General features: G+C 39.6%; 6 protein-coding genes across 6 annotated transcripts; all 6 read left to right on the top strand.

Moving 5' to 3' along the window:
* Positions 1-320: 320 nt before the first annotated feature.
* LOC132132661 (fibroblast growth factor 11-like) lies at positions 321-50,827 on the top strand. Its single transcript, XM_059545125.1, has 5 exons — positions 321-870; positions 30,774-30,884; positions 33,964-34,067; positions 45,486-45,684; positions 48,716-50,827. The coding sequence occupies exons 1-5, from the start codon at positions 678-680 to the stop codon at positions 48,847-48,849; spliced, it is 741 nt and encodes a 246-aa protein (XP_059401108.1). The 5' UTR covers positions 321-677; the 3' UTR covers positions 48,850-50,827.
* Positions 50,828-59,335: 8,508 nt separating this feature from the next.
* On the top strand, positions 59,336-63,563 carry LOC132132457 (claudin-7-B-like). Its single transcript, XM_059544835.1, has 4 exons — positions 59,336-59,722; positions 61,688-61,852; positions 62,184-62,268; positions 62,407-63,563. The coding sequence occupies exons 1-4, from the start codon at positions 59,500-59,502 to the stop codon at positions 62,561-62,563; spliced, it is 630 nt and encodes a 209-aa protein (XP_059400818.1). The 5' UTR covers positions 59,336-59,499; the 3' UTR covers positions 62,564-63,563.
* A 12,147-nt stretch (positions 63,564-75,710) lies between these two features.
* LOC132132272 (cornifelin homolog B-like) lies at positions 75,711-78,583 on the top strand. The gene is made up of 4 exons (XM_059544646.1): positions 75,711-75,839; positions 76,912-77,025; positions 77,358-77,512; positions 77,817-78,583. The coding sequence occupies exons 2-4, from the start codon at positions 76,920-76,922 to the stop codon at positions 77,937-77,939; spliced, it is 384 nt and encodes a 127-aa protein (XP_059400629.1). The 5' UTR covers positions 75,711-75,839; positions 76,912-76,919; the 3' UTR covers positions 77,940-78,583.
* A 15,013-nt stretch (positions 78,584-93,596) lies between these two features.
* LOC132132742 (placenta-specific gene 8 protein-like) lies at positions 93,597-95,241 on the top strand. The gene is made up of 4 exons (XM_059545250.1): positions 93,597-93,721; positions 94,260-94,368; positions 94,499-94,686; positions 94,764-95,241. The coding sequence occupies exons 2-4, from the start codon at positions 94,275-94,277 to the stop codon at positions 95,022-95,024; spliced, it is 543 nt and encodes a 180-aa protein (XP_059401233.1). The 5' UTR covers positions 93,597-93,721; positions 94,260-94,274; the 3' UTR covers positions 95,025-95,241.
* Positions 95,242-98,665: 3,424 nt separating this feature from the next.
* Positions 98,666-99,578, top strand: LOC132132346 (placenta-specific gene 8 protein-like). Its single transcript, XM_059544724.1, has 3 exons — positions 98,666-98,794; positions 99,072-99,259; positions 99,345-99,578. The coding sequence occupies exons 1-3, from the start codon at positions 98,713-98,715 to the stop codon at positions 99,576-99,578; spliced, it is 504 nt and encodes a 167-aa protein (XP_059400707.1). The 5' UTR covers positions 98,666-98,712.
* An 8-nt stretch (positions 99,579-99,586) lies between these two features.
* On the top strand, positions 99,587-102,603 carry LOC132132743 (UDP-glucuronosyltransferase 2C1-like). Its single transcript, XM_059545251.1, has 3 exons — positions 99,587-100,136; positions 100,317-100,452; positions 100,922-102,603. Exons 2-3 carry the CDS (start codon positions 100,330-100,332, stop codon positions 102,488-102,490), a joined length of 1,692 nt encoding a protein of 563 aa, XP_059401234.1. The 5' UTR covers positions 99,587-100,136; positions 100,317-100,329; the 3' UTR covers positions 102,491-102,603.
* Positions 102,604-117,355: the final 14,752 nt, after the last annotated feature.

Here is a 117,355-nt window from a genome sequence, read left to right as displayed (position 1 = left end):
TGCCAGCAGCTGAAGCAGAAGTGCCTCTGGACGTGGGAGCACTGGATTACCACTCCAGATTATTATTATTATTTTTTTTCCCCAGCACAACTAAAGTTAGCCATAGGGACTACAGGCTGACCATCTGCTCGTTTCTGACAGGATCTATTAATGATTTGAGTCAAATAATTCTGCTGCTGATGAGTGAAGAACTTTCCACAAGGACCAGCCATGTGTGGGTGAGAAAGCTCATCGTTTCTGTGTGCTAAACTTTAGCTTTGTTTAGTGTTTTTATCTTTAGGAACAAGGGCAGGGGAAGGTAAAGGGGGGGGGGCAAATATGTCGGCAATGTCGCAACAATGACTTTGTCAGCCTTTTTCAGTATCTTTTTGTGGAGATGTGACTGTGCGATTTTCATTTTATGGATTTGTTATGGTGTCAATATGCATTTAGTGAAACAAACATAATGAAGGACAAACCATGGACAGGTTGTGAGTGGAACAGAACTTAACCTCTTACCTTACTGGAGGGAAACACGTGGACACGTGAGGAACCTATCTGAATTCTTGGCTCACCGTGCAAGGTTAGACCCTTGACTTTTATCTTTTTGTGCTGCTGGTAAAAAGACAAGAGCATCCAGAGAGGGTCTCTTAAGCAAACAGAGACCCCCCTCCCAAAGGTGAGAGGGGGGGGGGAAGATGGCAGCTCTTGCCAGTTCTCTCATCAGACAAAAACGGGCAGTCAAGGAGGACCAAGTCAACCGGCCGATAGCCAACAAACGCAAGCCATGCCCCAAGAGCAACAAGTCCCTTTGCCAGAAACAAATTCTTGTTCTCATATCAAAAGTACGGTTATGTGGCGGCCGCAGAGGAAGAACAGAAAAAAGACCAGGTAGGTTCATTTATAACATTTATTACAATTATTTTTTAACCACTTTTAACTGGTGGAACCAAATCCACCAACTTAAGAAAACAAAAGGTAAACACTTTCTTGCAAAACAGCAGAACGAAAAAGGATTTGATCTAAAGTTTCAAACTGATGTCATTCTTCTTGGCTTTTCCATTGACACATCACCATCACACTCGAGTTCCAACTGTGGTACAAATGTGCTGAAATACAGTCTGGTTAGAAATACAGTTGTCTCTGTGAAGCAATGCTCCATACATGTAGGTCACATAAAGGAGAAAACCCCTATGCTCATAAAGTTGCAGCGTTATGTGATTTATTCAGACTTTTATAAGAAAGGAAAGGGTTTGAAGGATATTTTATGTTATGAACAGAACCGGAAAAGGCAAGCCCTTTATAAGGTGTGATTTACAGTCTTTCAAAGTGTCCCACAAGAACAGGCTATTCTGGGTTGCATTAAGACCTGCCATTAAAATGCTAATTATTACCCCGAGACACATCATCACTTCTGTGTTCACACATGGGCAAGCATGTATGCATATTCGTATTTAATTTCCACTGTGTTTCAGAAAAGCTTGTTACTCAGTGGTGCCACGAAATTGGAAGTTGGACTCCGGCCATGTTTTAGTTCCGGAAACCTTGTCACTGGCCAAACAACAACAAAAAAAAAACTCTCTGATTACAGCTCTGATACGGAGACAGAAGCTTTGCGATTGTTATGCCAACCTACAGGGCAATAATGCTAAACACCAGTGTCCACAACTCTAAAATAATCTACCAGTTATATTGAAAGAAAAACAACATTGTTTTGTGTCGCTGCCATTGTGAATTTTGTAATATCTTCGGGTAAAGATGGAGGACTTAATGCTTATGACATTGTGCAATTAACACCACAGCCTTATAGACTAAATAACAGCATAATGAATAAAATAACTGTCAATGTAAAAACAAAATGAGAGAGAGAAGGGATAAAGAGATCAGTGAGGGAGTGTGTGAGTGTTTGAGAGTGAGAGAGAGTGGGTGTTTTGTATGTAAACTAAAATGATTATTGTCAGGGATATTAATCTGCCTCTTTATCCGCCTCTGTCACCAATGAACATGAATTGCACTACACTGCAATCATCAGAAAAAATATGGGTATAAACAGAAATTAATGTGAAAGGGAGAGTACGTGTGCATGTATTTTTATGATACTTAAGTAACACTGATAGCCTGTCCTGCTCCTGGGACAATATTCTGTAATATTTACAATCCTTTAATACAGTACCATTAGCATAATGTGATTTAGAGACATACTGAAATGCAGATATATTTCACACAAGCAAACACACCAAAAACGGCTCAGGAAATGACATATAATATCATTGCTAGCATAGGTGATACATCTGAATCAGGTATTTCCTTATACACTTACATCTAACCCTGCTGCAAAGATTTGAATCCCCCATGCTTGTCTAGACAAATTTATTCTAGTTAGTGCTGATTTAGTGCTTATCTACCAGGAGTCAAGGTTTGGATGGTTAATACGGCCTGTTAGCCCTTGCTGATACTTTTTAGCGGGGAAGTTCTTCTGAATACCTCAAGTTGTGACGTTCGAGTTGTGCTTCAAATTTTAATCAATAGCACTGTGGGTGAACTGAAGTGGCCAAAACTTGACAAATCCATGGGCGTCACCTAGCCACAGCAGTGTGGGTTCATGGGATCACTGCTGCATAGGCAGGTCAGTGATCCATATACATCCATCATAACAATGTCAAGCCCCTGCTGTACCCACAACACCCTTCACACCTGTCTCCCTAAGTCTCTGGTTTAGGACGGGTTCCCTTGCAGCTCTAAGATGGCGTCGTGGTCTCACACCCTCTGAGGTCGGCGCTGTGAGTACTGGTCTCTCGATCGATGCAGCTCATTAACGTATACTGATTAATCAATGCTCACCCTCTCCTTTTACCCAGTGACCAATTTCACGCAAGGTGGAGATGGTATAGAAACGTAAACCACACACACATACCCCCGTTCTCTTAATAAAAGAGGCTGTTTTACACCTTTACAGCTTTATGGAGCACTTGGCTTCTGTAGGGAGTTTGGCTTTATTTAACAACAAATCTCCTTATAGAGGAGGAGAAAGACACAGCGAGAGAGAAGCGTTTATTACAAGCAAAGCAGCAAGAAAAAAAATGCTTTTGCTACATAGTACACTTGTTTATGTGTACATTCTGATTAGATCTTAGACCAGCACAGGCAATGTTAAGGGTGCAAGCAGCCTATAATGTAGTATGTTTTCTTTTAAAGAGTCCACTACAGAGTTCAAGATTTAGTGATTCCTGCCAAAAAACTGAAAACTGAGAAGGGTTAAAGAGATAAGTCAGTGAGTGAGTGTGTGAGAGAGAGTGGGTGTTTTGTATGTAAACTAAAATGATTATTGTCAGGGATATTAATCTGCCTCTTTATCTGCCTCTCTCACCAATGAACATGAAATGCGACACACTGCAATCATCAGAAGAAACATTGGTATAAACAGAAATTAATGTGAAAGGGAGAGTAAGTGTGCATGCACTTTTATGATACTTAAGTAACACTGATAGCCTGTCCTGGCACCATATTATGTAATATTTACAATCATTTGATATAGTATCACAGTACCATAGTAGCATAATGTGATTTAGAGACATACTGAAATGCAAATAGATTTCTGCACATGCAAACACAAAAACTGGATCAGGAAATGACATATAATATTGATTTGCTAGAATAGGTGATATTTCTGCTTTTGGTCTTTCCTTATACTATAACTTACATCTAACCCTGCTGCAAAGATTTTAAATTACCATGATTGTCTAGACAAGTTTATTCTAATTAGTGCTGATTTAGTACTTAACTACCAGGAGTCAAGGTTTGGATGGTTAATACGGCCTGATAACTCTTGTTGGTACTTTTTAGCGAGGAAGTGTGCAGCACATTTTATGGAGGACTGTTTCCTTAACCTGGGAGAGTAGCCTATGCTGCCTGTGCACAAAGGCTGTTTGTATAAAGTGGGGCAATTCCAACTTTGCAAGAATAGTCTGGTGCTTCTGACTCACACACTGTAAGTATGTTTTCATATTTAAAAAATTTGCCACTGACTATTCAAACATGAGTTTTGAGCATTGTAGTGTAGTGCTCATTGTTTGTCCTTTCTCAGATCACAAATGCAGACATGGTTTTAGGTTTACGTGGCGCGATATGCAACACAACATGTAAAAAGACAGTATAAGTCATTATAATCAGTAATTATGTCCCCACTGGATGCAACAAAAACGTCCCTAGGTTACGAATGTAACCCTAGTTCCTCGAAGGAACGAGACTCTGCGTCGAGCGCTTTTGGGGAACGCCTTTGGCAAGAACAACTCTGAATATTGTGTGCAATTAGTCCAACGGAAGAGCGTGACGTCACAGGCGGGGTGACGTAGCGACCAGGAAGCTATAAAAGCACGTGCCACGCAGCTGGCTTCAGCTTCGAGTAGGGAAGCAAGTGCCGGCAGGGGTGCCGGGAGTATGGCTCTGCGACGCAGCGTCTTGTTCCTTCGAGGAACTAGGGTTACATTCGTAACCTAGGGACATTCCTCTTCAGGAACTCGAGCTGCGTTGAGCGCTTTTGGGGAACGATGTGCCAACGCTGCCAGACTACCAAACACCTGCCTAGTGTGTATCCAAAGAGCACAGCTAAGGCAAGAGGACAGATGAGCCAGGAGCGGCTCGCATATCAAGATTGTAAAATCTGGCAAATGTAGAGGGCGTGGACCATCCCACAGCGTTGCAGATTTCCAAGAGGGACACACCTGGTAGAAAGGCCTCTAAGGCCTTAGAGGCAGCCATACCCCGCGTAGAGTGAGCCTTGGCTCCCAAAGGAAGGGGAAGACCAGAGGACTCATAGGAGACGTTGATAGCCTCGACTATCCAGGGTCTGCTTAGAGGCAGGGGAACCCTTTTTAGGAGGACCTTAGCAAACAAGCAATTGGTCAGATTTTCTCCACAGGGCAGCTCTGTGGACGTATGCGTCCAGTGCTCGCACTGGACACATCCAATTTAGCTTCTCCTGGTCTGGCTCCCGAAAGGGAGGAGGGCAGAAGGCCTGCAGTACAATAGGTTGTGGTGTAACAGAGGGAACTTTAGGAACATAACCCGCTCGAGGGTATAAGAATGCTTTGGCCATACCAGGGGCAAAGTCTAAGTAGTTAGGGGCCACCGAGAGGGCCTGAAGGTCTCCAATGCTCTTTAGAGATGTAATCGCCAGTAACAGGGCAGTCTTAAGGGTCTTGAATATCTTGAATTGGCTCGAATGGAGCTTTGCAGAGAGCCTCTAATACCACAACCAAATCCCACGGGGGAATACGGGACTGTACTGGAGGTCTCAGCATCAGTGCATCGTGGAGGAAACTTGTAACTAGGGGGTACCTACCCACTGACTGACCAGCGAAAGGGACGTGGTAAGCAGCTATGGCCACCACGTACACCTTTAGGGTGGAGTGAGTTAACCCTGCAGAGAGCCTAGCTTGTAGAAACTCCAGAACTGTACCAACCGGGCAGGTAACAGGGTCAAGCTGGCGGTCTCTGCACCATGAGGTGAAGAGTTTCCACCTCAGGGCGTACAGTTTCCTCATAGAGGGAGCTCTGGATTGGAGGAGGGTCTCAACAACCTCAGTTGAGAGACCGGAAGCTATGAATTGTGCCCCCTCAGGGGCCACACCCACAACTTCCACAGCTCCGGAGCGAGGGTGGATAATTTTGCCCTGCGCCTGAGAGAGTAGATCTGTCCTGATCGGAATCTCCCATGGAGAGCCGTTGAGGAGAGAGATCAGATCTGCGAACCATACTTGGCCCGGCCAGAACGGGGCTACTAGTAACAGACGGACCCCGTCTCGGCGTACTCTCGGCAGAACTCCCGGGAGCAGAGCGATGGGGGGAAAGGCGTACAGACGAAGCCTCGGCCAAGTCTGTGTCATGGCATCTAGTCCCAGTGGAGCTGAGTGAACTAGAGAGAACCAGAGGGGACATTGCGATGTCTCTCGAGTCGCGAAGAGGTCCACCTGAGCTTTGCCAAATATCTGCCATATCTGCTTCACCACCTCGGGGTGGAGCATCCATTCCCCGGGCCTCGGCCCCTGTCTCAAAAGCATGTCTGCTCCCACATTAAATCTCCCAGGAATATACACTGCTCTTAACGAGAGGAGTTTGCCCTGGGACCACAGGAGGATCTGGTGTACCAGCTTGTATAAGGGGCGTGAACGCAGACCTCCCTGGTGATTGATATAAGAGACCACCGATGTGTTGTCGGTGCGCACTAACACATGACAGCCTCTCAGGTCTGGGAGGAAATATCTCAATGCTCGATATACTGCTAGCATTTCTAGACAACTGATGTGCCATGTCAGATGGCGACCGCTCCACAGACCACAGGCAGGGTGGCCACTCATGATCGCACCCCAAGCGGTGAGGGACACTGGCAGGGTTGGCAGACCGGCCTCCAGAGGGCACTGGGGTGAGACGGGCACCGTATAATGAGGTGGACACGGCTCTACCCCAGTAGGGGCTACCCTCATGGTCACTGCGCCTGTGGTGTCAGGACCTCTTTGTCGAGGACTTCCTAGCTTCGATAATTGCATGAAGATCTGATTTTGCTTTGGAAGTACCTGACGCAGAGCGACGCTTAGACCCACGGTCCCGGAGTGGGGGAGCACGAGTGGCGACGCTCTGCTTTTGAGCCTCGCGGTATGAGGAGCTTGCTTGTGGCGTGGGTATCTCCCGCCCAGATAACCCACGAGAGCGATGAGGGAGGAAACTCTGGAAACGCCGCCGCCTGTTTGCGCGCCTCCTGGAACCTGTTGACGATGGTATTGACTGTGTCGCTGAACAGGCCCGAGGCTTGAAGCGGGGCATCCAGGAGGCAGACCCTGTCACGCTCTCTTATCTGAGTCAGGGTCAGCCATAAATGCCTCTCCACGGCTACCAAGGCTGCCATAGACCGCCCAATCGCGCGAGCGGTCTCTTTGGTGGCGCGGAGGGAGAGATCAGCGGTCCGTCTAAGCTCTGCAATATTGTCTAAGCTCTGCAATATCGTCGGACTTGATCCCCTCTCCCTCGTCTACATCTCTCAGCAGGTCAGCCTGATATGCTTGGAGGACGGCCATAGTGTGAAGGCACGCCCCCGCCTGACCTGCTGCCACATAGCCCTTGCCCATTAACGTAGATGTTGTCTTTAACGGTTTTGTGGGCAAGGCCGGAGCCTTCAGAGACGACGCCGAACTGGGTGACAGATAGCTTGCAAGCGTCTGCTCAACCAGGGGCATCGCTCTGTACCCCCGCGAATCGAGCCCTGTGACATTGCCGTAATACTGAGGGTCGGGGCCGAAGAGACGGGTCGAATAGGGGTGTTTCCACGTCCTCGCTATTTCTTCATGGAGGTCGGGAAAAAAGGGAAGGCTCCGGGCTGGAGGTGGCTGTCTCGGCCGCAGAAACCGCTCATCTAATTTACTTTTCTGCGATTCATATTTTTTTCTGCAGGCCACTCGATTTTTGATTTATCAACTGCACGAGTAACCACCTCCAACAGCTCCTCATACTGGGGCAATAGGGGTGGCGAATCCCTACTAACAGTCTCCACAGCCACCTCATCAGATGAAGAGAGGTGGAGTGTCGACCCCTCGCCCTGGGGGGAAGAAACCGATGAGCGTGCTTCCGAACCCAGGGTTTGGGCGCCGGATCTGGCAGATGAGGAAGGAGATTAGGACTGGCCCGTCTCCATACCCTCCGCCAGATCCACCTGCAAACCCCACGAGTGCAGCAGCCTCTCTGCCTCGGCAGAAGCGGGGCCAGCACCGCGGGGAATGCTGGCGAAGGCTCCCTCCTCGAAGAGAGCCCTCCGGGATCGAAGCGTCCGCATCAGCAATCGTTCACAATGCGGACAGCGTGCTTCGAGACCAGGCAAACCACGCATAAATCATGTGTATCCCCAGCCATTATTGAGACAGACAACACTAAATAAGACTTACAAGACAGACCTTTGAACATGCACACACAGAGCGCTTGCTCAAAGACGCGAAGCTGAAGCCAGCTGCGTGGCACATGATTTTAAAGCTCCCTGGTCGCTGGTCGTCACCCCGCCGTCACCCCGCCTGTGACGTCACGCTCTTCCGTTGGACTGATTGCACACAATATTCAGAGTTGTTATTGCCAAAGGCGTTCCCCAAAAGCGATCGACGCAGCTCGAGTTCCTGAAGAGGAACCTCATTTGTAATGGGTTTTATTGGTTTTGTCTCATCGCACCGGGACACACAGCAGCACGTCTTGATTTTGCTGAGTTAGATGTGTTCCTAGGTCAACATGTTTTGGTGACCCTGGAACAACATTTTACTCCAAAAATGTATTCTTGACCATATCCCTACACCTAAACCTAACCTTAACCATGAGTAATCCCTAAAATCAGAGGAAATGATAGATGAATGACACTGATGTACAAGCACCAAACAGTGAAACTTCTAAAATGGTTCTTCAAATCTGATTGGTTAATCACAATGTTGTTCCAGGGACAACAAAGTTGTTGTCCCAGGAACATGTCTCACTTGGTAAAATCTGGTTCTGCCACACGACATTACAGTATGTTAAGGGGCGTAACATTTCCATCACATACTTGAGGTATTCAGCAAATCACAAGGCACTGGATAGCTGGCCAATCAGCGTACACATCACTTTTCAGAGCGACAAGCTTTGTAAAAACTGATACGTAGAGAAGCAACAATAATGTACAGTACAGTATGTGGAATTATTTTTTTTTTACCTTAAGCCACATAAAAAACATTGCATTACACAAAATATACAAAGTAATATTCTTTTTAGCAATGTCACATAATCCCTTCAAAGAGTCCACTACAGCTGTAAAGATTTAGTGAGTTCTGCCAAAAAACTGAGTGCCTTGCTTGAACCTGGAGGGGGGGGGGGGGTGTAAATGAATGATAAATAAACTATTGTAGTCGAAAGAAAATGTAATTTCCCATCCTGCATACAACCTTCAAAATGTATATAAAATTAAAAAGAAGAAAAAAGATACAGGAGGTCTGCAGATGTGTAGCAAGAAGAATGCAGTAGTTCTGCTCGGTGAGTTTGGTCTAAAGGAGTTGCTCAGGGCACGAGGACGTGGCAATGGAGGAGGACAGCTTTAAGCTGACCGTTGAAGATGGGCTGTCTGTCTTGCTTACTCAACAACACCTGATCACACGGCACAGTGTTAGGTAGCCTCTCATCCGAGTATTGAGAGTGCCAGGGGTCAGAAAGAATGAGTGAGTGAAAGAGAGAGGGGAAGAGATAGTAATGCAGACAGGAATAAAGTAAAGGAGAGATGGAAGAGGTGGAGGAGAGGAAGGAGAGGAGATAAAGGAGGAGAGACAGGTGGAAAGACAAAAAGCGAGTCACTGCAAAAGACAGAAGGACGTGCAGAGGGAATTCAGAGGAAGAGAGAAAATCGCTGATGATTAAGCAAAAGTTCTGGCAGAGATTATGTTAAATTAAAATTGGCAGCCTGTACTTTTACTGCATGAAGTTTTTGTTCATTTTCTTATTTTAAAATATGGTTAAAACACTGTCTCTTATTTTAAAAGAGCATTCAGGGTTCAAGTTCTTAATGCTATGCTTAAGTTCTACAAACAAGCTATTGATTTCCGCTGTAACACCTGGATAAATCAGACTATTTAAAGGGGTCATATGACGTTGTAAAAAAGAGCATTATATTGTGTATTTCATGTAATGCCATGTTTTTATGCGGTTTAAGGTTAAGAAAAAAACATTATTTTCCATATACTGTACATTATTGTTGCTCCTCTATGCCCCGCCGTTCTGAAACGCGTCGATTTCTACAAAGCTCATTGTTCTGAAAAGAAAGGTGTACACTGATTGGCCAGCTATCTAGGGTGTTATGACTGCCCGATTACCTCAAGCGTGTAACAGAACTGTTATGCCCCTTACCATACTGTGATGCCGTGTCCTGGTGCAATGAGTCAAGGCCCTTTAACCCAACAGACAATCCAATCTTGTTATATGCTCTAATGCACTAGTACTGTAAAAAAGTATGTTCTGTGGCCACAAAAACTTTATTTATATAGTAATTTATACAAAATAGATTGTGTCAAAGCATGTTTACAGTGTTAAACAGGGAAAACTTGTGCTGATAATACAAGAGAAAAAAAGAAAAGTCGGTTTATTCGTTAAATTCAGTTCATTGTTGATTCAATTATGTCATCGTCCAGTTCACTTTTCTTCACCATCATCGTCCAGTTCAGTTCTGAGCAGCTGGCTGTCTGGTGCAGTCACAACAACCTGGAGCTCAAGACGCTCAAAACAGTGGAGATGATCGTGGACTTCAGGAGAAAGCCCCCTGCTCTCCCTCCACTCACCATCATGGACAGCACTGTGGCTGCAGTGGAGTTGTTCAGGTTCCTGGGCACCACCATCTCTCAGGACCTGAAGTGGGACATTCACATTGACTCCATTGTGAAAAAGGCCCAGCAGTGATTGTACTTCTTTCGTCAGCTGTAAAAGTTCAACCTGCCAAAGGCACAGATAACACAGTTCTACTCAGCTGTTGTTGAGTCGGTTATGTGCTCTTCTTTAACTGTCTGGTTTGGGTCAGCCAGCAAATCAGATTTAAGAAGACTGTATGGACTGTTAGGACAGCAGAGAGGATCATTGGTGTGCAACTGCCCAGGCTTCAGGACTTGTACAACTCCAGAGTGAAGAAACGGGCAGGTAACATCATCACAGACCCCTCTCACCCTGGACTCAACATGTTTGCAGTTCTCCCCTCAGGCAGACACTACAGATCTCAGTGCACTACTAGAACATCTAGGCATAAAAACAGTTTCCCCCATGCCATCTCCAGCTTAAACAGCTAACATATGAATCATTACCTGGGATCTGTAATTCATTTCTGAAATTCATTCTACATCTTTAATTACTGTATTAAATACATATGCATATCTCTTTATCTATACAGTTCTATATAGAGTAAAAAAAATTTAAATCACAAATCTGTAAATAAATCAATCTACTGTTCTACAGTCATTCACACATTATTTATTGTTAAGTCTTACTATTTAAATGTTTTTTTTTTCCTTTTTTCCTTATATTTTTATTAATTTTTCAAATTCCTTGTGTGTTTATGCGCACACCTGGCAAAAAAAGCTAATTCTGATTCTGATTCTGATTCAAATAGTGTTTGTGCAGAGACTACTGGAATATACTGTATATATATATCTATATATATATATATTAATTTATGTACAAGTATCATAAGGTGATGTAAGTAACAGTATTGATTATCAAGCTGCTGGTACATCAATGATGTACCAATGATCATCAATGATCTCTCTCTGAGCTCACAACAGCACTTGTTCAAGTAATAATTGAATTAAGTGGTTAATGTAGTTCATTAATAATTTTGTTAGTCAACAAATGAACTAAAGATGTACTGTGCACTTGCCTCTCTCAGGTCCCTCTGGACGATCCTAGAGATGTGAATAAAGATATTGGAAGAGAAAAGTAAATATGACAGAAATGTAAGAAATAAAGGCATAATGTTACTGGAGGGTTAACACTATTGATCACCATGTCAGGACCAGTGGGACGATTTGTGATTGACCATCTGAAAGAGTCTAATGATGTGGCAGGAAAGAACCAACATGTCGATTTAGACCCATACTGCGCATGTTTTATTGATGTTAACATTAGCCGAGGCATATATATATATATATATATATATATATATATATATATATATATATATATATATAAAATAATGGACTTTTCCACAATGACACTAACACTCCAAAACGTCTTCCTGTTCAGCTGTCCAGAGAGCTCCAGATCTCAGCTGCAGCAATCACTGCTTACTACCATCTGTATGAAATGAATATCCGATTAGTTTTGCGGCTGCTACAGCAGCCAAACCAGTTTCCCAGACTCTTTTGTTGATAATGAGGACACCAAACAGACAAACACCAGCTTATGCCATTACACAACCAAAGATTGAGAAGTATTTCAAAATCTATCAAGAATTTAATTCCAGATGAAAAGATAATAAAAGCTGAAGGGACTGATGATTTTTCAGTGATGCCTCTGGGTTGGAGTGCTAGAAAAGTTTCATCATTTTGGAAGAGATCAGATTAGAACTAATTTTGCTTGAAAGAGAGAGAAAACAAACAAACAAACAAACAAACAAAGGCAGCACTGAGATAAATGCCACTAGCGAATTCATGCTGGACCAAAGAGCCATGTATCAAATTCATCAAACATAACTGATAAAACATTACATTTACCAAAAAAAAAAAAATCACTATAAAAGGAAATGAGACTCAAAAATTGGCATGAAACAGAGATGGAAATGTACCTTTACAATGCTAAATTTGGTATTTGAGGCAAAAATCTTAGTGGAGGAAGCAGAGCTTTGTAAGAAAAGAATAAAGAATGTTTATCTATATGGAGCTTTTTAGTTCTAGCACAGCCTGCTGTCACCCAAAATGACCTTTATGAAATTTAAAAAAAAAAAAAAATTACCTTTTAAAGACAGGCAAAGCAAAACTAAGTAGTATTTTTTTATGAAGGAAACAATGCTGTACAAACATAACTGCATAAAAACAAAATGGAAGCTACGTTTTTTCCTCGTTTCAAAGTCTTTGCAATCTTCAGGTGTGATATCTTAGTATATTAATTACATTAATACAAATTATATAATTTAGTCCAATGGTAGAATAAGAAGTATTGATCACTTGTGTTCAGTAAAAAATACCTAATATAAAATATCTAAAATGTATTTATTTTATCTTTCCTCTTTGGCAGTTCCTTTAAACCTAAAATTAACAATGTTTATGTTTATGTGCTTGAAACCAGTAAAACAGAATATAAATGTAATTCTCTGAAAACAGTTATTAACGGACTTCAGCTTTATATATTAATCTTGTTTTAAGTATATTTCTTTTGGGAAACAACACGTTTTTGCAATGTGACATTTTGATGCACACTTGCACATATAAATGTAGAATGAGAATTTGCTATAAGAGAGTCATAATATTACTGTTCATGTCTCACAAATCATGTCTCAGAGAGTAAAGGCATTTTGGCACCTTTAGGTACTGACAAAGAACACCTGAGCTTTATTTACTCTAAAACGATGAGTAAATGCATCAGAATCGGAAACACCCCCATGCCCTGTCGTCCCACTGCCTTATGACATTGCGAATTACAAAGAATGCCTTATTAAGCTCTCTCACACAGCAGCTGAAATTGATTTTGTGGATACTTTGATTAAATCTGACAAGGACAGATTGAGTTTGACCTCTAACAAGAGGGAGACACACAAAAGGTGTGTGTGTGTGTTTTAGAAGGGGCAGAGGATAAGAAGTAGCAGACAGAAAAGGTAGACATTTACCTCAGTAATTTCTGAGCGCTTAAGTGCTGGTGTTGACGTCGTGAGTGGACAAAGCTCCATTACTGTTGGGCTGTCATCCCAGAGAGTCAGATTGCTTTATAGTTACATATAACACATCCACCACTGCAAGTACCAGATACAAACCAGCTTGTAAAATCACCTTTCATCCAAGTTTTGTACATTCAACAGCCTGCCCCACAGTATTAAAAAATTGCTAGTCAGCATTTATCCTTTCAATCTCTCATTTTGTCAATTCAAAATAGACAATAGCTGAATCGAATATGGTTGTCATCTCAGACTGGACACATCTCATCATGACCAGAAATGATGCTAGAGTAGCAATATGTAAAATATGTTCAGCTGAAACAGCTCATTGCAGAGAAGCTTTACTACAAGAACACAACTGAACAGCATACGGCATAGAATTTTAGTTTTCGCCTAAATAAAAACTTTAATTTCAGTTTTGGTATAAATACTGCATTTCAGTTTTAAAAATAAATAAATAAAAACTTTTAGTGCATCACTACTGAAATAATTAATAACAGGAAAATGTGCTTCAGCTCAGAAGACTATATATCTTCATCCCCATTCAAGAGAGAAAAAACTAATAAAGCTTTAATTTCTGTGCAGAAAATTAAATGAACCATTCAATAATTTTGTGTATTTTTGGAAAGGCAAAACATGCGAAACATTTTTTATTTTTATTTTTGCAAAAACATGAAGCAAACCAAAATTAATTTTATTCAGCCAGCTGAATTAAAGAAGCAAATAGACAACTGCAGTGCATACAAGCATTTAAATAAATAAATAATAATAATAGTAATAACATAGATATACCTATGGGGTTTAATATATATATATAGTAATATAAAAATTATAATATATATATAAGTAAATTGGGTCTGCTGTGATTTCTTTTACATCCTTTTACATAATATGATGCACTGGCATCCCTTATAGAAACTGGAGGGGGTGTTTATGGGGAGGCCCACGGTTTAAGACATTGAAAACCCCTGCAATAGAGAGACTGAAAAAATAAGAAATGGGGTAAGATAAGAAAAAGGACAGACCAAGAGTAAAGATCTGATGAAAGAGGTAGAAACAGAAAGAGGGAAAAGAAGAATGAGAAATGTGAGAGATAAGAGAGGGAAAACTGCCGTGAGCTGCAGAGAAGGAGAGACAGCAGAGAGAAAGGGGAATGGTGGGGAGTCTTAATAAAGGTTGAGGGAAGCCCTGGAAGTTTGGCCTCAGTCAGGGTGGGGAGTCACAGATGCCCTTGGCTGCTTGCTTAAGCAGCGCCTGTAATAATTCTGCACTCTCTTATCATTACTGGGTAAGCTGGCATCTCAGCAATAACGTACCAGACACTCTGCCCAGAACCTCTCCAACACATACAAACAAAAAACAACACACAAATACACATTCCTTGAACATGAATGTAAGATTACTTGACAGTGATCATCTATCGATCTTGTGAACACCAACAGGAAAATAGGGTGCTACTTTCAGTTCTGTTACAGTGTGACCAATCAAACCACGCACACATAATTGAACAAACATAGTGGCTTCATCTTGGTTATTGCATTTTCTGTCTGACTTTGAAGAGCTGCAGTGAGCACTGCTCCATTTTAAATGAACAGCCAGAGCTCTGAATACAGCTGGCTGAAGAGGACATCCCGCTTCATACAAGAGTCCCATATTACAGTGTGTGTGGTGATATGGCAAGAGGGCAAAAGATAAGCAAGGGACAATGCTGGAAAGCATCAGCAGGAACATGAATATCATTACTGCATTTGTATCACTGTCTCTAGTGTAGGGAATATCAATGCTTTACTATTAACGCAAACATTGTTTAATTCTTCTCCCCGTGGGGTTGGTTGTATAGAGAGGATTTCTGCTTTAGTGAGGATTGTTGCTTTATATGTTGTGTTTGGTGTTTATTTTTCTAATGTTTGTCACCCTCAGAAAGGCAGAAAAATGCCATGTAACTATAAGAGAATCCCTCAGCCAATCATATTAATTAAAAGTCATTGATGCATTAGATTAAATTAGACAAGAGCTGGGGTGAAAAGGGGATCACTGTACGATTGGTGCAGAGATGTAAAGAAAGAGAACATGAAGAATTGCAAATATTTTATTTTATGGGTAAAAAATGGCACAAACAGTTGTCACGCTGTCTGGTTCCGTGGGTGTCCACTAGTGGTCTCACTTCCCCATAGGCACCTCACCGTAGGCACTACAATTCCCACTAGCGTTGTCCCTTCATCACAGTAATTGCACTCCTGTTAATTGCACTCAGGTGTCTTCACTTGTTAGTCATTATCCTCCCTATATTAACCAGTCCTTTTCTGTATGTCTGCATGGAGTCCTTACTTTCCGTCACCTAGTGTCCTCGCGTTCCTAGTCTTCGAGTTCCTGTTCCTGTTCTTGTTTGTTTGTTTGTTTCTGTTTTGGACTGATGTTTGATTACAACCCCAGCTTGTTTTGACTCTGATTTTGGATAACCCTATTAAACTCACACTGCACTTGGATCTTCCGTCTCCTGTGTTCCCGTACGTGACAGAAGGACTCCATCATGCCAAGATCAAGCGGTGTGGGATTTCGTATATGTTCCCCAGCCACCATAAAGGAGCGGATGGGGAGACTTTCCAACCTAACCACTCTCCGTCAAAAGGGGAGTGAGGTGGGGTGCTTGGCGCAAATGTTCTGGACAATGGCAGTGGGGATGGGGTATAATGATGAGGCCCTGAAGGACCTATTCAACGAATGCCTGGATGACCCTTTGCCTGGGTGGGAGATGAAGGGGCTGGAGATACTGGACTTTTGGGGGTTCACCAGTTACCTACAGCATCGATCTCGGTGGGATGACTCAGCCACACCTGTCTCTCTCGGTGGGATGGCCGACTCTAGACCGTGGTCTACAGACAGTAGGACCACCAGCCCAGCACCACTGCACTATATGGCCACCAGCCCAGCACCACAGCACAAGGTGGCCGCCAGCCCAGCGCCACGGCGCAAGATAGCCGCCAGCCCAGCGCCACGGCGCAAGATGGCCACCAGCCCAGCGCCGCGGCAAAGATGGCCACCAGCCAAGCGCCACAGCACAAGGTGGCCGCCGGTCCAGCGCCACTGCCCAGGATGGCCGCCGGCCCAGCGCCACTGCCCAAGATGGCCACTTGTCCGGCGCCTCTACATGGGATGACAGCCACAGTTGACTCTGAGGCCAGCACCACGGCGCAAGATGGCCGCCAGCCCAGCGCCACAGCGCAAGATGGCCGCCAGCCCACTGCCGCAGCACAAGGTGGCCACCAGCCCAGCGCCACAGCACAAGGTGGCCGCCAGCCCAGCGCCACAGCACAAGGTAGCCGCCGGTCCAGCGCCACTGCCCAAGATGGCCACCGGCCCAGCGCCACAGCACAAGGTGGCCGCCAGCCCAGCGCCACTGCCCAAGATGGCCGCTTGTCCGGCGCCTCTACACGGGATGACAGCCACAGTTGACCCTCCAGAGTCGAATCAGATTCCCGTTGACCCTCCAGAGTCGAGTCAGATTCCCGTTGACCCTCCAGAGTCGAGTCAGGTTCCCGTTGACCCTCCAGAGTCGAGTCAGGTTCCCGTTGACCCTCCAGAGTCGATTCAGGTCAAGTCACCATTGACACTCCAGAGTCAGGTCAAGTCACCGGTGATCTTCAAGGACAGAGTCAAGTCACCGGTGTTCTTCATGGGCAAATTCAAGTCACCATTGATCTTCATGGACAAAGTCAAGTCACCAATGATCTTCATGAGCAGAGTCAGGTCACCAATGATCCTCATGAGCAGAGTCAAGTCACCATTGATCTTCCTGAATCCAGTCTAAACTCTGCGGAACTACCAGAGCTTCTCCACGTCTCTGCTGAACTACCAAAGCCTCTCCACATCTCTGCTGAACGACTAGAGCCTCTCCACTTGTTCATGTTCTCTGTTTCAGACTTGCCTATCCAGACTTGCTCTCATTTATCATCGATCCCACTGTGGTGGTCCTCGGTGCCGCCCTGGTGGGCTCCTGTCTCGACCGCATGACTGTGGTGGTCTTCTGCGCCACCCTGGTGGGCTCCTGTCTCGACCGCACGGCTGTGGTGGTCTTCTGCGCTGCCCTGGTGGGCTTCTGTCTCGACCGCACGGATGTGGTGGTCCTCTGCGCCGCTCTGGTGGGCTTCTGTCTCGACCGCACGGTTGTGGTGGTCTTCTGCGCCGCCCTGGTGGGCTTCTGTCTCGACCGCACGGTTGTGGTGGTCTTCTGCGCCGCCCTGGTGGGCTTCTGTCTCGACCGCACGGATGTGGTGGTCCTCTGCGCCGCTCTGGTGGGCTTCTGTCTCGACCGTACGATTGTGGTGGTCTTCTGCGCCGCCCTGGTGGGCTTCTGTTTCGACCGCCCGGATGTGGTGGTCTTCTGCGCCGCCCTGGTGGGTTTCTGACTCAACCGCATGGCTCCAATTCCACCTTGCTCCACCCTGGATTCCTGACCTGTCGGTTCGGCCCTGGGCCACTGAACTTTCTGTTCTCCCCCGGACTTGTGTTTTAGTTTTTTTTGGCACTTCCTGTCTCTGTTACCCTCTTTTACCTGGCCCTCCGTCCCTCCCCCTGGTCCTCCGCCAGTCCACCTCCCTCCTGGGTTCCTTGTTTTTTGTTAATTGCACTTGTCTCTGTTTCCCCATTTTACCTGGCCCTCCGTCCCTCCCCCTGGTCCTCTGCCGGTCCACCTCCCTCCTGGGTTCCTTGTTTTTTGTTAATTGCACTTGTCTCTGTTTCCCCATTTTACCTGGCCCTCCGTCCCTCCCACTGGTCCTCCGCCGCTCCAACTCCCTCCTGGTCTCTGTATTCCTTGGTCTCTTCTTGGGTTCGGGTGGAGCATCTGGTAGCTGCTCCGTGGAGGAGGGGGTAATGTCACGCTGTCTGGTCTCTGTTTCCCTGGGTGTCCACTAGTGGTCTCACTTCCCCATAGGCACTTCACCGTAGGCACTACAATTCCCACTAGCCTTGTCCCTTCATCACAGTAATTGCACTCCTGTTAATTGTACTCAGGTGTCTTCACTTGTTAGTCATTATCCTCCCTATATTAACCAGTCCTTTTCTGTTTGTCTGCATGGAGTCCTTCCTTTCCGTCACCTAGTGTCCTCGCGTTCCTAGTCTTCGAGTTCCTGTTCCTGGTCTTGTTTGTTTGTCTGTTTCTGTTTTGGACTGATGTTTGATTACGACCCCGGCTTGTTTTGACTCTGATTTTGGATAACCCTATTAAACTCACACTGCACTTGGATCTTCCGTCTCCTGTGTTCCCGTACGTGACAACAGTATTGTTAATTTGACATCTGCAACACTGCTCCTCTGGACTATCGATAAAGTGGATAACCAAAACAATCAAACAGTACTCCATTTACTTTTTAAATACACATTCCTAGTCCTGTGCATGATTAACCAAATGCAAATGTTATACCCAAGCAAAAAAGATGTATTCATGATCTTTCATCAAAATGCAGTAACTTGTCCCACCTCTCAAATTTATCTCTTTATTTGACATGGACATACAATTACATTGGACGAACCATATATATTGGTTTTAGTGTTATAGCATACATGCTAATTTTCAACACCTGTCCACGAGAGGCTTTTAGGAAGAAAATACAATAACAAGACTAATAACAAAAGTGATAAAAAAAAAACAGCAAAGCATCAGAATCAGAGAGTATCTTAGTTGTAGGTTATACATGCGAGCACTGTTGTTTAGTTTTTAGCCATTGTTTCTGACCTCTGTTAAAAGCATTGCCATCAGTCTCTAGTTTTAAATTAGTGAGTAAAGCATTCCAGAGTTTTGGCCCCTTTACAGAGAAAGCAGACTGATCAAAGAGGTCTTGCACTTTAGGACTAGGCAGTCACCTCTGACAGCGGCTCGTGTATTCACCCTGTGAGAGCTTTGACGCCTACAGACTAATTTAGAAAACAGTGGTGAAACGTGAATATTTAAGCATTTATAGACCAATTTAATATAATTAAAATCAATAAAACTGTCAAAGCCTTAAAGCTGATGCTTTCTTAAAACATCACAATGATGCCATCTCATAGGTTTCCGGTCCATAATTTTTATTGTCTGTTTGTAAATTGAGAAAATAGATTTTAGTTTGGATGGGGATGCTTGTCCCCATGATGTAATGCAATATGATAGATGTGAGAATATCATTGCGTGCATGTATAGTTTTGCAGTGTGACGAGACAAATCCCTTCTTATAAAGCGAAAACAGTTTATATTAGGTTTGACCTTTTTGCAGATGTACTTAATATGATTGTCAAATTTTAAATTGTTATCCAGAATAATCCCAAGGTACTTGACTTCATTTACTACTTCTATTACTTCATTTTTTATCTGAACCGCAAATATATCGCTTATAGGCTTATTTCGCATGGAGAAACACATGGAGACTGTTTCCTTAACATTAAGAGATAAATGGAATAACTCGAGACATTTAGAGATATTATTTAATGCTTTTGTCAGGTGTTCACCTGCCAGACTGGATGTTTTAGCGGAAACATGGACCACAGTGTCGTCCGCACACATCTGACAACTCCCATGTTGTTGGCTTGCAGAGATGACTTCACCCCATTAACCCTAACACATTGCTGTCTTCCGCCCAAATAAGACTTAAACCACTGCAAAGATTCAGAGGACATTTTAAATTGATTTAATTTTTGTAATAAAATACTGTGATTAACAGTGTCAAAGGCCTTTTTTAGGTCCAAGAACACTGCCCCGACAACATTTCCTTCATCCAGTGATTCCTTAATTTTGTCAAGTAAATAACAGTTTGCTGTTTCGGTGGAATGTTTGTCTCTAAATCCAAACTGCAGTGGATAAAGCAGCTGGTTGGACTGGTTGGAATGTTCCACTAATTGCTCGGCAACAATCTTTTCCAGAACTTTTGATACTACAGGAAGGATAGCAATAGGCCTATAAATGCTTGCTATATCCTTTTCACCCGATTTATAGATCGGTGTAATTATTGCTGTTTTCCAGCTCTCTGGGAACATTTTTGTTTGTATTGATAAATTTACTAAATGAGTAATTGGCTCTAACAGACAGCTTTCATATCTCTTAATTAGTGCAGCGTGTATGTTGTGTATGTCCTTAGACATGGAGTTACTCATGTTTGAAATCACCTTTTTAACTTTATCAAAAGATACCTCTTTAATATAGAAGAAGCCTGTGTGAGCATTGTCCAGCTCTTCAAGAGATGACTCTGTAAAATTACTTGCTAATTCTTGGACGGAATTAATAAAAAAAGTATTAAAAACATTTGCAATAGCCTCATTACTATGAATCAAGTCATGACAAACTTTAAGACCATTTATTTTTAAGTGTTTTTGTCTACTTGAACTGGTTAACCTATTAATGTGTTGCCACAATTTAGAACTATTTCCACTGGCTTCTTCTATTAGTTAAGAGAAATAATTAGTCTTGGCCTTTCGCAACTCTGATACTACCTTATTCCTCAATCCCGTATAAATAAGGTGGTCAGTATTAATTTTTGTTATTAAAGACTTTTTAAGAGCAATATCTCGCCTTTTAATAATTTGAAGGATGTCACTATTAAACCATGGAAGAGAACGTTTCTTAGATGTTTTTTTTCCAAGTTTTTGTGTATTTACTTATTAGATCCCTTAACACATAGTTGAAATTGCTTGCACTGTAGTTTAAATCTGTTTCTTTAATTACCTTTTCCCAATTAACTTCCTTTAAATCATGTTCAAAATTTGCTTCTTTAGACTTGGGTATTCCTGTTGTTATACTTGAATTTTCTATATTGTTATGGTGAAGTAGACGTTTTTTTGTTAGTTTTCTCACAGTCAGTGTCATGTTATGGTCTGAAAGGCCAGTAATGAGATTATATATTTTTGTTACTCTCTCTGGCCTGTTAGTAAATATCAGGTCTATAAGAGTTTCACTCTTTCTAGTGATTCTAGTGGGTCTGTCAATCAGCTGTTTGAATTTAAATTTTTCCATTGTTGACTTTAATTGTAGTTTGCCACTTTTAGCCATCCAGTTAATATTAAAGTCCCTAAATATCATACATTCACAGCGATTGATACGAGAGAAAGAAGATTTTTCATGACATGGAGGATTATAAAGCACAACTATGTTAAAAATGTATGTTTGGAGAGAGAATTACATTCAATCCCAAGCACTCCATATTCACATTTAATTCAAGTTCTAGGCTTTTAAAATGCTCCCTAATATAAATTAAAACACCCCCTCCCCTTCCTTTGACCCTGTCTCTCCTATAGCAAGTATATTCTGGTATATTAATTAAGTCAGTAGGAACATTATGATTCAGCCAAGTTTCAGATATACACAAAAAAATCCAAATTAGAATCAGTAAGTAAATTATGGATCTGGTCTATTTTTGCCAGTATGCTTCTTAAATTTATATTTCCTCCCAGTATTCCTTTGGGTTTTGTTTCAGAGTTCCAGATGATTCTAGCATGATTAACAGTTTGGAAGAGTCTTGACTTCCTCTGTTTCAACATTGCATGATTAGTTGCAAGTGTTTTGACCCTCGTGGGACTCTGTCTTTGTTGACTTTCGTCCACTATCACTGATGGGACATTGTAAAATTGACAGTTTGTAGCTGGTATACTACAAGGATCAATATGAGGCACACAACTCACCCCAGTGTCCGTGATAGTGGTCACAGACTGATCAAACACTACTGCCGCTGTTGCCTCTCCCGTCAGACACTCTGATGTCTGAAATGACTTCCCTATACTATCAATTCTACCTTTACATATACTTTCTTTTATCTTCACACATTCACAGTATAAAAAGCAGAATCATGAAGCAAACAGATCTTTCACCATGCTCTGCTTCTTACGGTTACTGTTTCTGGCTCAGATATTTATTAAGAGAGTAATTTTATAGATTTGCTAGTAAAGTGGTGCATCTCATCTGTACTTTGGATATAATAATTTCTGAAAAACACAAGCATTTTTCTCTGAAGTTTTTCTTAAGTAAAGCTCCACAGTAATGATTAAAAACGATAGAGACTGTAACTCTGGCAAATGCTTAGAAAAGTCAAGTCTCATTAGATAATCACACACTAGAAAACTGGGAATGTTAATTCATTTCTAAAAGATTTTATATTTTCCTAAATAGGTATTTTAACACTTCAAAAAGTGCTACTGAAATAACTCCCAAAACAACTCCACATAGAGCTAAATTTGACCTCCAATGAAGAATAGTGGTGAATTGTAACACGAGCCAAAATAAAAATTTCTTATAGTGTAAGCTTTCTATTTATTCCACTGGCTCAGTGTATATTTAAACTGTAAGAAGGAAATATATCCTATGTAGTATATTGAGTTAGAAGGAAAACCACTCATATTCCACACAGCCTGTATGGAAACCTCAAAATGTTTAATCCTAAGAAAAGAAAAAAACAAGAAAAAGAAAAAGAAAAAAAAGCACAGTACAAACACAAGCTTGTTTGAACAGAAGACATGATGAAAATGTTAAAGTTTTAAACCTGTTAACATTTAATGATCGTTCCTGACCTGTTAAATCAATAACCATCATAAACTAACCTCTCAGTTGCTTTATTCCTGATGTCTGCTGTGGTGCAACTGTAAAGTGCCTCACTGTATGATGTGCTGAATGTGAAGTGAGCTTTGAAGAGTTCATCACTGGTGAAAACATATTTGTTCCTTTGGTATCTTGCAGTCTCAAGAAAGTTCCACTTTTTCAAGAGCTCTTACTATTTATCCCTTTACTTTAACTCTTTGCCAATTTAATTACTTGAGTCAAAAGACAAATGATGTTAATGAGATTAATTGTTAGTAATATTGATTTGCACTGGAGCAAATGTACTGTAATGATGCTTCACTGGTTCATTTGGAAATAAGACTACATACTTAGTTAAGTCAGAACATGCATTTCTCCATAATTATTTAATTATTTATTTGTATTCACTATTTTATTCATAGATTCATGAACACATCATATAGCTTCAAAAGAATTGTCAAGTATTGTAGCTCCCTGTTATTATTTTTTATGGTTTTTTTTGCATCCTTGAAAGCCCTAATATGCTGTCTTTGTAATGGTAAAGAGCGACCAATTCAGTTCTTCAAAATTTCTCCTTTCTTTTTCCACGGAAGAAAGAAAATCATATGGGTTTGGAACTGCAAGATAACTGTGAGGAGATGAGAAGCTGAAAGACAAATAATGACAGATTAAATGAATCAAAGATAAACAGAATTCAAGCATTTGTTTTTTGCCGTAGCAGCTTCCAGTCACTTTGCTAAATCCTGGCAAACAGTATTTCATCCAATGCATGTGAGTCTGAATGAGAGAGAGAGAATAAAAGCTGGTGGCTGGTCCTCACAGGCAGGATTCGGCACGGCACTCCAACCGTCACTTGCTGTTTCTCCGCCGTGGAGTTGGCAGCAGCTCAGTGATCTCTGACAAAATTACCATCTGTATCAGGCTGGAACTGGACACTGCACACTTCCACTCCCCACACACACCTCACCTCCAATGGATAAACAGCACCCGGGGGACGGGGACTTCTTTCTCATACAGTTCTTTGTAATCCAGTTCCCAGAATAGCACCTTTCAAATCTCTTTCTCTTCTTTTTCTCCCTATGTCATTAGTTTCATTCCTTTCCATTTTCATTTTATTAGAAATTCAACATGGCAATTGCATATAAATATAGAGCTTAACAATACCTGGTTAGCCAATCATATATACGCATAAATGCCATGTGAAAAACTACTCTCAAGCCGCAGTAAAATTGCATGGTGACTAACTACGCAAATCTAAACACTCTCAATAGATACTGAGAGCAACCCACCAGTTACTTGTGTTCCTACGCAGGACTAAATTAGAACAAAATGTCATGCTGCATTAAATGCTGCTAAACACCATGTTGGCATGCGTATTTGTGTTTTCTGTCGCTTTGCTGTGTCATGCTGGTTTTTGGATGTGGTGTTGAAGAGGCACGATAACCGCAGTTTCCCGCTCTTTAACAGTAGCATGGGATGGTGTTTGCAACCCAGTGCTTTATATTGATACTCTAGAGTGAATCATCAGTGTCGCATTCCATTGGAGGGGTGCTGAGATTCTGATTAGCCCTGTCATGCTTCAGCTGTCTATCAAATGAGGTTGTCAGTGTATACTTTATGCCTGTCCAATATGTATAGAGCCATCTTCTAATAATGAAATTATTTCATATGCATTCCTTCCCCCACCTCGCTTGCAAATAATCACTTGCTTCCCCTTTTGGTTGGATAATGCATTATATTATTACACCATATGGGTAATTGAAGGAGAGATGGTGGAGAATGAGTAAGAGACCAAGGGAAATTAATCAGAAATATTGTCATCGTGAATTTCATGTCATGTAAATGACCGAGCAAATTAATGGGAAACTCAGAATTGGGAGGTTGATATTTCCAGATGAAAGAGAATGGAAAGCAACTCTTTGATATTTTGTAGCAAATTGTATTGCAAAGTTGTTGCAAAGTACTTCTATTGCAGTATTTTAGTATTATTTGTTATATATTACAGAGCTTATAGTCAGTAAAAGCTAATGACTCACCCTTTGCGGTTTGCTTCATACAAATTTACTATCTCCTAGGTAACATGCATGAATAATTAATATACATTGTGTAATGTGATGCAGGTCTATTCACTTATGCTTATCCATTTGTAAAACTGAAAAAAAGACCCTTTTCCTTAATTACTTGAATTTGTTTTGGCTCCTTTTATGTTTTTAACATAAATGTGTGACATATCATAATAAAGGGATAGTTTTGTTCCGGGCTTCGACATTTATTAAAACTGAAAGGCATTTAACAATTTATTTTAATTTTTTTTTTTTATAAAAGTCACATTAAAACTGGCCTGGAAACATTTATTTTTGATGCTTTTAAAATGCTGTTTTTGTATAGACAGTATAGTTTTACAATTGCCCCAGAGTTTTAAGTTAAAAAAATAAATATATATATTAGGTTCCAAAGGTTCCAAAATGCCTGTAGTTGAAGAAACACCAAACACACCGGACTGTTCAGTTCGGAAGTAGGAGCTTCCCATGTGTACTTCAATAAAGAATAATTTCTTATTCCTAGCAACACTTCTTACTGATCTCAGACCAGAGATAAAACAGCAACAACAAAACTAGCACATACACAATCAGAAACAAACACAAACCTGAGCTTTGCAGCCTCTGTGTCAATGGAATTTATATCATGATATGCATGGGTGAAATCAATACAAGCTTTTAACAGGTCTTGGGAAAAGTTCAGCAGATTCCACCACAGTTCTCTCCACTGTTAAAGGTGACGTGACAACAAAGAGAAATGACACACACTTAAGAACACACACTCGCTGTACAGACGAGAAAAGATCTTCATATCCACTTGTTATTGGATCACACAACCAACCATTAATAAAAACAAAGCAGTTCTTAGTTCATTTTGAGTTTGACATGAGGAAGTATGCACATTTGAGACTGACTGTCTTTTTAACCCACCAGACTGACATTTATACAATACAAACCTTTAACTCATATACTTCGCAGTGGAAGCTCATAATAAGCCAGCCTACTCCTCCAGATAATCGCTTTTAAATTACCCTTTTCCTTGAGAGATTTCTTTCATTTGAATTTCATTGTAGGGAACAAATCAGCTGTTCCTAAGAAACTGTTCTTAGCATGGTCACTACCGCATCTATTTTATTAGAACTAGTCTGTTCACAAGCAACTTTCTGTTTAGCATCCCTTTCACTTGTTTCTAAAATCAACACAAAGTAGACGGGAGGGACTGTGATAATAAAACATTCAGCTTTTGTTCTTCTCCTCTAGTCTCTTAAATAAACTTGCGAGTAAATCTTTTATAGAGTAGCAAACACATTTTATTAGCCAAAGTCCTGTAGAGACCAAAGCTTCTCTAAAAAGAAAGATTAGGTGAACGCCAATACAATATTATGGGATGGACGATGAAGCGTTCAAAGTAAAATGGTCACAGGGAATAAGAGAGCAAATACTGTCTTCAAGAAGTTATACATGAACAAGTTTAAATGTCAAGTGCATTATGAATGCTAAGTGTTCATGAATAATGCATTATCTAAAATATATGTGAGGCCTGAGAAAGGTGGTCTATTCTGATCTGACCCTTCAGGTCTTTGAGGCAACTTCATGTGAGGAAGAAACAGCTACGCTCTGGATAGCGATGCTAAATTAGTCCAGTTGTTCTCTAATGGTTGGTCGGGGTGCAAAAATGTGATTTTTAATGGACATACTGTATGAAATCAGTTCCCCTCAAGGTGTCCTAGCAGAGTAACCACAGATATTAATAGTTAACTTGTTGAAATACATATTCCACAACGGTTTGACTACCAGAAAGTGTTGCAGAACATTTTGTATATTATATTTTTTCTTGTTGTAAACTGTTGTCCTAAGTTTATATAAAAATAAATAGGTTTATTAAACCAAGGATTTCATGTTTTATTAGCTAAAACAGTAATATTAGGATTTTTTATTTTTATTATTATTATTCCTTTGATGGCAAAGCTGAATTTTCAGCATCGTTACTTCAGTCTTTGTTACTTGATCCTTCATAAATCAGTGTAATATGCTGATATGCTCTAATATACTCAAGAAACATTTCTTACAGTTTTTCTAAATTGCTAAACAATCACTGAACCAAATTCTCACTAGCTTAAACCAATTTGTCGAATAAAGCACTCTTTCTGCTAAACCGTTCAGGAAATTAGGCTCTATTTGCAAATCTAATGCACTCTTTTTTGCAAAACTCTAAACACATTCTCATTCACTTAAACATTTAACACACCATGATGCATTTGTGCTGCAAAATGCAAGCGGCAAAAGTTAAACACAACTAAAGCACAGTTGTCATCTTTTACATTCAGCGATTCAAAATTGTTCACAGTTCTTTCTAATGATGTTCTCAAACCATCTTTACAAAATATGAGCCAGTTCAGAGTGCACGATTGACACAGGTGACTGAATGATGATACAAACAATAGATAGAAGCAATCTGAGAGGGAGAAGAGGAAGAGTACATGTAAGAAGTGGAGGATGAGGAGGAAGAGGATGAGGAGAGAAAGAGTAAGGTTTAGAGAGTGTTATCAAGGCTGGATCTGTCTAGCAAAAAAGACAGTGATGTGGACAAAGTCCTCAGGCTGGACTAAAAGCACAACGACATGATGCTAAGACAGAATTAATCTCTCACTGACCCTGATTTTACAATTGCAAAACTTATAGTATTTGAGTGTACTGTAACATGCTATTCTTTTAGAGTTCTATTTGACCTTTTTGGCCTTTGCAGTTGGACTGCAGTATTTTTGCAGTATTGAATATATACAATTCAGTGCTATTCAATATTCAGCAAAATACTATTTTTGCAGTACAGTAGACCTATACAATATATTCACCTTACTCAGTTGCAATTACTATACTTTTTTTTATTTTTTTTTTTACAGAATTGCAAAATTGTTTACTCAATACTATATGCTTTGTTTCTGTGAAGTTCTGGATCCGGTGTTCTCCATTTTTCTCTGTAGTGTCTAATGAATGCTCTGTAGTGTTTATTTTACTGACTCGTGTGTGATCTGAGAGCACGGTTTGATTTTGAGTGCAAGTGAAATGGTTTTGCAGTGATTGTTTGACTGATGGAAGAGTCAGAGGTTTCGTTAATTTAGTTTAAGTATTGGATTTGTGTTTAAGGTTTTGAGAAAGTGAGTGATGGTTTCAACGTTTTAGCAATTTAGAAAAACTTTATTAATATTTTTTGTTTTTGTTTCTTCTGTGTAATTATTATTTTTTTTAGAAACGGTGATGCATTGTTTGACAGGATTTTTTGATGAAAAGAAAGTTCAAAATAACTGCATTTATAAATGTGTTCTGTCACTTTTGATCAATTTAATGAAAAAATCACAAAGCTTACTGCCCCCAAATGTTTGATGGAAATACATTTTCTTCCATGTTTTTCTTTTCTTTTTTACATAAGGAAGTTTGAACTGAATTACCTGGTCCTGTTCTTTGTACCTCGCTTAATACATTTGAGAGGATTTGAAAGATGCCAGACCTTCTAATCGTGATAACTGATCTCTGGTTAATTTGGTTCTTCAAACAAATTTGCGGATCTGATTAAAATATCTAGATTAAGTTATCTAAGATTACTGCATGTTCTCATGTTCCCCGTAATTTAATGCACTACTCAGATTTACTTTACAGCATGTAAGACTCTAAAACAATTATAAAGTAGTTATGTTATCACAAATAAATCTAAAGCCTAAAACTGGCTGTGTTTATAGTAATATAGATTACACAACATTATAATATTATTTTCTAATTAATTTATTATAATTTATTATTATTATTTAAAATGATTGTCCCCGGATTAGTAGGGTACTCTTTTAATAAAGTACAACTGGCTGGGACAGATTTTAAATATCAATTCCACTTAAAAAGATGCAATCTAATCCTGTTTACATTAAATAAATATGTTCCTGGGCAGGTTTAAGATTATGGACCTGGGCCCGGTTCCCCGATAACGTTCACTCTTAGCGTGCTAAGAAGACATCGAAAGATATATCTTACCAAAGTTGTTGATGTTTCTAAGTGTGTTCCCCGAAGTGTCCCTTAGGAAGCTTCTTAGCACGCTGCCTCTTACGTCCGACGTTACAAGAGCGCTGTCCAAAGTCAGGGTGCTGAATTAGTTGGCATCGATTGCTCATGAATTGATTTTCCACTTCACATGAAGGTGCATTACAGTGTTAAGAAAGACAACACGTTCTATGCATTCCTCAAATTATTACAGTAACATTTATTTTAACATAGTTTAAGTTATCAGTAGACTATAGACTATAAATTAAATTATCAAATGGTCAGTAATATGTTCACACGATATGTTGTGACGGTTAGACGAACCGGGTATCCCTTGCTAATCATCCACCCTCCTTATCCCGTTGTGCCGCTTTTTGACATGGGTTAAACGACTTATGAAAATTATATAATACACTTTTATATTAATGGTAAGGTACTTTACAATCAGAATTGATTGGCAAGCAGCTGCAGTTACTTCTGTTTAATGCGGTATTGATTGCAATTGGTTTATGTTTTTAATAAAAAAACAACCTATCTACAATGAACAGAGAGAGAGAGAATTAGATACAAAATATGGTGGGGAAGCAACGTAAACAAGGGCACCAAGCTTCTCGTCAGGGAACTTGAAGTTTTGCTGGACCTTGCCACCAAGATCACACTCCTATGGTCCACTATAACCTGCATGTTTATGGTCGCGTATCCTTTTCGCGATATTTCCTCCCGATCAATCACTGATGGATTGGCGATAGGGATGAGTGTGCCATCCACCAGGATGTAATCCCCGGCATGGCGCAGAAGGGCGTTGGTGACTGTGTGGACACACCTGCGCTGGGCTTCAGGGCTTAAATCTAAATGCAGCGCAGGTCTGGGAAGGTCCAGCTGTCAGGCAAAATGTCAAAAGGGCTTAAGTTTTGCCAAATAAAAAAACTGACATGGACTAAACGGCTCCGAGTCCGGCTCCGTCTTTGATTCAATAAGGACATGTTGGATCGCTGCCATAGTTGGTCGCTTACTGGACACCACCATGCTTACCCATTTAAAGATCTTAGCCATTTAGAGCAAAATTGTTTGCCAGATTTTAATTATCAAAAAAATTATTGCCAATTCGCTTTAATTACATTACGAAAAAGCCTAGGCTAATTACCACCTTATTAGTTCTGTAACCACATAAAGTCAACTTCATAAATAGGCCTGTATCCATTGCGAACATAATTTATTATGAGTCTTAAAAAAATAACAGAAAATCATTGTTGAGCCACAAAATTGTCAACATACCATAGTTTGACTTGTACTTCGCTGCGCTGGTTTCTAAAGACTGCTGTACAGTAGCGTCATGAGCTCAAATAACGCTAAGAGAGAGCTACGAATGGTCCAGACCAACCTTACGTAAGTGTGACTTACAGAAGATATACTTAGCATACGAACGTGTCGGGAACCGTGCCATAAGGTTAAGAGAGAGGTTAAGGAATAGGTTAAGAACTACTTAGCGATAAGAACGTTTTGGGGAACCGGGCCATGTTGCTTTGACAGCAAGTCCAGGATAAGCTTTGAAGAACCAAATAATCCAAGATCATGCCAAATCATCAACTATCAAATCCAGTTAACTGAGTTAGCGATGTATGAAGACATGTCTCTAAACATGTGCACAACATGGCAACATGACCTGTGCAGCATAACTGCTGATAATGAATAGACTCTGTGAAGCTGTGTAAGCTTTAATGATGTATAGGTCAAGCTGTGATGTTTTCTTCACCGACTAACATTGTGTGCTTGTGATTTGTATTTTTGTCTGCAGATCCTCAGCTAAAAGGCATCATCACCCGTCTGTACAGCCAGCACGGATACTACCTGCAGATGCTGCCGGATGGCACCATGGACGGCACAAGGGAAGAGGGCAGCTGCTTCTGTAAGCGCATGTTCTTTCTCACTCGTTATTCACAACTGACAGGCGCAGTGTGTGACCTCTGGTTGGTCAGATGTAGAAACTATTGAGGTGTGTCTGTTTGTGTCCTTGCCTGTGACTGCTAGACGGACATAAAACAAAATATCTGTCAGAAACACACAGTGGTGTTTCGTTACTAAATGAATCGGCATTTTTGGACAAATGGTTTGAGTGAATGATTCAGTAACACATTTAATGACCCACTCAGGGACTTTTCAGCTACTGTCAGTTTTATTTTCATCTTTAAAAATCATTTAAAATGTTTTATAATTTCAAATCTCAATATTCAATCATTTAATTTCTAAACATTGAATAAAAAAAAAAAATAATTGAAATTTTAGTGTAAATGCAGTTATGCCACCTCTGAGCTCCATTCAACTATGTAAATACAACTAAGGCCCTGTCCCAAATGGCACACTCAGGACTGGTCTGGTCTGGTCTGATTGCTTTTGCTTATGCCTCCTGGGCATTAGACAATATATACATGCTTATTTAAATAATGTATACAGTTGTAATAATACATAATGTTCCATTTGAACTAAGATTACAATTTTAACACATAATAAACATGTGCGTGAGTTTCAGATTAATTTACAGGTTTAAATATAAATACCAGGTTTACATATGACTCAGTAAAGCCCTGACATTTGGTCCTATTTATTTAATTAATCATAATGCGATCATATTATTCAACGCGCTATTATTATGTTTGAGATATCAACCACTGGTTGATGACCATAATGTTTGTATAAACTGTAGTTAACAACTGGTAAAATGTACACCTAGTTCATAAAAACTGTAATGATACCTACACTTAAATATTTTCTTCTCAGCCATGTCATTAACTGCTCTTGAGCGAAATCTCCTCCCATCCGTAGTCTGATTGGCATTTCGCAAGGATTCCTGGGTAGGTAAAGTGTGCGGAGCCTACATCTATGCGGGCTTCATGGAAGACCGTTTCAAGGGTACAAGGGGGGCGCTGCTGAGCACACTTCAGAGTGTTAAAATGCCGAATGATACTCAGTGAGCACACGCAATTTAAGTCCACGAGACCGAAAGTCCAAATGAAGTGTGCCATTTGGGACAGGGCCTACATGTCACTTCAGATTCGGCTTCACAAAAACACACTGACCAAACTATGGTCTAATTATCAACAAATAAATAAATAAAAATCTATCTTTTTGTCAATATCCTGCACCCTTAAGTCTTAAACATAATGATTCAAAGTAGAACTGAGCTGGATATTACAGCCTGTCTAGAGCTGTACAGTATATCAATTATCAGCTGACTGTATTATTATTATTATTATTATTTGTATTTGTATTTTTATTTGTATTTTTATCAGAATCGACTTATATAGGACATTTAATTGTTCATGAACATTTCCTCTATTTTTACATTTACATTACCGTCATCTAACACTCAAGTTATATTCTTTAAAAACACTAATAATGTAATAACACTTAAATAATATAATATTCAGCAAATTTCCAAAGGAATATCCACTTTTCATATTGTACATTACAATTTGTGATGCCTAAATTCACTTGTAGCATTTAAAAAGATACATTTTTAGTTTTTTATGTTTTATTTGTAACTGATTTAGGGGAAAAAAGTATAGAATTGTTAAATGGTTGCTCAGAATTAATTCATTTTTAATTAGAGTTGCATTTTCAGGCTTACATGCAACCACTGGTGATGTATCAAATTTGAACAGAGTTTTACTGTATGTAAATGAGCAGTTATGCAATGCAGTGGCCACCAATGGGAATGCAGACAGTGAAAGACATGGGATTTTATCACTATTAGCAACCAACAGCATCACAACTTCACAAACTCTAGCAGTTATTTCAGCATGAATGCACCTTAAGCGATCCAAAGAACCATTAAACAAATATTTACTTGTAACAGTGTAGAACATGCATGTATTCTGGAGTCAAGCTTAGATTTTGATATCATGACACATTTGTGCATTTCTGGAAGTCAATTCTTTTGTACAGGTTCAGCCTGAGGCCTCAGTGGTACGATGTTGTATTTTATGTTGAGTCACCATAACATGCTGTTCATGAAGGGGAAGAGACAGTGAAGGAGAAAGGAAAACATGCCAAGGAGAGCTGACATGTGAAGCGTCACGAGTTCTTGTGCTTTTTGTAGCTCTATGTGAGGTGTTTTTTTTTTTTTTTTTTTTTGAGTGTGTGAGTAACAGATTGAGAAGTATTTTATTGGGATGGCAGTTGTCAGGGGGCACAAGTGTAGCACATTCCTGCCTGGGTTGTCAAGGACTGGCTTACATGTCATGCTTGTCTACTGAAATGACTGTCATACATGTTAAATAACCATACGACTGCGGCGTCCCATGAACATTGTGACAGGGAGGCCTGACGTGAATTCTTAACACTTCACACCCAATGAGGTGAATTTGATGATGCTAAATTGTTACGATACTATCCAACACCAATTAGATACTGTCATATATCTTTCAAACTACAGCAGGAAATCTCACTGAAGACTGTTCCTCACCCTATGAGGGAATATCTCTCTCGCCCTCATTGCCTTTTATTTTGCCTGGTTTTATCTTCTGCTATCTCTCAGAAGCATTAACTCTGTGAAGTTCCTTGAATGATCCATATCACACACAATCCATCTTTCTATCAAGGAGAACAGACGTAGGACAGATAGTCCCTCTTGTATACCTTCCCCCACCTCATGCCATTATCTTTTCCATCCCTGTCAGTTTTACATCCACTCTTATGTGTTGCTCTGGTCTTCATCTCTGTTATCCTGTTTCATATGTCATGTTGTCCCTAGTCTCTCAAAGCCAGATTTTTCACTCCAGGCAAAAAGTCTGGTCGTCTTGGAGCTTATTCTACCCAAGAACCGCCTACTTAAAAAGGAAAATACAGTTTGATTGACAACTGAAGCAACCAAACACTGTTTCGACCTGCATTTTCCATTCTCTCTGACACCTGACACTGGTTTTGTTTTTTCATTGAGTGTTTAATCTATTACTCTGAGCATAAATTTCTCTGATTTTATCCCACAGCACAGTTCAACTTGATTCCTGTAGGTCTGCGGATAGTGGCAATTCAGGGAGCGAAGACTGGCTTCTACCTGGGCATGAACAGCGAGGGATACCTCTACACCTCCGTAAGTGACTGAATTCTCTTTTAAGGATTGATGATTGTAATAATTAGATTCATTATGCTGGAGCCCTCCATATGTCTGTGCAATAATGATTCAGAGATAATTGCTGATGTGCAACTTTTTGAGGGGTAAATAATTATTATACTCACCTTATTATACATTGTTTGGTCAAACAGACTGGTGTGAAGAGGATGGCATAACTAGAATTACCCAGACTTTGTTATGGCATTAAATTACCCATTTAGTACCTAGCTGTGATGTTCTTGGATGCTCTTCGGGGTGCTGAATTGTCAGGTCACTCTCCGTGGTGCTGAACTTCTCTGGCTATAACACAAATGTTCAATTCTGTTTCCAGAGTTTGCAGAGTTTGCCTTAATAAAGTTTAATTAACACACCTAAGCCAAGAAATCAAGGTGTTTAGGAAGACTAGAAATGCCCAGGTGTGTTGGAGCAGGTTTGAGCTAAACTTTGCAGCAAGATGGCAGAATTGGACACCCCAGCCATCAAATTATTCACGTTCTTTACACTGGCATTACATTTTTGTGATCTTGTTGTCTTTTTCTAGATTTAAGAGCTCAAATAAAATGATTCAGTTTATATATATATATATATATATATATATATATATATATATATATATATATATATATATATATATATATATATATATAAAACATTAAAAAGTGGATAAATCACTCATTTTTCTAAAGAAACATCAACAGCGACGACAGCAGGAAGAGTTACAGTGGAAGCCCATGTCTCTCTGATCCCATTGATTTTAGCTGACGCCCTAAAAGCATGCAGTGAGTTTGGTGGGGGGTAATTGAGAATGAATTGGGGAAAGTCATGTGAGAGGATGCAATGACTCCATTGCTATATGACTGGATATAACTGGTTATGTTAGGCTATGATTCATTTATGTGAAAAATAGCCTTTGCAACAACTTGAATCTCCTTGAATCACTGAGAAAGGGAACAATTTACACTTTATAAATTCAAGTTCAAATTCAAATGCCATTCTGTCAAGACCAAGGAGTGATTTTACTCCTTGTCTTTTGTTGTTTGATTCTCGTTAATGACGACACTTAACTCAAGACACAAGATGAGACAATTTTACATGTTTAAAAAAAAAACTTCTCCATTATCAAATACATGACTGGAAAAAATTATTGAACCAATCATTTTGTAATAATGTCATTTCAGTTCTACTTTCTGAGTATGAATTATCATTAAAAAAGATAATTCATTCAGCTAAAAAGATGGTCAAAAAGACTCAAGCACTGTAAAAGGTTTTGTTCAACCGACTGGCTTCTCTCCTGTTTCATTTCATCTCTTCAGACCTTAGAACTGTACATGAATTATGAGCTTCTAGACGATTTGACCTTCTAACTGAACTCCTTTTCACAAATTGAACATAGAAATAAAAACAGTATAAATTACAAAAAAAATAAGAAACAGTTCTTTCTTAGTAGTATTAAGTTTGAACAATAAGTGCTGTATCTATATTCAGTGTGAAAATAGAGAGCAATTTTTCAAGCATGATGCAGAGCCAACCTATTTTTTGAATGCGCGTGCAAGTTTTACTTTCGGTTTCGATTTAACAATCGCGCATACCCTCGGCGGTGCTAAGCATGCATTCTACAATACAAGACATTAATTTTGTCAGAGGCTCTGCAACGAATCCTCCTTTGGTGTTTCTTATGGGCCAGTGAGGGTCTTTTGAGTTTGAGCTGAAGAAATTTTTAAATAATAAAAAAATAGACCTGCCAGTCCGAGGCCCCTGCACAAATTGGGCCCCTAATCTGCAACCTAGGCAAGCCTGTGTGTTAATCCACGCCTGCTTGGAGGTAATTTTAAAACAATTATAATCATACAAGCTATTTTAACCCATAAAGTACTCACGCACTCTCTGAGAAACGGTCTTCAATGTGTTCTCAGCCAAAGCGCTCTCGAACAGCTCTTGACTCTCCAGTGTCAGATTGAGTTATTATATATTTGATTAAAATAAAATTTCCTTATTGCCCAGCTATTCCATATTATTCATCGATATCACACATATTTTTTATACTTTTTATACTTTTATACTAGCCTACATAAGCCATGTTGTCCAGTGACTTGTTTGCATTATTTAGTCATTATTTCATTTTTTCAAGGCAATAGATTTTTTAACACTTCACAAAGGAACATTTTTTTAAAGTCTCATTTGTTAATGCATTAATTAAAATGAACTAGCAGAGAGCAATTATTATTGTTAATATTATTATTAAAAGTGAAAAGTATGGTGGCCGAGAGAGCTCAATGCACTGCAACTTCAGAAAACATGCAAATAGAAAAGGCCCCAGCAAATTAAGAAAACATCTTCTTCAGTTTGTCAGTACATGTGCTGCAAATACTTAGCCTGACTATGTCAGACTTCATACTTCCGCCCAATTTCAGTTTGCTTCTGTACTTTGCTGTCTACAAAGCAAAGTGAAGTAGCAGAGTTTGGTATTACCAGGCTAGCAAATACTAGCGACAAAAAAATAAAAAAATAAATACATACTCACAACACAACCAAATAAAGAAAGCGCTGCAAAAACAGAAATGCGCCGCAAATGCTCACAACACAACCAAATACAGAAACGCAAGTACAGACCACAACGGGTTGACCCCGACAATGCCAAAATTACTATCAACCACAGTTGTACAAATGCAATGGTTAAGCTATGGTTAATGCAGTAAAAAAAATTACAAATCTCATCTTTTAGAGCAAACGTTGATAAATATGTCCCAGCCATGTTTGTCACTTTGCAGTTCCCTTAAACATTTCCAATGTTGTCTGTGCCTATTTGTAGCGTGTTTTTTTGTTTGGTTGTGTTGTGAGCATTTGCAGCGCATGTGTTGTCAAATTGATGAAGATGTTTTCAGTCATCTGTCTCTTAAACAACAAATCACATTATACAAAAAAAGAAATAAGCAAAGGACACAAGCAAACACAACAGTTCCACACAGGTCAAATTTGAATGGAGAGACGGCTTCTCACACACTAACTCACTGAGACTGAGGCTTAATTAGGAAGATGCCACAGGTGTTCTTATCAGGACTCAGTCTACGCACACACACACACACACACACACACACACACACACACACACGTTTGTTTTTGTGAAAAGTGGGGACAACCCATAGGTGTAATGGTTTTTATACTGTACAAACTGTATATTCTATGGCCCTACACCAACCTTACCCCTAAACCTAACCCACACAGGAAACTTTGTGCATTTTTACTTTCTCAAAAAAAACTCATTCTGTATGGTTTATAAGCGTTTTGAAAAATGGGGACATGGGTTATGTCCTCAAAAGTCACCCTTGTCATACCCATGTCATTATACAGAGTTGTGTCCTGATTTGTCATAAAAACAAGAGCACACACACACACACACACACACACACGCACACACACAAATGTTTATATATATATATATATATATATATATATATATATATACTCACCTAAAAGATTATTAGGAACACCTGTTCAATTTCTCATTAATGCAATTATCTAATCAACCAATCACATGGCAGTTGCTTCAATGCATTTAGGGGTGTGGTCATGGTCAAGACAATCTCCTGATCTCCAAACTGAATGTCAGAATGGGAAAGAAAGGTGATTTAAGCAATTTTGAGCGTGGCATGGTTGTTGGTGCCAGACGGGCCGGTCTGAGTATTTCACAACCTGCTCAGTTACTGGGATTTTCACGCACAAACATTTCTAGGGTTTACAAAGAATGGTGTGAAAAGGGAAAAGAGGTCATGCTAGAGGTCAGAGGAGAATGGGCCGACTGATTCAAGCTGATAGAAGAGCAACTTTGACTGAAATAACCACTCGTTACAACCGTGACAATGAGTTCACTGAACTAAAATGGCCCCAACAGTCACCAGATCTCAATCCAATAGAGCATCTTTGGGATGTGGTGGAACGGGAGCTTTGTGCCCTGGATGTGCATCCCACAAATCTCCATCAACTGCAAGATGCTATCCTATCAATATGGGCCAACATTTCTAAAGAATGCTTTCAGCACCTTGTTGAATCAATGCCACGTAGAATTAAGGCAGTTCTGAAGGCAAAAGGGGGTCAAACACCGTATTAGTATGGTATTCCTAATAATCATTTAGGTGAGTGTATATTATACATTCTTAAAGGATTTTAGAAATCTCATGTGGTTCTGGAAACATATTGAATCCTGTGTTAAATGTACTAGAGGCCCTATAGCCATACTGGATATGTGCTGTTACCATTCCCAAAGGTCATGGTCAAGCTTTCCCATAAAAATGAAAATAACAAAGGATTAGCCCATGCAGTGTGACCAATTACCCAAATTGTGCTTGATGTGGAGTAGAGTGGAAAGCAGCAGCATTAGCAGGCAAGCTGGAGCAGATATTTAGACAGTGTCATGGCTAGAGAAGGATAAAGAGAACAGAGAGAGTAATGAGACAGCTCGCAGAGAGAGATATTGAGTGTGTGTTTGTTAGGCTGCTTATATGTGCATGTGAGCGTGCATCCCAGAGCTGCAGATTAGAATGGGGGATGAGACAGCTTTTGTTTCCTGCCTCTGTGAACTGAGAAAAGAGGGGATTTTCTTCTCAGAAGTGGAGATCGGCATTTGGTTCAGAGGCAGCTGTCTTTCATTCACAGCCTGCGTTGCTTACCGACGCCATGCAAGCTTTGCGACATCCTGTCCTGTGTCTGTTATCCTAAAACTGTCCCTCATCCCCTCGTCTTTTTATGTCTTAGGTCAGTCATCTGGTCAGTCCAACCTTTCCTGTCCCTGTCATTTTCACGATTTCCTTTCATACGGACTCGTCCTTAGCTCTGTCTTTTCCTTGCATTTTAACCATCTGAATTTGTCCTTTCTGTGCCCTATTTCAGTCTTTTGCACTCAAGCAAACATTATTTTTTTGAAGAACACTACATTGAATTCTGGGTAAATTGTGTGCAAAGGGATGGTTTATTTTGATCAATGTCAGAGAGGTTACATAAGCAGATTAATTTGGGAATGATATCTATGTTTACAATGCTGCTTAACGGACATCTGGGTACAGGAACTCATGGAAATTATTTCAGGGTTTTGTTATATCACCAGTCTGTGCATAAGATGTATAAGCATAGGCTTTATATGCAAGTGCAAGTGTGTGTTTGATAACCATCGGTTTAGAAATAGTGTGTGTAACTGAACAGATAAATATGTGAGATTTGAAGGACACAGCCAATGGGGAAACACCTCACTCCCAGGGGCATTTTTTTCCTCTGCATGCTCCCGGTTCCCTCCCCTTTTTCCTCACTGCAGTTAAAGAGAAGGTCATTCATAAAATGTGACTACATTGTCAAGCTCTGTAAGTACCTCATTGTAATAAACTTAAGTAAATTAGACAAACTGCCTCAGGGATTGTGCTTTTCTGCCACATAATGGATTTCGTACATCCCCTCGGGTAGACATTCATCATGTCCTCATGCTGCGTTTGGTGCAAAGCCTGTAATGACCATTAAGGTTCATAATGCACCATCGGATCTAGAACGGGCAATTCAGCTGCTTGATTTAAAAGGTTACAATCTACAAAATTATTGACAATGACAATATGCCTTTTGAATATGGCACGTCTATAAAATAAAAACATTAAATTTAGACTTTGTACTGCTATCTTAAAGTACTCTCCTTTTTATATTTAATGCTGGATTTTGTCTGCAAGGAAAATATGTTTTATGGTAATGTCATCCTAATTTGTTATTTATTAATACTCTTAACAGCCAAAAATAACATTTGGAAGCCCTGATCATCAATATCTGATGAAAATTGTCTATAATGGTTATATACACACTAATGTCTGGAAAAGGAAAAGAAAAATTGAAAATGTCTGGGAAAGTCACTTAATGAAATCTTAAAAGCCATGGAAAAAGTGCTCCAAAATATTTCTGCAGCTAAATATTCTCTTGTGTTTAGCTAAACTTGTTTGGCAATGTAATCGTTCTTTGATTATTTTCTGTTAATTGGTTAAATGGTTCCCAAAATAGCCTGAACGATTTATCACAATGAATTTTGGGAACCCCACACTCTTAAAAATAAAGGTTCCAGAAGGTTTTTTTGGTATTTTTTTTTTACAACAGTGCCATAAAATAATCCTTTTTGGTTCCCCAAAGAACCTTTAAGGGAAAGAACCATTTTTTCTTTCTTTCTTGGGAAGAACATTTTATTGATCTAAATAATCTTTTTCCACTATGAGCCTGTGCAATCGACATTTTCATGTAACCATGAATGCATGCAAATAAAGAACCTTTATTTTTTTATTTTTTTTTAAGTTCTGGAAATTCATTGGTCAAAAACATTCAAAAACATTCTTTTTTTTAGTTTTACAGTATAAAGCACTGCCCATTTCTGTTGCATTAAAAACAGGCAGCTGAGAAATATCCAATGTTTGGAACAACATGAGGATGAGTGAACATTTCTGGCTAAACTATTCCATTGAGTTCCAACCATACAGAGACCAGCCCTGAGCTGAAAGCTTTCCTGGAGCCTTCATTGTTTTGCATGTTTATTATCCAGGCACTAGCTGTGTGTGTGTGTGTGTGTGTGTGTGTGTGTGTGTGTGTGTGTGTGTGTGTGTGTGTGTGTGTGTGTGTGTGTGTGTGTGTCTGTGTCTGTGTCTGTGTCTGTGTGTCTGTGTGCGCACGCATTGGCATGGTAGCCCTGGAGAGCGATGGAGAACGGACTGCTGAGGGAACCTCCACACTGTTGGTCTATGGTAGAGGAGGTTGTGTGGGTATCAAGATCTGTGAGATACCTTTTGTGGAGTTAAGAAAATGGTTTCCAGATAAAAATAGAGCCCAGTTCCGTCCTGACCCATTTTATAGACAGTAGGCTCTGGAAAAAAACCCTTGGGCTGAGTGAGAGAGGGAGAGAAAGAGAGCATGAGAAAGATATGGGGATTGGGAGGAGCTGACACAGTTGTAAGGTTCTTGACCGAAATAGCTGTGGGCCTGTTGCCATGATCAGCCTTTATTCAGGCGACACAGGCTTCAATTTAAAACTACTACAAAGTTTCCAACAGATAACTTGAGGTATAATGGCATTGTCTGAGCACAATTTGTGCATGTGTGGGTGTGTGTGATTGTGTGACCTCAGACAAGATGTGTAGAATATGTGTTGTGGTGCCTTTATCTCAAGTTTGATAAATGGTGTCTATAGACCCCCTTCTTCACAGATAGCATTGAGATTCAGAATGCTCCCATTGCTGAGATGCAATCACACTCATCACATTGGAGACTTAAAGAGACACCTGCAATTTCTAAAGGTAAATGAAGAGCCAGAGACTTACTGATATGAATCCAAACTAGAACATGCAATTGCTTCCAAACACACCTCATTCCCAGCGCTCCCTCACAAGCTGACAGGGAGAGAAAGTCAGAGAGAAACAGAAGTGTAAGTGATTCAGTAATCTTCTCTTTTCCTCTTGCGGGTAATGAACTGCAGATTGTAGCTGTTCATCCCCATAAACCCTCTGCGGCATTTTAAGCTGCCTCCATTTCCCATAAGCCCCCTTATGAACCCTAGTATCCTTCAACTGAGTCTTGTTATTCCGTGGTCTCTCTGTTTTTGTCCAAGGTGATCTTATTAGTATTCCTAGGGATTTTTAAGCATTTTGATAGATACTAATATGTAAAATATCATGTATATGAAATTTAGTGAACTTCAACAAGGAGAGGAGCTTGCACACATAATGGTAGAAGATTTCTTACAAAAAATACTTTATTTAGAGGCCAAAAAGTGCAAAGTCAAATTAGGTAAATGGTTTAACAAATCAGTATGATGGTGTTAAACACATTTAATGAATTTTAAAGATTTGTAACAGTTTGTACATCTCTAAAGTTGACAGTTTACATTTTAGATGCTGTCAGCACCTTGATATTGTTAAATGTAAGTGTGCTAGACTCACACTTTTCATGCGAATAAAAATGAGATTCCATTACTTTGTCACTTGCTTATTAGTAATACTTCCTGGTTGACAGCGCTGTTCCAGGTCGTTCTTTAAAACAGGAGATGCCATCTAACATTCCATAACATGAATCTTATTGACTGGGACCCACCATTCATCACTCAAAACAAAGATAAATGCCATCAGTGATATGGAATAGCCCCGCCCAACCTCGCCAGCTGCAGAACCATCAGTAAACGTCACCATAGGCAGAGCATAAATGGATTATGACCTCGCTTGCATTCATTTCATCCATCCATTGATGTTTCCTAATGCAGCCCTGCATGCTTTATAGACTTATGTAATGTTGTAAGCCACTGAACATCTGCTGAATGCACAAACATAAGCAAATTCTTCTTCCCACACATGTACATATAAGTGGCATGACATTACATATATGTACACATATGAACTCAAGAGAAAGGATTAACTGAGGCATAAACATATTGGGCAGCACACACACACAAGCTTTTGCTGATGAAACGTAAGCCCCATTAAGAAGCTTTATGTTTATATATGATCATGGGCCACAAATGACATATACAGACAGATTATGGCACTATTGGGGCCACTTTCAGTCAGACAGCATCAGATCTGCTGTAGAAAGCAAAGAGTGAGGGTTTAACCTGGTTAGCATGGACCAGTTAGCCACTACTGGTGGATACTGTTACTAAACCATCTTTCTCTAGAGAGTGTTGCAAGGATGCATTTTTGTAAGGCAAAACATGGAAAAAAGTATTTTAGCACTTCTGGTCCCATTAACGCAAGCTCAAGATATTTACATGTTTTATTCTACAATATTATATATTTTTTAAAGCTATTATTTAAAAAGAGATTACTATATGGGACTATAGAGGTTGCTGGTGACATTAAACATCATCCTGTCTAACAGGAAAACTCATCTACTCACTAGTATGCTTTCACAGCCTGACTGTGTTTATAATCAACTATTCAAACTCAGACTTTCAAGGAAAATAAAGACTTTTTAAATTAAGAGAGAAAGAGTTGACAGACATTTAGTGATGGTGATGTTAAAATCATGGTGTAGTAGTTTGTTTATAGCCTATTACTTCTGATGAATTTATTTAACCTTTTTAAATTATTAAAAGTTGTGTTCATTTGTGAAGATTATCATTTGTGGGATAATTCCTTAGCTGCCGGGTGTTCATTCATTTTATTTTTTTTCTGTTCTCCACCAGTACCAAAGGCCTTCTTCACTCCCAGAAAGGATGGCACTCATTTATAGCTTGATTCATAACTTTGGTATCCCAGTGTTCCTCTGTGGCAGAGATGCTTGCTTTGTGTGTTTCCCATGATCTTGAGATGAAGGGCATATTTCTCGGTCTACATTCTGTCTCGGTATAACACCTATAGCTGTAGTCATGGATTTGGGACTAATACAGTTTCTCTGAATAATATATGTGTCTTTGAAATAGCATAATGGGTATCAGTTATTCAACTGTGTCTTAAGCATCGTGTTACATTTCCAGAACTTCCTGGTGAGAATGTGATGGACATAGAGATCATGGTGGTCTCAAAATTTCAAAAAGTTTCAAAACTGCTGTGTTGCAAGACTGAAGCCTCTATAACAAGATCTTGTTATGCTCTCTTACAGACATTTAAGAGAGTCTAAAAGTGTTGTATCTGATGCTTTTGTTGTCATTGGCAGTTTAACGTGACTTTTAAATGTTTCATCTGTTGAAGTTATTGTGATGGGTGACAGGCCTTGTGGAACATTGCAGACTGCTCTTTGTAGCAGTCATTGTAAACTGCCCCCACGTGAAGTGTTTTTGCATTTGCCATGTGGCAGTAACAAGGCCATTAACTCCACTTTGACGAGAGACAGAACCAGCACAGCAGTCAGATCCCACACTCTCCGTCTGTAAATTTCACGCTCTCTGAACCAAAGGCTGTAAGAAGAAGCTTGCAGAACATCTTGGATGGGGACGTCATAGCTCAGATCCTGTGGTGGCTGCTGAGTGTGTGGATATACAGTATCGTTTGTTGAGTCTGCATGTTTGCTGGTATGTGTGGTTCACACTTGCAGTGAACACTTCCTATTACCTGCAGATCCCCACTGAAGCGTGAAGTGAATGAGGAGACACATTTCAAGTTAGTAAAAAAAACACAATTGCATCTGCTCTACAAAAATTTATATTTATCCACTCGGTGAACCCTTTTTCACAGTTGTGTTCAAAATGTGTATTTATTAAAAAGATGGTACAACCACAAGCTATTATGTGACGTATGGTTTGAAAGGTCAAATTTGGGGTCATATATAGGAAGAATGAACTTGAAAATGTGAGATTGGAGGTGACGTTGTCCTTCACAGTGGCCATGGTAACTCGATTCATGCGATTAGATTGTTATTAGCATTCCATGAGGCTGATCATCTATTGATCTCCTTTGTCTGTGAGATTTTAAGGATATCAAATACGTGAGGCAAAAACTGCTTAGTTTGATGCATAGGCCAAGTGGAAGGGAGGGTGGGATAAAATGAGTGAAAGAAAAAAAAATGAAGGAGCTGATGAAGACAAATTTAAGAAAAAAAACCTGAACGTTGCATAGACTAAAAGCAGACAGGCAGGAATTTTCGTATTTGCTGGTTTTCACTCAAGCTGAGCTGGTTAATATTGGGCAAGAAAAACTCCTGTAACCCTTTCGCCCCCTTCCGGCCCCCAGCATCTTCTCCGTTTCTCCTTTCCTCACTCAATCCAAATCTCCAGTGGTTTGCAGAAACACTTCAGTCAGCTGTTTCTGCTTGGCTACCCTCAGTAAATCAATCCTGCTGATTTGGTCTGCTCTCTGACAGGACAGGGACCCTGACGCAGACTAAGAAAGATGTATACATGTTGCTCCTGGTTACAGTCACCCGGCTACAGTGGCTTGGATTGGTGGGAATGGCTTTAAGCGAAAGGGAAATGAATGGGAACGGGGAGGTTTGTTCAGAATGGCCTAAATAAAAGGTTTAGGTTGAAAGCGGAATGTGCTTTTCGTCATCTCATGCCGTGACATTTTGAGTATCTATAGATTTTAGGGTTATGCTTTCAAGTGTGTACATTTACATTTGCATGCCGGTATGTATGTTGAGTGGAGCTCTCCGAGTATCTTTAGGGACAGCATTAAGTTCATCAGTCATGCAAATGAATGCAGTTTATGAGTAGAATAATCTACCTCTTGCTCTCCAGAGAACATTGCTTTCAAAGAAACACCATGATGGGATTTCTTCTTACTCTCAACAGATGCAGAGTAATCTAATCTAACTAATCATTGTACAAAAGTACGACATTTATTTATTTACATGTCTGTGCGCAAAATGCTAACTTTGTCATCTTTCGCATTCACATACATCTATGCGCATGCATTTCAGATGTCTGTGCTTATTAGCATATTTGTATTTTTCATTATTTGGCAGGAGAATTTCAACCCAGAGTGCAAATTCAAAGAGAGTGTGTTTGAGAACTACTACGTGACGTACTCCTCCATGCTGTACCGCCAAAGCCAGTCTGGACGCTCGTGGTACATCGGCATTAATCGAGATGGCCAAGTGATGAAGGGCAACCGCGTGAAGAAGACCAAAGGGGCTGCACACTTCCTACCTAAAGTTATCGAAGGTCAGATCTGATTTTAAACTTCAGACATATTCAGATGCAGATACAGATTAGCAAAGACTCACATGGAAAATTCCCAGATGGAAAATATAATCTAATGTTTTAGTTTCTAGCTGGTTTAATCTTGTCAATAGCTGGTCCAAGCAGGTGATAAGCTAACAGACCAGTTTGGACCAGCAACAAACCAGCTAATGTGGTCAGTATGGTTTATAATAACAATCACACTATAATGACCAGCCAATAACCAGCTACTTTAGACCAGATCATAACCATTTTACATTAGCATAAACCAGCTAGTAACCATCTTGTAGTATCTTTGACCAGATAATAACCAGCTCACACTAACTCATACCAGATAAATAACAGCTTCGACCACATATACCATCTTGTGCTAGCTAATGACCATCTTAGATCAGCTAACCCTTTTGCACCAGTTTAAACCAACCAATAACCAGTTTATACCAGTTAATAACATGCTTGGATCAGCAAATTATCAAATTTCACCAGCTTGGACCAGCTATTGACCTGCTTGCACTAACTTTGACCAAATAATAAACAGATAGCACTAGCTTAGACAACCAATTTATACTATCTATTAACCAGTTTACATCAGCTAATAATCATTTAATTTTTAATTAATTTAATTAATTTATTAATTTAAATTAATTTAATTAAATAACTAGCAAATAACTAGTTTACTCTAGCATAGATCAGCTAATATCCAGCTTCAACTAGCTTTAACCAGATAATAACCAGCTTGGACCAGCTAATGACCATCTTAGATGTCAATGTCAATGTCAATGTCAATGTCAATGTCACCTTTATTTATATAGCGCTTTAAACAAAATACATTGCGTCAAAGCAACTGAACAACATTCATTAGGAAAACAGTGTCAATAATGCAAAAATGATAGTTAAAGGCAGTTCATCATTGGATTCAGTTATGTCATCTCTGTTCAGTTAAATAGTGTCTGTGCATTTATTTGCAATCAAGTCAACGATATCGCTGTAGATGAAGTGTCCCCAACTAAGCAAGCCAGAGGCGACAGCGGCAAGGAACCGAAACTCCATCGGTGACAGAATGGAGAAAAAAACCATGGGAGAAACCAGGCTCAGTTGGGGGGCCAGTTCTCCTCTGACCAGACGAAACCAGTAGTTCAATTCCAGGCTGCAGCAAAGTCAGATTGTGCAGAAGAATCATCTGTTTCCTGTGGTCTTGTCCTGGTGCTCCTCTGAGACAAGGTCTTTACAGGAGATCTGTATCTGGGGCTCTAGTTGTCCTGGTCTCCGCTGTCTTTCAGGGATGTAGAGGTCCTTTCTAGGTGCTGATCCACCATCTGGTCTGGATACGTACTGGATCCGGGTGACTGCAGTGACCCTCTGATCTGGACACAGACTGGATCTGGTGGCCACAGTGACCTCGGAACAAGAGAGAAACAGACAAATATTAGCGTAGATGCCATTCTTCTAATGATGTAGCAAGTACATAGGTTGTTATGGGAAGTGTTTCCGGTTCCGGTTTACCTAATTAATGCAGCCTAAAAATCCTTTAACGGATTTGGATAATAAAAGCATATTAGTATGTTATGTGTATGCCAGGTTAAAGAGATGGGTCTTTAATCTAGATTTAAACTGCAAGAGTGTGTCTGCCTCCCGAACAATGTTAGGTAGGTTATTCCAGAGTTTGGGCGCCAAATAGGAAAAGGATCTGCCGCCTGCAGTTGATTTTGATATTCTAGGTATTATCAAATTGCCTGAGTTTTGAGAACGTAGCGGACGTAGAGGATTATAATGTAAAAGGAACTCATTCAAATACTGAGGTGCTAAACCATTCAGGGCTTTATAAGTAATAAGCAATATTTTAAAATCTATGCGATGCTTGATAGGGAGCCAGTGCAGTGTTGACAGGACCGGGCTAATATGGTCATACTTCCTGGTTCTAGTAAGAACTCTTGCTGCTGCATTTTGGACTAGCTGTAGTTTGTTTACTAAGCGTGCAGAACAACCACCCAATAAAGCATTACAATAATCTAACCTTGAGGTCATAAATGCATGGATTAACATTTCTGCATTTGACATTGAGAGCATAGGCCGTAATTTAGATATATTTTTGAGATGGAAAAATGCAGTTTTACAAATGCTAGAAACGTGGCTTTCTAAGGAAAGATTGCGATCAAATAGCACACCTAGGTTCCTAACTGATGACGAAGAATTGACAGAGCAACCATCAAGTCTTAGACAGTTTTCTAGGTTATTACAAGCAGAGTTTTTAGGTCCTATAATTAACACCTCTGTTTTTTCAGAATTTAGCAGTAAGAAATTACTCGTCATCCAGTTTTTTATATCGACTATGCAATCCATTAGTTTTTCAAATTGGTGTGTTTCACCGGGCTGCGAAGAAATATAGAGCTGAGTATCATCAGCATAACAGTGAAAGCTAACACCATGTTTCCTGATGATATCTCCCAAGGGTAACATATAAAGCGTGAAGAGTAGCGGCCCTAGTACTGAGCCTTGAGGTACTCCATACTGCACTTGTGATCGATAGGATACATCTTCATTCACTGCTACGAACTGATGGCGGTCATATAAGTACGATTTAAACCATGCTAATGCACTTCCACTGATGCCAACAGAGTATTCAAGTCTATGCAAAAAAATGTTGTGGTCAATTGTGTCAAACGCAGCACTAAGATCCAATAAAACTAATAGAGAGATACACCCACGATCAGATGATAAGAGCAGATCATTTGTAACTCTAAGAAGATCAGCTAACAACTAGCGTGCATCAGCTAAAACAAGTCAATAACTAGCTTGCACTAGCACAGACCAGCTAATATCCAGCTTCAACTAGCTTAAACCAGATAATAACTAGATTGTACCACCTATTGACCCTTCCCATTGTTCATATTAGTGGTCAACCGACATGGGTCTTCAATGGCAGATTCTTTAAGTTTTACATTGCACCAATTTTAGTTTCTCTGTTGTTGTTTTAAATCATATCAGCGTGTCTTTGTTCTTCTTGTTCCCACAGTGGCCATGTACAAGGAACCTTCACTGCATGAGCTTGTAGCGGAGCAGAGCCCTCCACGCAAAACTGTAAAGACTTCAGACTCCCCTTCTCACAAGAACAGCAGGAAAGAAGCCCCTAGAGCTGATGCTTCATAGCACAGGGGGCGCACACAGTTAGGGTGAGAGACTACACTGACACTGAGAACTCCATTTCCTTCATACAATGGGGACAGGAAGAGCTGTGCAAGTGGCTGCCATCTGTGGATTTTTGAATGGGGCGAGATCAGACAGCAGTCCCTGGCTCACTGCAATGAGCGGAGAATCCCTGCCGCTCTCCGATGAAACAGCTCCCATATATTTCAGGTGACCAAACATGGCACCTGACCCCCACATATGATCCCTTAATCCTCTGCAAAAACATGTTTCTTTGCCCCACATTGCCCTACTTAAGTTCTCTCAGAATGTGAGACAAAAAATGCAAACAATATCCATCCTAACTGAAGAATTCAATTGACTTTTATTTCCCTATGGGTTCTTTTTGTTTGAACGAAGACTTTTGGTGTAGGAATGAGAGCGAGAGAGAGAGAGGTTATTATCCAATATCGTCATAATGATTTCAGCAGATGAGACCCTCGCTGGTTCATTTTTTCCTGCCATCAGTTTGCCAATGGCTGCTCTGTGCCAGTCAGAACTATTGGAAGGAGTGCAGTACAATTAGTTTTTATTGGACCATTCAAGGAGGATCCAGTTCTATTGTTCAGCAGGTGTAGATTGATTTCTGCTGGGCCGCTGCCAGGTAAGCTAATGGTTTTATGCAGAATTTGTGATTTTTAATCAAACATAACTCTGTAGTTCCACTTCTAATGTCTGATATTCTTCACAACCCAAACACATCTGTTTTTGGTTTAATTGTGGCTACACCTGCAGGCTGTAAGAAAAAAAAAAAAAAAATAATTTCTCTTGGGACGACGATATTCATGTTTAATAGCCAGTGGGCTTGAAGCGGCATCCATATCATTGGAAAACGAGTGGAGATATGGGGCAATTGTTTGATAGCTCTTTGATGGAATTCTTACAGGAGATTACATGGAGTCCAGCCATGATTGCTTGAATTATTTACTCCTTTTCCAGGGGACGTTCTGCTTGTTCAAGCAGTTCAGATGAGAGATTTTAATATGCAAATTTAAATTGTGGCGAGCCGATCAATGACGCAGTGTTTGTGTGCGTTTAGACGTAAGTATTAGAGTGTGAAAGAGACAGAATTATGTGAAATGAACATCTGCTTCCATTATTTATTTATGTGTGTGTGGCTGTTTGGGCACACGTGTAATTGCATTGGCTTTCACACCACAGTTCATAATTTTAATAGTTTGGTCAAATCTGGGCATTTTAATCTGCCTGGAAATGTTGACTGATTACCCTCTCCAGGTTTCATAACTGACACATAGCCAAGAGGAAGTGCTGTGACATCCAGGATCTCTTCGTAATTCTAAAGGCACCTTATCAGTCTACACACACCACATTATGCAAGTTGTTTGCAATGTGTGTGTTTGAGTAAAACATTGGTCAACCATCTTCCAAAAGGTGCCTGTTTGTTCTACGAAAGGGAAGTGATTTCCTCATTGATTATGCCATCATGCATTTGTTGGCCAATAGCAGCCGCTGGGGCTGTAGAAGGCACAACCTGAGTGGCTGTGGGTATGATAGGTACACAACTTTGGTTTTGCTGTTATTCTGTCTAAGAAAGATCATTTGTTGATCCTTATTATGGTTAACATGGATTTAATGTCCTTGAGCTGTGCCCCAAACACCAGAACAGCAAAATAAATAAATACATAAATACATAAAATTAATCAAACTTTGACTAACAATAATAAATCAATGCAACAGAAAGTCAGCCGAATGTATTGTGGATGTTGGTGAAGGTTTGTGCATGTTTTTAGTATGTTGAAGCATGGTACGTGTATGTGTCTTAATGAAAGTTGATAGCAAGTCGAACATTAAAGGAATATAACAGGTTCAACTGAGTCAACAGCAGATGAGGCATAATGTTTATTACATCGAAAAAGCATTTAAACTTGTTCCTCATTTTCTTTAGAAAAAAAAAAAGTCTAGGTTACAGTGATGCACTTGAAATGAATAAGAATAGGACAAGTTTTTTGATTTTCAAGCAAATATTTGAAGGTTTTAATTTTAGAAAACACTTACATTTATTGTTCTGTTTATTAAAGCTGTAATGCTGTTTAAATTACCTTTTTGTTTTATAATCGTTATGGTTTTAACTGTTTCGTTGTCATGGCAAGTAAAATGTAATATGTCTTTATACTGAAAAAGTTAGTAAGCTTTTTTTTTTTACACTAAAATCATATCAACATGCTATTTTTTATATTGTATGGCTTTTTTATTAAAGCATTGAGTATTTTAAAGTTTATAGATTTGCCCTCTTCACTTTCATTATAAGTGATTCACTGTAATACAGGAGAAAATATAAATTTTTGTGTTAATCAACATAATGCCACAAGTGCTGTCGATTGAACTTAGCTTGTATCAAGCCTGGAACATTCCTTGAAAAGAAAATGTAATGTGTAGCATGAGAAAGTCTAGAAAAAGTTTGGTTATGCAAGACGAGAGTTGGGATGAAGACGACTCTGTGAAAATCCTGAGGGCACCTCTGTGATTGAAGTTAGCATGGTGGAGTGGAAGACGGCTTTAGAGGCATTAGATTATAAGGAGCAAAACCAGAAGATCATTAAGTTGGATTCTTGGAGGAGAGCATGTGCTTCAGCACTAATGATGAAACTGATATCCTGTTCTTTGAATTAGATATGACTTCTTGCTGATTGAGTGGAAGGTAAGGAACAGGGGCCCTCTGAGAATGGGGGGAGGGGGACACTTATGTGCGTATGTGCAGTATATCTACCTGGTCCGACGGAGATGTTATGAACACAAGGACGAACGTGGCACACACACACACCCTCACGAGCTCCAAAGTCATGCTCCATTTCCTGAGCAATCTCCCCAAACCTTTTCCTGTGTGTCCAGTGGCTATTAACCTTCCCTCCAGCCCTGTGTGTGTATGTGTATGTGTGTGAGGGAGAGAGAGAGAGAGAGAGAGAGAGAGAGAAAGATAGAGCGAAGTAACGATCGATTGACTCAATAAAAGCAAAACTGGAATGCAATAGCCCAGTGCTGTGAGCAATAATTTCCCTGTGCAACCAAGAGACCCAAAGATATTAGCAGACAATGAACTGAGAGGTTTTTTTGGGGAGGTGGGGGGGGCTTTATCCAATCGGTGAGAACGCAGTGGAGGAGGAGACGACATTGAGATAAAGTGACGTTCAGATCGTAAACCCAATTTTCGTATTTTCAAATGGGCATTGCTCGCTCGCTCGCTCTCACTTCTTTCCAGACCAGGTTTTGCTGTGAAGTTGTTAGTATTATGGTATCAGATCTTTCCCGTCTCTCGCTCTCTCTTTTAAATCAGGGCAAGTTCTCAAGGACTCATTGAGTCCACCCTCTGTTTCATTTGCCCTCAATTCAAGCATGCAAAAAGAGTGAGATGATCAAGGGAACATTTATGAACTTTTCATGTTGTATTTTTCTGACAGAAAATGGATCTCAGAGGAATAAAACAGAACAAAATGTGTACATAAATCAAATAATTATTAAAAAGTTATATTAAATGCAATTAAAAATAAAATAACTGTACTGTAAATGGGTGCTTTTGAGGAGATGGACTGCCTGGTTTTGCAAAAAACTGTTGTGAGCCATAAGGACTGTGGACATGTACAGATTTGAGTTTCTTTTGTTTTTATTAAATTGTAATATTAATTGCAAATGAAGGCCATTTTACCCATAGTAAAAGTGTCATTTTGAAGAACTGATGGGTACTTCCTTGAAATTTGATTTTATATTTAGTGGAAAATATGTACGTATGAACCTGAAACCTTATGAAAATTTGTTTGATTGATTTCTTTTACTGCTATATTTTCTCTTGTGCAAACTTGTTTTTATGTGTTGTCGTTGTTGTTGTTTTTTCATGAAGCTGTGCCATTAATGGACTAATTAGACTTTTTGGGAATTCCTCACCCACACTTAAACGCATGATTTGAGATTCAAGCAAAAAACAAAAAAACACTCAAATTGAAACCTAAAAGCCAACGCACCTTTTTCTAAACAGGTCTTCCAAACGAAACGCATAAGTAAACAAGCCAGTCCTTTTCTTCCCTGTCCTCTTGTCTTCCAACAAAGCAAAGTCTTCCAATAGCCAGGGCTTGCTTGAGTGTGGCTGTAACTGCCAAACAGAACATAGCTTCCTGCATAAGCCCCGCGCTGGATCTTACAGTGAATGCAGGAACAGGCTCATTGGCTGACAGTCACTGGAGGCGGAGCTACACACACCTGTCCTAAGAAACAGTACTGAGGCCTGTGTGGAGACTGACCATAGACTAAAAGCCTGGGTCATCTGGCCAGGTGCGCCCCTAACCAGCATGGCGGACTTGCTGCTCTGAAATCCAACACACTGGGGAGAGTAATAGGACTCTATTGCATGCATCCCACTTTGGAAATTCTAGGAAAGGACTTCCTGTTACAGAGCACAGGACTTCCTTAGCCTCATCTCCTGGCCTCCACCTTGCCATCCTGTGTAAGTTTCCAGAGCAATTATACATGTCTGGGTTTGGAGGAGGACGGCGTGTGTTATATTATTACATATTATTGAATAAACAGTTATATTTGTATTATTGTAAGATGTGTGATGGACTATGTTGTGTAAAATGTGTTTTTGGGTGATTGCTGCTCCTGGTTTTAGAAAATAACCAATGCGGAACAACAGAGACGTGTAGGAAACAGTTGGCACAGACAGGTGAGCAGACAACCTCTGCTCCTTACACTTAGCATTGGCACACTGCACACAGATAACACATACATACACATGAAATGTTCGCTGTGTGCCGTATTTATTTAACTTGTTCATTTTATGTCACCACACCTTGACTAATCCTCTAACTGGCCACCTACAATCATCTGCATTATGTCAATTATGTCAATAGGAAGTCTCGTTTATCAGATGAGGAACAAAATTAATACCGCAGGGTGGAATAAGAACCACAGCCGACTCTCACTCTCGCATGCAGACTCATTTTAAAATCGTAGATCATCTTCCAGACTATTCAAGCAAGCCGAGATAACAGACCCAACGAACTCTTAAAACAAGCTTCTATATATCTGAGAATTAGCTGGCAGTTGATGGATTAATATAAGAAAATAAAACACAGAACAGGGTCTGAATTTCAGCGTGGGAGGGCAAAACGTAATTCAGATGCCTGTAATTCTTAGTCCTAATTCTAGATCAGGACTCCTGCTGCAAGAATATTCAGAAATATTTTGAAGGCAGATTGCCTATTGGAGATAATGACAGAATGTGGGTTAAACAAGGAAAGTATGGGATAAATCAAAAAAGATGGTTGTGCTGTCATCATTTCTCTGCAGGATTAAGGGATAGTCTAAAATACTGTTTTAGTAAGTTTTAGAAAACACTTTGGAAGTTTTTACTGTCTTGTTTTCTCGTGGTTACAGGGTGGTTTTAACAATCTCAACATAACAGTTGTTTTTGTCATGATGTCACCTTTTACAAACTATTTAACTAACATTTTTTAAACAGCATTCTATAATCAATCATCAGTCAGTTAGAACATTTTTAACATTTACAATAACATTTAAAACCAACTGAAACCACATGTTTTATGGCAGGCTAATGCAAAACCGGTTTTGAGAATGATTTTGCGCATGCTCTTAGGTGAGAGTGTGCGCACGACTTGGAAGTTGTCTACCATTGACATACATAAAGCTGTTACAGTTGGAATGAGTGCCTGAACGACGAAAAACTAACCAATTCGCTCATTCATAATGCAGCAGTAGCCTGCTACCTCAAAACTAAAAGAAAAGGGCAAGAGAATTTCACCCAACCTTTTTATAAATCATATCTGGGCTTCCGTAAGATACTGGCAGCAGTAAAAAATACCCTATTACATCACAAATACATTTGATTTGACAGCATTTTACACACCCACTAACAAAACCGCAACAGAACTTGGTTTTGAGCCCCCAGGCTTAATTTGAAAGCATCAGAGAAACTATGAGTCATGTTTGTATCAGAACCTCACCTGCGGCAAGCCTCTGCAACTCTCGATAAAGGTAAACCACAACAGTAATGCACAAATCTGTCAAGGGTAACAAATGCTCAGTAGATTTTTTTTTTTTCATGGTTAAATTGTAATGGTAAGTCCTCCAAGTGGCCACATAAAAGTAGATTGCTGGTCTACTTGGGAGGAAGGGAAGAGGAAGGTGAGGGTGGTAGGGTCAGAGAATGCTCTTCTGCATGCTGCTCCTCATTACATTTGCCATCTGGGCTTAGCATTTAGACTGGGGCTTCCCTTCCTGATCTCACCTTACACACACACACACACAGACAGAGAGAGAGAGAGGCTGCAAGTATAATGCATACAGAAACAAGTCTCTACATGCACACATACACACTGGCAAGCAAATATACTCTCACAGACACAACTGTGTACCTTTACAAGCCTCTATGGTCTCTCCGATGATGGAATCTTCTTAAAGCTTCTCGTTCTGTATGCTGTGTGCATTCAAACTTGACATCGTACACACTATTTAAACTCTTCCCTGAGGCCCCCAGCTCTGACCCGAGGCCTCCTGAAAACATCTCCAGACTCTCCCCAGATTGCACCACTTCAACTGATCGTCAAGGTCTTTGAAGTATGAGATTGCAACAGTTCAATACCTGTTTTATACTGCTTTCTAGTGGATGAAGGAGAACACTGCATCCACAACGCAAGTGAAACCCGAGTCAGCAGCCTTTATGATATGTGCACTGATTACCTAAAATACCTGTGTGAATAAAGTTTCTTTATTTGTGTTGATGGTTTCATAAAGAACCTTTAACATCCATGGAACTTTTCCACAACGAGTTCTTTAATGTAAAAAAAAAAAAAAAAGTTATTCACATGGCAATGTGGTTCTTTTAAGAATTACTCACCGAACGTTTTTTGGGGGAACCCGATATTGTTCTTATTGCACTGCTAGGAACCCCCAAACTCAGGTCAATGTTCTGAAAACAGTTCACAATTTGCACAGTGCCCTCAAATGTTTTCATAATAGTTAATATAACCAACCAATACTTTAAAATATCTGAAAAAATTAATCAGAGCTCCTTTTATTGGTTTACACAAATCATAAACATGTATGTTCCATGTGTTCAAACGCAACAAACAAAACTCTTTCATTTGTCATATCAGATGTACATGGTATATTTTCAGGCGTAAGTCTAAAAGGTTGTGGAGTGGGTACACAAATAATATGGTGCTAAATCGCACAAAAACTAGTTCATTGGCTCATAATTATAGGTGAACCACTTTAAGTGCCTATTCTTCACCTATTCTTTAAAGGTGCTATACAGCATATTCGTCAACAGAGAAAACACCTATAGAGTTTATGTTAATATGGTCTTTTAATAAATACATTATTAGAAAAAGAATTGCAGTGCATGCTTCATTTTGCAATAAAGTTGAACTGCTCTGTTAAGATAAGTTTGTGTTTAGATGTTAATTGCTTTGAGAACAATTATTTGGAGAAAAGTGTCAAATCGACAGAGAAAAACGGTAATACTTAGTCTGATACTTAATTCTGTTATGTTAGGTCACATGCTCACAGAAATTACAACTTCAGAAATAAAAAACTGCATAAATTGCCTACACAAAATAAAATGAATAATTATGCTAAGATTTTCTGAATTGTGTAAAATGATTATTATCCTAGGTAAAGAAACAACAACAACAACTACTGGGTTATGATTAATTAATTTAAAAATATGGATAGGGGAAAATAGGGCACAATGTACTGTATTAATTTAAAGGATTTTTTTTTACATTGGTTTTTTATTTTTATTTTTTTTATAATTCTTCTACCTTCTTGAAAAGGTAACTTCATTGCGTTGTGTTTTAATGGACAATGTCTTTGCAGAAAATGACCTTTTATTATTATTGTTGTTGTTATTATTTTTTTTTTTAAGGATCATTCTGAAAAAAGCACTCAGCATGAGTGCTGCTGTCTAATAAAGCAAAAGAGAGACAAACCAAATGAAATTTAAACTCCTATGCTCACAATATAATTTATAATGAAAGAAAATATATTACATTATGCAAATAGTAGCATCTTCACTATAGTGGTCTCAGACTTATCAACTGTATGTAGCCTCTTAAACACACACCCACACACACAAACACACACGCACACACACACACACACACACACACACAGTATTTATCCTAATGTCATCAATTATCCTTCCAAGTGAGGCCCTAACATCACCACTGATTTCACTTTTATCTCATACACACTCTCTCCTGTTCTTTATTCTCTCATTCTCTCTGTCTCGTCTTCTTTTTCTCATTAGGATGTAAATAGACGTTATTGTTAAGTAATAATAACAAAGACAAAAACAGACAAAGTCTGCTGAGACATTTTGGTGATGTCCAGCATCCATTACGCCGATAAGGAGCACAACAAATGTCCGAGCTCTCAGCCCCTGGAGTGTGCGCTACAGTAAAAGGCCATGACTCCCCCTAGTGGCTGAACTGAACACTAGCGGTATTTTTTTCTCCAATAGAGGGCGGTAGTAAGTAGAAACTGCTTGTATGACCAAACACAGAGAGTGCGAGAGTGAGACGAGTTTCCATGAAACTCATCTCCATAGGAACGGTGGTTAAGATCAAAGTGATACTAGTGCTACATACTACATACTACAAGAAAGATATATATATATAAAAGCACAGCGAGAAACAAGTTGATAATTGTACTGCCATGATGAAGATATTTATAGGATGTTTGCATTCGCAGACAACATTAGGAATAAAGATGGATGTGTAGGCCTATATTGGATTGTGTGTTTGGAGGGAAATATGAAACAGAGATCTTGTATGTTGTATGCAAGAATATGTTTGGATTGGATTCCAGGAAATGCTCAGAGTTGGTGTTTAGTGGTTTATAGCTGAACCTGTCTAACCAGTACCGGTGCTTTACAACCTCAGGGGGGGAGGGGGGGGGGTGAGATCAGCGGCAAATAATGTTTTAGTGAACTGTTTCAAATACTGAAACAAGGAAGTGTAGATCCATTTGTACACACTTGTACATGATTTTTTGTAAATGAATCATATTAGATTTTTTTTTCCTGACTGAAACCTAAAGACACTCCATGTTCTCTTTTTTGTGTATGTTTGTAATAATGTGGCTAGACAAACAGCAATTTAAATTTGTTCTTAATTACATTAAAGAGGAGAGTAGGACTATGGACCTTCAGAGCAGTTACTAAAAAAACACTACCAGTTTTCTAAAACAGTGAAGACATGTCAGAACAACACAAAGGAACTAAATATGAAAACTGTTTAAAAACTTGAAGTGTGTTGGGGTGACTGGTATACAGGAACCCTCAGGGTGTGGAACAAAAAAATAAAAAAAAGAGTTATATATAGCCTACACATTTCATAAGAAAAAAACACCACTGTGTTGACATATTTTTGTATTTGGGTTTCAGTGTTTGAGCAAATGGTTGTGGTATTGTGTCACAAAAGCAACTGAGTCATACTTCTGAAACCCCATCTTAAAAGAATCTCAGACACAGTTATAAAGTCATGACAATCTTCACCGCCTATTAGATTGAGGAATTATTTTTAGACTTCAGTTGAGACCAGCAGCTGATGAATAATAACCACAGAGAGCAATACAGGAAACTCAAAGGCCACATGTGAGACCTGTGTTAGTATAAATGCACATGATTCACACAGGCACAGTATTGTTTGGGAGCTGTTAGATTAGTTTTAAAATATGGTAAATTAAATAATTGAGTTTTATACTGTCATTATACTAAGCCAAATCAAATTAAAATCTAGAAATTAACAACATATACTAACTAAAAGAGTAGTATTGATGCATAAACCTGAAGAGAAGCATATTCGATTAAATAAAAGCAGAATAAAAGCATTAATAATCAACTATTATATTTAATATATATAGTTTATATATATATAGTTTATATATATATATATATATATATTTTTTTTTTTTTTTTTTATCAATGGCACCCCACCCCCATATGGTTCAAATATAAATAAATGGTTGGTTTTGTATAAAATATAACTAGTAACACCTACAGTGCTGTCAGATTTTCATTAGGTCATTATTTACACGTTCATGAGGAATACAAAAGGCAAGCTTTTTATGATGTAGCCCACATATTTAGGCATGTTCAGGCAGAGTCACATTATTTTCTAAAGAACCAGACACCTTGACATTCAGTTCAGAAACATGTAAGATGCGATACAGATTGTGCTAGCCTACATGAAAGAATGACGACCAAGCTGTGATTTGTGATAACCAGTGACGTCACGTCGTCACGAAACCCCCCGACCTCTGCACAACAAACAGAGCTGAACCGAAGACGAAACTCAGGAAGTCTCCGCCCACAAAGAGGACGACACTCTAAAAGCTCAAATCAGCAGCTCATTTCATATTCAAGGTGCGGCTTCACTCAACAGGTGTCTCGAGTCCGTGCATCCGTAACCTCTCTTAACGGATTTTTACCTAGCGTTCTTTTTTAAATACAAATATTTTAATTTTTCTAACACATTTAACGTCGGAGGATTACGAAAACCGAGCTCATTCGAAGAACCATTATAGCTTTTTGCTGAACTGCTGCTTTCAGATATAGTTTTTTAAGTTACTTGTGAGAAGATGGCAAATAAAGGACTGCAGCTCCTGGGATTTATGCTATCGCTACTGGGTTTGATTGGGCTCATTGTTGGCACAATCTTACCCCAATGGAAGATGTCTGCGTACGTAGGAGACAATATAATCACAGCGATAGCGATGTATCAAGGCCTTTGGATGTCTTGCGCTTTCCAGAGCACCGGACAAATGCAGTGCAAGGTGTACGACTCTATCCTACAACTCGATGGTAAGTAGGTACAAACCGCCTATATTTTACAAAGGGTGTTAATATTGACAATACCGCTGGCTGTACTTAAAAGGTACTTTAATTTACACTTGACTATTTGTTTACATCAGCTTTCGTTTTAAACTGCCGAAAGCTGTTGCTTAGTAAAAGCTACACCTATAAACGCGCATGCGCGCTCAATTGAGCGTAGGCTGCTGGCATATGATCACTTCTCCACAAGGCGATGATAATTATACGAGTGGCGTTGAATTGTGCCAAGCCACTGGTCTAATTTATTTGTTAAATCTCCGCTTTATTAAGAGAGCAAATTATTAAACTAAAAGATTCAAACTATTTGTTAACACACAAAAACTTATAAGTTTGACTACAAAAACAATTAATTTATTTTAATTATTACTTGTAAAATGTAAGGTGCATAATCATAATTCAAACTCTAGGACAATTAGTTTTTTGTTAGCACGCCCTGCAGCCATTGCGCGGCAACCCTCATCTAGTGTTACAATAATGACAAACACCTGTTGTTCCACGAGTTCCTTCACAAAAAACATGATTTTTTTTTTCTCGGTGTAAAGTACAAAACAAATACATTCTGGCTGGGGCCTGATTACAAAATTTGTGTGACCCGTATTTAATTTGTTTTGAGTCAAAGGAAGCTCAAAGGTTGTAAAAAGGGCAGCTCCACAGGAATGTGTATTCGGTGAAGGTCGTCAAGCCAGAGTTGCCAAAATAGGAGATTATTCATGATAATAAGCACACAATCTAAACCGTTTTAACATAAGTGTGAACTTTGTAACTGACAATGCTAGTTTGTTGTTGGGTGATACAGTTGGGTTACGCTTTTACTCAAAGTAATGATTACACGGGCGGGACTCCCACCCTTCCTCCACTCGCGGGAACACGGTGCTCCTCTATCGAGTGGGGGAGTCCGGCATTGTCTTTGAATGACTTCTGTATTTTGCCAACAGCTTATTAAAACACAACTAGAAGAAGACTCCTTTGTGAAAGCACCTAAACATGGACAATGAAGCTTTTTAAACTCAAACAGTCAATTTTTATAATAATAGTTGATACGTTTGCTCCTTATGTGATGTTTATTTACCTTATTTCATCCCCTCTTCACTTTCAACACCTGTGACTGGTGGAAAGCAGTTGTATGGCTATATACCATATCAGTCATTTGATTTAGCTTGTGTAAAACAAACTCCTATCATCGAGTTTTTGTTATGCACAAAAGTTTGATATAGCCAGTTTAATATCTTGCTGTTAGTGATAAACCATGAGATTTAACAGGGAACAAGCAAAGTGTGGGGGGGAGCAGGCAAGGTGATGTAACTCCACCAGGAAGCCATTTTGTATGGCTATCCTGTAAGATTATTTATTTTTTTCAGGTGATGAGTTCCTAATAAAGTGATTTCTTCTTAAATTTTCTTAATTGATTTTGATACTAAAAGTGAATTGTTGTTCTTTTGAAAGCCAAACCAAATGCACAAAGAAAAAAAGTAGGTAGATCGGCAATACCCAAGTTCCTGTGACTGGTTAAACCTGTTCTTTCTCCAAAGCTAAAGAGCAAATCGCTGCTAACACGTGTACAATCTCACTGTGCTCTCAAAGGAGGCTTCCAGTTGGAACCAGTCTCTGTCGCACCTGACTGCAGGTGTAGCAGGGGGAAGTGCTTTTTTGTGAGTTGGAGGGGAAAAAAGCTAAACCGAAAGTCTGTAGATAATTAGGTAATTTCAAAACCCTTTAGTCTGTCTATAATCTTTCTGATTCACTATTAAGTTCTTGCCTGTATTGTGTGCTGAACTGAGTTTAACCGTGATAAACAGTCAATAAGCTTCCCTGTAGCCTAGTTTTTATTTCTGTGGGCAGTCTGGAAGTCCCTGTCACAAATGTACTCCACTGAGACCAAATTATTTACCTTTTCTCTGTATATCTCACTCATTCGTTATGCTCCCCCTCTTTTAGGTGCTCTCCAGGCAACTCGCGCCTTGATGATTGTCGCGATCCTTCTCACAGTAGCAGGACTGGGTGTAGCCAGCATGGGCATGAAGTGCACTAACTGTGGTGGTGATGACAAGGTCAAAAAGTCCCGCATTGCCATGACAGGCGGTATAATCCTCTTGGTTGGAGGTACGTTGTAATGCAGTACTTTCTCAGCATGAAAAAGTGTGCATGTAGCCCAAAAAATGGCCCCCAAAATATGCTTTATGTAGTATGGGTGTGTAATAAAAATTAAGTATCATAATAATAAATGTTTGTAAATAATGTATATTTCAATCAATTCCAAGGTTAAAAGAAATCATGCCAGGTTAGCAAGCCATGCATGATTGCTGCAGAATCTAACTTTGTAAAGGGACTAAAAAGTTCTCTCCCACTTTGTGAACCGAAACGGTCAAAAACACGTTTGGAATTTTAGTTTTTTTATAAGTAACTAATTTATCGCTTCTCTTCCATTCCTCAGCCCTCTGCAGCATTGTCGCCTGTGGCTGGTTTACAAATCAAATCGTCCGGGACTTCTACAACCCCTTTACACCTGTCAATACGAAGTAGGTTCAAATGTGGTTGATGACCACAAGCAAATTGTTTCAGCATTTATCCATATGCTTCACTATTTTATAGGTTCTCTTCCTCTTGTTACCAAGAAGGGAAGTCAAAGCTCATATTATAATATTATATTTCTATAGGTATGAGTTCGGTGCGGCTATTTTCATTGCCTGGGCAGGTGCATTCCTGGACATAATGGGTGGGGGCATGTTGGCTGCCTCCTGTCCAAAGGGTAAACCATCTCCCAGGTACCCCAAGTCCTCCAAACCCCCCAGCAGCAGCAGGGAGTACGTCTGAAACATGCCAGTTGTTCACAAGCTGAAGAAGATCATAATGAATTGCTGTGCATCTGTAGAAGTTTCCCTATTCAGCTGATCTTAGATCTGTTTAGATTTTAATTTCTTCTGTTGTGTTTGACTTGGAATAGAACAAAGAGCTAAGATCAGTGTCCTTGGGAACATTTTACCTGTGCATAGATCTAGCAGCCCACATCAGAAAAGAAGTAATTTGCATTTTCTTTCTTTTGATAAACACCTAGTCTGTTTTTTCCTATTATAAATCATCTTACTGGTAAGAGTTTGGAAAGAGGGGTGTTCTTCCCCAGTGTGTTCCTCATTTCATAAGACTGTCATGTTTAGTGAACATGAAAGAAAGAGGCATGCTCAGGGAAAAATCGTCTCTCATACCGCTGATTATTAACACTGCATCTCTACTGTAAAGCCATGTCCTGACCTCATCTGCCTTGCTTTCTTTGTGCACACCCATTTGATTTGTGCTTTACACTGAGGTGCAGGAGAACAACTTAAATATAAAGTTTTTTTTTTTTTTAAGACCAATGCCAACATGCTAAATAGTTTGTTTTATAGAGCCACATTATTAATTATATATATTTTTTTGATCAAAGGAAGGACTCATTTATGCAAAGTGAAACCTTTCAGTTGCTTTTATGCTTAAGCTCCTCTGTGTCCTCATTATTATGAAGCTAATGTTACACATCTTTTGACATTCCTTTTTATTGTTTTATTCACACCATTTGTTGGTCAAGAGAAAAGGCTGTAGATAATTGTTCACCTATTACAGCTGGTTACAATCCAAGGGTCATGTGAATTGTTTTTTCTGCCCGTCTACAACAATGTCTTTTTGCTTGGACCACTTGAGGTGGGTGCCCTCAAGTCTATTTAGGATAGTTGTATTATATTTGTAACCAGCTTATGCAAATATTTAACTTTTTAAAAATGTTTTTGACTGTTCGGTTTGCAATATAAGAAATTTAATGTAAATAAATTTTTTAAAACAAGACCTGGCCATTGTCATGTTCTTTATATGTGCCTAATGAAATCTGTGGCTGTTTAGCCATTAGTGATTTGCAAATTCCTTGGACTTGGTGAGTGGCATGGTCCTCTGACCTCTGTTTCAGCATAATCTGTGGTTTCTGCCTATCGCTGTGAATGTGTCAATGTAAATAATCCTGTAATGGGAGAATATGAGTAAAAAGAAAATAGGTCACCAAGTAGAATCATGGATGAGATCAGCAGCATATGCATTGGGTATCAATTACTAGGAACTGCCATTTTCACAAATATGTTGTCGTTAAAAATTATAAAAATGATTGTTTACAAAGGGAATTTGTTTCACCTAAATATCTGAGACCAAATGTAAGGTACTTTTCCACAGTATTTAACCTGTGGTAGCCTCTCTACTGCCACTCAGAGATAATTTCCTGCTAACCGTGTATCTAATCGGTCAAACGTGATGAGTGGGTCCTGTTCATTCAGACGAAGCCAGCCTGAAGAAAGTTGAAATAAAAGACTGGTAGTTTTATCCTTTTACAGGTAAATAGGCATCGCTGTACTTTATGTACACCCCACAATAGTTTCAGTCACAACAAAAGTTGCCTTCTGGTTATAGACCACTATTAACACTTGCCAACACAAATTGGAAGCACCTGAGAAAATAACCACAGTAACAATACTGTGTGATAATTTAATTAGTCATATATCATTATAATGTTTTCCAGATCTAGGCATTATAATGGAGCCAAGAACTGGATTCCTTGAGATGAACGTCATATAAATTCCTCAAAAACTTAAGCCGCTTCTAAGTTTTCAGTTTTTTCAAACGTTAAACTTTTAGATTTGAGGCAGTTTGCAAGTATGTAGACTGATGCCAATTAATGGTTGCAAATGCAATAAATTGAACAATTACCATAGCCAACAAGCTTAAAAGCAAAAATATTAATTTCTTAGATTTTATAGCCATCTAGTGGACAAAGATGTAAAAGTTTAACATTTTGCCCCAAAACAGCTCAATACAATGAAGCTAAGCTGTACATTTGTCATTTATGTCAAACTTTGCACATTTATTCTTTTTTGCAGGTCTCTCTTTTTTCAAGTGCTTAGATATGAAATGCAAGCAACACATAAAACATAAATTCTTCAGCCAACTAATCATATAAGCTTGTTACATACTTCATCAAAAATAACTTATCATGGCAATAATCAAGCAAAGTGCATAGCTTTTAACATTTATAACTAATGCAACGTGCAATGTTTCATAAGGATTAAAAGCACATTAACCAGCTAGAGATGCAAAGCCTTTAGGTAAGTAATTCTCAGCCACGAATTGTAAAATGATTTAAGATTATATACAAAAAAAGTAATCAAAGAGGTTTAGTTCTGAACCCACAGCAATCACGAAACTAATGATCCTTTTAACCTATATATACTTCTAGTTTGTTAATACATTTTCAGAAATACAAGTTTTAGTTGACATTTGAATATTGTCATGGACAATAGGTTACAATCATGGCTTTAAGAAGCAGCATACATTTCCAGAGTTCTGAGAGACAAAGTAAAACACAAGAGCATTGTGCTGTTCTTGCCAAATCCTTAAATAAATATACTGAAAGGCAACATCTTTATAACAGCACAAGCCTGGAAAGAGTGATCTACAGTGGCTGGTCTTTGCCTTTGGTCAGAAATATGTTAATCAGCCTACATATGCACATTTCTCCCTCTGGGAGGCACGAGTGTCACACACAGAGCTCTGGTCTAAAGCTACTACACAACAAATCACCTGTGTGGCCTGTTGAAGGCTGACAGCTGCTGCCATGCGACTAGTAAACTACAGCTGAAACGCATGCAGATCTTGTGTGAATCTGATACTGGGATAGGGGTTCGACTTTTCTCCTGCTGAAAGTATCCCGACTGTCCCGTGGCAGAGGGGCACATTTATGAATAGCTGGTCCAGAATATTACCAATACAGAGAGCCTCAGGACGGCTCATTACTGAGAGGGACAGGTAGTGGTCCGTCGTTGTTGTTCATGATGTCATCAAGATCTTCATCTTCTATGACCACTATAAAATAAAATTCACATCTTACTTTCAACAGAGATGAAAATTTGGGTCATGCTTTAATGAAACTGTGCAGAGTTTAAGTAAATCACTATAGAATAACATGAATGAACAACGTTTAACCTTATTTAATATTTAAATATTCTATTAAATATGTAATTAATTTTACAAGTTATTATAACAATTATTACAATCTGTCGAAAGAACTGACGATCAGCAAAATATGTAAAATTTGTTTATATGTGTTCATTTGTTTATATGTGTTCAACTGTCCCATATTGACGTGACGCCTTAGTATAATAAGTGAAAGACATATTTATATGCCCAACTGGACAAGTTAGCATGAAAAAAAAAACCCTCGGGAAAAAAAACTGAGGAAGCATCGAAACGCGAGACTGATTATGATTATATTAACGTTTCATTCAACATCAAAACAAGCTTAACGGCACACATAAATTCACGGAAAATACATGAGGTAAATGTTCAACTGTTGAGTTTATTTATAACATATGATATAAGTAGCATCACAAGTGAGCTGTATTCCGGAGTATCACGATTGCAAATACATAGTTCAATAAACAATTAGTTAACAAGTTACTTACTTTTTCAGACACAATATTAACTGTTGTTCTATTTCACCAACGAAAATAGTTCCAAAAAAAAAACCAAAGCAAAACTATTTTGCTCATCCTCAAACAAAAACTAAGCTGTGTTTTTGCTGAATGATTCAGCTTTTTGAACGGATCGGTTCAATGAATAACTCAGTTGATTCACTCATTAAGCTATTTGCTGCCACCTTTTGGCGGTTTAGTTTCACGTTTAAAAAGTAACATTGCATTTTTCCAACATTTATTAATTGTATTTTCAAAAATTAATGTAAAACATTAATGTCATTACACAGTTGTAATTTTTCACTGTAAATTATTTAATTTTATTGGTGGTAGGCTACAGTTCTACAATGTAATATTATAATTTATAATTATAATTTATATAATTTATAATAGTTTGTTTATTCTAAAATATATGGCCTTTTGGGTGTTAATTTTGGTCTCATTTATGTAAATGCCTTAAATAAATCACAATATTATGTTCTTTATGTCTTGTAGGTGCAAAGAATAGCAGCTGATGTGGAGAAATGTTTGATGCTTCAAGACTCTGAAGCTGATTTTATTAGGTAATGTCTTAATTTTTTAAATTATTTGATAAAATTGTAATTTAGATTACATTTTATATTGAAATACTGCATTGTAGGTTACATTATTGCTTATATTTCTTAATTTCAGGTCCACCCATTGGCTTTTGACTATTTGAGGGTCAGATGGTTGTGAATTCATACCTCAACTTTGTAGCTGGATTTGGAGTCTTATTACGACTTCAGTCTGGCGTTCTGGGAGCAGGCATCTTTTGCACACTTGCACAATTTTTTTAAAGGTAACAAGTTTTACTTAAGTAATTTCATTTGCGAAAAAGGTTACTTATTTAGTTTAAAGGGTTACTGCACCCCATAATGACAATTTAGTCATTAATCACTGTTAACGTGATTAACAGTGGTTAATGTCGTTTCAAATCTGTAAAAGCTTTGTTCGTCTTCAGAACACAATTTAAGATATTTTGAATGAGAACCGGGAGGCTTGCGTCTGTCCCACTGACTGCCAAACAATGAATAATGTCTAAGCACAGAAAAGTATGAAAAGCATCATCAGAATAGTCCATCTGCCATCAGTGGTTCAACTGTAATTTTACGAAGCTACGAGAATACTTTTTGTATGCAAAGAAAATAAAAAGAACAACTTTATTCAACAATGACGTTATTTTTGTTTTTGTTCAAATCAAAGCGTAAATAAACATAGAAAGCGTGTCCATGTGACCCAGCTGACACAGAACAGCATATGTAGTGTGTGTCCAAAAGATACTCTCCAAAATGGAGCTACACTGACGCAGAGGAGACGAATTGTTGAATAAATCGTTTTTGGTTTTTTTTTGCATACAAAAAGTATTGTCGTCGCTTCATAACGTTACGGTTGAACCACTGATGGACTGTTCTGATGATGTCTTTCATTCTTTTCTGGGCCTTGACAGTGGTATTTACTGGAGAGTCTATGGGACGGTCACAATCTTCCCGGTTGCATCCAAAATATCTTAAATTGTGTTCCGAAGACGAACAAAGGGTGGAGTAACCTTTTAAGTACCGTATTTTCCAGACTATAAGTCGCACTTTTTTTCATAGTTTGGCTGGTCCTGCGACTTATAGTCAGGTGCGACTTATTTATCAAAATGAATTTGACATGAACCAAGAGAAATGAACTAACAGAAAACATTACTGTCTACAGCCGCGAGAGGGCGCTCTGTGCTGCTTATTGCTCCTGTAGTCTACACTAAGCAGCATATAGCGCCCTCTCGCGGCTGTAGATGATAATGTTTTCTCTTGTGTCTATATAAATGCAACTTATAGTCCGGTGCGACTTATATATGTTTTTTTCCTCGTCATGACGTATTTTTGGACTGATGCGACTTCTAGTCCGAATACTATAAAATACGGTAAAAAAATACCGAAAAATACGGTACTGGTAAATGCTGATTGTATTGTATAAGTGGGATTTTAACATTTATTTTATTGAGCTAGTTTCATTCAATACTTAACTTTATCCTGATGTTTCTTTTTTTTTTTTTTTTGCAGGTGTTTTCTTGGAATCACAACCCTCACTGGATACAAGACGGACACATAGAGGCAAAACAAGTGGAAAAGTCTCAGAGAAGAGGGACAACCCTCATGTGTGTGCTCATCTCAGAAAGTTGATGGACTTTCAGTATGTATTTATTAAATTGTCTTTTGCAAGGATATTCTTAATTTAATAGAACATAAGCTCAAACAACAGAATTTGTGATTTAATGTTGATTACAGCATTTTAATTTAATAATTTTCTTTAAAACATTTTTTTTTTTTTTTACAAAAATTATACAAATTCTGTTGATTGACCTTCATTTTTATAGAAAGTTAATGGTCTACTCTGAGTATGGCTTATTGTTTTAACATGTATTTGTAGTTATTTGTGATGCTGTTATTTTTATGATAATATTTTAACTGTTGAAAGACTGAAATTTGTATTTTACCAGTAAAAGCCTTGCAATGTCTTTCTGACAGTTTTAATAAATACTTATTTGCAACATCATTGATTTGGTTTTTATTCATTTGTAAATAATAATAATCAGACTATGTAAAGCGCACTCAAAGCGCTTTACATAGTCTGGGGGTATCTCCTCATCCATCACCAGTGTGCAGCATCCACCTGGATGCATACACCTAAATGTATTAAGATTTTAAGATATTAAGAGCTCATGATAATGCATTTATATCAGTATTTTATAGTTTACTGTTAAAATTATTCTTTAAAGCAGTTTCATTGTTAAATTATTACAACATCATATTATATTTAAGGGTATTTACAGGATTTTATTGGCAACTTTTGTTGCCAGTTAAAAACTGTATTTTAATGAAATTACAAATAAATGCTGTAAAATATATTTACAGGACTTTATTGGCAACTTTTTTGCCAGGTAAATACTGTACTTTAGTGAAATTACAAAATATTGCTGTAAAATAAACTACAAGGTAAATTCAATGTTACTGTAAAAAATACTACAAACTACTGTTTTTCACATACAGCAATTAACTGTAATTTGCTTTGCAGTAATGTCCTGTAATCCATTTTACAGCAATTAACATCATTTTTACAGGATTTTATTGGCAACTTTTTTTTGCCAGTAAAATCCTGTAAATTCTACAGTACATTTTTTACAGTGAAAAAATAAAGAAAATTATAAATTATCCAAATATATGAAAATGAAACTGACCTCTCTTTGACCGTCCAATCTGTCCAAGGGTTTTAGTTATTTAAACCTACATATACTTGTAGTTTATGTCAAAAAAAAAAAAAAAAAAAAAAAAAAAAAAAAATTATATATATATATATATTTTTTTTTTTTTTTTTTTTTTTAAGAAGCTTTGTCAGAAATGCCAGAAGAAAATTAGTCCATGGGGTGCCTTAATTGTTGTCTCGGTCAAGGGTAAAAACCACCGCTGATATTTCTACAAACGTGGGTTAAAAATCGGGTGTTTACCTTACAAAATCTGTAAAAATATGACTGACCTCTCTTTGACCGTCCGATCAGTCCGAGTTTGGGGGCCCTCTGGCCTATCCTCCGTTGAGGGGAATCGGGGCTCAAGCAGTCACTGCTGAACTCAACCCGCAAATGCTGCATCTGACACACCGAGTCACGAGGACCCGGTTGAAGTTGCTCCGATGGCGGCAGGAGACCGGGCATATCCTCTGTGTCAAACATCCCTGCAGTTGGAGTCTCTTCCCGGTTTCCAGCGGTGACGGTGTCCGCTTCCCCGCTGCTCATCAACGCCTCCTCCGCGCCCGTGTGCTCCGTCTCCCCCTTCTCCCTTCCACCGCAACAGTACAGCATTCAGAACTGTAGAAGACGACGAAGCGGACGTAGCGAGGATATAAGAGTTATTTTCAGTGTATATGTTGGCCGGTGTGTCAGTTTGCTCAGTGTTAGCAGTTTGTCGTTGTCTCTGCAGGGAGCTCGGTCCGGGCTCGTGTTTTATTCCACTTCGTTATTCAGGCGGAAAACTGCAGAATTCAACTGCTCTTGTCCAGCATCCCCCGGTAATGACCGTCCTCGGTGTCTTCCAGTCGAAGGATGCGGTGGACAGGATGGCGTAAACCTCATCTTTCTGAGCATCACAATAGTCAGTCACTCACGCTTCTTGAATTACTTTTTTTATTATTATTTTATTTTCAACTAAACATGATCAGAGAGGATATTTACTGCCCTTCTAATTCCATTGAATCCCTAATCAAATTCCCATATACAGGATGTATACTGAATTATGCAATTAGTCTGGAATGAATAAGAATCCTTTAAGAAACAAATGCCAGATTTTAAATGAGGTATTTTTAACTCTACTGTAGATATTTATTTATAAAATGAAAAGGGCAAAGAAAGAAAGATAAGTTTGGGTAGTTATATATTATGATTATAATATGTTGGTATAGGCTATCTATCTATCTATTATATATATATATATATATATGGTTATTCCAAGATGTCATTGGCAATGTTATAACACAAATATGCAAACACTGAGTAATATTAATTAACAACAAGTAATTACTTTATGGTTATGATTTGGTTAATTGCTTGTATGTGTAATTTTCTGTAAATATTCTAATTATTAATAATGACTAATAGAAATGCTTTTTTAAAACAAAAATCCGGGTTTAGAGTATACATCAAGTCCATCTATCTATCTATCTATCTATCTATCTATCTATCTATCTATCTATCTATCTATCTATCTATCTATCTATCTATCTATCTATCTATCTATCTATCTATCTATCTATCTATCTATCTATCTATCTATCTATCATCTGTCTATCTGTCTGTCTGTCTGTCTGTCTATCTATCTATCTATTATTTGTGTATTTATTTATTTTTACATTGTAGCCAAGTACTATGGGGACATTTGATCCTATTTGGAACTAGTTTTTAAGACCTGCTTATTGTTTTGTGTTAATGTTGAAATTGTTTGAGGAAAAACACATAATGATCCTTCATGACGGGTTCCATTTTACAGTTTTTCTCGATTGGTTTGGCTCATTTCTTGAAACCGAGATGACATTCTCAAAATAACATGGACAAATCTCCAAACCACCTTGCAATTGTTCACAACAGAATGTCATTTTTCATTGGTTTTATCAAATTGCAAATGCTTTAGTACATGTCTCAAGTGACTCTGTGTTTTTTTTCAAATGATTATGTACAAGTAGCTACAGTTAGCACAATGAGCCCACATTTAGCACATTTTCCAAATAAATTGATCTTGCTGATCTAAACTGATTAGTTGATTTTTCAGTGAAATGGTTACTCTCTCCAAAACATATCAGCATGGTTTCATTGTGTAAGTCATCATATGCACAATTGTCTGTTCAACTGTCAAAATTAGTCAAAGATATAATACCATGAAAGAATTTCTTGGAACATTTGATAAATATATGACAGTACTTGACAATCAATCAGGTGAAATTAGAACTAACGAAGGAGCAGTTTCCCACATCTCAGATGACCAATCAAACAGTTTGTTTAGTTACCTGACAGGTGTTGTCTATGATTATGACTGCTGCCAAAAGTATATAGACAGAGCTTGGCCCGGGGCCAGTTTCATTTGCAGTGTGAACATGGAAGCACCTCGCCAAGTACAACAGCAACTTCCTGCTCAAGGAAGATGAGGAAGAAGAAGAAGAGGAGGAGTGAGAATGCGTGGAGGAATAGGGGGAAGAGGCCGAGGAGCACGGAGGCACCATGATGTCCCAGATGAAATCCGGGCCACCCTTATTGACCACGTTATAAACCATCGCCTCACAATGGCAGAGGCAGGTCGCCGAGTGCAGCCTAATGTGCCTTGGTCTACAGTCTTCTCCATCATCCAAACCTTTCGCAGGGAAAACAGGTACAGAACTATTCTATTGAACTATTCAGTGTTGGTGTGTGTGTAGGCCTAGAGTACTGTAATATCTTCATGTGATGTTATATGATACTATAAAAATGACACAGAAAAAAAAATGAAGAAAATACTGTGAATAGTATTCCAGTCACTGTGCAGTGCATCACACTTTTAGTACCATAAAACAGCAGTACAATTACATTGGTAACTCATTTTGTAACAAATTTACAGTGTTGACCTTTGACTTGTATGTCTAAGATTGGACGACAGCCTCAAGTGGGTGGCAGAAGAAAACTTCTAAATGAACAACAAGAACGAGAAATATGCAACATGGTCATTGCAAATAATGCCATCACACTGAGACAGATTCGTAATGCAATCCTTCTAGACAATGTAATGTTCCAAAATATAAACTCTATCAGCATCTCCACAATAGACCGGGTATTGAAGAAACATCAGATGACCATGAAACAGATTTACAGGGTACCATTTGAGAGAAACTCTGACAGAGTGAAAGAGCTGCGGTACCAGTATGTAAATGCAAGTCAACTACTGGTTGTCTATCATTGTAACACTATTACAGTAAGACATGGTTACCACTTTTTTTTGTTTTGCTTTATCCTTTTTACCTTCAGAATCCAGCTTTGTGTGACTAGAGCATTTTGCCTAGAAATTGTCTTCAGTTTTTCACTCCCTCTTTTTACAGTACTTTAGATCCTCCCTGCAGTATCTGTCTCTACTTGACTGATTAGGTTTATTTTTATTCTATTGTAGAGAATAATGGCATTAGAAGGCAACGAAACCTCTCACATCCTAGTGTTCGTTGATGAAGCTGGCTTCAACCTGGCCAAAGGTCGAAGGCGTGGCCGTAACATCATTGGCCACCAAGCCACTGTGGATGTCCCAGGCCAGCGAGGAGCAAATATAACAATGTGTGCCGCTATATCAAAAAGAGGTGTGGCCACACACATTCCCAGTTTAGGGCCCTACAATACACAAAAGCTCCTCAATTTTTTGGACCACCTTTATACTGATCTGATCCCGGAAAATGAGAGGGGTGAAGAAGGACCTCAGCTACCACATTATGTCATTGTGTGGGATAATGTGAACTTCCACCGTGGCCCACGCATCAGAACCTGGTTCACCACCCATCCCCGGATGCTAATGGAGTTTCTTCCACCTTACTCTCCTTTCCTAAATCCAATTGAGGAGTTTTTTTTCAGCTTGGAGGTGGAGGGTGTATGAGCATCAGGCTCAAGACCAGAGGGCCCTGCTGCATGCAATGGATGCTGCATGTGAGGACATCACAGGGGATCAATGTAGGGGATGGTTGAGACATTCACGCCGTTTCTTCCCTCGCTGCATCGCAAGAGAAAATATCCGTTGCGATGTGGATGAGAATTTATGGCCTAACAGAGAGCAGCGCGTCGATGGCCAGGAGGATGAGGATGGTGGCCAGGAAAGAGAGGGTGACAATGGCGACCACTGAAAATATTACTGTACTATAGTTCTGAAACTTTATTTACAGTATGGTAGGCTAGAGTTTTTTTTTTTTTTGTTTGTGTTTATAACTGTTCACATTTACAGAATCCTGTATATGTTTTCTTTTCACAGTATGTTCTCTAATGTTAACATTTCTTTGTACGAATAAAAATGTTTACAGTTTCCTTGAGTATGAGTGGTTTATTGGAGGCTGATTTTACTGTAAAATCTTTTAGTTTTATTCATAGTGGTATTCTGTTGCTAGACCTGTGCCTCAGTGACAAAACGTCTAAGCATTTTGACTTGCAGTGCTTAAACAATGCCAAAGGTATAATGCATTTTGGGGGCATTGACTATTTATATGAGAAGGATATTTAGTTTTGACACATGGATAAACTGTTTTGGGAGAGATATGAGCTTTTGCAGGGGATCCATGGTGTTGTGCTAAACCATCCAGGTTATTTTGACAAAAGCACTAAATGAATGCACATGTGCCAAGGCAATTGAGAAGGATCTGTGCTATTTTGACTGTACTGACCTTTTATATGGGAAAGGAATCTGCTTTTGTTGCATGGAAGAAGAGTTTGGGGAAAGATATTTGATTTTGCTAGTGAGCTATAATGTTGAGCAGAACTGTAAGACTGTTTGGCCAAATGACCTTATGGTTTTAAGAATGTCATCTCGGTTTCAAGAAATGAGCCAAACCAATCGAGAAAAACTGTAATAGGAATTCCGATAGGACTTTCACACTAGGGTTGTTGTCTGTCAAACATTTCAACGGAGACAGGAAGAGGATTTCGTGACTCAGGGATATCCCAATACACCCCCTTCTGCCATAACTTCAGTTTACAATTTACTGACTTTAATCCAGGAAGCAAACTAATAAATCCATAGAGAAAGTTGTAGCTCTGCTCATCTTCAATCACAATCTGTCTCTGAGATTACTGAGGGGGACACAGCTCATCCTGCATCTTTAAGTCATGCTTTCAGTAAATATATAATGTGAAACAACTAAAGATGATGCATCACATGAGTCAGAATGAAAAGGCCAATAGGAAGAGGACAGAAACCAAACTAACAAGGAAGAAGATAAGCAGGAATGAAAGATTTACATTATTGTTGATCTACCTTGGCTGATGTCCATGTGAACTCATATAACCGGCAAAATACTTCAGATATTTCCTTATGAGTCTAAGGAAACTGTTAAAACACTTGAAACAAAAGCCTCTGTCAAAAGCTGCGCAATGACTGTCACCATCCTTTACATTTTTCTGCATGATGTGAAGATAAGAGTTTCAGCATGTTACCGGGTCCATCCTTAATATATTGCATTTTTAATGAGTGAGAGGCACTTGAGGGAAATGTTTAATGGATGCTGCTGCTAACGAGATTTCTTTACCTCAGCAGAGAACGTTCAGAAGCCTGTCAAAAAATAAAAAAAGAAATTCGAACAGCTTTCAGCTGACATAAACTCTGAATATGAATCTCAGTGAGGAAGTCTTTAGATTTTTTCTGTTAGAGATGTAGCTTGACTATTTTCTCCAACTGACGGCCTTTGAATTTATCATTTACATTCTGGATATATTTTTGACTTCTTTGAGGCTGTTTTTATCGTGTGGTTTTGAATAATTGCTTTGTTCACTCTCAGAAAGGTACAGTAGCTGTCACTTGGGCTGATATGTATTATTAATATGTAATTACTAATATACATTTTAAGTACTAATATGTATACTTTAGGTACTCATACCTTTAAGGTACTAATATGCAGGTTCTAATAATAAGGTACTAACAATGAGACACTAATATGCTTTTGGAATGGTACCAACCCAGTGACAGCTTTTGTACTTTTTTGTCTGAGAGTGTAGGCATTCATGTCACAAGTTTCATGATGACCTATTGTATATATTTTTATATGTGAAGAATGTCTGGATTCTTCATATGCAATGGAGCAATGCAGTCTTGTTCTCCACCCTGTTTTGTGTGTGTGTGTGTGTGTGTGTTTTCTGTAGTGTAATGCTTGTTCATTTTGTTTTTGTTTTTTCTTGAAAGATGCAGCTGTGAACGGGTCGAACTGGTTAAGGAGGTTTCCTTGAGAGCCAATGTGATGATCTTTTTTTTTTCTTATATATATAGTCTTGCATTCTGTGTAAAGGCACGATTGTGATCACATATTTAAAAACAGCAGATACTTTGCATTACGTTGGACAGGTCAACACAGAGGTGAGTTTAGATTTTCTACAAAGATATGCAGGATCAGAAGATCTTTTCTTTATTCTTATCTGTATTTTTAAGATTATTATTTAACCTTTTGTATTAGAACTTGAATAGATTTTACTGTGACACTTATGAGTTCTCAATGCTACATAAAGCTGTAAACACTTAAAATTTTAAGATGTAATCTCTTATATGAGGAAAACATGAATAATCAAAACATAAGTGTTTTTATTAATAATACATTTTACATATGTCATAATTTATTTACATTTTATTAATATGCTGCCAGTCAAAACTTTGAAATAATAAAGATATATATATATATATATATATGTATATATATGCATATATATATGTATGTATATATATCCAATGCTGCAGTCTTCAGTGTGACATGATCCTTCAGAAATCATTTTAATATGTTAATGTGCTACTCAAGAAACATTATTTATTTTCAAAGTTGAAAAAAAAGCTGATTAATGTATAGGCTATGCAGTATATATATACTTTTTTATTTTTGAACATTTTGTTACTCTACCATTCAAAAGTTTGAGGTAAGAAAGATCTATTTGAACTCTTTTTCTTTTTTTATGTAGCATGGATTCATAAAATTGATCAAAAGTGACAGTAAATATATTTATAATGTCACAAAATATTGAAAAAAAGGTATAATTTTACAACAAAAATATTAAACAGTAGTATATAAGTTACTGTGTAGGCTATATATAATATAAATATAAAAAATCATTAGCATCTTTTCTGTCATGCTAATGTGTGTAGGCAATACAAGGCACAGAAAAAAGAAGATAATCCAAAAAGGTTTCTAATCCAAAAATCCACAAAATATCAGGTAATCCAGACACAAGCAGGGATGAAACAAACACTGAGAAACAGCAATAGCACACAAGAGACTGAACTAAAGAGAGACCTTAAATAAAGAGGGTAATGGACAGAACACATGGGCCAGCGGTTAACTTATAAGGGGACAAATGAAGAAATGAACAAAAAGAAGTTCATAATGGTGACATTTGGAATGTTGAAAATATATCCTGCTTCTCTGCCTGTTGTACATTTTTAGGTGTAAGCATGTCGAATCAAATGGTAGTCATGCAGCCCCAGCCTGTTATGATCTCTAGAGATTCTGATCAGTGGGAGTCACGGCTCTGTGACTGTTGTGATGACGTGCCTGAATGTAAGTTACATTTGGAATCGAATACAAAGACAAGGGAAATGAAATTCTGTCATTATTTACTAACCCTCATGTCATGACTTACTTTATTTCTGTGGAACACAATATATCTTTTAATCAGTATTTCCTACTCGCTTCTGTCATTGATCAGAGACATCTTAAAGTTAAAGAGACAGTTCCTCTGAATCAGTTTCAGATTCAGAATTTGAATTTACCTGCTCAAATTTTTAACATACAGACTAATACACCTCCAAAGCATTTAATTATGTAGAATGTCCTATGAAGCCATGCAAAACATTAAAATAAATAATGTATTATTATTATGTCCCAAACAGGTTGCTTTGCTTACTGGTGTTTCACGTGTTTCACGTGTATAAAAGCAAAGAAATACGGTGAGTGTTTATGTCTCCCCCTGCTGGATTTCTGTGGTATCGTTCCGCCCATAACCATGTCCATGAGGGTGTCAATGCGCCAGCGTTATGGCATAAAGGTAAGAATCGTCATTCAAAAACAACATTTACTGCACTTTTAGGGGAGATCGGGGGTAATTATCACACGTACACGTATGTCGGTAAATTAAGAGGTTTTTGAAGCAAAAGTAAATTCATACAAATGTTTACTCCCTCAAGCACAGTGATTCAAACGTGTTATTAAATTAGAGTAATTTAGCAAATTTCATACTAAAATTAGGTTATCAAAATACTTTTTCTATAGCTATTGGATAATGTGTGAACAGTTTCATAATGATGTCGACCGATGTCATAAAGCCAATATATTTTTGTGTTGATTTGCAGGGTACCATGTGTAATGACTGCTTGGTGGCCACATTCTGCAGAGCTTGTGTTTGGTGTCAGATGTCACGAGAGATGAAGGCACGAAACCTACCAATCACTCTTGTTGGTGCCAGGAATTTGTAATGTGTTTTGAAGGAGCTGTGCTGGTGCGTAAAAGATAATAATCCTGACACAATTAAAGGCAGATATGTTTATTAATATATCCCACCAACTGAATCACTTTTATATTCACTTATACTAAGATGCCTATTATAACAATGATTTTCTGTCAGTTCTTAAAGTAATATGTGATGAAATGCAAGGATGTTTATTTTCTTTGTATTTCTTTCTATTAAGTGCAATGTCTGTTTTGTTGTGTATCTGTTACTCCGTTTCTAATCAGCATCATCAATGTCATGAAAAGTGTGATCAACTAAATAAGTGTTTGACATATCTAGATAGATGTGATAGTGTTGTATATTTGTGACAATATTGAAAGTACTCAACATCATTGGTAAAAACATACAACTTTTAAAATGTTTTCTGTTTTTGTCTTATAAAGCTTATTAAAACAACACAAAAATGCATAAAATGGCTTGGGATAAAAACTTTTTTCACCAGGATTGAATTTAATTTAAGCAATACATAAAGTAAAAAAAAAGCAAAGTATGAAATGTGTATTGCTTCGCATGTTTTTTTTCTTTTGATTGCCTTTATTTTAAGACTGAAAATCTTTCATATCTTTCACTTGTATCTTTCACTTGTTGCGCAATAAATTATTGATCATATTATTTTACACTTTCCAGTTCATGTCTCTGGAAAGGTGGTTTGTGTCTGTTATTTGCATAAAGATATGCTTGTAAAATTCCTGTAATCTATATTTTCCTGTTTTCATGCGACTTTGTTAATGCAGTAAATTACTTCTTATTACTCATTGCATCCTTATTAACTTGCATTATAAATGTTTGATAAATAACGAAGGACATTATAAACATATTAGGATGTATGAACATGACCTTTGAATTTTATCTTTCAGAATTAATATTCTTTTTTAATCTTTTTTGAGGTTTACATTTACATTTATTATTTACCAGACAATTGTATCCAAAGCGACTTCCAATTGTCCAACTGAGGAAAACATCAAGTGATTCATCTTAAAGAAGCAAATAGACACAGGGAGCGCTAGTCTAACAAGTTTTAAGCATTTTTCAAATATGTACAAGCTAGACAGAGAAAGATGAAAGAAAATAGAAGATTTTATTAATTTTATTTAGTATTAAGTCAGAGAGTGACAAAAGAGATGAGTTTTCAGCTGTCACTTGAAGGATGTCAGGGAATCAGTATTCAGTATAGGGGTGGTAAGATCATTCCACCGGCCAGGAATGGTGAACGAGAATGTTCTGGAAAGTGATTTTGAGCTACATGATGGTACCATGAGGCGTCACTCACTAGTGGATCTCAGACATTTGCAGGGGCGATTCTAGGATTTTTTCAACTGGGGGGCACAAGAGGGGCCACGATTAATACAGAGGGGCCAATCTTGTGTTGTTTGAACTGTACATCCAAATGATTTCAGTTCAGTAACCTTTAAAATCAGTAATAAACAGTGATACCCTATTATATTTTATATATATATATATATAATATATATAATAGCCTTATTTATATAAATGCAGAATAACATTAATAATTCATAGGAATAAATACACAATTAATGAATTAATATAACTAATATAAATTTAATATTTATTATTTAATATTTTATTAATATATTAAGTAAAATATTTGGATCCTATAGAAACAGTTTAGAATAGCTTAATTAGTCCAGTGTTATTTTAGTATTCGTTATTTATTTTGCTATTTAATCATGCATTAAATATTTATGTATGATATTTGCGGACATATGATGAACATATGATAGCCAGGTGCTAAATTATTTTTTTTTCATTTTGATTACACACAAGATGAAAAAAGATGTTCAGAGGGATTTCAGCATATTTATATTTATATATTTTCAGCATCCATCCATCCATCCATCTTCTACCGCTTATCCGGGGCCAGGTCGCGGGGGCAGCAGTCTAAGCAGAGAACCCCAGACTTCCCTCTCCCTAGACACTTCCTCCAGCTCTTCTGGGGGGACACCGAGGCGTTCCCAGGCCAGCCGGGAGACATAGTCTCTCCAGCGTGTCCTAGGTCTCCCCCGGGGTCTCCTCCCAGTGGGATGTGCCCGGAACACCTTCCCGGGAAGGCGTCCAGGAGGCATCCGGAACAGATGCCCGAGCCACCTCAGCTGACCCCTCTCGATGTGGAGGAGCAGCGGCTCTACTCTAAACTCCTCCCGGGTGACTGAGCTTCTCACCCTATCTCTAAGGGATCGCCCAGCCACCCTGCGGAGAAAGCACATTTCGGCCGCCTGTATCCGGGATCTTGTCCTTTCGGTCATGACCCAAAGCTCATGACCATAGGTGAGAGTAGGAACGTAGATTGACCGGTAAATCGAGAGCTTCGCCTTGCGGCTCAGCTCTTTCTTCACCACGACAGACCGGTACATCGACCGCATTACTGCAGAAGCTGCACCGATCCGTCTGTCAATCTCCCGTTCCATCCTTCCCTCACTCGTGAACAAGACCCCAAGATACTTAAACTCCTCCACTTGAGGCAGGAACTCTCCACCAACCTGAAGTGGGCAAGCCACCCTTTTCCGACTGAGGACCATGGCCTCGGATTTGGAGGTGCTGATTCTCATCCCAGCCGCTTCACACTCGGCTGCAAACCGTCCCAGTGCATGCTGAAGGTCCTGGCCTGATGAGGCCAACACGACAACATCATCCGCAAAGAGCAGAGACGAAATCGTGTTGTCACCAAACCTGACCCCCTCCGGCCCCTGGCTGCGCCTAGAAATTCTGTCCATAAAAATCATGAACAGAACCGGCGACAAAGGGCCTCGCGGCGGCCTGTGGAGGGTGCTCCGGGAGTATGGGGTCCGGGGCCCTTTGCTAAGGGCTATCCGGTCCCTGTACGAACGGAGCAGGAGCTTGGTTCGTATTGCCAGCTGTAAGTCAGACTTGTTCCCGGTGCGTGTTGGACTCCGGCAGGGCTGCCCTATTTTCAGCATATTTTTACATTTTTATTAATCTCATTAATCAGGCCAGTAATGATTTATTAACAAATCCCTCTGGAGATATCTTCAGAATACAGAATATAAGTGTATAACTGGAGAGTTTGGTGCACATAGCTGCTACATAGGCTAAGATGTTTGTACTGAAGAATGACAAAAAAAACTAATTTTGAGAAAACGGCATTTAAAGATTTGTAATGTAAAAGCTAATTATTTTTTTTAGTGGAAACAACTATTTACAGACACAATATCTTGTCAAATCAACAAGAGCAATCAACAATACAAACCAACTAAAACACATCAAAACCTATAACTCAGCATTTATGGCCTTCAACTAAACAGAAAAACTGTCAAAAACACTGTGGAAATGTCAGAGCCTATCGAGTGCAGGCTGATGCAACATCAGACCAATAAGAAGGGCACTTCGCGTCGAAACGGGTGTGGCCCAACCTATAAAAGGAGCTCGAAAAGGCTGACTCACCTGATTTATTTCATCGCCGAAGCGAACCAGAGTGAATCGTATGCACGGCAGAGAACGCAGTACTCGTTCGCTCTTCTAGAGAGAACCGAGGTTACGTTTAGTAACCGAGTACGTTCTCTTACGAGACCTCTCTCGTACTGCGTCTTAGCTAAGATGCTACGGGAACCCAATGTAAAACGCAGTGCGCGCAGGGATCACACACCAATAAACCTGAAGCAACGCCCAGGATTTACAGTGCACAGTAACCCGAGGGACTCACAGAGAGTCCAGGACAGGAAGGGGGGAAGCCCTCCGTCCCATATCTAGCAACATCCGTAGATGCGGCAATATGACATCACACAGCCGAGGCAAGGCCTGACCAATGTGGCAATGCGGGTCTTACGCAATACTGCCCATATAACAGTCGGCAGTGCATAACGCTCACGAACTCAGAGTTCCCCTCAGGGCCCTGATTCGACTATACCGACAGCAGCCTTGCTTGCAAGGCGGGAACCTCCAGGTTATAGAACCTGATAAATGTAGATGGCGAGGCCCAACCTGCCGCCATACATATATCCTGCAAGGAGATCCCGGTAGACCACGCCCACGACGAGGCGACGCCCCTTGTGGAGTGTGCTCTGACGCCCAGCGGGCACTGAAGGCCCCTGGAAGCGTAAGCTAACGCTATGGTGTCAACTATCCATCTGGATAGAGTCTGTCTCGAAACAGCCATTCCCTTGGAACGTCCACCGAACGAGACAAACAGCTGCTCCGTCTGCCGAAAGGCAGCAGAGCGAGACACATAAGCTCTTAAAACCCTGACAGGGCAAAGAAGACTCGAGTCTCTATCCTCTCCAGACATCGGCAGGGCAGACAGGACAATAACCTGAGCCCGAAACGGCGTGTTGAGGGATTTCAGCACATAACTGTGCCTAGGTTTGAGTATGACCTTTGAGTCATTAGGCCCAAACTCCAAGCACGACTGGCTCACCGAGAGCTCGTGCAGATCACCCACACGCTTCACTGAAGCGAGAGCCAACAAGAATACTGTCTTGAACGACAGATGCTGAAGGCTAACTGATTGGATAGGCTCAAAAGGGGGACCCTTCATGGCCTCCAAAACCACCGCGAGGTCCCACATAGGGACTGACGGAGGTCTGGGAGGATTCAGCCTCCTAGCTCCTCTAAGGAAGCGGATAACCAAATCATTCCTTCCTATTGACTGACCGAGTGCCGTTTCAGAAAACGCTGCGATGGCCGCCACAGAAACTTTGAGCGTGGATGGGGCTCTGCCCTTATCCAACAGCTCCTGTAGGAAGGAGAGAACCTCCGTCACCTCACAACTAAGGGGTGAACATCCTCGAGCTGTGCACCAGCTGGAGAACACCGACCACTTCGAGGCATAAAGACGTCGTGTCGACGGAGCTCTAGCCTGAGTGATGGTATTTAGCACTCCCACTGCAAGATCAGCGGGTAACCGTTGAGCGCCCACACATGGAGGGACCACAACTCCGGTTGAGGGTGCCAAATCGAACCCCTGGCTTGCGAGAGGAGGTCCCTCCTCAACGGTACTGGCCACGGGGCGACATCTGCTAACTGCATCAAATCTGGGAACCATGGTTGTTTCTTCCAAAGAGGTGCTACAAGCAGTATTGAACATCTCGTTTCTCTCACCCGTTCTATCACCTGCGGAAGGAGGGAGACGGGAGGGAAAGCGTAAAGCGGGCAGCACGGCCATTTCTGTGACAGCGCGCTTTCGTTCTTGGAAAAGAACGCGGGGCAGTGAGCATTTTCGTGGGACGCGAAGAGGTCCACCTCCGCCCTGCCAAATCTCTCCCACAACAGCCGGAATGTTTGCGGGTGTAGAGACCATTTGCCCGTAGGAACATTGCCTCTGGACAGCCTGTCTGGACCCAGATTCTGTAGCCCAGGCACATGCACTGCCCTCAGAGAACGCACGTTGCGCTGAGCCCAAACCAGGAGGGGTTCCGCCAGCCTGTACAGGTTTCGGGACCCGAGACCGCCCTGGCGATTTATGTAGGACACCACAGACATGTTGTCCGAATGGCACGTGGTGGTCCTTGATTTGGGGACAAAAGCGCATCAGCGCGTTCTCCACTGCCAGCATTTCCAGACAGTTGATATGATGGAGCTTTTCCCGTTCTGACCACAGGCCAAAGGACGGTCTGCCCTCGAGCAGCGCTCCCCATCCCGAAGTGGAGGCGTCCGTCGACACCATCTTCACATTCGGGGAAGTCCCCAGGCTTACACCTGATCGATACCAGCCGTTTGCTGTCCAGGGTGTCAGGGCTGTGACACAGCTCTGATTGACCTTGAGACGCAGCCGGCCAGACACCCACGCTCTGCGCGGCACCCGCGCCTTCAGCCAGAGCTGCAGGGGGTGCATGCGGAGCAGGCCCAGCTGCAGAGCCGGAGATGCTGAGGCCATGAGGCCCAACATCTTCTGACAGTGCTTGAGCGACACGGTTGCGCCGCAGCGGAAAGAACTCGCTGCGCGCTGAATGCCCAACGCGCGCTGTGGTGACAGCCGCGCCGTCATGGAACACGAGTTCAGAACTATACCCAAAAACAGAATCGTCTGACTGGGGTTCAGCGAACTCTTCGCCCAATTGACACTGAGACCGAGCTTCTCGAGGTGATCGAGTAAAACGGCCCTGTGCTCCACAAGCTCCGCTCGTGATCGAGCCAGAACCAGCCAGTCATCCAAATAATTCAGCACTCGCATGCCTCTGAGTCTGAGAGGAGTGAGCGCCGCATCCATGCACCTCGTAAACGTACGAGGAGCCACGGACAAGCCGAACGGCAGGACTGTAAACTGGTATGCCTGGCCCTCGAAGGCGAATCTCAAATATCGCCTGTGATTTGACACTATCTGTATTTGAAAATACGCGTCCTTCAGATATATTGACATGAACCAGTCCCCTCTGCGAACCTGCGTGAGGAGCTTCCTGGTCGTAAGCATTTTGAAACTGCGTTTCATCAATGCCTTGTTCAGCTGTCTTAGATCCAGTATGGGCCTGAGACCCCCGTCTCTCTTGGGGACCAGAAAGTATCTGCTGTACTGCCCCCCCTCGCTTTGAGCTCGAGACACAGGCTCTACAGCCCCTTTGCTCAACAGTTTTGATATTTCGGCCCGAAGTATGTGTGCTACTTCTGCTTTGACCGTAGTTTCGACGCGCGCTAAAAAGCGCGGAGGGCGTCGACAAAACTGTAGCGAGTAGCCTCTCCTTATAATGCCTAGCACCCAATCCGAAACCCCTGGAAGCGCTGACCATGTATCTGCATGAATGGCTAAGGGCTGGATGCGAAGCGCGCTCTGTTGACCGGGCAACGGCGGCGCTCGAGTGTGCTACGCATCTGAGGCGGGGAGCGCGCTGATCACAGCGGGCAGATCGCTCCTCCTCGACCCCGTCCCGGCGCTTAACCAACTGGGGGAGGGCTGAGCGGGTCCCGTGGGACTCGTGATGTCTGCGAGTAACTGTCGGCTGCATGTGTGCACATTTACCACTTTCAACTCTCTGTCTGCCTGTGCAGAGCAAACGTGCACGGGCCTCGCTTTTACAGACGCCTCGCGCCGCATGTGACATAGTGTATGTGGGCACTGGGGAGTGGGCACGTTTACTATGCGGCGCGCCCGACCGATCTGTGTCGATCTTATGTGCGCGAGCCCCGTGTGCAGGGCTGTGCTTACATGTGGAGATGGGCACTGAGGAGTGGGCATCGTCACTACATTTATAGCACCATCGCCCATGGCCGGACGAACGTGCACGGGTTTCGTTTTTACAGAAACCACATGACGCGTGTGACATAGTAATTGTGGGCACTGAGGGGTGGGCACGTTTACTATGCAGTGCGCGCGATCGACCTGAGTCGCTTTTATGGGTGCGGGCCCTGTGTGCAGGGCTGTGTTTATATGTGGAGATGGGCACTGAGGAGTGGGCATCGTCACTACATTTATAGCACCATTGGCCGTGGCCGGAACACCAGAAATAACACTCTTTTCGTGAAACATCTGGGTAGCCGTGATAACGGCTTTTGTGTGCAGGCAAGCGGGCACTCGTGCAGGCTTGCGCATTGCAGAAGACGCTGAGGCAGTCACAATTCTTTGAACTGCAACAGCGGCACGCTTGGGTGAGAGCTCGGCCGCAGCGGAACTCGTACACCGGCGCTTTCCTAGCAGTGCTAGGACGTTTTCGGGGCTTCTGGCTTCACCGCAATCCTCTGCCGCGGCTCCCGCGGTGCGGGGCGACGGCTTGAAGAGCGAGAACGGGGTCCCGAGCTGCGTTGCTGACGCTGTCGTGATGACGCAGCTGGAGGCGGTGGGCATGACTGAGAGCTCTGTGGGGCCGGTCTAGAGCGGCTAGTTGCAGAACCGGAACTTGATGTCAGAAAGCATCAGCCACAAATGCCTCTCAGCCACCGTAGCGGAAGCCATAACCCGTCCCATGGCCTGTGCAGCGGACTTAGCAGCGTGGAGGGAGAGATCCGAAGCACTCCTCAGATCCGCGAGACAGATTGCTTCAGGTCCCATCTCATCCCGCTTGCGGAGGAGATCGCCCTGGAAAATCTGCAGCGTGGCCATGGTGTGCAGCGCAGACGCAGCCTGCCCAGCAGCAGAGAAGATCCGTGCGAGCAGCCATGACGTCATGCGGCAGGCTTTGGATGGCAACGCTGCCTTAGTCCGCCATCCAGCAGAGGGCGGGCAAAGGTGCGCTGCTATAGCCTGTTCCACCGGCGGAAGTGACAGGTAGCCTCTGTTTTTAGCACCGTCCAGTGTGGAGAATGCTGGTGAAACAGATGAACGGACTCTCGCCGAAAATGGAGCGTTCCAAGCTTTCGCCACTTCTTCGTGAAGCTCAGGAAGAAAGGGGGCGTGCTTTGAGCTTGGAGAAAAACGCTCATCTGGGAGAAAGCTACCATCCAGCCGGGAACGAGAAGGGGGCGCTGGTGCAGACCACTCGAGGCCGAGGCTCGCCGCGTCCAGTGCGAGCACTCGCATCAGCTCCTTATCGATATCCGCCCATCTGCTGGGCCTCTGAGCAGAGGGCGCGAGATCCACGGAGCTCGCCCAACCCTCGCCCAACCCTCACTGCCCGAAGCAAGCAGAGAGCACGTGTCCTCTTCCTCCGACGCGGGCCTGAGATCCACTTCCTCAGATGACGCGTCGGCAGACAGCGGACGCTGACCATCGGGAAGCGATGCAGGGGAGGCCGGCGAAGCGGAGGGAACCGGCGAAGCGGAGGGAACCGGCGAGCTCGGCAGAGCTGGAGGCGGTTCCGGTAGACGCTGCGAGCGGCGCTTCTTACGGCGCTGCAGCGCAGCGGATGATGCAGGCTTCAAGAAGAACACCCGGCGAGTCCTCAGAGTCACCATAGGCATTAGCTCGCAATGAGGGCAGCCGCCGTCAGCGAGCACGAGCGCTGCATGGTCCTCACCCAGGCAGGAGACGCAGATGACGTGACGATCTCCTTCGCTGAGCGGGGCTCTGTACGAGCCGCACGAGGGCATCTTTAAAAAGATGCAGCTCTTTTTGTGAGTGTGCGTCGCAGGGCGAACACACACAGGATATAATGATATAAGGATACAAAGGATATAGGCGCCGGACAGCGCAGCAGGAACGGCAGTGGAAGGCAGCGAGGCCAGCAGCTTCAGAATGGCTCGTCCCGCTGATATGGTTCTCAGACGGCGCTTGCTTCCTCCGTGATCCAGCGATGCGTGAGCTTCGCTGAAGAGATGAAAAATCAGGTGAGTCAGCCTTTTCGAGCTCCTTTTATAGGTTGGGCCACACCCGTTTCGGCGGGAAGTGGCAAGAAGGGCGCGAAGCAGTGTGTACAGAAAGGTTCCCAAGCTTCGCAGAGGCGCTGGATCGCACGGGAGCGGTGAGCTCCAACCCTCAGATGAGGGGAGCATCACCTGAGGCAGTAAATACAGAGCTTTTTGCCGTTACCACCACCTCCCCGGATGTGCCAAGCAGCCAGGCGGCCCCTCAGGGTGACCTGGCCGGACATCTATGGAATTCCCTGCAGTGCTGTGCCAATTCTGATGATCAGCCAGGCTCCTCGGGAGGGGGTGTGGGATGGGCAATCGCAGAGCGCTTGCCTCCCACGCGCGGGTCTCACTCCGTGGTGGGTGTCGCGCCCCAGGGGGCCTACCGAAAGCCTTTGATCTTGGCCACCTTTTAGAGCACTGTAAAGGAAACTCACAGAGATTGTTAGTAGACATATAACCACCAGCAACATAACATCCATAAACAGGTAAAGCAAGGGTTACATACTCACCCACCCTCCTGTACTGGAGTCCCGCTGCGGGGCGCCCCCTTCTGGTCCGGACCGTCAGTAAGGCAGTTACTATGAATATAGAACCAACCAAAACCTCATAGGTCTGAGACTGGAGACTGTTATGTGAGAGACTGTCCACCTAACCTCGATCAGGTGGAGAGCTGGTGGCTACAGGGGAATTAGGCAGGGGAGGATAAAAACAGAAGTTAAAACAGAGGTTAAAAACATCCGGAGCTACTAGGTCTTTCTATCGCTCTGATCCGGGCGAGGACGCTACCACGTCTAAATCACGTCCCTCAGACCCTGCTTACCTCTCCGTGACCCGCGGTTCCTCTTGCCCCTGCCCTTAGGCGGGGGAGGAGCGCGAGCCGCAACACTAGCCTTCTGCGCCCGTCTACGATCCTCAGATCGAGATGTGCCAGGACCCCTTTGTTGTTCGGGCTCGGACCTGGACCTTCGTGGAATGAAGGATTTAAAAGCAGCTGAGTGCGCCCTTGCCTCCCTGAACTTTTCGACCACCATCTCGACGGAGGTACCGAAAAGCTCAGAAGGCGAGACCGGAGCATCGAGAAGAAACCCCCTTCTTCCCTCCCGATGTCTGCCAGGTTCACCCACGGATGTCTCTCTGTTACCACCATGGCCGCCATAGACCTGCCCATGGCGGAGGCGGCCTGCTTGGTAGCCCGGAGAGAGAGGTCTGTGGTGCAGCGCAGCTCGGCTACCTGGTCAGGTGAAAGGCCCTCGTCTGTATCCAGGTCCTTCAGCAGGCCAGCCTGGTAAGCCTGAAACACTGCATCGTGTGCAACGAAGCCACCGCCTGACCTGCTGCCGCGTATGATTTGCCATTTAAGCGGGATGCATCCTGGAGGGGCTTAGATGGCAAAGAGGGAGATTTAAAAGGGAGATTTAAGAGAGGACGTTTCCCCCACAGAGAGATAGCTAGCCAGCATCTCTCTTCAGGGGGCATCCTCTTATAGCCGTTTTCGTGCATGCCTTCGATATCAACATAACTCGTATGATGAAACCGATGGATGTGAGAGGAAAACGGCCTCTTCCATTCCTTTTCGACTTCTGCATGTAAGTCAGGCAAGAATGGAAGGCTCACCTGGGCTGGAGGGCTACGGTCAGACAAATAACGCTCATCGAGGCGAGCTCGCGACGTTACTTTTCTGGCACGCTTCCATGGCAAAACTAATTTTGCAGCAAACAGCTCCCCATACGCAGGGCAGGAGGATTGAGAAGGCTCAGTCTCAGCTTCTTCGCCACTCTCAGACATCTCCTGCTCTTCCTGGGTAAAAACCCAGCAGAGCACTAACTTCAGTGTCAGAATGGGTTAATGACAACGCATCTTCCTCCCGAAGTTCACTCTCGTTTGCCGCCGGAGAGTGTGAAAGGAAAAAAGTCCCTCTCTACACTCCTCAGCGAGATCCACCTGTGATCCCCACGGGCTCATTCTCCTCCGTGCCTCGGCAACGGCGGGTCCTGAGCCGCGGGATCCAGATGGCTGTCCCTCTTTCCTCGAAAAGAGAGACAAACGAGAGCGGAGCTTTCTCACAGAAAAACGCTCGCAGTGCATGCAGATCGCCCCCTCAAGGACATCGCGCGCGTGCTCTTCGCCCAAACAAGAGACGCAGAGAGTGTGTGTGTCATCGGGTGTCAGATAATGCTGACACGGATGCACACACTTTCTAAACGCCTTGCTAGTGGAAGCCATGATGATAACAGTAATAGATCGCTCTTACCGTTTTGGTCGTTTCTCAGATGCACGCTTCAAACAAAACAGTCAATGAAGACGAAGAAGATAAGTGACGGGTCCTACGGGCGCGTATTTATAGTTGCGCTGGTAGTGACGTCAGAGGCTGTCGCCGGCCAACATGTTGGCGTTTTTCAAAGTATGCTTCAGACACGGGTCACGACAAAGTGTTCCCCCATAGTGTCCCCTCAGAGGACGCAGTTCGAAGTTCCCTTGAAAGGGAACTATGTTTTTGCATGTGTCTCACCCATAGACTGTAAAAAAAAGTCTCAAGTGTGGAGAGTTAGATAAACATCATACGATTTGTTTCGTCACCTCACTTAAGTGAAAAAAGTGGCTAATCGACTGCATGATTCAATAATAACTTTATTAGAATTGCAATTATACTTTTTTTAAACCATTGCTTTAAATTGCGTTGTTGAGTTGGCGTGTTCGGCCGAAAAATAAGTAAATCGTAACGCAGTAAACCCCTTTTACATTCAGCATCAGAGGAGCATAGTAAATATAATGATTAGCATCTTGGTCTGCTCTAGGAGATAACACCATCATCGAACCTGGTCTGTCTAACACCGAAAGAGGTTAACGTTAGTACCAAACACTTCTTGCACTGAAACAACTTGCTAATCGAAAAACATAAGCTATATAAAATAGATCAACTTACCTTGTGCTTTTTTTCGTTGGAAAACAGCAGCTCGCTTTTCTTGGTCCTCGTTGAGAAGCATCGCGACGCAATCATGAGTTATTTACTAAACTGAAAGATTATGATTTGAATTTGTGAGTGACAGACAAGTAGAAGGGTGGGGGCACACTGGGGGGCCAATCAGTTTTCAGGAGGGGCCAGTGCCCCCATGGCCCCTCCCCTGGCTACGCCACTGGACATTTGGAGGGGATGTAGACTCGTAATAGTGAGTGGAAGTATGGGTGCTGAGCCTGTGGCTGTTCTATATGCAAGCATCAATGTCTTGAACTTGAAGGCGATAAAGAGAGGTGTAATGGGATCTTTTTGGCTTGTTGAAGACCAGTCATGCCGATGCATTCTGAATCATTTGCAAAGGTTTGATTGTTCATGATGGAAGTCCAGCCAGAAGAGCATTGCATTAATTCAGCCTGGAAATAATAAGGGCCTGGACAAGAAGTTTTACAGCATGCTTCATTAAAAAGGGAATGATCTTTACGTGGGTGTTGGCATTTTCACATTTAGCAGCTACAATATGCATGTGTGTTTTCTGCTTTGTGTCCCCCTGCAGGACATTTTCTACAGATTAAAAAAAGACATGCACACAACAAACCACATCTGTCAAGTGACAGCATACTTGCAAAACAACATACTTGCAAAAAAACAACAACAACAACAAACAAACAGAAAAAAATAGCATCAAGGAATTCAGCACACACACACACACACACACACACACACACACACACACACACACACAAATCTTATCCTCTTTTCTAGTGCTGAGTGAGTGTTGTAATCAGTTTGAAAGCCTAGTAAAAAATAAAAAATTAAAAAAAATTAAAAAAGATTAAAAAGTTAGACATAAAACACTTTTCTTTTTTTTCTTTTTTTTAAAGTCATAATTAGAAACACTCTGTCCCAATTATGCTAAAGAGTACTGGTGAAACGTGTATTATAGGCCATAATGACATTTTGGCAGGTATATTTTTAATTAAATCAAGTGGGTGTTAAATACCGAGACTAACAAACCTTTTTCTACCTTCTTCTTACTTCCTTGTATGATTGGACAGAAGTGACACTGCTTATGATATTAACAGGGCCGTAGCTGGGGTTTGTGGGGCCCCAGTGTAGGTTGTACTGGTGGGCCCTGTTTGAAACTTTAATTTCTTTAATTTGTGTGTTCGTTCTTTTTATTGTTGTGTGTTTTTTTTTTTTTTCACAAACAATTGTTTTTCAAGTTTGTAGGTGTCCAGGAACAGAAAACAAATAATTAAATGTAAAATATCACTGCATAGTCTTCAATGTAAAAATGAAATATACAGTCAAAACAAAATGTATTCAGACACCTTCAACATTTCTCACATTATCAGTTTTTTTGCTTTGCTTTAGATAATGATAACCAAATATGTCAAGAAAAGTTAACAAATTCATCTTGATAATGTCAGATAACTTTGATAGAAAGGTATGTAATGGATTACAATAAACCAAAACTTCAGACAACTGTTAGAATGACAATATTTACACAACTATTAATACTTTGTTGAACAATGCTTAATTTTGTTCAGTCTGTGGTGTAAAACGGTTGCATTAGCAATTAAAGAAAAAAATCATCATGGACGAGTAGGGCATGAACTGTACTGAATGTGTTTTTGTAACCATGCAATTTGTAAACTGTCAAATTGCTTGTCAATGGACTCTAGTATCATTTCATAAGAAGTAGTCAATTGTTTACTTAAAAAATAATAGTTGAAAAGTAAATCTTTCTTTGAAATTCACCATGAGAGACAGGTTAACAAATTAGTGCATTTTTTAATTGCCTAAATTAAATTAACACTCAGTTGTATTGTTTGGTCATTTTAGACTGAAAAAAATTTAATAAAAATTATAATAATTCCATCTGAGGTCCTATGTGGGGTTGGCATCATCTCTTCTCAGGTGTTCTGGATCCAGAATGGATCTTGTGTAAAACAAAGAAACAAATAGAGACATCATTAGCGTAGCTGCTGTAACAACAAAGTAAAATTAATTAGTTTAACCCGAGCTAAAGAATAAGAATGCGCATTTGATCAAATACAACTGCAGTCACAATTATGAGTTGCGTTATTTCAATGCTTGGCGAAAGAGATGTGTTTTTTTTTAAATCTAGATTTAAACAGAGAGAGTGTGTCTGAACCCGAACATTATCAGGAAGGCTTTTTATAAATAAAACAAATCAATCTGACCTGTGATGCAGTTTTTTGCGATGCACACCATGTTCATTCATTTAGGCCTGAGGAGAACTGGTCGCCTGACTTAGCTTGGTTTCTCGCAAAGTTTTCTTTCCTCCATTTCTGTCACCTGATGGAGTTTGGGTTCCCAAGGTGCCACTGTCACCTATTATTCACATTATTCATATTATCGATTTGATGGCACTGACACTTCATCAGATGAGAAGAAAACTTTTAAGCTGAATAATGAACTGCTTTTTTAGCTGCTTTTTAGCTGAATTGAATATGATTATAATGGACAAATTCTACAACATCAACAATATTGTCAGAAGTCAACAGTGGGTGAAAGTTGCCTACATGTTGGATGGCCCGAGGGTGAGTAAATTTTTTTTTTTTTTATTAATTTTTGTATTCAACTATTCCTTTATGATTCCTGTATTTTTTTAAATGTTAATCTGTTGTTTATGATGCTCTGCAATAGCAATTTCCAACTCATTCAATTTTCCATAATAATTTTAGTACCATAAATATGTAGCTATATAGCCCTATAGCTTGCTCTATTATTTTTCTTTTAATTTATGATATTATTTAAAAGCCCTTGCTACGTGTACTGTGTTAACCTAACGGAGACTTGTTATAGCACTTATATATCATTGCTCTTTAGTTGTTTTTGATTGCTTCCACTGTCCTCATTTGTAAGTCGCTTTGGATAAAAGCATCTGCTAAATGACTGAATGTAAATGTAATTATTTATTTATTTTATTTTTGTGCTCTTTGTGTTGATATTACAGTAAAAGGCTTTATTTGTTATTTGGCAAATCAAAAATTCATACAAAAATCCGTAAAAAAAAAGAAAGGTTGAGAAAAGTTTAAGACAACCAGCTTAAGCAGATTTTTCTCAACATGTTGTTTTCAGTTTATACGATGCATAAATCTGCTGAAGCTGATTGCCTGAAACATTTACGTTTCCTCAACATTTCCTTCCTTCTTTTTTTTTTTTTTTTTTTAGCGAGGTTAGTTTTCAAATTGCCTTCAATTTATATACAATGTTTTTTAAATGTTAGTTAAACATTATTTATTGATCTTTGGTGGATTTTATACACATGAAGCCCTATAGTTTAAAATTATTTGTCATTGTAGCTCATTCACCTTCATTTAGCTCTGTGTCATGATCTGTTGATTTTCTGTCTCTTGTAAGAATGCAAAGAGCGAGGGGAGGAGAGATTTCCATCTCAGACAATACAACCCCTTTTTACATTTACTCACTTTACTGGACATGTTTTCAGGTTTAGCTGCATATTTTTTATGCTTCAGAATTTTTTTTTTTTTTCTCAGTAAAGAAATCTTGTATATATAAATACGTCCATTTTTACTTTCTTTTACAGAAAAGGATCAGCTGCACTAGAAAGAGCAAGTAAGCCATTTCTTATTTTTTTCTCTCTTTTTTTCAGCAGTTAAACCAAATGTATACAAATTTTAACTCTGTCTTTTAAAAATTTGACAAGGTTTGGAAAAACAGGTGAGAACTTTTAGAATTTTAATTTTTTAATTTTAAAGTTTCCTCTATTTAAATGTTTGTCTACTACTCGAATGCTAAATGCTCTATTTATTATATTTGTGGTGAAAACTGAAAACCATATATTAGTCAGAACAGACTCATTTGTAAATCATCTGTAAACAGTATTACCTCAAATGTTTTTCAACTCTGAACTTGCCAAACAGGGTTGTTAGAACCATTTAGAACCATTTAATTCTAAGCACTGTTGAAAACCGTGACCGCAGTGCATACATTCTTTTGAATTTGTATGAAACTAGAATTCCTTGCATTACTAAACTCAATTCAGTAGACTGAATTAGGCTTCAGTATTTTAATCAGAGAGTTGTTAAAATTAACTTATATCACTAGGATCAGGGAAATCTTAACATTCTTGTCATCTTTCCATTCCAGTAAGATCAAGTCATTATGGCGACTGTAGTTGTGCAGCAGCCTCTCGGCAAGACTGGGATGGAAGCTTGGAATTCAGGAATATGTGACTGTGGCCAGGACTTGAATTCTTGTAAATATGCTTAAAGGCCTTATGATAAATGTTACAGATACATATATATATATATATATATATATATTATTTGTATTTTTTTTTTTTTCTGTTCATTAGAAATCACATTATGTGCATTTTTGGTCCTCAGGCTGCTATGCGTACTGGTGCTTTCCTTGCTTTACCTGCTTCACCACAGGAGATTTTGGAGAGAGCACCTGTCTCCCTCTATTGGATATACTCGGCCCAGCTCTCATGGCCGCGTTTGGAATTGGAGTATGTGTTCCGCCTGTGGGTCTGGCAATGAGGGTGGCAGTTCGCTACAAGTATCAAATTGGGGTGAGTTTTTCCTGTCCCTTTACCGATACAAGAAAGACGTCCGCAAAACAATAATTTGTTTGTATGTGTTGCAACAGGGCAGTATCTGTGAGGACATCATGGTGACTTGCTGTTGTATGTGGTGTTCTTGGTGTCAGATGAGTAGAGAAATCAAAGCACGCAAAAATGTTGTCAGAGTATTGCAAAGAAATCCTATGATGCAACCAGTTCCAATGGGAGTCAACCCACAAGTTGTCACTATGCAGCAGCCGACAGTGATCGGCGCCGCACCGGTAGGACCTGGTCCTGCAATCCGGATGGTACAAATAAATACTGGTGTCCCGCCAGGTGCTATGTAGAAGTTCACCTCAGGCCTGCCACATGCATCTCGCACTAGTAACGTCATAAGTGATCCACAGTGTAATAGCTAACCTGTTTAATCAATATAAATGATTTTGTGTGAATGGAATGAATTGGCCGCATTTGGAAAATATGTTTTATATGTTTTTATTTTTTCTTGTTTGATTTAGGGAATCAGACTTATTCAAATGTTGTTGTTTTTTTATGATTTAATAAAAACTGTTAATAAATTTGACTCTTACATAGCAGACATGAGGACAACTTTGAAGAAAACTGATGAACTGTTTATAGGAATAAATAGACAAATACAGTTATCTGTGGCTCACACATTTACAGTATCAGTGTGCTTCAGAAATGATTATAGGATGAGATTTGTCAAAAAGCATTTAATTGTAATAGAAGTGGTTGTATATAGACAAATGACTTTACAATTTGTATGCAATTGTATGCAATTTATCATTTAATAACATTATAGCAATTATATTTCACATATCATGGTGGACAGGAAAACATTGGACTAGGAATCATTTCAAGTAAAATTATTTTGCCAAATAGAAGCTAAACTCTCTTCATATTCAGTTTATATACAATGCTCATTAATTGTTAATTAAAAGTGTTTATTGTTCTTATACTGTTATTTTTTAGACACTATCATCATTTATCATTGAAGAATATGAGGCTGTATGTGGAACAGTGTGATTTTCTGTCTCTTTTGTAGAATTCAATGAGAAAGAAGTGGAGAGATTCCATCACATCCGTTCATGTCTCTGCTCAGACCTACAGACCTACTCACTTCTTTAGACATGACTTCAGGTTTAGCTGGAATTATTTTTATTTTGTTTTATTTTGTGCGCATGTGTGTGGCTTTTATGTGGGTGTGTACGTGTGACTAATTAATCACACCTTTTTTGTTTTCTTTGAAATCTCAGATGTATAAATACGCTCACTTTTGCTTCCTTATAACAGAAAAAAGGAGTGCTAGAAAGAGTAAGTAGGCAATTTCTTATATTTTCTTTTTTTTTCCCCTCAGCAATGAAAAGTATAGTTACACTCTGTCTTGTGTATAGTTACGCTCTGTCAAAATGTGATGAGGTGACTTGTCAAAGTGTTTGTCTACTACTTGGATGCTAAATTCTACATTAATTCCATTTATGTTCACTGATATATTAGTCACAGAAGAGTAAATCATCTGTCTGTGTGAAAAATTGTCTTATTTTGTTTTCAGAATGTACACAGAGCTGCAGGCTTTTGAATAATAATATTACTTAAAACAAAAAATCCTTTAATGAAATCCTCTTGATGAAAATGAAAGGTTTAGTGATTACACTAAGATCACAACTCAAAATAATTGGGACTTAATAAATAGTTTGTTTGTTTGGAATTGGTAGCTTTGATGTGTGTATAAACTTTGTTCTGGATTCATGTACATTCACTGTCCTCATAAGCTGTGAAGAAAACCAAACCAAACCCAGAGGAACCGGTTTAGGCATTATTGGCAACTCAGAGAAAAGCTCTATAACTGGATTGACTTGAAAGGAAAATAATTTGGTTAGCTAGTGGAAAATGTTTGCTAACAAACATTTTTGGATCGAATTTGACTTTTTTTTTTCTACAGTAGATACTGTGTTTGCTTTAGAGGATGAATTAACACACAAACACACACACACACACACATGTACACGTACAGTTGTGGCCAAAGGTTTTGAGAATTACATAAATATTAGTTTTCAAAAAGTTTGCTGCTAAACTGCTTTTAGATCTTTGTTTCAGTTGTTTCTGTGATGTACTGAAATATAATTACAAGCACTTCATACGTTTCAAAGGCTTTTATCGACAATTACATGACATTTATGCAAAGAGTCAGTATATTTGCAGTGTTGGCCCTTCTTTTTCAGGACCTCTGCAATTCGACTGGGCATGCTCTCAATCAACTTCTGGGACAAATCCTGACTGATAGCAACCCATTCTTTCATAATCACTTCTTGGAGTTTGTCAGAATTAGTGGGTTTTTGTTTGTCCACCCGCCTCTTGAGGATTGACCACAAGTTCTCAATGGGATTAAGATCTGGGAGTTTCCAAGCCATGGACCCAAAATTTCAACATTCTGGTCCCCGAGCCACATAGTTATCACTTTTGCCTTTTGGCAAGATGCTCCATCGTGCTGGAAAATGCATTGTTCTTCACCAAACTGTTGTTGGATTGTTGGAAGAAGTTGCTGTTGGTGGGTGTTTTGGTACCATTCTTTATTCATGGCTGTGTTTTTGGGCAGAATTGTGAGCGAGCCCACTCCCTTGGATGAGAAGCAACCCCACACATGAATGGTGTCAGGATGCTTTACTGTTGGCATGACACAGGACTGATGGTAGCGTTCACCTTTTCTTCTCCGGACAAGCCTTTTTCCAGATGCCCCAAACAATCGGAAAGGGGCTTCATCGGAGAATATGACTTTGCCCCAGTCCTCAGCATTCCATTCACTATACTTTCTGCAGAAGATCAATCTGTCCCTGATGTTTTTTTTGGAGAGAAGTGGCTTCTTTGCTGCCCTTCTTGACACCAGGCCATCTTCCAAAAGTCTTGGCCTCACTGTGCGTGCAGATGCGCTCACACCTGCCTGCTGCCATTCCTGAGCTAGCTCTGCACTGGTGGCACTCCGATCCCGCAGCTGAATCCTCTTTAGGAGACGATCCTGGCACTTGCTGAACTTTCTTGGACGCCCTGAAGCCTTCTTTACAAGAATTTAACCTCTTTCCTTGAAGTTCTTCCTATAAATTGTTGATTTAGGTGCAATCTTAGTAGCCACAATATCCTTGCCTGTGAAGCCATTTTTATGCAACGCAATGATGGCTGCACGCTTTTCTTTGCAGGTCACCATGCTTAACAATGGAAGAACAATGATTTCAAGCATCACCCTCCTTTTAACATGTCAAGTCTGCCATTCTAACCCAATCAGCCTGACATAATGATCTCCAGCCTTGTGCTCGTCAACATTCTCACCTGAGTTAACAAGACGATTACTGAAATGATCTCAGCAGGTCCTTTAATGACAGCAATGAAATGCAGTGGAAAGGTTTTTTTGGGATTAAGTTAATTTTCATGGCAAAGAAGGACTATGCAATTCATCTGATCACTCTTCATAACATTCTGGAGTATATGCAAATTGCTATTATAAAAACTTAAGCAACAACTTTTCCAATTTCCATTATTTATGTAATTCTCAAAACTTTTGGCCACGACTATATACGCAAACACACACAACTTACCAAACAAGATCATTTTAACAAACATTTCATTCTAAAGGATATGGTAAAAGGTGACATGAATGCATACCAACACATACAAAATAGTTTCCAATAATACCCAGCATGCATTGTTGTATGAAAAAAGAATGACTTATATTAAAAGAATAATAACCAATTACTGTCTGTAACTCGTTAGATTAAACAAAATATAACAAAATTCTTTACAAACTAAGCTTTCCTAGAAAAAACTATCCAATTTGATTTAAGTCTCAAATTTCATGTAATGAGTTATATATTTCTTTCTTTCTTTTTGTAAGATTCTGTTAACAGTGCATATTTTCAGTAAACATTTAAGTTCAAATTAAGATGGTAGTTTAAAATAAATATATATCACTAGAATCAGTTTCCTTACTTTGTCATCCTTTCATATCAGAAAAGTCGAATCACAATGACGACTGTGATTGTGCAGACACCTCAAAAGAGCAGCTGGAATTCAGGAATATGTGACTGTTGCCAGGACATGAATTCTTGTAAGTATGTTTAAAGTAAGTCCATTTTTTTAAATTAGAGAACAGAAATTCACTATTAACTAAAATTTTCCCCTGAACAAATTCCTAATTTGCTGCTTATTAACAGTTAGTTGTTAAGTTTAGGTATGGGTGTTTAAGGGATCTATATGTGGTAATGTAGAATAAGGCATTAATATTGGCTTTCTAAGTTCTAATGTGCTAGAAATATGCATCCTAATAAGCAACTAGTGAGAATTAGTCCTTAAAATAAAGTGTTAAAGCATTGTTTGGCCCTCAGGCTGCTATGCGTTCTGGTGCTTTCCTTGCTTTACCTGCACCACTACTGGGAATTTTGGGGAGAGCACCTGTCTGCCTCTGCTGGACATATTCGGCCCAGGTATCATGGCGGCTATTGGGGTTCCAGTATGTGTCCCGCCTGTGTCTCTTGGAATGAGGGTGGCAGTTCGCCACAAATACGATATTGGGGTAGGTTTTTCCTTTCCCTCTACCAATGAAAGACAAAATCGAAGAGGGCTAAAAAACAATCATTTGTTTGTATGTGTTGCATCAGGGCAGTATCTGTGAGGACATCATGGTGACTTGCTGTTGTATCTGGTGTTCGTGGTGTCAGATGAGTAGAGAAATCAAAGCACGCAAGCAAACGGTCACTGTACTGAACACATATCCAATGATGCAGCACTTTCCGATGGCAACCTCCACACAAGTTATCTCTACACAGCAGCAGGTTGGAGTGATCGGTGAAGCAACATTTGCTCCTGCAGTCCACATGGCACCAACTACTTGAATCTCATTTAAATAATGATTATAACATGAATATAATAGACTATACTAATTGATCAATAGTGTAATACAACCTGCATAATTAATGTGTGAATGGACTGAATGTGTGTATTTAGAAAGTACCTGCATCTTTATTGTTTATTCTCTGATGATTCTTGATTAAATATTTTAAAGTGGTCTTGTCTGTGAATAAGTGACCACAACTCATATTTGACGAAAACTGTGAAACTGTTTACAGGAATAAATACATGCAATGTGCTTCAAAAACGGTAATAAAATGAGATTTCTGGAAACTAAATTGAATTGTAAGTGAAGATGTAATATATATTACTTTTACTTTAAAATGTGTATGCGTTTGTGTTTGCAATTCAACATTTGTTAACACAGCACTGTTCATTTTTAAAATCATGCTGGACAGGAAAAACCGGGGCTAAGAAATGTTTCACAACAAAATAAAAGAGGAATTATGGGTAGCTAATCTCTCTGCCTTCAGAGACTGTGTAAGCTTTTTCTTTTATGTAGCAACATTTTTGTGGGACTGAAACTAGAAGACTCAACTGAGGTATGTGACCTAAACAAACTATTTCTACAGTGGCATTTAACTTTATACAATATATATATTTATATATTTACTTATACATAAGAGAACATTTTAGTCCATTTTAAATGTGTAAAAGTTTCTTGCACTGGAAAGCAATTTAAAGGGATTTTCTTGCTGATTATTTTTGTTATTCTGAGATAGCGAAAAAAGAGAAATGTGTGGATACATTTCCCTCATTTTCCTTTGGATATCCCTCCTTCTCTCTTTACCCTGTGGTTATAATGGAGATAAGATCCTGGTTTTCCCCGTTGATGGCAGTCACTGGGTGAACATGGAGGTACTGATTTAAATATGCAAGAACAGTCGGTTTAAAAAAAAGTTTCCACTAATTCAGCAAAGTTCACTGTTGCTGGTGTGGAAGCCTGTTTTCAGCTCAAAGTAAAAACAAAAAGGTAATGCAAAAGAATAGTTCACCCAAAAATGGAAGTTTGTTGAGACATTACTCACCCTAACATGTAGATGAATTTTCAATTTTGAACTAGTCCTTTAAGATAAATGAAGTTGCATTAGTGAGAAAGTTGCAATAATAAAAACAAATTAAGTCACAACCAACTGCAAAATTTTGAAATCACTATTGTGAGATGTAAAGTCACAATTGAATAAAATCGGGGGGAAACTGGCTTCCATGTGATGGGGATAAAACAATTAAATTGGCTGTTTTAAAAATATAAAATAAACATGCTTGCCAAATAGAAAATAAATTCAGCTTGCTTAAAACCTAAGTAAACTGTATTTCTGCTCTCTAGGTTCTGGTGAAGAAGCTGCACTCTAATGGACATGAGCTGAGTGTGATTCGCATTACGGACAGCTGGTTCATTCAGGAGAATTCACCTTACTACACCTCAATTACAGTGAAGCTTAAAAAGAATTACATAGGCCTGGACCTGTTCGAGAACACAGTACAAAGGATTCTTGAGGCCCGCAGGAAGGGCTCAATGATGGGACTGCTGGTCCAGATGTCAGAATTTATTGGTGTCATAAATGTTGCTCACACTGCAAACTGTGCCATGCTCACCACCATGCTGGAGAACAAAGATCTGATGAAACAAATAAAGATGGCAAACTATGACTTGATGCTCACTGACCCTGCCATGCCTGGTGGGGTCATTCTGGCACATTACCTCCAACTTCCAATGGTCTACAACGTCCGTTGGATGAGTTTCGGAGAAGGCCACTTCTCCATCGCACCTTCTCCCATATCCTACGTGCCTGTTCCTGGCTCAGGCCTGACGGACCGAATGAGTTTGTTAGAAAGAACCCGCAACCTTCTACACTATGGATTGAACCTCATTCAAGAGCGCTGGCTGGTGATTCCTATGTACTCCAGCTTGTTGCTCAACTACTTCTCTCCTGGCGCTGACCTCCTAGCCATGCAACGTTCGGCGGAGCTGTGGCTTGTCCGTGTAGACTTTGTGTTCGAATTCCCACGACCCTCCATGCCAAACCTCATCTACATTGGTGGCTTCCAGTGTCGTCCGGCCAAGGCTCTCCCTGCAGAGCTGGAGGAGTTCATGCAGAGCTCAGGAGACCATGGGGTGGTCGTGATGTCTTTGGGAACACTGATTGCAGGATTGCCCAGAGAGGTCATGGATGCCATTACCACAGCTTTCGCTCGCATGCCACAGAAGGTGGTGTGGAGGTTTATTGGCGAAAGACCTTCATCGTTGGGCAATAACACCCTACTGCTTAATTGGATACCTCAGAACGACTTGCTGGGCCATCCAAAGACCCGTGCTTTCGTGGCTCATGGGGGTACAAATGGTCTATACGAAGCCATCTATCATGGGGTGCCAGTTCTGGGACTCCCTTTGCTATTTGACCAGCTAGATAACATTGTACGTCTTCAGGCAAGAGGGGCGGCACGGATGCTGGAGGCAGCTACTTGTACTACAGAAGAGTTTCTTGAAGCTTTGAGAGATATCTTAGAGAACCCAACGTATCGTCAGAACATGCAGAAGCTCTCCAGTTTACATCAAGACCGGCCTCTGCATCCTCTCGACAAAGCAGTGTACTGGATCGAGTATGTCCTGCGCAATAAAGGTGCACCCCACTTACGTGCTGAGGCCTACAACATGTCCGTGTTCTCCTACTACTGTCTAGATGTTGCTGCATTTGTTCTCATGATACTTCTGCTGACTCTGGGGGTTGTCACAATATGGATACGAAGACGGAAAAGAGAGGCAAACAAGGCAGTGAGAGATCACAACAAAAAAACTATAAAGGAAGGCAGTAAGAGGCTGAAAGAGACCATTAATGCTTTGAAAGAGAGCAATAATATTCCCATTCCAAAACCAAGAGCAAGCAAAAGAATTTAGTTTATTTTATTTTTCTTCAATATCCTTCCCCTAGTGTTATTGTTAACTAAAAGTATTAAAATTGCTTTTGGAAACTTAAATAATTCTGAAATTAAATACAATATATCTATTAAATGAAAGGCTTAGAAATGTTGCCTTGGCAACTAAATGTAATAAATAAAGTACAAATATTACTAAAAAAAAAAAAAAAGTAATTAAAGCTGTATAGAAATGTAAAAAAAATATTAAAGCACATAACAATATGACTAAAGATTAAATTAAATTAAAAACTTTGTATAAAACAATTGCCCCCATTTCACAGCTCTGACATGGTAATAATTTCTTTCTTTCTTTCTTTTCTTTGCCTTTAAGTCTCTCCTCCCATTTCTTGAGCTCTTGCAATTCCCTGCCAACTTAACTGTATGTTGGTGATTAGGTGCAGATCCCTTCCTGGAATCTTTGAAGTAATCCCCTTTTTGCACACAATGCATTTAAGTGCATTTGCAGAAAGAGAGAGAGAGAGAAAAGAGTGAGTCACCAGTTACAAACAGCTGGTGGTCAGTATTCTAGTATGATGTAACTCTTAGCAAGATGTGAATGATTTAAGCCAGGTTGCATAAACTACTCAGTCTGTTCAGGAAGTGACCTGCAGGTTCAAAACTGTGTTGAAAGCTTACAGAGCATCTAATCATTTGTATCTCCAGCAATAAAAAAAATCTGATTGTAAGCATCCACATTTCCGTTGTGTAAAACATGGCTAATTAACAATGTAATGTATAACAAATGCTCAAAATAAACGCTCTTATCAGAGTCCAGGTTTCATTTTAACACGCATTTACAATGCTGCAGATCACCAGCAGATGGCGCAATGGATATATTCAAAGTATTGCCTGGAATCAGTTCTGCAATCCAAAATCAGATGGTATTATTTTACATCAGCCTGGTACTTTTTATAAACCATACATCAAAATGCCACGGTTTCATTAAAGCAAAAATGATCTAAAAGTAAGATGATCACAAACCTGACCAAAATGCTGCGTGTCACAGCACTTTCTCTTCACCAGCCAGAGGAGGACGTCCTTTTCTCCAGATATGAGGCTGGAGATGGCTGGAAGCACATGCAGGGACAGAATGATAAAAAGAAGACAGCTCTAACTGATTGAGGGGACATTAAGCCTGGGCTATTTTCGCTAATGTATGCTACTAATGACTCGTTATCTCATTATCAATCTTATTTTCACTCATCTTTTCTTTTCCTCACTCTCTCCCCACCTCTATCTCTCTATCTCCTCCCAATCGACCAGCAATGATGGGAATAGCAATTAGGACGCTAGGCTGCCAAATGGCATAATTTTAATTATCCTTTCTTAGCAAGAGAGAGAGAGAGAGAGAGAGAGAGAAAGAGAGAGAGAGAGAGAGAAAGAGAGAGAGAGAGGGAGAGAAAGAGACTAATGTTCTTCATAAGTGCTACAGATTAGAAGGTCATTAGGCTTTTGCTTGAATTAATGATTAGGAATTCCTGCAGGTCATAGAAACTTATTACACAAGCCTACTTAACATTAATAGAACCATCCTATTTGTGTTAAACACAAAGAAATTAAAACTAAAAACCAATTACAAAGAGATGGCATTGTCTTTCGTCCTCCCCCTGGTCACTCATAATGGAGAAACGGTGTAAAACTCTCTGGACGGTTAGTCAGTCTCTAGTCGCACGAGAACAAATGATCACCAGCTTTCAATATCTTCTGCTTTTCCACTATATGTCCTGTCATCCTCAGTAAACCGTGGTGTTACTCCGCCGCTCCCCTTTCATTGTGGTATGGGATTTTCTTCTAACGCACAATGCAACATTCTTGTGTGTTATTTGTTCATTTGTGGCTTGTTTGGGACATGGGCTGGTCTGGCAAAAATCTCTTCAGAGGCACTTTCCTTCCCAAAAGAGATAGACTACTCTTTTCAGCCGCCTCTTAGATGTATCCCCCTTGACGCATAAAAACATGAACACACAAGGCCTACTTTCATGTGTACATATAGAGTACATACAGAGAACATAGGCCTACATGTACATCATATAGTAAAAATAATAATTGTACAGAATACATCATAAAACCAAGTTTAAAAATATATCTTCTGAAGTCATAGCAGAGATGTGAGCGAGGAACAAACTGATAATGTTCCTCTCCAGTGAGAGGAGAGACCACTGCAGTGAATCAATGAGTGAGTGAGTTAAACTTAAACCAAATGAATTTGATTCATTAACAGATCATTCAGTCTGCGTTTGTGAAAGGAATCTGAAACGATTCAATGAAAGGATTAGACTCAAAGGAACACTCTTTAGAAGAAAACAAATTCTATACCAGGTACTGCATCACAGAGACATGGGACAGTCATGGGTTTTCCTACAATATTTCAAGCAATATGGATCATAAATGTAATATTTCTGTAATTTGCCTGCTTAGTGGAGAAGAGGAGAGACGTATCCTCAACTGAACAGAGTTGTCCACACTTACACTCTAAAAAATAAAGGTTCTTCATTGGGATCTTTGGTTTCATTAAGAACTTTTAACATCCATGGAAACTTTCCATTGCATTCAGTTCTTTATAGGTGAAAAAAATTAGTCAGATTATTAAAATCACTTATTAAAATTATTAAATAAATAAATGGCTGTTTTAGGAACTGTTCATTGAAAGTTTCTTTCACCCAAAGTGGGTTCCCCAAACAAGAAGGATATCAAATACCTGTTGAGAGGGTTTTGACAGTCTGAGTAGTTAGATGTTGATATAAAATTTAATAATAATTTAATAAATAAAATGAAGAAGTGGCATTGAATACATTTTTGACAGTTACAGACTAAAAAATAAAAAATAAATCTGGGAATAAAAAAAAAAAAACATTAACAAACAAACAAAACAAACACACACAAAAACATTTCATAATGAAGGGTTTCTTCGGGATAAAATGGTTAGAAATATATAAACAACTTCTTTTTAAAGTGATTGATTTGAATATGAATTTTAAAAAAATCTAATGAATTCTTAAAGATTTTTAGCAAATAACTGAAATTGAGATCTGTTTCTCACACAAAGTATGATTTCAAAAGACTTAGAGTCACACAGGCTACTTTTCTTTTGAATCCTTCTTGAATGCTCTAGTCGTGCATTGCATTTGCAAAGAAAAAAAAACAAATAATTTTATTAAGTCCACACATTTGGGCCTTCACAATTCATATGCACTGTATACAACCTTAACAATAATCATATTATACAAGCCCTCACATTTGAACAAATAAACATCACAACAATTCCTGTGGCTGTACATTGTGGTTGTGTTTGTATAGTGTCCCTCACTTTTCTTTCTTTCTCGCTGTCTCTTTCCTTCTGTTCTTTATCATGACGTGCCCTGAGGTTATGATTGTTATGATTTATATCGGACTGTTTTGAGATCTCTCTCTTTCTCTACCCTCTATCTTCATCTCTCTTTAGCTTTCTCATTCCTCCTTTTTAATCAGTTCTCCTTGCATCCCCCCAGGTCGATTTGGGGAGTAATAATGAAAGAGATTTAACCCTTTAATCTTCAACCGCTTTGACCCCGAACACCTTCCCTCCATCGTGTTTCACACATACACACCCACACACATAAATAAATACACACATATTTTGGGTGCTGATCACAGCAAATGCAGACGTTGATTGCATTGGAAAACATTAGATTAAATGTAAAACATAAATTTTTATCCTTGCTGTCTGTTTTTATTTCTCCTATCCTTCTGCGATTCAGTATACCTGCACATCCGTCCGTCAGACTCTTGTTCTGTGCATTTGAACCCCTGATGACGTCACGCATAAACAGGATATCTTCCCACCTAATTATGCACTGTTAATTACAAATTTGGACTAATGTGCTTAATTAGACGAACATCATTTGCTCACAGATACAGGACATCTTTTTTTTATTTAGAAAATTATCTCTTTAACAAACAATATGACTTAATTGCAGACATTTGCATAAACAAATGAGCTAATTAATTACAACCAAGCACTTCCTGATGAGTCGAAGGACAATGAGACTCCAAATGCTTTCCTCAGGGATACGGAAGGAGGGAGGGAGCGAGAGAGAGTTTAAATGAAAGTTTATGAGCTTGTGAGCATGCTAATATGACTCTGCGAGCATGAGCTATTATGCATGTGTGAGAATTTGCTATAAATGTCCAGATAAATAAGTTTAAAAAGCTTACTTATCGGTTGTGGTGGTTCGGCTCTGGCAATATATCTCCGGATGGTATCGGTGTAACACTTAAAATCCCTTATTCCCTCTCTACATTCATCTCTCTCGTTTTCCCCTCTATCTCTTTTTCTGGAGGGTTTGTAGATAGAAGGGGTCTCTCCCCTCCTTTTCTGTGTTGGAATTTAATATGCAACTTTTTATTGGAAAACAATCGTGCGTGCCTGCGTGAATCCTGACCGCAATATATCTGTTAGTGCAACTAATCTGATCAGGCCAGAGAGGGCTATTTATCACTGCAAATCCAGGGCATTTCAGCCCACATTTTATTATTTTAATATATTTCTCAGCTATTAAATCACTAAAATGATGAATTAGAACTGTCTGCCACGCTTTCAGCTGCATGACAGAAAATGATGCACTACCCAATTTGAGTGGTCATTTGGACTTTTTAAAGACAAAAAATGATACAGGAAAAAGTCCAATATTTTTGTGTTGTTATGTCTCTACCGCCCCATCCCTCCATCTCCCCCCTCTCGCTGGCTGTTTTTAATAAAACACTCTAAGTGAGCTTTATTGCTGTGTTAAAGAGGGCAGGATCACAACTATCTTTAATATACAGCCAATTACCAAACACACACACAAACATAAGCACTCACACACATACTTATGTACACACTAAGACAGGTACACAGACACACAACTTTGTCTCTTAATCATAGCGGGCAAACATTAACAAATATTCAATCTGTATACACCCACACTTCAAACAGCTGAAGATGAAAATTTATGGTAGGTTGCCAGTTACCTGGGAGAGGTGAAAATATGAATGGAAAAACATATTTTAACTTTATTTAGATTTCATACAACATTTAGACTTATTCAGCTCTTCATTTACAATTTATCTTCCTTTCCTTTGTTCTTTTTTCAAATAATGGGTTTAGGCAAAATCTACCAACATACCTCATATAGGCTATCTGACAAAAAAAAAAAAAAAAAAAAATCTCTACAGATTTTTTACTTAAGTTGTTTATCTAATAGACCTAGACTAAAAATATTATAAATAGTACTTATTATCCTGAAAGGGAAGAGCAGGGTGTACCAGAAGTGCAAATTGTATTTATTAATAATATATATATATATATATTTTTTTTTACAAATGTTACATGCACAGAAGATATTCATTGTGGGCACTGAATTCAGCTTCAGTAAAGAGGTAATGCAAAAAATTTGTTCTTTGAAAAGTAATCTTAAAATATTTAGGCTTAAGCTTATCTTTATTGATATTGCAATTAGTGCTTTATTACTATAAGTTTAGCATAAATTAATTCTAAAATTATACACACACACACACACACACACACACACACACACACACACACACACACACACACACACACACACATTTCAGCATCATTTCGGCCTTCCCTAGCAGAAATCTATAACCATAGCAACAGTAGCAACAGTAGCTGCTCCAGTGCTATTGTAATTTTTTTTGTGCTTTACATTTCACAAGTAGGCCTATATCACAAAAGAGGTTTGTGAAAAAACTATTTTTGTTCACTGATCGTCTTTATACAAAAGACTCTTCTGCCAGACCTCAAAAAATTACATCCTGAAAATGACTTAAACTTCTAACAATTCCCGTAAAACTTTGTTCACCTTGAAAGTCGGTGATGATTTAGCAAAGTGAATAACACACGAGCTGTACGGTCTGTTTAGACTTCAGGATGTGCAGACATGGTGCTTCACCACCGAGAGCCATCACATCAGCACATCGCAGCTTCAAACACTTAATCTGCCAAGTAAACAATACTTACTAATTACCTATTAACTAATTACTCTGCATACAGCATCTGAAAGCAATCAAAATGACATTAAGCGAGTTGTATCTCCTGTCCACTCCCTCCCCTCCCTCCCTCCCCTGTAATGCGAGAGTACCCTGCTGCTCCAGTAGGGGGCGTCAGTGCCGCAGGTGGGTGGTGGGGTACACACTGCTCTGGGACAGCTGGCTTAAGCCTTCAGACCCCATGAGTCCTCACACTAATCAGCTCAGAGCAGCCAGAATCAATTAGCACCAGGAGGGGGGGGGGGGGGGGGGGGGCGATCGGGGGGAGACCCACACCTGGCATGTCTCTCTCCCTCTCTCTCCCTCTCTCCCTCTCTTTCTCTCTCTCTCTCTCTCTCTCTCATCTAACGCACTTGTCCATTCAGTTATCCATCCATCCATGCGGATCCTCTTCTAACAGAATAGCTTCTTCCTGACTCTATCTCTTTTTCTCTCTCGCTCTACCTTTTAAAGATGTGTGTTAATAACTTTTAAATAGTCTGGCAGCATAGGGCCGCAGGGTTGGTTACTCACCTTATTGCTCTCCTCTTCTCTCTCGTGCGTTCATAAAGTGGCTCTATCTCTCCCTCCTGTTCTCATTCACCTGTACACTCCTTCCCCCTGCCCACATCCATGTCCATATCCCTCTCTCTCCGTACAACAATAGCAAAAAATTAAAAAAAAAAAAACGTTTTGAAAACCATTATGGGATTTGAGAATCTCCCCAATCTATTTCAGCTAATCTATTCCTCAGTGCTGCTCAGCGAGTGTAAATGATATTTTAGCATGTTCATGAAAAACAGCCTGATATATTCACAGTACAGTATTATGGTTCGCACTGTCACCGTCTCAAATAGAAACATTACATTAAAACAAATTGTTGCGCTGGAATAAGGCGCATACTCGCGGCAACGGAAATGTATTTTCCTCTCGCGCAAACTCTATACATCAAGCGAGGTAGCTACAGTATGATACAGTGTGTATTATAAAAGCATGTATCATCAACAAGACTCCTGCACTCTTTTTTGAACACACACACGCAAGCAATAAGTAGTCGGCCCGAAAAGTGATTTATAAACACATATAATGATAAATCAATAGCGTCTGCGCTTCAGAGTCGACAGAGACGCTGACCAGCAGGTGTCAGTCTGCGGTCCAGCTACCGTCCGCATGGAGCAGATGGACGGAGAGGGCAACTTTTCAACTCCGAGCGGCGCGGACCGCGCAACCTTCTCTCGCCTCCCCTCGAATAACGAAACGGGAAAAGTTGAAGGAGCAGAGGGATGGAGAAAGGGATGAATCGAGGAGAGAGAGTTGAAGATAGCCTTATACTCTCACACTAATTGCGTTTTCCCTGAGTAGAATTGAGTTCCAGAGAAAGAGAGAAAGGCCAGAGGCTTTTCATAATTGTATTGACAGGAAAATGAATATGATGAATGGCGTTCATTCGGCGCGGCCAGGATTTATTGTCTTATCCTCCGGGCGTTAATCGCTCTGAAAAGTGGGGTGGAGGGAGAGAAAGAGGAGGAGAAGGAGATGGAAAGGGAGAGAGATAGAGAGAGAGAGAGAGAGAGAGAGAGAGAGAGAGAGAGAGAGAGAGAGAGAGAGAGAATAACTAAATTCCGAACCCCTGTCCTGACAGTCCTCTCCCAAACTTATGTCAACTTGCAGAACCCCTTCATTACGAACTGTTCTGGACACATGGAGCCCCGCCCACAAGCTTTGATTGACACCTGAGGCTCGCCGGTCCCCGGTGGGACATTTTGAATGCACCGGGGGAAAAAGCTTTTGAATTTTATTTTATTTTATTTTATTTTTTTGCATTAAAAAAAAATCCGATTGAAAGTTATACGTGGGATTTCAGTCAAAGAAGACCACAGAATCGTTAAAAAATGCCTCTCTGTCGCTCTGTTTTTTTTCACATTCGGTTCACACATGCGCGTGCACACACACACACACGCACGCACACACTCACGTCCCAGATAAATCTGGTTGTGGATGCTGTGAATCCAGATGAATGCTCAGCTCATAAAGTGTGTGTTTGAAAGCCATCCATCATGGATATGTCAGAAAGAAAAGAGCAGAAAGAACCCTCTCTGAGTGTGTGTGTGTGTGTGTGTCCATTGCTGTGGCTCATGAGTGCTGCTGGTTTGCAAGAGCTTTGGTGGATACTTCTAAAACTAACTGTGAAGCGTACATTTTTAATTTGGTAGAAAGAAGGTAGTAATGAGGAATTAATCACAGTTTTCCTTTTATTGAATACATGCATGATATAACAATCAAACCTGTATGCCTTTATTTTGTCTTTATTTTGTGTTTGTTGTCCATAAAATGAAAGTCAGTTTGGGTTCATTGTTGTTTTGGACCCCACTGACATTCTTCTTATAAGTAAAAACAGTTTCCCAAAATATCTTCTTTTGAATTCCTCAGAAGAAAGAAAGTCATACCGTTTTGGAATGAGATGATGGTGAATAAATGAACTTTTGGGAGAACTATTTTACACAGAATATGCTAGTTTTTATAGTATAGTAAAACATACTCCAATAATCTTTAATGTACAACTTTGAAACGCACAAACTAACAATGAACTATAATTCTAGAGCATTTATTATTGTTTATTAATATTAATGCATTTTTATTTGTATAATTTAAAATTCATTGGATGAACATACGTGAAAAACTATAATGAATTAACAAACGTATACTAATAAAAACTGTTAAAACAGGATGTTTATTGATGATAGGCTATCTAATGCTAATGCTAACACTCCCTAACTGAACCTCACCATAAAATGTTGCCATTGTTTTTCAGTGTCCGCAACTAGCACCGTTATCCCTTAAATCCCACAACAGCCTCGTGTTGGATGTCAGCACACATATACTCGAGACAGCAAACAACATTAACAGAAGACCCTATAAACATCATCAAACCGGTAGAAGAGTCCATAAACTGTGCTACAAGTTTCTGTCACCACTTAATGTAACTTCAAACTGACAGTTAACTCTGTAAACAGACGAAAACAGCTTGGAGGGAAAACAACAATTGCTATTAAAAGAAAACAGGACTAAAACTAAACCCCCCAAAAGTGACAAAACATGAAATGAACGGACTGGAAGTGAGCGGAGATGGATGAGACATAGGAGGAGACAGCGATGCCTTGGGCTATGCTGAGAGACGGTGTGTGTGTATGTATAAATGTGTGTAGGGCAGGTGGGACTGCAGGGAGACTGGTGGCTCAACAGCTTGCTCCACCCTGAGGGCCCAGCGTGCTGGGAGGAGCAGGGGCTGTAGCCGAGGCCTCTGCCAGCGAGAGGGGCAGTAAGACTGGTGGCAGCTGGTCCACGCTCCCTCCCCTCCTGCCGGCAGGCAGCAGGCAGGGTGAGAAGGTCAAAAGGCAGTCATTAGGAAGACAAAGAGAGGCACAGCGACACACTGCATAATCGCCTTTTATTGAGTGCCTCTGACACGATTCACAGCGAGGCTGACACCGACGCCACACACGCACAAAACAAACACACATGAAGGCTCACTGTATCAATGCACAAGTATGTACACACAGACACATATGAAGAGAAAAAACAATGTACATGTAACATAATTAAGCAAAATAATTAAACTGAAGGTGTTTAAGAAGTAATAATTACAAGTGTCCCAACAAAAGTTATTCTCCAGGCCTTTTTGCAATGGCTCCTGCAGTAGCCCCTTTCAAACATGCACCCCCCAACTCATCTGACTCTTCTCATCTACCATTAAAGCGAAACAGAGCCACGCACTCAACCATCAGAGCAGCGGTTCTGCTCTCCACATGCCACAGATCTGCCATCCCCTCCGGCACACACAGTGTCAGACTGCTTTCCATGTACAGCGATCACATCTGCCCGTTTTGATGATGGTTTTACCTGCAAACCAGTTAGAGCAATGGATTCTGTATGGGGTCTGATTTGGTTGTGTTTTATATTACATTCTGTGATCATCCAACGACTGCCACTGATGTTCATTTGATTGATCCTGATGAGAATACAGAATACCATGTTATTTAAATGTAAAATAAATACTGAATAAATAACAAAATACTCTTAAATAAAAGATTTAACAAATATAAATATTACAGTTATATTAAAATATTAGATGTTATTACATATATTAATGTTAAATGGCAAAATAATTTTATATGATAATTATAATAATTGTAGAAATGTTAACATTTAATTTCAAGATTAAAATGATACTAAATTAAATGCATTTAAAACTATAAAATATCTTAATATTAAAGCATAAAAATAATATAATATTATTAAAAATGTAATAATACATATTATAAATTAATAATAAATGTATAATAATAATAATAATACAATATTTTACTATATAAATATAATGGAAAAAAACTTGTATGCCTTCACTAAAATGTCAATTGTTATAAAATGTATATTTTATTATTATATAATAATGTCTATTATAAAAAGTGTTTGTTGTCCATACAAAAGAAAGTCAGTGCAGACTGATGTTGTTTTGGTCCCCACTGACTTTATTTTATTGATCTGGAAAGGAGTATGAATATCATGTTATTTAAATCTATGATAAATGCAAATAAATAGATGTAAATATTAAAATGTTATAAATATATTAGATACTATAAAATATGTTAATGTTAAATTGCAAAATAATGTTACATAATAATGATAATAACGACAACAACAACAACAACAATATAAATACTGACATCTCATTTTGCAACAAATGCAACCTTTTTTTCTTCAGATAAACCCATTGAGATTAAAATAATATAAATGTTTTAAATTAAATATGATTAAATATATGAATATCAAACCATAATATATTATATAATTTTATACAAATATATCAATTTTATAGTATAAATAATGTTTATTTTCTTTTCAAATTTAATAATACATATATTTAATGTATAATAATAATAATAATAATAACCATAATAATAGTAAATCAATATTTTACTATTTAATATTAAACAAAACTTGTTTAGTTTGTGGATTATTTTCGATTAGTTGGGGGAACCTAGGCAGTACTGTTTTGTGTTACTGATAAAGCTCATCAAGGCAGACAGAATGTGGAAATAATAAATGGCCATAGTGAAGCATTTACAAGACCACAGTCTTTGCATCACATCAAACAGGGTCCAGTCAAACGCATATCCAGAGGAGCACTTCCGATTGCGGCTCATTTCTCCACAGCGTGGTGTGTTAAACTCTCTCCATCTCTCCACTCAATAGAGCATAGCTCATCTGAACACTGAGCAATAATGAGGCACAGAGATGAACTTGTGAGTCTGTGTGAACCAAAGTGAGCGAGCGAGAGACCTCTGCAAGAGGAGGGGGAGAGAGAGGCTATCCATTTCCTCCCTGGGGCAACTCCTCTTTGGCTCTTTGTTGCTGAAATGCTCCCAGTGAGCAGGTTACACTAAAGCCTGCTCTATTGTCTTAAACAGCTGTGCGTTGCATGTTCTCTCTCTCTCTATTGCTCTTTTTTCAGGTTCCTCAATCAGGGGCAGTTTTAGAGATCTCTAAAGGCAAAAGCCTGTGGCAGTGCTCCCCCTCACCCAGACACACACACACACACGGATCTGCTTCTGTTTACACTGTCCCACAGTAGGAGGTCTTTCCTGATTTAGCTGCTTTCTAATACTTCATATAGAATATGCAGATGAATAGATTCTTATTACTAATAAAAACAATAAAAACAACAACAACAAAAAGCCATGAAAGACCAAGCATAATAATTATAGTTGATTGTATGCTGAATAAGAACAATAAGAAAAATATGTTCTAGACGCAGTTTACAAAGTCTAAGCTCTGGCATCTAAAAACAAATGTCTGACTGTATTTTTCATAAATCTGTCTTGTATATTTCAACATGCAAACTGCTAAAATTACAATGTTCTTTTGTAAATTGATCTCAGTGTAGAAACTGCTCATATGGTCTTATTTGATCATGTTGTGAAAATGTAAATCTGTTGGTTGGATATTTGTGGGGACAAATACAGTAAATATGTATATATCTGTATTCAGGAGAAAACCCCGAATAGCATTTAATTGGATAATATTGAAAACTACTTGATATGAATCAGTTAGGGGAGACAGGAAAGGGAAGTGTTAGTCAACCTCTGTAAGTTACTTGTTACTTGTAACTCTATGTGTGTGTGTGTGTGTGTGTGTGTGTGTGTGTGTGCCCTATATGTCTCAAACATTTTATAATATTCCATATTTATCTTCTGCAAACTGAAGTAGTCTGTAACTGTCTAAACTGTATAAATTAATGACAGGTACAAATATTGCTGTTGCAAGTAAACCAATTATAATACTTAAATGTATACTTTTGTAAATTAATCTATAATGTGTTGTGGTATTCCAATTTACTTGTTAATAAAATAATTCAAATAAAAATCATTATGCCAATCCCATCAGAACCCATCATAATTATTTCTAAAAATTTCATTTAAATGGTAAAAAATAGAAAAAGGCTCAATTCTGAACAGCAGTTAAAATTTGCAACAATAATTCAAATGCGTAAACATAACAAATAGTGCCTGCTAGTCACGCTCACAATGTTGGCAAGATCTTATCACACAGAACTAGTATCATCTTGATCAGGTTGTCATGCTTAACTTGACATTCTTCATCAGTATTTAATTTTCCACCCAATCGTACGTTTAAATACCTTAGAAATATGAGTAACAGACAGGAGGGGTTAAAAACCGGACACACATTAACTGTACAGAATGGGTCAGTGTAAAAATCCATATATTATATGACTAAAGATTACCCCCCCCCCCCCAACAATTTAATAAAAAATGTTTTTATGTTCTACAGAAAGAGTACACGTTAATTCAAGAGGGTGATGCACATGTATACTGAATCAACTGTCCTATCAAGAAAAAAAAGAAAGAAAGAGGCATACATGACACACCATGTAAACTAAATTAAAAGGAGTTCTATTACAAGCCCAAGAAAAATAAGCAAGAACAACAAGCTGAAAAACAAAGAAAAGCCATAAAGGACATTAGGTGCGGAGCTTTATATAACATTTGAGTGAATATTTCATGGGCAGAGAGATAGAGAGAGACTCTAAACTTTCATTAAGCAGGGTATTTCGCTGGGAGGGAATTTCGGCGCCTTTCACTTTTTCTTGGCTTTTATTGCAATAATACAGATATCTCTCTGGCTCCCAGCCCCTCCTCATTCAGCCCATTTCCTTCCCGCCGTCTCTCTCACTCTATGCTTTTTAAAATATAGTAATAAAAACATACTAGATCCTTTTTAAATGCACTATTACTTATCATGGTCTTTTCATAACGTGGCATCACAGGTGTTTTAAAGCCGCTATAAAAGTACATCATTTATTATTCAAAAGCAGCGTCGTCTTTTTGCATATTATCTGAGCGCTTTTATACTGCGGGCTGCCAGACTCCCATTTAAAATGTTCGGCAGAATTGATAACGGCAGACACGCGCAATAAAGACAGCGCCGGGGGCAGGGTGGTAGCGCGCCCGCTCATATGCAGATCCCGGTAATTACTCCAACAATTCGCCAGCCATTCCTTTATTTGCTCTTTGAGCGAGGGATTTCACGCTTTTAATTCGGTTTTCATCAATCTATTGATTCTCGGCTGTTAAATTGTTTGCACGGGTCAAAGATAAGAAAGTGGGTCGAGTTCTCCTCCGGTGCCCTGCCAGGTGAAACCGTTTGTGTCCCTCAATCAGGATGTTTATGAGTGCATTTCATAACCCCCCAAAAGAAAAGGTTAAATTATAGTTAGCTACATTTAGACCAGAACCTATTTTGACCTTTTCATCGATGTTCAAAAATATAAAAATTCACATTTAAAGCGCATTTGAAACTGAAAACCTATATATTATTTGTATCGCACATAGCTAATAATAATAACACACACACAATCTATCTATCTATCTATCTATCTATCTATCTATCTATCTATCTATCTATCTATCTATCTATCTATCTATCTATCGTAAAAACAGAGCGAAACAGTGACCATGGGTCAGGCACCACGGGAGTGACGTAAGCGTCTTCAGCCACTGGACAAGGGCCGAGCTCCCGGGGGAACGAGGCTTTTTGGCGTCAGCACTCACTAATGGTCAATTAAAATATCAACTACTTCAAAGTAAACGGATTTGCTCCACACCAGCTCCCACTCCCTGAAGCTAATCAAACGCGGCGACCAGGCCAAAAGAGCATAATCATTTTTATGTGGCAGATTACGAGAAACCACTTAGATGCGCTGTCATAAGATCACACTCACAAGGGTGTGCAGCTCTCCAAGCGCCAGCAGTGCAGGCTCCTTTAGGGGCACAGCTGTGAAACTGACGGTTTCCGGATGCAATAACTAAAGAGCATCTAAAAGTCACTGAAACGATCCTGGGTCTACCTGCTTTATAATTTCTAAAGGACTAATTCCAACAGAAACAAAACGATTTACTTGGCTTTAAGAACACATTAAAAAGTAAAGCTGCATTATAGTAGCCTAATTTGTGAGTACTGTCGAATGCTATCTATATCGGACAAAAATGAACCATTCTTAAGTGAATAATTTTCAGTATGTTTTTTGTTTATTTTTTATACTTTTTAGTAAAAATACTTTTCAGACTTTTTTTAATCTTCTCGGGTTAGAAAGCGCTTCAATTAACATGATTTATAAAATAAATCAGAATTTCATCAGAATATCAGCGACTAAAAATGTAGTATTATTTATATAATTAGTATTATTGATATAATTATCCTTACTTAACGTCTTTTATCTTGATGTGGTATAATTTTGTAAGCAATACTACAGTCCAGC

This window comes from Carassius carassius, chromosome 49, assembly GCF_963082965.1.
Source record: "Carassius carassius chromosome 49, fCarCar2.1, whole genome shotgun sequence".
NCBI classification, from domain to species: Eukaryota; Metazoa; Chordata; class Actinopteri; order Cypriniformes; family Cyprinidae; genus Carassius; species Carassius carassius.
This window is presented reverse-complemented; position numbering and strand designations above follow the sequence as displayed.

What these genes read in the sequence shown, in the direction of transcription:
- LOC132132661 (XM_059545125.1), top strand. Translation starts at nt 678, where the DNA reads ATGGCAGCTCTTGCCAGTTCTCTCATCAGACAAAAACGGGCAGTCAAG. An exon ending in GGAAGAGGGCAGCTGCTTCT is followed by an intron (nt 30,885 to 33,963) that starts GTAAGCGCATGT and finishes TTTATCCCACAG; the next exon opens with CACAGTTCAACTTGATTCCT. An exon ending in AGGGATACCTCTACACCTCC is followed by an intron (nt 34,068 to 45,485) that starts GTAAGTGACTGA and finishes ATTATTTGGCAG; the next exon opens with GAGAATTTCAACCCAGAGTG.
- LOC132132457 (XM_059544835.1), top strand. Translation starts at nt 59,500, where the DNA reads ATGGCAAATAAAGGACTGCAGCTCCTGGGATTTATGCTATCGCTACTG. An exon ending in CTCTATCCTACAACTCGATG is followed by an intron (nt 59,723 to 61,687) that starts GTAAGTAGGTAC and finishes CCCCTCTTTTAG; the next exon opens with GTGCTCTCCAGGCAACTCGC. An exon ending in TATAATCCTCTTGGTTGGAG is followed by an intron (nt 61,853 to 62,183) that starts GTACGTTGTAAT and finishes TCCATTCCTCAG; the next exon opens with CCCTCTGCAGCATTGTCGCC.
- LOC132132272 (XM_059544646.1), top strand. Translation starts at nt 76,920, where the DNA reads ATGTCGAATCAAATGGTAGTCATGCAGCCCCAGCCTGTTATGATCTCT. An exon ending in TTGTGATGACGTGCCTGAAT is followed by an intron (nt 77,026 to 77,357) that starts GTAAGTTACATT and finishes TGTCCCAAACAG; the next exon opens with GTTGCTTTGCTTACTGGTGT. An exon ending in GCCAGCGTTATGGCATAAAG is followed by an intron (nt 77,513 to 77,816) that starts GTAAGAATCGTC and finishes GTTGATTTGCAG; the next exon opens with GGTACCATGTGTAATGACTG.
- LOC132132742 (XM_059545250.1), top strand. Translation starts at nt 94,275, where the DNA reads ATGGCGACTGTAGTTGTGCAGCAGCCTCTCGGCAAGACTGGGATGGAA. An exon ending in TGGCCAGGACTTGAATTCTT is followed by an intron (nt 94,369 to 94,498) that starts GTAAATATGCTT and finishes TTTGGTCCTCAG; the next exon opens with GCTGCTATGCGTACTGGTGC. An exon ending in GCTACAAGTATCAAATTGGG is followed by an intron (nt 94,687 to 94,763) that starts GTGAGTTTTTCC and finishes GTGTTGCAACAG; the next exon opens with GGCAGTATCTGTGAGGACAT.
- LOC132132346 (XM_059544724.1), top strand. Translation starts at nt 98,713, where the DNA reads ATGACGACTGTGATTGTGCAGACACCTCAAAAGAGCAGCTGGAATTCA. An exon ending in TTGCCAGGACATGAATTCTT is followed by an intron (nt 98,795 to 99,071) that starts GTAAGTATGTTT and finishes TTTGGCCCTCAG; the next exon opens with GCTGCTATGCGTTCTGGTGC. An exon ending in GCCACAAATACGATATTGGG is followed by an intron (nt 99,260 to 99,344) that starts GTAGGTTTTTCC and finishes GTGTTGCATCAG; the next exon opens with GGCAGTATCTGTGAGGACAT.
- LOC132132743 (XM_059545251.1), top strand. Translation starts at nt 100,330, where the DNA reads ATGTGTGGATACATTTCCCTCATTTTCCTTTGGATATCCCTCCTTCTC. An exon ending in GTCACTGGGTGAACATGGAG is followed by an intron (nt 100,453 to 100,921) that starts GTACTGATTTAA and finishes TCTGCTCTCTAG; the next exon opens with GTTCTGGTGAAGAAGCTGCA.